Genomic DNA, 144,179 nt, shown 5'->3' with positions numbered 1-144,179 from the left:
CTTTCATTCTTCTCTGAGTTCTCTGAGCTACTTCATTTTTTTTTCTCAACTGAGTTAAGGTGTGTGTGTGTGTGTGTACACGCGCGCGTGCGTGCTCACATGCGCGTGTGCATGCATGTTCGTGCACATGTGCGTGTGTCACACAGGCGAGTCAGCATGAGAAGTGAGTTATCATTACTGTGGCTTTTAATCAGGATTCCATCAGCAAGCCCACATCTCTGTCCTCTCTTATCTGTTTAAATGGCCTGTCTGTACACAGAACTGATCAAGGAAATACCAGGACAAAGGTAAAGGCTATCCCTTTTCTGTTCCTTTAAGAAGGACTGTTTAAAAAATAGTCCCTTGTGATGAGCACCTTTTACAAATTCTTTTGTGATTTCAATTTGCCTTTAAACCTGACTCCTGACTTCCCTAGTTTTTCTTACAGGAAGGAGAGAGAGAGAGAGAGAGAGAGATAGAGAGAGAGAGAGAGAGAGAGAGAGAGAGAGAGAGAGAGAGAGAGAGAGAGAGAGAGAGGTCAGCTGATATTTGTAGGAAGATCTGAGGTTAGTGAAGGAAGTCCTGTACCAAAGGAGGTGGTTTTAACTGGAAAAGCAGAGTTGCCTATCTGTACACATGTTGTACTGTACCATTAATGAGGATGCCTCTGCAATACCTTCCAATAAATGACAAATATCCCCCATCATCTGCTGAGAAAGTCCCTGCACTTGCACAGCCTGTCTCTCTAACCTCATTTCCATGAAAACTCAAGCAGGGAGTGACAGTGTGTGTCTGGCAACACTCTACTCTGTCACATGACTTGACAGTACAGACAAAGGGACTGTGCCTGTCTCTGTTGTCAGTTTTATTGACAGAAAAAATGACTCATTAGAAAAGGCCATCTGAATTACAGACTTAATTTAGTTCCTGTGTATTAACCAGCAATTCAGTCAAGCCCAAGACAATTTTCAAGGACCCGAAGCAGCTGAGTGCAACTTGCCCGAGGTCTGTTCAGCCTAGTCATGAGATGTCTACTGAATTCTCTCCCCTTGTCCAAGATACACTGTCAGAAGACTTAAGACAGTTGTTAACCTAATGCAAAATGATGGTATAATTTCAAAATGTTGTCATCCCTCTGTCTATTCAGGTATAATTTTGGAAGTTCAAGTAACAGGGTTGTGTGTTTGCTGATTTGCTGATTTAGTTTTATGCTTTGGAATATTTCATTAAAATATTTGGTTGGGGTCTCTTACCTCTTATCTCGCTCCACTCTGTTACACTCTCCACACTCTTAATTCTCTTTCTACCCCCTTCTTCTCGTTTCTCATGTCTGTCTCCCCCATCTTGCTCTCCTGTGCTGCAATAAATTATAGTTAATACACTCAAAAATATTTGGTTGGTTTACTTCTACTACTCTAGGAAAAGGTTTGCTTGCAGAAGTCATTTGTTTACTGAAACCATTGTGATCACAAGGACCATGCATAAAATTATCATTGGGTATGGAAATAATGAGAAGTTGAACAAAAAGGGAAATGTGTGAAAATACTGGATATTCTTTTGTTTTGTGAGAATGTATCCTAGCAATATTTTTAGACCTGACAGCTAAAATCAAATTGAGATGGAGAAGAATATTCTGTGATCTGGATTTTCAGTAGTTTACTTTTATGTAAAAATAGGTCTTAACAATAAGGAACTGCTCAGTGATCAGTTCTTATCTGAGTTTGTGGTGCATGCTGCCAGAAAGATCAGGACAATGTTATCTCCTTCCGTACCAAGTGCACAAATGAAATATGGCCAGGAAGCTTGGCCAGTTTTTTTTTTTGACCAAGTGTCTGGCTAAAAATGTTTAGTATTTCTTTATAATAACTACTCTTAGCAAACCCAGAAAATACAGGAGAATATAATTAAAATATGCTAATTTGAGATGAAAATATATCATTTATAAATAACAAGTATAGCAAGTACATTGAAAGAAGTGCCAGCTTAAAAAAAAAACAACTAATAACCTTTCTGAGAATCACAATGATGATTTTAACAAATGTTTCCCAAATTGGAAAGCAAGATACAATGTGAACACCAACACTATTGAGAAACAATGGTCACACGTAATGCAAACCCTTAGAAACACTGAACTGTCGGGAAAATTCCAGCCTTCATCTGAAAATATAATCCTGTAAGGTTTGCCATTCTGGAAAGAAAATCATCAATGGATTTTGCATTACTAAAGTGAGAGAATGTTGGGAAGCTACAAGCATGAAACACGGTGGGTTGAATGAATGAAACAGTAGACAAGAGACCCCTGTGGGCAGTTCAGCATAGATCCAAATGGCATTTCAAGTGAACTTCAGGTGCCTGGGAGGAGGAATGAACCACTTATTTTCAAAGGTCCCTATGTCCAAAGTGGCAAAACACAAAGTGCTCTGATGGCTCGGGGGACAGAAAAAAAAGAAGATTAACAAATTAGAAAAGCAATAATCGTTATGTTCTCTTTCACAACTAGAGTCCCTTGCCTACTTCCTGTCCTTCCTCGTCACCCCACATTTCCCTTTCCTGTCCTTTCTGAATGTTATACCATCCCTACATGTATACATGTAAAAGCGAACATTTCTTTTGTGCCTTCTGGAGCAAAACGTGCTGGGAAGCACTTCCTTAGATATGTACCAAACACTGAATAGATTAGAAAATTAGACGCTTTGAAATGTATTTTAAATTCAAATGCAAGTAAAATTATAGAAAGAAGTACCGTGAAACATCAGCAAAAGTCTTTGTTCCAGGGACTCCCATTAAAACAATGTTTGAACATGTGAGCCTGTGGGGGACATTTCACAGTCAACAGCTCTGATCTGGACGGGTGTGGACACGGCTCTGCAGCTTCTCCAACTGTGACAGCATCAGTGGTGACAACAACTGCCTCAGCGGCCCGGAGTGCAGTTGTGTCAGTGGCGCTCAGCGGCCCGGAGTGCAGTTGTGTCAGTGGCGCTCAGTGGCCCGGAGTGCAGTTGTGTCAGTGGCGCTCAGCGGCCCGGAGTGCAGTTGTGTCAGTGGCGCTCAGCGGCCCGGAGTGCAGTTGTGTCAGTGGCGCTCAGCGGCCCGGAGTGCAGTTGTGTCAGTGGCGCGGGCCAGCAAGTTGCTAGCCATCTTAGTAGCAAGGACTACTTTCTGGTTCTTCCGGTTCTCATTTTCTCCGTAGTCAGGTGACTTAGCTGCCAGGATTCCTCTTGGTGTCAGGCCTGACTTGAGCCACAGGCAGCTGCTGTCATGCTATGTGCCAGGACACAGGTGCTTACAGACAGTGGAGCTGGGTTTCTGTGTCATCATCTTGTTGAACTGTTGTTGCATGTGTGGCTTGAATACATACCCACTTCCTTAGGCACAGGTGGGTATTAGCTCTCCCACTCTGAGCAGCTCCTCATTATTCAGGGCCAGGAAGCAGAGCTGTAGCTGTGACCAATCCCAGCCGTCAGAATGTACCACTGGCTAAGTTGCAAGGAGGAAGGGCGTTCTTGAGGCTCAGGCCTTCAAGAACCAGCGTGGGGCAGCAATTAGGCTCTAGAGTCAACAGGGCACTATGTCAACTTGGACATCAAAAGAGAAGCTGTTGTCCCATGACAGCTCTGGAACCTGAACTAGTGTGTGGGCTCAGTTATAGGGCTCAGTTCTATGTGAGCAGATGCCGTGGCACCCAAGACTTGGGAGCAATACTGTGCTGGCTTCTCTCATCAGGGATGGGCCATTTCAGATGGTCCTGATGTACAGAGGAAGTACATTACCATTGTTTCACTCAGAGAATGGAGTGTTGCACATGAGCCAAACTTAGAGTTCTTTTGGATACCAGACACCATGTAGTTTCGAGTACCTGAATCATGGCTATTCTCCTGATTCAAGACTGATTCTCTATGGCTGAGAGAAAGAGAGAGAGAGAGGGAGAGAGAGAGAGAGAGAGAGAGAGAGAGAGAGAGAGAGAGAGAGAGAGAGAGAGAGAGAGAGAGAGAGAGGTGTTTACTCAAGAGTAAACACAGGGCTTCATGCATGCTAGGTAAGGCCTCTACCACTAAGATGAATCCATAGCTCGTGAGCTACTGGGTTAATTCAGATATCAGGGGGTGAAGGGTGCTTTACTAGCTGAGATTCTCCCCTGGGCTGCAGCATCTAACATTCAAGGGGCAGGATACAAATGAGTGCATGTGGCCCGTCAGGGCACAGCTCTTATTTTACAGGGTCAGGGTGTTGGCTTCACGCAAGCATCGAGGGGTACGTGGATGCTTCTCCAGCTTGGGTGCAGCTTTTCTTCTGTGCTTGCACACTGCTCCTAGAGGGATAGGACACTGTTTGGGCTCAGCCACTATTGTTATGGCTGCTCTGATGGGCCCAGGCTCCAGAGTAGCACAGCTGTGTGAACCCCAGGCTGATCTGGGAACTGAGCTCAGGGCCTGCGAGGATGCCGGACTATAGGAGCTAAGAGTACAAGAGTCTGCACTGTTCACAGAGCTCAGGGCCTGCGAGGATGCAGGACCATAGGCGCTAAGAGTACAGGAGTCCGCACTGTTCACAGAGGTTGCTTGCTTTTGCCTTCACACTGTTAAGTCCATTCTAGGTGTGAGCCGATTGACAGGTGGGTAATGGAGGAACATTTTGTTCCCTTTACTCTGTGGCCATCCTGGGTTTTTGGGCTTCATCATCCTCCCCGGTGGTGCTCCAATACTGTCCTTCACTCGCTAAGCTGTGTGTCTATTGTTTTGGCTGTGTTTTGTGGGAACAGTACGGATCAGGTACCTGGTAGACCATCTTGCTGAGAGACCTCTGAGTGCCTACTCGTCTTTAACGTTTTAAGAATGGAATGCAAATAATATACGAAAGAGAGAGGGTCTTGGTAGGTAAGAGTTTTATATAATCTTTATATAATAACCCCCTGAGTTCAGGGGATTCATTTGAATAAACTGATGAGGGCTGGCGTGTTGTATCTTGGGAAACCCTGGTGATTTGTAGAGTTTCCCCGGTGAGCATGTGGCTGACATCTGTCTACAATGCACATATAGCAAGCCTTCCCGACAGAACTCCAAGACTTGTCTTAATGGATCATGGGAAGCATTTCACAGCGTGAGTCACTGGTGTTTCGAAGCAACATCAATTTGGTCATAATAGGTTTCTATGGTTTCCCCACTTACCACTCTCTGCCTTGATAATGAGCACCAATAAAACATGACCTCAATGGGTTACAGCAAGAGAAGAATCTAAAGAACACGCCTTTTTATAGTCTCCTTTTTTGTAGAGCACGGCAGACAGTCACTTCTTTTGCTGAGGCTATCCTAAAATTTACTGCTCGGTGCAGCTTGAGGTAATTGTCAGTCAGTATTTCAGGAAAGGTTCTTTGCAACAACAGGATCAATATCGTGGGCCTTCTCTCTGGAACCAGAAGCAGAGAAAACCTTCAGGGAAGCAGGAACAGGAAACAAACACATCAAGGATTGCTCGAGTGTGGCATGAGCAAAACTGCTGCCAGCAGTTGTGATGCAAGAAGTTGACCAAAAAAACCCTACAAAATAAAAGAATTCTGCATCTCAAATGTACCAGGAACACATGCTCCTGTTGTTGCTGATGAAAATCCATGCAAGACGATAAAAATCAATTGCGATGCACGTGATCTTTCTTAGAGCTGCAGAGAGACAGGCTTGAAATCAGCTTTCAGCTGGCCAGGGCTGAGAAAGAGCTGTGCAGTTGTTTGTGTTGTGCTAGCTTAAGGGTCGCATAGTCACACTGACATCTTTTGATGGGGGACAACCGGTTGCATCTTCTGGGCCATGCGCCTGACCTTCTCCTTGTTAGGGTTTCCCTGGGTGCCTTTCTGTTTCCTGCAAAGTACACAATTGAAAAGAAGGGGCCACCCTCTGCAGCACCTAATTGTGAGAGCGGCCCCTACCTCTACCACAGCTCTTACTTCATTCTTCCACACCTGTCCTGACACCTGCCTCCTTGAGTTCTCTTCCTGGGTCTGGAAGTGAGGACTTCACCAAATGGGCTGGCAGGTGCCTGTCCTAGACAGAGAAAGTGACACAGTTGTGTTGTCTTGTGGGACTTTTTATCTTGAGCCTTTTCGGGAACAGTGTGATGACAAGCAGGGGCTCAGGCTTTCCCAGGGGCAGTACAACCTGACAGAAGACTTCCTGTGGCCTGGGCTTTCACTGCTGATGAGGTGTGAATCATGCAGAGAAAATTCCCTGAGGACAAGCCATAAGGACCTGTTTTCTTCTGGGCAATCGCTAGTGTGTTCAGATTTTTCCCTCTTGTACAACTTTTACTAACTTTACTTGCTAACTCTCATTCACAAGCTCCTCACCTATAAAATGGAAATAATGCCCTCAACACTCTGCCTGTGATGTTTAGATAAGACTGTGTATCAGAGGGTGTGGCATACAGTAAAAATGCAGTACCTCATATCTGGGTTAGGATTTCAGGGAAACATAATGGTACTTTAATCACCGTGAATTTTCTGCATGCATAGATGACTTTTATTTAGAAAATATACCTTCAAATTGTAACTTTACTTCCTCAGGGTCCACTAAAATGTCTAATCACATAATAAGGACTTTTCTTTTAGCCACACAGACCTTCTCAGAAGTAGATGGACTCAGATTTAATGACTTCAAGCAAGCAATGATACCCCCATTGAAGCAAGTCTGAAAATACTCTCTGCCAGCTAAATCCAATGACAAGCTGAAACCAAGTAAACCACAGAGTTAAGAAATGTTTTCTGGACTCTTGAATCTGTTTTCATTGTGGCTTTATTTTTATCAATTATGTATTGAGCTCTATATGTGAAGGGCTATATGCTAGCTGCTTTGGGACCATATAAGACATGTAAGATATAATCTGATCCCTGGGAGCATACAGTAAGAAAAGCATTGCCTATAAAAATAGCCATAAGAAAGAATAACCAAAACTAAGATTGGAAACTACTGTGAGAATTATGAGAGTATAACTATGAGGGATATTTACAATTGGATTTCCCTATGCATTTTGAGAAAGCACTTGACCTGGGAGAATGAAAGAGCAGGACCTTCCTGGGCCCATTTGAAGATGGTGTATCCACTCACATAAGAGTCTTGGGGCCACAGGGAAGTAATGGACAGAGGACTCTACTCGGCATTTGAAGTTAGGAAACCTTGGTTTAGATGACATAAAGATTATTTATCAAGCACAGATACCAAGCTTGGGGAAGATGATGGGAGTAAATGGGTTGACTTTAGTGCAACTAAAATCTTTGGAATATGAGAAGTTGACTGAGATTATGCAAATCTACTCCCTATGGTTCCTGGTGTCAGTCTTGTTATAGTGTTCACTAACAGGTGCCCCCCTCCCCACCTGCTGCCTGCCACTCCTATATAGAACCAACACTTTGCAATGAACAAGCTTATATTAATTACTTCTTTAATTGGTTGACCAAACAAACACCCGACAGACAAGCCAGTTAAGGAAGGGGGGATTTATTCTGGCTTACACTTAGTTGGACACACCCCCATGGTGAGAGAGTCATGGCTACAGGGGGGAAAGAGAGCTCCTTTAATCACATATTGGCAGTCAAAACACAAAACAGGCACACAAAAAAACCAGGAAATGGGGCTGGACTAGGAAATCCAAGGTCTGCCCTCATTAGCCCAGCAAGGCTTCACCTCTTAAAGGCTCCACAGCCTTCCTAAGCAGCCCCACCAGCGGGGCAACCAAGTGTTCCTACAGAGGAGTCTGTAGGGGAATTTCACATTCAAACCACAGCAGATGAGGTACTACTATTTTTGGATGTGTTGGTAAAGAGGCCCCCAAACAAAGTTATCTGTTTGCTTTTTTGTTTGTTTTTAATGAATTGGAGCACTCCAAAATTAATTGATGGGTAAGCATGAAATACACATGATCTTTTAAAAGCTACAGTCAGGAAATAATGTGGCTTGTGTTGCTACATGTAACTATTAACACAATTCATCTGTATGTTTTGTGTTCTGATACCTTAATTCTGTGTTTGGGTTGGCAGATATGCATGCGGATACATGATAAACTAAAGTTAACAAGCATGAGAAGAATATTATGGGAAGAAACTAAGAATCCCCAGGGATTTAGAAAGGAATAGTTTCTTCCTCAATAGGTACTGGCCTATTTTAATGACGACTACATACATCCATGATCCTACAGTTTCCCCAGTACATTCAGATGCCGCCATTCATACGGAAACCAAAATTCCATTCTCTTCCTAGACCTGAACCTCTACAAATGTCAAATGTGAGAGGAAATCCTGTGCACGCTTTCTGGAAGGATCTGAAGGACACTTGGTTTCATCCCATGGTGGAGCACAACCAACGCAGCATGGCTTCCTTCCCATAGCTGTGCCTGATGAGGAGAACGTGAGGGCTTGCAGAGGTGTAGTCCTAAGAGCAGAGTCACTGTGCTAGTTTTTGGACTGCTGCCAAGACTGCTACCTCTGAGCCAACCTCAGAGTGTTCCACTCTTCACGGGCAAAACAGATCATACAAATGATGTTAGACGAAGTACCTGAGAGTTTTGCCAAGCTCTTTTTTGGCTCTCATTCCATCTCTTATTAATACATAATTGCATACTAATCCAACTGTCTGATTTCTTTCCTCCTATTCACATGGTGGCAGGATTCCCCTGATTTGCTGTTGTTATTATTTGTTCGTTGCCAGACAGTAGACATCACCCACACCGCCCAGGCAGACATTTCAAATGTCAGCATCTGAATATTGACAGAAAGATTGGCTCTGGTGACACTCAGTTCTTCTGAGTGGCTTTTAAGTGACTGTGCCACAGGATTCACCTTTTAAAAGATGGAAAGAGAAGACACAGAGAGTTATCTCTATGGACTCCTTGAGTTCACATTAAATGGAGATAATATATATTTGGTAACCTAATGTACAGGCTTTTAGGTTAAAGAACAGGTAAAGTACTTGATTGGAGACTTCAGATATCATGGGCCATGTGAATGAGAGTCTCAAAGTATCTTAACTGTCTGAGCCTAAATGCTCTTGATAAACAAAGCAGTTTTAGAAACTAATGCATCAAGAGAGGGGATTGATATCTATATGTATCTGTGGACGGTTTTTGGAACACCCTCCAAAAGAAAGGTCAGTATCTACAAGCCAATGTTTACCTACCCATGGGAGGCAATAGTTTTCAGAAAGATAATATAGGATAGTGTTTTATTTATTTGTGTGACTCTAGACCTCACTGGAATTCTGGGCTTGCTGTTTCCTTTCTCTAGTGTTATGTAGAGACCTTTTATCACAGCCCTGATCAGAAATTATTGCTATGACGCTGGTAATATGCAATTAAATACAGGGAATGAGAGTGGTATCCAGAAACACAAACATAGCGTGATGGTAACCACTATTTTCCTACTGCATTAATGGGTTTCTTTGACTGACCCTTGCTAATTAGTAACGGAACTATGACTCCATGTGGCAGGGTGGGCACTGCAGCCAAGGGAACACACTTCTTAGTCACCTTCACCATTTAACCCCGTGGTTACATTCTGAGCAGGAGACACAACAGCCAAGTGAGTGTTGATGCAGTTTCTGGCTTGGCTGAGATCGCTTCGCTGGGAAGGGCTGTCGTTTGGTCTCTCTGCCATTTAGGCTACTGCATCTTGTAATGCAGTCACAATGGCTCATCAGAAGCAACCACCTGAAGCCAGGCTGTGATCTAAAGGAGTGAAGCTGCTTGCTGAGGAATAGTGAAGGATAAATAAAAATCTAGATTTCTGACAGACCCATGGCTCTGGGAAACCTTAAAGTTCCCTGAAAATAGAGGAGGCCAGGGCAGGTCCATGTCCTGAGTACCCGATAGCGCTGATACATGGACTCTCCTCTTTCTTCTCTGGGAAAGACACACACTATAAGTCTGAAGGTGATTTTCCTTCAAGAAACTAGGTCCTCAACCGTGTTCCCTATGCCACCTTGCAGAGTCGTTTATTTACTTCAAGCAACATATCATCATCTCCAATTATCTTAAAGAAAGACAGAGTAAGTGGAGGGCTTTCTTAAATGACACAGAGTAACCACTCTAGCTGTTCTGTCCATTCCAGTGAGAAACTGTTCTGCTGCCTCTGGCCAAAGGTGACAATCATTGTAGTTAATGAGTGAAAGCTATCATAATTAACAAACTAGGAATGATGCAGTCTAGCCTTCCAAAGATCTTTAAGGGAACTAACTCTGCCCTGGTGATGTCTCTTTGTCTCTGTTTCTCTGTCTCTCTCTCTCTCTGTCTCAGACTGTCTCTCTCTCTCTCCCTCCCTCCTTCTCCCCCTCTGTCTGTCTGTCTGTCTCAAACTGTCTCTCTCTCCCTCCCTCCCTCTGTCCCTCTCTCTTTCTCTCTCTCTCTTTCTCTCTCTCTCTCTCTCTCTCTCTCTCTCTCTCTCTCACACACACACACACACACAAACAGACACACACACTTCTTTCTTTGTCTGTGACATGCATCTGTAGTCCATTCTGCCTGGAATATTTCTGATTCAATTCCCACAGCCTTTATATTTTCAAGTGGTGGATATAAATACCAGATGGAATTATGAGAAAATCAGATTGTTCTGAGGGGAGAAATATATGGAAAGTTCCTTTCCCAACCAAGCAGTAGGCAAAACTGTAATAGATATGTTTGAAATAGAGTAGTTCTTAGATCAAACAAATGTAACGCTGCCTTTCTTGAAGTGTGAGTGTGTTCCTTCGGTGGTTCCCAGTTTAGATGCAAAAAAAAAAAAAAAAAAAGAAAGAAAAAAGAAAGAGAAAGAAAAGAAAAGGAGAAGGAAAGAAAAAGAAGAGAAATGAGCTTGCACAGTTTTCTTTATTATTATGTCCTTGTCTGCCTTAAATGTCTTAGTTAGCGAGCTATCTTGTATCTATTTATCTGTAAGTTCATCTATCGATTATCTATCTACTACAGCTCCTTAAAGAAGCATATTTAGTACACATTCTTGCTTGGCTAAGAGCAAATCTTGTTTGAGCCTCTGGATAAGTCATCCTCAGCTCTGGAATTCTGTGGAGGTGACTGTAAATGAACAACCACCCGAGACTTGGCTGGATTTCCAGCACGGCAGATGAAAGTGTTCTCTATCTAGAACTCAACTCCATGTCCTTCCTTCCCTTACAGGTCATGTATCAATACACCTTTGACACCATCTCTAGTTCATCTTTCCATCTTCCTTAATCAAAATCTGAATTCTCATACCACATCTGCTGAGATATTTATCGTCCTGGTCTCATTTATGATCAACCCCAGACCTTAGAATTTAATATATGAACACTGTGTTAAAATTTCTATGAATAGATCTTTTTTCTCTTCTTATATGCTGAAAGCATAGTGAACTTGACATTTCCTATGAACCACACTGGTGCATAACAAATAATACAAGCACAATTGATTTCTGTCATGAGTCAGTGTGTGGAAGGATGACTTTTATCTAGGGTTATTTTTCTTGCCTTCCCCTACCTCTCTGAAGTCTAGTGTCTTGCATGACTACAACACAAAAGATGTCAGAAGCCCAGGTCTAGTCTTAAATTAGGGAAATGGCTAGAAACTGGCAGGAAGTGAGTCCCAGTACCCATGCCCTGCCTCTCCCTCCCTCCCTCCCTCCCTCCCTCCCTCCCTCCCTCCCTCCCTCCCTCCCTCCCTCCCTTCCTTCCTTCCAAGCACCAAGTTTTTGAATTCCATTTTCCCAAAGTGGATCAATTTCATGACAACTCAAACCAGGCGAAGCAGAAATCGGAGGGAGCATCCTTGCTTGCTACTTATATTTGCTCAGTGTTGATGATCTGAAGGGCATAAAAGTTTTGTGGGGCCGGGCGGTGGTGGCGCATGCCTTTAATCCCATCACTCGGGAGGCAGAGGCAGGCGGATCTCTGTGAGTTCGAGGCCAGGCTGGACTGACAGCCTCCAAAACAATACAGAGAAACCCTGTCTCAAAAAACAAAAAAAAAAAAAAAAAAAAAAAAAAAAGCTTTGTGGGAAAAGAGGTGTGTGTGGTGGGGAAACAGTGTTGCTGTCTTCTGTCCTACAATTAGGCTCCCTCTGGCCCACAGCAATGCATAGAGGTTGGCAGGATTATTGAACTCATTTCCAGCAGGCCATCACCATGGAGACTTACTACACATAAAAGTAAGAGTCAAAATGGAGTCACTTTCATAAAGTCTTAACAACAAAAATGACTGTATTAACTCCAGAGGACAAGAAGGAGCTAATCTCATGCCTGAATACAATGATTAAAACCCAGAAGTCCATTCACAAAAGAATTCTGGACCATGATGTTGCACACACAAAAAGTGCTTCTCCAGAAACACCTGTCCAGCTGTCTATTTAACCTGCAACTGATGCCGTCCTTATCATTAGTGATTTTTTTCATTGGGAATTATTATTATTTCCAAAATACATGGTATAAACTTCCTTGTTTCAGCTTTGGCTTCTTTGGATATTCACAGGGTTTGACTAAGTTCTTCTCAGAAAATCGGCATTCAGATTGAGCCAGCTGGTGGTTAACTCTTCGTGCTCTTTGCCAAAGGTCAAGTGTTGGGTGAATCTTGGCCCAATCCCAAGGTTCAGGTAAAGTGCATTATGGGGAAGAAGTAGAAAAAGCAAAAAGGGATATTTCTGGAAGATGCCACCAATCAGGGATGGGAGCCAACTTGCTGGAAACCAGTTTGCTAAAATTAGCTTGAAAAATGACCAATTTCCTGAATCACTGAAGGTTTTTTGTTGTTGTTGTTGTTTTTTGTTTTTTGTTTCTGTCCTTCCGTCTGTTCTTGGACCTGCCTCTGAACTTGACTTTGCTGCTGTAACAACATAGCCTGGCTAAGCATTGCAGAGGGAGCCAGGCAAAGTACGGACGGGACAAGGCTGAGGCCCAAACTTTTTAAGCTTTCTTCAGACTTTGTAAATTAGGTTTCTGGCAAATTGTTTTCCAGCAAATTGGTACTTGAGCAAATGGAGTTGCTTCCCCCAACGAATGGCTATTTCCTAACAGCCTCCTCCTAGCACGGCTTCCTGTGGCCTCCACGTGTGCTGAAATAAGGGAAATGACATCTGCAAGGATATCCAGTTACAGACACAAGATGACACGAATCCACCCATACGTGAAGCACACTTTTGGGCTTGAGTCATAGGGTGATATACTCCATCTCCTCCTCCAAGCTGTAAGCCTGCCTCAGGCCAAACAGCCTCAGCATTCTTGTGCTTAGACTTTGTGAATGTGGTAGGTCTTAACACAGGTGAGGCATCAAATTCAAGAATCACCCTAGCTTGAGTCGGTGGGGGCCACCTCCTCTCCAGCTTCAAGGGCTATGGACTTACTTGAGCCACTATCATAAAATACTATCATACAAAGCAGAAAGGTACTGCTCACAGATAAAGAGACTGTGAAGTCGGAAATCAAGGCACAGACCAGTTTGCTGTCTAGTGGGGGACCCTTTCTAGATCACATACGGTGTTTTTTCACTGTCCACTCACGTGGCAGAGGGCAAGGGAAATGACCAGTGTCTTGTGACAAGGCTGCCAACCGTTTGATGGGACTCCCATCTCTATTCCACCAAACCCATCCCAAAGGCTGCATTTGACTTTCAGGGGGACAAGAGCATTCAGCCCCCTGCAGGTTCAGGTGCCCAGAAAAGCATCACTACATGAAAGAGACATGATCTCACCAAATCCTAAGTACCTCTACCACCACAGACAGCCCAGGCACCCCTTGTTCCTTGTCTTCTACTTAAAGCAGTGTCCCATTCCTTGGCAAAGATCCTTACAGAAAATCTGAGGATTCTAGAGAAAAAGATATGGGTGGGAAGGCAAGTTAGAGCGATGAGAGGTTTTTTTGGTAACCTATGAAACATATACTGAGTGTATCTTAAAATATCCACCGCTCCTCGATTCCTCATCTAGCACCCCCCCCCCGGGAGGATACCAGTGTGTTCAAAACATAGTAACTTAGTGAATGTCTTTGGGAGCAAAATACTAAAAATAACAAGGCCAGCTCCTTGCCCTTACTAGATTAACTGGGTATATCATACTACATTTACCTGATACATGATGAAGACTAATATGAAGATATTTGAATTATGGTTATTTTGGGGGGAGGGAGACGATGTATGTTAGCCACAATCAATAATATATCACTTTACAGCACCATGTGTCTAATGTTGTAAACATATCATCCCTGTACGTCATGAATTCCGAGCTACAGGATTATAGTGCATTTCCCTTCTCCTCCTCCCCTACTCTGTTTTCCAAATTCCCTGCAGTCTTCAATGAAGTGAACCTGATTTTGCTATTTTAATTTCTTTTTAAAGTAAGTTATGGTTTTTCTTATGATATGATAAAATGCATAGGCTAGCTGCCCATTTCCCTACCCAGAGAGAATGTCATAATACCTCCATCTCCTGCTTTACCAGAATTCTTTACCCAGCCACATCACTGATACATTTGAAGGAAATTAACAGCAGAACGAAACAAAATTCTAAGCAGTAGCTTGCAGCAAGAGGAAGCTGAGTTGAGGAAATCTCCATGTTCAGAAGCCCTCTGATGCTCTAAACACTGGCGCATGCTGTTTCCAGGATAGATAAGTGGAATATATTGGGGGATACTTGGGAAGAGACTGGTTTCCTGTGCTTCTCTTCTTCCCTCTCTGGCTTTCTAACAAGCTGTGTTTAGCTCAGCGGGGAGGCTGATACAGAGACTAGCAATACCCCTTGAAGCAGGTGCGAGGATGGAAAAAAATGCATCCTGTAGGAAAAGCTACATGGTGCTCGCCCAGCCTCTAGCACACAGAAGGCGTGGAGGAGAAGTGCAGGAGATGGTGCCTTTAATAACTGTTATTATTTACTCTTGGAAAAAAGAAGAATTCGGGAATTCGGGCCAGTCTCCTTAGAAAACAAACGCCAGCGCTGAGCTAGTGTCGCCCGGTTCACAGGCAGCTGACAGTTGTATGCAGCCACAGATCAACCAGAAAAACAGCTAAGCAGTTTCCAAGGCTTCGTAGGAAGGAGGAAGGTTCCTGACAGCAGTCATGCCCTCTGGGGACTCGGGCCTCTTGGGCCACAGCTGTGGGTTCTTCTCCAGTGTCAGCCACCTCTTGTCCCTGGAGCCTGCGTCCTCATCATTGCATAATCTCCCTGGAGAGGCGGCTCAGTCCGCGCGGATCCCTCGTGCCCCCTAGTGGACCGTCTGGGAAATGACGTCTTGTCTGGCATTCCAGGTTTTTTGCGCTTCTGGGATACTAGTTCCTCCTTGTGCTGCCAAGATGGGAATTTTCGGCATAAAACAGAAGTGGAACTTTCCCGTGCAGCAAAAAGCAACATCCTCAAGTGTCACCATATGTATGGGTTCTGTGGGGGAGGGGTTAATTCTTGAGTTTCCACAGGTAGGAACCGGTCTTCTCCCTACACCTGCAGGGGTTGGAGATGAGGAGGGTTATGTTTTCAGTCACTTCCAGTTCTAATCAGTCACATGACAGAAGCAAAAGACCCCCAAACTGCAAGACTATCCAAAACGTCTTCCTCGCCTTTAATTCCTTCCCAGGAGCAGATCCCCTCTACAAAAATCATTCAAACTTGCCTCTGACTCTCTTTAATATCTTAAGGATTCCATAGTAGGGTTTAAGAGAACCCCAACCCCACACCACCCCCAGGAAGCAATAAAGATGGGCAGCTGCCTAGGAGAAGATGGAGAAGAGAAACTATATTCGCTGTGAGTTGAGGTAGGCGTTGTGGTCAACCAAGCGGTGCACAAGCAGCCGCTGAGTGGGGATGGGAGCATTAAAGAAAGAGCAAAGTCCAAAGGGTCGAGGAAAGCATGCTTTAAAGGGAGATGGGAAGCTTTTGTCTTGTTTACCTGCACATCTTGCTGGTTAATGATCTACGCTGCTGCTGCTGCAGCTTCTACTGCTGCTTCTGCTATGCTGTCCTTCACTGACACCAGAACTCAGCTTCTTTGATCTTACCGCGTGCTCTGGAGATCAGCAGCTCCCCAGGAATCTTCCAGGCATGGACTGCCCCATCCAGACCACCGATCTATCGAGTGCCAAGGACTGAGTACCTACCAGACCTCGGCCTCTCCACTGCAGAGACAGCCATTGTTGGACGACCCAGACCCTAGTATATAAATCAGTCTAACAAATCCCCTTTTAACATACATTTAATCTGTCCATTCTGTTCCTCTAGAGAACCCCGACTAATAGAGTCTATGTGGGAGGCATTTAGTGAGGTCTTGGATACTAAAGAAGTATTCATTAATTTGGCATTAAAAGCTAGCTTAGTGCCATCTGATAATCATATAACTCCTCCCCAGCATTAAAATGAAAAGTCAGGGGTTGCTTGTGCCATTTAAAGCTTCCTTCCCAGGCTTGGCTTAGGTCCAAGCCTGGGAGATTGGGAGAGGCAGGAAGCATGGCCTTCTCACTGCCTTCTGGTTCTACATCTTTTCTCATTTGCCAGCTGCTGCTCTTTCAACCCCTGGCGTGGTGTCCAAGAAGAAACAAACATGGAGAAAGAACAAAGAGCAATTGTCCAGTGCAGTTGACATCCAGCGCTGGTACCCGCTGGCCAGTGTTCTCTTGTGTTTGCTGTTGTCTTGGGAGCCCCTTGGCTTACAGGTCCCTCAGAGTGGCAAAGGTCTCTCGCCTGTCATTTGTTGGTCAAATATGCCCTGCAGCTGAGACCCTGGATTCCCATGCCAGCCCTCCTCTCTTCGTGCCTAATGTATGCTGAACATTGCGCCCTTCCCCACCCACCTATGAATGTCCATGTTGATGTTTAAATCTCCAGTATGGCTTGAATAAATGGATTAGACCCTGAAGATGGGATTAGAATAGATGGATGGATGGATGGATGGATGGATGGATGGATGGATGGATGGATGGAAATGTGATCTATCTGAAATTAATGCTATTCAGTGTGAAACAAGAAGGACATCTGCAATTTGAGATTGCACAAAGAGACCAAGTTATGCTAAGTGAAATAAGTTGGACACAGAAAGGCAGGGCATGTGACTCCATTTAATAAGCAAAGTCAGAGAAACAGAGAGTAAAATAGGGGGCATTTTCTTGATTAATAATTGATGTGGGGCCATGCCACTGTGGTCATGAGAAGCAAGCCAGTAAGCAGACCTTCTCCCCATAGCCCTTGCCTCAGTTCCTGCTTTCAGCTTCCTGCCTTGAGTCCCTGCCCCAACTCTTTCCATGACGGACTGTAAAATGCAAGCTGAAATGAACCCCTTCCTACCTCAGTTGCGTTCCACAATAATGTTTCTCAAAGCAATGGGAAAAAACTAGGACACCCATTTAATAATCCACATAAGTGACTATTTACACACATGCACAGGACTGTAAATGTAAGAATAGATTTCTCAATATTTATACAATGGTATAAAATAAGCGCTAACATAGAAAAGCCCAGGACCTGATGTGAGATGTCTCCCCTTGAGTTGTTTGTCAGGAATGTTTCTAGACCTCCAAAACAATACAGGCCATTGCCACTGTTCTCGACTGCCACCAGAATATGATGGCAAGCCCTTACTGCTGGAGATGCCACACCCTTTGGTTATAGAACATGGAGAAAATAGGCAGGTACTGATCAGGAGGCTTCCTTCATAGTCCTAGAAGTTGCTATCCAGTCTGTTAGGGGAGGAAGGTCATCAAGAGTCTCACCCAGCTATCAACCCTGAAAGCTATGTCCAAGGACTCAGTAATGGTGCAAACGTTATGTGGATAACCGACCTCTTTCTGACTGAATTTAAGGCTCACCCTATAGGAGGAAACATGTCCATTTCTATAAGCCTGACCAGATTCTACAGCTGGGGATCTTATGGGCCCCCGGAGTGAACTTATTACATTTTATTGCTGTAATGACTGGTTTTCTGTGTCAACTTGACACAAGCTAGAGTCATCAGAAAGGAAGGAGTCTCAGTTGAGGAAAAGCCTCCATGAAATCCAGTTGTAAGGCATTTTCTCATTTAGTGATCGATGGGGGAGGGTCCAGCCTATGGTGGGTGGTGCCATCCCTGGGCTGCTGGTAATTAGGTTCTTTTTGTTGTTGTTTTTGTTTTTTTGTTGTTGTTGTTGTTGTTTTGTTTTGTGTTTTTTGTTTTGTTTTATTTTGTTTTTCGAGGCAGGGTTTCTCTGTTTAACAGCTCTGACTGTCCTGGAACTCTACACCTTGAGCTCACAGAGAGCCTCCTGCCTCTGCCTCCCAAGTGCTGGGATTAAAGGAGTGTGCCATCACCATCTGGTGGTCCTGGGTTCTATAAGGAGATGAGTTGAGCTAACCATGATGAGAAAGCCAGTAAGCAGCATTCCTCCATAGCCTCTGCATCAGCTCCTGCCTTCAGGATCCTGCCCTGAATGAGTTCCTGTCTTGACTTCCTTCAGTGATGAATAGCAATGCTGAAGTGTAAGCCTAACTAACCCTTCCCTCTCCAACTTGATTTTTGATTATGGTGTTTTGTCATAGCAATAGAAATCCAAACTAAGACAGTTGCTACATGGACATAGCATCAAACTGTCTTCATAGATTAGTGTAGCTCTCAGACTTCATCCCAGAGGCTCCCTTGGATAATAGAGGGTAATTAATAAGAACTTATAACTTCCAAGGTACAGATAGTAAGCATTGTGGGGGTGCTCAACCATAAATGAGACATCTGCATGTACCCCTTCCCTCCAAGTTCCAGGAAACCTCCCAGAAGAGGGGTCAGAAAGATTATAAGAGCCAGAGGTAGGGGACAACTTGGACAAAACAGTATCTTCTGGACATGCCAGGACCACTGAAAACATGAACTCACAGTAGCTGTGGTCACCTGCAGGAGAGTAATGTAATCAACATCCCAGCATTTGGGGAATACTTCCTCACAAGCTCCCACCTCCAGGCTCTGAGCTGTTGAGGGCTGATGGCTACTAGAGAAGGGAGAGTCAGTTTTGTAATCTCTGGTAGGTCAGCTGTGCTCCAATGGATGACCTCACTCCCATGAGTGCATGGCTGGCACGAGCTGGGCCCAGGGAATTAAAAAAAAAAAGACATGAGTTTGGTAGCGACGTAGGAGAGTGCAAATGAATCTGGAGTAGCTGAAGAAAGAAGCATGGGGTGACTACGATCTAAATATGTTGTGTGCATGTATCAAATTCTCACAGAATTACAAAAATATTAAAAATTAATAAGGTGGGACTGGAGGGTGACTTCCTGGTAAAAACACTGGCTAATTCCAGAGCACCTGGATTTGACTCCCCTCACCACACAGCAGCTCATGTCTATCTGTAACCCCAGTTTCAGAGTCAGACGTCTCTTCTGGTAAAAACACTGGTTAATTCCAGAGCAGATGGATTTGACTCCCCTCACCACACAGCAGCTCATGTCTATCTGTAACCCCAGTTTCAGAGTCAGACGTCTCTTCTGGCCTCATCATGGAGGCCAACATGCACATGTTGCAGAGATATAAACTATGGTAAAACACCTACCCACATAAAATAAAGCTAAACCTTAAGTCCTGCAGGGTGGCCTGCCTGCCCGGAAGAGTCCACGGGCGAGGGGCCCCACTCAGTTGCAACCTGGGCCTAAATTCAGTGCGTTGCATTGGTAAACTCCAATACCTACTGGAAGGAGAAGCTGGTATGGTAGAACAAGATCTGGGAACACATCATTGCCAATGAAGATGGAAACCTGAAGCACGGCAGAATCGTGCCTTGCCGAGTGAAGTGGTGAGGAACTTAGCGAAAGGAGAGTCCACGTGTGCCTGGTCGGGCGGAGGAGCAGCTGCTTTTCTGGGCGCCTGGATCCGGATTTCAATCCCACTTCCGACACCAAAATGTGGCTCCAAAGGACGCTGTAATGATAATCGACACAATTACTGAAAGTAAAACTAAGTATTTATTGTAGAAATTACTCACAAGATACCAAACAAGTAACCCAGATGAGCCAAGTAGTTTTCTCGCTGCTGAACAGGAAGCTGAACTCCGGGAAAAGAGAGAGAGACTTCCTGTGTGCTGTCTTTTATGCCTTCCCCCGTAACGCCCCCTAGCCATGCCCAAAAGTGGGCCTGGCTAGTGACGTAGTTCACCACCTACATACGTATACGTCTTTACATCTGGCCGTATACGTCTTTAGTCATGCCTAAAGTGGGTGTGATTAGCGGTGTGGTAAACCGCCCTTTTATTACCTCATCTGTATGCGCCTCTAGTAAGTCACATGTTTAATGGCGGCATACAGACTTCCTCCTACACACGGCTGTGATTGAAGAAGTCTCAGGATGGTGTGATATTCTTGGTGCTTCAGGAACCAGAGGCCTTGAGCCAGACCAATGACTTGTGGCAATGAGTATTTGCAAGTAGAGCTGTGTGGGTGAACACATTCTGACATTCTGAATACTGCACTGCTGTTTCCAATGACAAAGGAGGATGGAGGAACCAAGCAGTGAGTACACTATGGAGAGAGATGGAATCATGTCACTGTCTACCACCAGATGCATGGTTGATATCTGTGGCCCATGCTGCTGGGGTCACAGGGACCACGTCTGGGTTCACAGTCCTGCTGTAGCTGGGGGCCGTGTTGATGTCTGTGGCTTGTGTTGTCACCAAGGGCCATCTGAATGTCTGTGCTGCTGCCTTAAGCCATGTTAATGTTCATGGGCCATGACGCCACCAGGGGTCATACAGATTGTGTAGCCTGTGACGCCACCTGAGGTCATGGGGATGTCCGTGGCCCATGCTGCTGGGACCATGTCTGGGTCCATGGTCCTGCTGCAGACGGGTGACAAGTTGATGGAGTTGATGTTCGTGGCCCACATTACCGCTGAAAGTCATGCTGGTGTCTGGGATCTGTGCTGCCAGACATCTGTTGATGTCCATGGGCCAGGCTGCTGCCAGGGACTGTGTTGGTGTCTGTGACCCATACTGTCACTGGGGAGCATGCTGAGGTCTGTGGCACATGCTAACACTGAAGGCAGGGTGAATGTCCATGGTCCATGCTGTCACAGGTATGTGGAAGTCCATGGACCATGTCCCCGCTGTCAGAAAAGGACAAGGAAACTCCTTATGCAGCGGTATGGCTGACTGAAGACTCATAGATGAGAAAGAGAAATATAAATGGCTTCTGTGACAACCCCTGTCACCACGCCACCCCAGAATAAAGTAACCACCTAGACAGGGAGCCACTGAAGAGAACTCTTGAACAGTGTGATAGGATGCTGAAGTGTAGTTCTCTACAATGGAAGGCTCCTAGCAGGTGTGGGGTAGTGAAGGACTCGCTTGTCTTTAAGGGCCTGGCCACTGGGAGTTTGACCGTGCCCCAGGACTATATGGACAACAGGAAATGGATTTATTTTTAAATATTTTGGGGGTAGGGGCCACAAGGGTGAAGAGGCAGACACGGGAAGAGTGGCAAGTGTGATCAGGGTAGGTACATTATGTGAGATTCCCAGATAATCAATAAGACACTATGTAAAAAACAAAACCACAAAAATTAAAAAACTTAGTAGAGGATCAGTTAAATAGTTGGTAGCTTTTGTGCTGCACACAACTCTATAATTTACCAAAATAGTGGATTCACCTTACACAGTGATTGCTTAATTATTACATTTTTATTATAACGACTTTGAAAATCTGTGCTAATTTTGTATGACTGGAGCTCATTTGGCCCTAAATGATGTCTCAATTTTAATAGTTTAAACAAGGGTATGTATTCAAAAGTTGATTCCACACTACATTGTGTACACCAGAAAGAGCTGTGGGACAGCTAGAAATGTGGACATGTTTGTCTGAACCCGACAGTTTTCCTCATGTAGGAAGACAGTTCAGGTGGGGAATAAGGAAGCAGTTAATGTGACTCATTGGCCCTTTACATAACTGTATCACCACTTCAGAGCTTTTTAACTGAGTGTTTAATGTTTAGTGTGCGCTCAAGTTCCTGTGCCTCAACTTTATTCTTAAATGGTTTCTTAAAAGTAAACTACAAGTCCCCACGTGGCTCCAAGTTGGCAGTGTTACGGAGAGAAAAGAGCTAGGCCTGGTTCCCCAGGTCAGTTATTCAGGAAGCTGAGTTAGGAAGATCGGAAGTTCAGGACAGCCTGAGTAACTTAGAGAGACCCTGTCTAAAACAGGTTAAATGAGGATGAGTATGCTAGTTACTCCTCTGTGGCTGTGACAAGGCACCATAATCAAAAGAAACTTAAGGGGGGAGAGCTTAGTCATGGCTCCAGAGACATAGGAGTCCATCACGGCAGAGGAGAGAGAGGCCTGGTGCAAGTAACTGGCGTTAAAGCCAGCAGCAACTCCCGAGTGCCAAGAGCAAGCTGCTGACTTTGTTTTATAATGAAAGATCTGGACTGCTCTGGGCTGGCCATGTTTTTATGCAGCTACCAAAGGTGGGTCTCTAATTTGGGGCCCCAAGGTAAAATACGCCTTTGCGTTTTAAATATGACAGTGTTTTCTTTATGTATGGTATAAATCCTGTTTATCTATTAATCCTTACAACTTTTCTCATATTTATTTTTTTTTCAGTTTCGAGCACTGGCATAGCAGCTCACAACCATCTATAACTCCAGTCTGGAGTGGGGGCGGGGGGCGGGCGATGTCCTCTTCTGGCCTCTCTGAGCACCAGGCATTCCTGGAGTACATTTACATATATGCAGGAAAAAGGCTCATAAGCATAAAAGAAAAGTAAACAAATCTTTAAAAATAATCCCCTGGGGACAAAGTATAAAACAATATGAAGCAAGAGAGCTTCCCTTGAAGTATGAGTGTTGTATCCTAGCAACTATGGGAAGGAGGGTGAATGGGAGGGGGAAATGGAAAAGGAAGACTGTGGAAAAACTAAGAGAAGACTTTGAATCTCTCATGATTTATAAAATGTGGCTTTTATTCCCTCCCTTGTTCATGGAAAAAAAATATACAGTGAGCCAACAGGAGGGCTCAGTGGGCTGATGAGAGAGCCCAGCAGGCGAAGGCCCAGGCTGTGCAAGCCTAGACGTCTTAGTTCACCTGAGAACACAAGTAATGATGCAAAGAGATAGGATTGACAAAGTTGTCCTCTGACCTCCACAGGAGCACTGTGGCATGTGACCACCCCACATCAGGAGTTAAAATGCTCAACGGTTCCCCATGACTGTGGGGTTCAGGAGGAGGAGGAGCTGCTGGTTGTTAGAGGGAGGGTGCAGGTTGTCTCTTGGTTCCAATCAGCACACTTTAAAAAATGTATACAGTAAACTTTAGTAATGCTGGCACTGAAGTGACTTCACTCTCAACAGTAAACTTCCCTTTGGCTTTCTTGGTTTTATGTCCTCACTGGCTAGGATGGTTTTAGATGCCACAGTAGTCAGCCTTGCACCTCAGACTCTAAATCACATCACAACACAGCAAACATTGGCGTGTCTTCTGACCATTTTTTCTTCAGTTTGTGTTCCCATGAAATTCCAGCCAAATTAAACAGATGGGAAAAGGCACTTGGTAGGGAACACTAATGAAATAAGTTTGCTTTCTTTATGAAAGTGGGAATTACAATGCTGATTTAAAATAATTGTAGATACATTTCAAATCCTTAACTGTGGAACACAGATGACTTGAGAATCCATGTGTCGATCAGTAGTTTCTTTGGAGACTTACATTAAGATCTAGTATTCTAACATTTATCAGCCCTGTCTTTTGCCCTGCTTATCACTAATGCTGAGCTCTTTGGTGATGCACAATTCTGCTTGCTGACCAGTCGGGAAAGCAGTTGACACTAATGCCAACCTGGTGCGTGCTATACCTCCATTCATACCTAGGGTGGTAGCAAGCAAATCTTAGCTGTTCCTGGAGGTAGCTGTCTGAACCAAGTGCTTCCAGATTCTTGGCCTCCTGTTTGAATGACTGAAGTGCCCAAAGACTGAAGAGGGTTTTGTTGTTGTTGTTGTTGCTGCTGCTGCTGCTGCTGTTTTAGTTTGTTTTCAAGACAGGGTTTCTCCATGTAGCCTTGGCTATCATGGAGCTCACTCTGTAGACCAGGCTGGTCTCAAACACACAGAGATCTGCTTGTGGAGTTTAAAGGAAAGCTTATCCAAAAGCAAGGCGACAGTGTAGATCAGTACACTGCAAGCAAGCCCCAGGCCCTGGAGTTAAAACATTCAATGGTTCCCCATTACTGTTTGTGGGGTACAGGGGGAAGAGCTGCAGGTCGCTAGAGGGAGGGTATAGGTTTTCTCTTGGTTTCCATCGACAAGATTGAGTTACCTGTTTCTCTACTGCACATGCCCTTTGCCATGAGGCATTTGATTTTAATCAGTTGCACTTCCAGGCACTCGTAGGCATAAGATGGTAAATAGGAAGGTCTCCCTAAACGTTCACTCAGAGGACACTGTTTGCTGTGCTGTGCATGCAGGTTAAAGCAGCCCAAACTTGATCAGCCTATGGCGCTTGCTTTCAAGGTGTTTGAATACAACCAGGATGTTATCAATGAGGCTGCTAACAGGAGAAATGTAATTCCATAGCTTAAGCAGTCATCCATGCTGTCAGAAAAGGCCTGGGTTTATTGCCTCAGGCAATCGGAGTCCCAGGTTGCTTATCTATTTTCACACTTGGCTCCTTTATAAACTGTCAGGGAAAACTAAGCATGCCGCAAGGTCATTCATTTTCTCTAAGAAGAGTATTTTCTTCCTTGCCATAGAGGAAATGACCCAGGACTTAGAGGACGTTCAGAATCTGAAAATCCCGCAGACTGGGGCATTTACAGGTCATTGATGTGAGCCATTATGTTTGCATATTCCCCCCTTTACTGTGTTAGGCCAGTCTTGGGCTCTTTGGGTGTTTTACTTTGGAAAGCTGCCTTACTGCTGAGTTATAGCACAGATTTTTTGTCCTTTCTTGTGGATTATGGTGGTGATATTTTAATCTGCACAGCTTCCTAATGAGAGCTACACTACAGTCACCTGGGTCGTCTGGTGTTGCTGCTCCTGGCTGTGAAGAGACATCCTCAGGCAGTTGATGGGTGGTCCTCAGTAGGAGTGAGGGGTGGCGAGCCTCACCTCTACTGCCTCCTGACTAGTTTACTTCCCTGGTCAGAGAAGACTCGGGCTGCAGGTACAAAGGGGGCTTGGGAATGGGGCCCCATGCTGAGTCTGAGTTCTCTTCCTGTCTATCTAGTATCTCCAGGTGGGGGAAGAATCGTGGACCGATGCGGCCAACAAAGCTTCCTGAACTCAGCCATAGCTGAGTCCCCCTTGCTCCTTCTGGGTATCTCTCACCAGAAAAGGGGAGTGCCTGAATATGCAGAGAAAGAAACTTTTCCTCTGGCTCATTACTTGTGGTGAGACAGCCCACTGATCCCTACGCTTGTGATATCAGTTCACTCATTATTCAAAGGAGGCTTCCATGCCACATAGGAGGTAATGCTGACTTTCAGTGTGGATGGCTATCTTTGTCTTTGCTCAGAAAAATAATGAATCTGGTCTTGTGTCATTTCCAGGGTTTGTAATCGTGTTTCATGAGGAGGGACCAATATTAGACTGCAAGTAATATCACCACAGCTGTAGGGCACAAACCTGAGCTCTGATGGTCCTAACAAGCTTGGCCGCTGTGGTGATTTGAAAGAAAATAGCCTCCAAAGGGAGTGGCACTCTTAGGGGATGTGGCCTTGTGGAGTATGTGACTTATTCTTTACCAAGTTGGAGGAAGTATGTCACTGTGAAGGTGAGCCTTCAGATCTTATACATGCTCAAGTTATCATCCAGTGAGACAGAGCACTTCCTGTTGCCTACAAGTCAAGACGTAAGGACTCTCAGCTCCTTCTCTAGCACCACAGCTGCCTGTGATGTAACTTTGAAAAGTAGCCTCAAGAGAAAGACACTTTGTGACAGAACTTGGGTGGAGGGATTTTATTGGCGGAACGTGAATGGGGAAGGGAGGAGGGGAGAGGGGAGATGCGTCTCTGGATAAAGGAGTGGCAGAAGAGAGAGAAAGAGAGAAAGAAGGAGAGACAGAGAGACAAGCAGAGAGAGAGAAATAGGAGGTGGTCAGGGCCCTTTTAAAAGGGAACAGTGAATATGCACTCTTAGTGGCTGCAGCTGAGAGCGCATCCTGTCAGAACCCCAAGGACAGACCCGTACAGATTCCTGAACACCAGCAGAGGCCAATGTCAAGGAGGTCTTCTACTGCTTGCTTCTAAGACTTTCCATTTCCCATATTCAGTAAAGGTCTTCAGTAGGTTTTAAGTTAATTTTTGTACGTCGTATATAACACCATTTCATGTTTTGATCAGAAAACATGGTTTTCACCTCCAAGGGAACAGGAGGTGACTTATTCTTAACCAAATATGAGTGACCATAACCTGGAAAAAGAGATTCTGACTTCCACAACTGCATGTTGCAATGTGGAAATGCTTTCATGAATCTTAATATAGAACAAAAGAAGGTCACAGATCAGTGCACTTTCCAAAATCATTGGTGGGGACAGCAGAGCCTGGAAGATCCTGCTATGTGGTGACATTCTTGGTTTTGGGGTGGACAAGTACTAATGGTCTCCTAACTTAACCCTGAAAGTTTTATCTTACACATGTCAGACCAGACCAGCACTTGGATGGGAGGTTTTCTCACGGTCCAAAACATGGGAGACATAGAGGTGGGCAATGAACGGCTACTAAGGGAACTAAAACATGCCCACAGCAATTTTGTCATTGGCTTGAAGGAGGAAGAGATAACCAGCCTATCAGCCTTGGAGAGTTTCAACATAGGTGTGGGTGGTTTTTGTTTGTTTTTGTTCGTTTTTCTGGAAACTCCATTCACCCACATCATCTACTGAAGGCTTTCCTTTCTGTTTTTAATTCTTGGCACCCTTGTCAAAAATTATTTAGCCATGTACATGTAGGCTAGGTTACACATTTTAAACAAAGATTTTTCAAAGGGAGAAAATAACCTAAAGTCCTCTATCAGAGTGGAGCGATTTTGGGTAAAAAGCACTTTAGTGGTCTTCATTGTGCTGAAAGCTGCTGGAGACTGGCTGTTGCCCACTTTCCAACCCAGCCGACCTGTTCATCGCATTTTTAAAACTCTGGCTCACAAGAAGTGTCTGTTTTACAGTGAAAAACAAGGAAGGGTGCTGACAGTACACATGGCTGTGTTTGTGATCACAGGATCTCTGTTAGGCCATCATGCACACAGCCAGGCCCCGATTCCTGACACCATGACAGTTGTACCGGGAACATTTTAATAATGTTTTACTAGGTATCAGCTTCAAAATGGCACAATTATGAAGAATCAGTATAAAACTTTTGAAATTTGAAATAATAAATACCTATCTTCACTGATTTTTTTTTCTCAAAGATAATCCTCTTGATTCATTTAGGATCTTGTTTTGCTACCAATTGAAATTCAGGGGTCTGGAGAGTACCACATGGGGTGGCACATAGCACCAGGAGATCTGATGCCATCTTCTGGCTTCTGAAGGCAGGACACTTATGCAGACATACACACAAATACATATAAACATAATTAAAACTAAAGATAATTAAAACTCATGGCTTAGAGGATGCCTCAGTGGGTCCCAAATAGTGGCTACAAGACTCTATTACTTGAGTTAGAATTTCCCGGAACCTTTGTATAATGCCAGGCTTACTAACACATCTACATTCCTAGTGTTCCTGTGGTGACACTGGAGGTGGATACAGCATTTTCTCACCTGGAAGCATGTGGGCTATGAAGCCTGGAGTACAGCAGCAGAAACCAGATCCTCAAACAAGGTGGAAGGAGAGACAGACTCCCCAAAAGTGCTTCTAACCCCAGATGCATGCCAAGGTGTATGCACACATATACACTCACTATGCACATATAAATTTATTTTAATGCAAGAAATTCAAAGTATAGCACAATTTTATTTATAATCTGAACTATTTTTTAACAATTTTAGTGAAATTAGAACATCTGATCCGCTAATGGATTCAAATCCTTTCTAAGAAAACTAACATGCTAACATTAAAAAGTAGAAACTGTAGTGGGAAACATTCCTCCAGTTTCAATTGATCTGATGTTTTATCAAGAGGCAAAGTGATAATGCCTTCAACACTCCTCAATCTCTCAGTCACTTTTTCTTTCCTTTCTTCTTCTTCTGCGAGTCAGAAACTGGAGACTTCTTCTCTGTCTCCACCTTCATTGCAGCCTCCTGAGCTGCCAAAGCTTCCAGCCTTAGGCGCTCCGCCTCTAATAATTTGTTTCTATATTCTTCCCGGACATCAAGGATCTTCTGTCGGGCTTCATCTACAGAGTCCTATTCCAAAAACAAATCCCAAGCCAATCAGTCTCACTGATAACTATGCATAAGCAGCAGGAAAATAAATACATTCCCTAATCCCAACCCTCATGCTAACACATTAATGCTGGGGCGGGGGCTTCACTGGAGATGTGAGTGATGTTTGTTCTTGAACATTTAGGAATACACAAACATGAAATTGTGATACAAAGCAAGTGAGATTTTTAAATGCAGAATGTATGACAAAAAATAATAATCCTTGGAGAAAAACAGCAATGGGTAGAGATTTTGGTAGTGGAACTTTGCCTTAAATGAGTTCAGGATCAACCTGTCCCACACACAGTAATTGTGCTCTTCCCTTTCAAGAATGAGAACAAACCAGAACCAAGGCTTTCTTTATCTATAGTGTGTTCTCTAGGAGAGACAGATTTACAATTCATTCACATTTTATTATAAAGTCTGTATTATGATTTCATGTTGAACAATAAAAGTACATACATAGGAAAATAACTTAAAAATCAAAACCAGGCATGATCATGCCATTAGTGTAATCAATAAAGGACTTCCCCATTCTTTCTCAGGCTCAAGGTAACATTGCTCTCAGTATTAGATTGCTAGAATGACTGTAATAAAGTAACAGCAACCAGGGTGCTTAAGTAACAGAAATACACGGTTTCATGGTTCCTTATGTTGCACAGCTAACCAAGGTTGACTCCATCTTGAAGCTGTAAGTGAATGTGTGATTTGATTTAAGCAATGAAGTCTGAGTAGAAATAATAGCTATTTCTGGGCAGAAGCAGAATGGTCCAGCTTCTATGCTCAGTGTAATGTGGTCCCTTCTACTGTCATAATAGTCACAGAAGAGTTTCTGCATATGATCTGTTCCAGCCTCACTCAGCATCTTAATAGACTAAGAAATACGCACTGAACTACATCAAGCATGTGCTTAGACAGACACACTGAACTGCATCAAACATGTGCTTAGAATGAGAAATGCCAGGGCTTGGTGAGCTGAAGCCTCTGGAACCAATCTGACTATTGCCTGTTTTTTTTTAAATAAAGTATTATTTATTTGATGTATTCCCATTTAGGTAAGTATTATCTTTGATTATGTGTTAATATTGGTAGGACAAAGTAACTAGAAGCCATACATGTGCTGGATAAACAGCCAGAGAACCCACACAGACAAAAATATGTATCCCCTTTTATAGAAAACAAACTTTCCAGATCCTGCATTAGTGACTGAAATGGTGAAATTGATTGTTACCACACAATCAGCTTATCCACAATGATAGAGCCCTCTGGCTGCTAAGGACAGACCATATCAAAGAATGGCTAAGGTGGAAGTGGCTAGTAGATCAGCGAGGGCTCTGTAGAAAGACGCTGACCAGAAACAAGATGGTCGGCACTGGGGTACTAGACGTAGAGAGAGCAGAGGCAATGAGCTTCAGATGGATTCTCAAAGCAGACTAAGTGAATTTTGATAATGGATCTTTGGTGAAGACTGACAGGCAAGACTGTCTCAAAGGTTTCTGCTCTGAACAAGAGAATCTGTGATTGTCATTTTCTAGGATGAAGATAACGGTAAAGTAACGTGCTCATCCTGAAATGAGAGGAAGGGCTAAAATTGCTACAATTAATATTTGGAGAGGTTTTGTTTGAAGTGCCTATTGGGCAAAACAAAAAGAAATATCTAGCTAGCATTTTCCTCCACATCACCAAGCAATGCTGTGGTGGAGAATCCAGTATCATTATGGCTAAACTTAGAAAGTTCAATACCTCTCAGTCCTCTGTGTGTGCATGCCTGTGTGTGTGTGTGTGTGTGTGTGTGTGTGTGTGTATGTGTGTCTGCCTATATCTCCCTCTGTGTATGAGTATGTGTAGCATGGGTGAGTGTGTCTGTATGTCAGTATAGTGTCTGAGTGTCTGTGTGTCTAGGTGAGCGTATTTGAGTGTATTCCTCTGTGTGTGTGTGTGTGTGTGTGTATGTATGAGAAAGAAGAAAGCAATAAATGTCATGAAAGATGGAAGTCATTCTTACCTTTACTGCATCTTTACATTTCTTTCATAGTCTTGTTTTCAATTAATCTGTCTCCCACTGCATAGACAGCTTTTCTTTGGAGCATGTCTATAAAAAGTTCCTCTACACTGAGACAGGTGTGGCACATGGTGGTGGTGGTAGAGATAATGGCCACCCACTGTGAAAAGTTGTGGTTTTGATCTGCGACTTTTAAATAGCATTTAACCAAGGAAGCCTAATTATCTCCATCGCATTTCATTTTCGTGTCCTAATGTCCCTGGTGCCAGCCTGCTGGGCCTGTGGGGCATCCTGTAAAGAGGCTATGAGCAGATGGGTAGATTCGAAAGCATCTTCCCACAGCCAGCATCGGGTCTGCCTGTTTCAACTTGGGTGATGCAGTCCTCACCCCACAACTTTATACATTCATAGTGTCTCATCTTCTCTCACATTCATCCCATCTTAAGAAAGATTCCTATTATGATAAGCTACTGGGATTTTAAGAAAGCAGTGAGCGAAATGAGGTATGTGAGTATATTCTAAGCCTTTCTGGGAGACAGTGAACTTTAGAATCAGATACTCAGAATTCTTTCTACTTAGATATATAACTCTGCTTTTTTACTGTTACAAAGGAACCTTACAGATGTGACCATAGGTACATCTAGACTCACCCGCATCTCCCGATAGGTGTCTAGAACCTCATCCTTTAGCTTAAATCGCTCTTCCTGGTCGATGTCTCTAATGCTAAGGATTCTGGACCTATACTGCCGGAACTGGTGGACTTCTTCTGCCTTCTGCATTGCTTGCTGCTTATTCAGTTCTTCTGTCAGCAGCATGGGCTCATCATGAGTTTTCCTTGATATAAATATCAGAAGAGAGAAAAAATCATTCTTGAGAGTTAGAAAGTAAATTTATTTCAGAATGCAAAGCAATTTAGAATTGTGTTAACTGTGTGCTGGTCTGAATCAAACCAAACACGAGAGATGGTGGAAGGAAACATTAAAAAAGAAGTGGGTTAGGTATTGTACACTGACTGATTGGTATTTTAGAAGATACTATGAGGAACATCAGTTAACTCAGATGCATCATTAGATAAGGTGACTATGAAACTGGTATTCTAAACTATGAGTACTAGTGAGTTGTACTTTTAAATTTATCCATTTCATAAGTGTGATGACACTCTCAAACATGTAAACATGCATGACAGGTTCTATTAAGCCTATTATTTAGTTCTGAAGAGAATGCAACTCTATTAAAAGATAGTAGTAGGTAGTATGAGGGCTTTAGGTTCAAATTTTTTTTTACAAAAGTCACTTAAATGAGTTGTTGATTAATATATTAAAACATTTGCCAAATTAAGATGAAAAATCATGCAGCCCTAAAATAGACAAAATGAAAATATAATAAGCATTTAATTTCAGCTTTTTGATTACTTAGCAACTGTCCATTGGGGATATACCTAAAATTCTATGAACACACTTGTCTACATTAATCATGTTTGCTGAAACTCACCGTACATAATGACTGAAGTCCACAAATTCTAGTGCTTTTCGAATGAGTCGTGGAGACATTTCCAAAATTGTCTGAGATCGTGAACGGGGTACCACTGAAAAGCAAAGAATTCAGGCTTCCAGAAGTAAATAGCTAAGTAGCTATTATATCTCCTTCTGGTTGAAAACAATGTTTTCTGTTAAGACACAACCCTGTGCTTTTGTTATGATTTTTTGAAATACACTTATTAAATTTATTTCATAATTATCAAGTGTAAACTTGTCTTTAGCTAAGTGAACGAGGCAAAAAACATGAACATGCACCATTAGAACAGTAACAAATTCTCTACTAATTACAATTAACTGAGGGATGGAAAAATAGCCTCTTTCAATTACCAAATTTTGTTGTAAGCAAATTAACTGATTCAAAATTAAAAAGCTTGAAAGACATCTGTAAATGTTCTTCAGATGCAGTGTTACACCTTCCGCCGGACTGAACAATGAGTAAAATGGACACACCAATGACGGTCAAAGGAACAACTCTTACTTCATGCACCCAGAGGGAGCCACAAGAACAGATTTAGAAAGGATTGAAGTCTTTGGATAACAGTGATCTTTTGACTTTCCCAGACCACCACATCTTCAAAATAAAAAGAAAGCTTAATTTTCGTTAAAAACAAACAAAAAAACCTACCTCATTTGAAGGATGCAATACTTTTAAATTAAATCTATTAGTTCTTTGCTCATCATAAAATCCAGTTTTAAGACATTTGCATAATTCAAATGAGGTTTCTGTCTTCTACAGTCAGTGTCCATGCCCTCCAGAAGGTGTGGGCTGTCATTCATCTACATGGGTGAATATAGTTTTGTTTTCCTGGACATCGCCAATAAGCAGGAATGGGTTGGGTCACAGTAAAATAATTACAGTTAACCTCTTAAGGGACTTTCAAACTACAGTTAAGTTTTTGTTTATGTCTTTTGATGTGTTAGCACTCATATTGTTTGTGGTACATGTGGTGTGTGGGTGTGGGGTGTAGAGGACGGTTTGGGAGTCAGTTTTCACCTTCCACCTTTGTGAAGCAGGGTTCCTCTTATTTCTGTTTCTGTACATCATACTAAGGCCAGCTGGCCAGTGACCTTTCCCCATTATCCCATGTCCACCTCCCATCTCCAGGAACAGTGGGATTACAGATGCACAGCACCACATCTGACTTTTTAGTGTGGCGGTGAACTCAGGTGGTCAGACTTACATGGCAAGCAGGTCCTTTACCCCACTAACCCAACTCTAGCCCTCTACCCAAAGCGACTGTAATGAATATCATGATAAATGTTGGAATTACAGAGAAAAAAATCTTTCCATTTCATTCTCTCTGTTTTCAATTCTTATTTCTAAGAATAGTTCTGGATTCACAGCAATAGTTATTCAGTTTAACCCTTCATAAATACACGCATAATCTCCCCCACTGCCCATATTTCCCAGTGGTCATCATCTCCCAAATATAATGGTTTACTTTAGTGCTTACTCTAGGTCTTATATATTGTATATATATAGCTGTATGGAACCCAGGATCGACATACCCTTGAGAGTACATCCGCTGACCCAGAAGGGCTCCATTCATAGCCCACTGAACTGCTGATCCTATCTATCGATACCTTTCCAGAAGATAACAGTGCTGTCAGTGTACAATATGAAGTCTTTCCTGATTGCTCCCTTTACTCGCCTTTTCATACTTCATGGGTCATTTCTCAAATAAGACAAAGGCAATATGGATATCAATTCTAATGCGACTGAACAGGAAAAATGTCAAAAGAAATATATGTAAGGTCTGGAATGAGATAAGGATGCTTACTTTCACCACTTTCATTCAGCATACTCTAGAAGGCCTTACCAGAGCAATTGGGCAAGAGGAACAATAACAACACCTACTGACAGTAGAAAGAAACTATGTCATCACTGTTTACAGATGAAATATACCTATATAGAGAATTGCTAGAGCCATAAGTGAGGCAGGCCTTAACCCTCATGCATGGATCTGTGAAGCACTATGTGGGCTGTTTAGTTTTCACAGGACTGTGCTTCTGATTGAGAGTTGAGCTTGGTCCAGACTCCTGCTTTCTTGTCCTTCATTTTGTTTAAGTGGCATATTCTATGTAATGATCTTTTGAACTATATTTATATCCTTTCTGTGAATCTGACTTGATCATGGGGAATACTTTTAATGTGCTGTTGAATTTGGCTTGTCAGGGTTTTAAATTTTCATTTTATTTTAAATTGTGTGTGTGTGTGTGTGTGTGTGTGTGTGTGTGTGTGTGTGTGTGTGTGTGTGTGTATGCACGCTTGTATGTGGACAAGGGCACATACAGAATTCAGAGATCAACAGATGTCTTCCATGATGGCTGTCCACCACCTTACTTTTGGAGACATGGTCTCTCGCTAAACCTGCAGCTCACTGTTTCAGTAGACTCTCTGGCCAGCAAACTCCAGGGATCTGTGTTTCCAAACTGCTGAGCAGCAGAGTTGCAGACCTGAACTCGGGTCTTCCTGCTCCATAGCAAGTACTAGACCCTGAGCTGTCCCCCAGCTGGTCATCATCCAGTCTCTATAAGCTGCACATCCAGGAACTTGCTCATCTATTTAAGGTGACTGCCAGCACATAGTTTTTCATATTCATCCCTAACAACATCTTTGTATTTCTCTGTTGTTAATTTTGGTGTCTTCCTTCCCACCTCCTATTTTTACTTATGTGAGTCCCTCCCCTTCCTTTTTAAAGGTTAGTGTAGGTATTCATTTATATTTTGATTTTTAGTATCTACTTCATTTATTTCAGTTCTGGTTTTTATTTCTCTCCTTCTAAGTATGAGTTAGCTTTGTTCTCTCCTCTGGTCTCAGTTCTCTAGTCCTGTGAATTGTAGTAAGGTCACTTTTTGCAGGTGTTGTTCATTCCTATAGAGTTCCCTCTCAGCCTTGACATGTCTTGATGTTTTCACTATGCTCTGCTACTATTTTCATTTGTTTGAGAATAGTTTCTATAATGCACATTTGTATTTTCCACTATTTTCATCAGATCAGTAGCCATGAAAGCAGGACCTAAAACTTTTTTTAATACAAGTCCTTTTCCTCAGTCACCTATTATTGGCATGCCGTTTCTGTGTCTGAAGTCAACCAGAAGAGTTTCCCAAGTACTATTCTCAAAACACTTTAAAAACTCACAAATACGATTCTGATTTCTTCAAATATAAATTGACAAAATGACCTTTTCTTGTGTGTCTGAATTACTTACTAAGGTCATTTTCTCTTAATTCAGAGGACAATTATTTTAAACCATCTCTTCTGGACTCACACCCATTGGGGTTTGTTTTTAGGAAGATATACCATTTTTCCTTAATATTCCCTCCTTTTTGTTTCCTTTTATCAGTGCTGAAAACTGAATTTAGAAGTTGCCATGTGCTAGGCAGGGGCTCTACCACTGAGCTGTATCTGACTCCTACTTTGGCTGAAGTTTTTAAGGATGGCTTTTAGTTTTTCCACTGGGATAAAGAATTCTTAGTCAATAGTATTTTCTTCTAATTACAGCATTTGCTATAGACCTTGTTCAAAGGAGGGTCAGGTCTGCAAGCATGCAGGGTCTCCTGTTTTTCATGAACTTAGAAATATTACTGAGAATTTCTCCACCTTGGAAATTAGGATATTAATTCAATGAGTTGGTATAGAAATCCAAATAAAATACAGTTAATCTTCTGTATCTCTGTATCTGTGTTTTATAGCCATGGATTCAGTTAACTAACCAATGATCAAGAATTTGTTAAGGCAAGGCTGGAGAAATTGCTCAGTGTTTAAAAGCTCTTCTAGAGGACCCATATAGAACCACAGATTAATATGCCAGGGAGTCATGCTGTGGTACCAGCTGTGACAGATGTGTATATGTATATATATTTTTTTCTATTTTGGGAGCCTTCATCTGACGTGTGTTTGCTATGAACTGTGTATACTGTTATTTCAAAGTCAAGTGTGTGCCTTACCTTACCAGCAAGACCAGAACTCACCAAAAGTCTCCTTAGGTACACTCAGTTCTCTCTCTTGCTTCCCTGCCGCAGGCATTTTGCTCTCGTTGCTTGAGGATTTTGCCAGTTCCTTGATGCTCTTGGACAGTTTCCACTTCTTCCACAACAAAGTTCCCACTGTGGCTGGTGTCAGTTCTTTGGTGTCTGCCTCTTTCCCCGCACTTCCTGCTACTTCTACAGTTCCTGAAAAAAATAACTTGCACTCTTCGAAGTCACATGCAAATAAATCTAAAAGGGTTTGCTTGTAGGAACCCAGATTTGGAGGACACAATTCAAAAGCTTTGCTGTGTCTAACCAGGGCCTGCATACCCTGCAGCATCCGGGATGTCAAAGCATGATATGGCTAGTGTAGGAATATGTGTACGGTGAGCCTGGAAACCTCTTGGAATATGAAAGCCACATACAATCAGAGGCTTTTAGGTACTGGGACAATATTGACAGAGGCGAGATCTTTAAGTATTGGAACCACTGTATACAGGCAAGTCACTTCTCTGAATCTTGACACTAAAGTATCTTAAAAATACACCTGAAAGGGGTTTTTACTTGTGAATATCTTAAATCTGGGAGGATTTTCCTTAGAAGTGATTCTAATAGTGACTCGTTGGCCATGAAGAAACCATAAAAACCAACACTAAATTTCACATTAGCCATGCATTATTCTCCTATATATTCATCCATTGAAGGTGAATTGCTTTTGCCTTCATGGAAGCCTGGGTCAGTGGTACTTGGGTATAGTCAGGCATCTATGAGAGGTCAAATGGTTCAAAGGAGGGTCAGGTCTGCAAGCATGCAGGGTCTCCTGTTTTTCATGAACTTAGAAATATTACTGAGAATTTCTCCACCTTGGAAATTAGGATATTAATTCAATGAGTTGGTATAGAAATCCAAATAAAATACAGTTAATCTTCTGTATCTCTGTATCTGTGTTTTATAGCCATGGATTCAGTTAACTAACCAATGATCAAGAATTTGTTAAGGCAAGGCTGGAGAAATTGCTCAGTGTTTAAAAGCTCTTCTAGAGGACCCATATTTGACTACCAGCACCCATATGATACTGTCTATACCTCTAGTTTCAGGAGATCTGATGCTGTCTTCTGGCCTCCGTGAACACCAGACACACATGTGGTAAATAAACATACACGCAGGAAAAAAAAACATACGCAGAAAAAACATACATACACATAACATAAGAAATTAATGAATTAATATGACATTTAAAACTTTTATGGTTAAAAGATGGCAGGTGCCCACAGGGGTAAAGCAATGCTTGCTATGTAAGTCTAGTGATCTGAGTTTAACTCCTGGAATTATGTAAAGGGGAAAACAGTCTCCACAAAGTTGACCATCCTCTGTATGTGTAGTGTAGTGTGGCAGCCATCCTTACAGAATGTACATGAACATGCACAAAGCATAATAAATACTAAGTAATTTGAAATATATAGTCTAATGCTATTGTTATCTACCACATAGTTAGTTCTATGTTAGTTTTATTTGTAATGAACATGCATATATATATACATACATATTGTTTGCCTCTATATTCTCTAAATGATATAGTATAACAGCTACTTAGATAGCACTTAGATTGAATTATGATTATAAGCATTGTGATAATTTAAAGCATGCAGGAGAAAGAGCATAAATTAAACACAAAGACATCGCCATTTCCTAGAAGGGTCTAGAACACCTGTGCATTTTGGTAGGTCTTGGGACTTATAACCTTTGGACACTAGGGTCAACTGTAATTTGCATTTAAGAAATACAAGTTGCCAAGTCATAACAATCTTCATGATTACTATTCTTGTTATGGTGACTTATTTTATTATTCTTATTTTTATTCGTATTAAAATGGTGCCAGGTTTATGGTAATAGGATTGCCTCCAATTCCACGTGACAACCATCACACTTAGTAAACACCTCATTTCATTTCTGGTTTCATCTTTTTTTCCTTTTCAAGACAGGGTGTCCTGTAGCCCAGGCTGGTCCTGAATCCACTATATAGCTAAATATGGACATGAGCTTCTGAACCTCCTGTCTCTACCTCCCAAACGCTGGGGTTATAGGTGTGTGCCACCACATCATATTCTTCAGCTTTTCTTAAGTAAGGAAATCACTTTTGCTTATATGTAGAGAAAGGGCATGTGAGGTGAGAAAATAGGACAATGGACTTGAAAATTGAAAGTCTATTCCTGTCTTGATGTGCAGCCCTATGACCTTTCACAATCCCGAGGACAAGAAACTCTGAAATAATTTCCTGTCACTAAAGAGGCCCCACCAAATGCATGAGCAGCTGGTTAGCCTCCACTGACCTTCATCTGAAGTTTTAGTTTGGCTCTGGGTCGCAGACAAAGTCTCTTGGACAGGGACATCAGATGGCTTCTTAACGAACTGATTGAGGTACTTCAAACGGGCCTGCGAAGCCTGGAAGACAGATGTCAGCCTGTCAGCTTGTTGAAAAGCAGCAAGTGGTGTGAACTGAAGCAAGATGATGGTGCTCAGAGCAAACAGAAGATAAAAAAGGAAACACAAATAAGGCAGTTTAGACTGGGACTACTCTCATTAACGGACTAAAATTCTGAGCCCTCTGTGGCTTCCACAGGTTGTAGATTGTGACAGAGAGACGAGGTGGAGCAGGGCCCACCATGCTAAGCTAATATACACAGCATGTTATCTTAAATCCAGTTTTTTCTTAATCTGTTTTATTTGCCTCAGTTACCCTGAATTAGGACAAGGAACACTACAGGTAAAATAACTGTTTCACCATGATATTGTGGTTCTCAACGTGTGGGTCACTATCGCTTCAACAAACCTCTATATCCAAGATTAGTTACATTATGCTTCATGACAGTAGCAAAATGGTTTTATGTTTGGGGGTGTCACAACATGAAATACTAAGAGGGGGATCACAGCAGTAGGAAGGTTGAGAACCATTGTATAAGGAAAAGGTGGGACAAGTATTTAAATACCACAAGGGGGCAGCACATACTTTTCAGTCTAAAGATGTTCCTAATAGGAAAACATACATGAAACACTTGCATGCTCTCTTACTTGAGGCTTTTCGGGGTACATGTGGATCCAGGCCTGCTTGGCTATGTACAAAAAGAGGGGGAGGGAGTTTCATAGTTTTGGCATACTTTATGTCACAATCCAGTTAGTATATGATATAATTCCAAATCCCACACCTAAAAGAAATCCTGCGCAACTTCACCCACAGGACTCATTTTTCAGATCACAACTACCAAGGAAGAGTGAGAAAGAACAGCCTTTCAAAGTAGGTGACCTTGATAGCCCTCCCGGGCTCAGTTGCCTCCCAAGCTTGCTTCATGGCTCGGATTTCATCTGACCGGTCCGTGTCTTTCTTCACGTCAACATAGTCTGAGTCGCTGTGTTCAGAAACCAGCCTCAAAACCCAGTAGGGTTTGTTGGGATCCTCTTGTTGAGAGTGAACAGTGGGTATTGGCTAGGGGAAAGGGGGGAGAGTTTTAAAAAAATTAGTGCTTTTCTCTTCTAGAAAAACTCTAGGATTCACTCCCTAAGCTGTGGTTTCAGGGTTAGCTACTTACTGTAGAGAAGCCAAACATTAATTTGTATAAGGTTTGTGGAAGAGGGCTCAATATTCTTTTTCACAGCATCAATAGCAAATGAAATAAATAGCATACAAGTTTATTAGCTGGTGAAGGGACAACTTACAGCACGTTCCTATGTTGGGTGCTGAGCATTGGATAAAAATAAACGTCTGCTGTACACTACCACATGGAAGAACCCTAAAGGTATATATCTTAGTAAAACATGTAAGTGAAACACAAAATAATTCAGCTCGTGTGAAGCATTTGTTTGAATTCTGTGACAGGCGTGAATAGCACGTGGACAGTTCCCTGGAGTTTTGATGCAGGCGTGACAAAACTAGCAGCGACAGGTTGGTGAACATAGTCTACAACCTTTACCCTGAGTTACATGATGTATGTACCTGCATAAGTTGATGAATTGTACAAATATGAGTTGTGCCTTCAGAGCTATGTCTCAGTAGATAAAACGTTATTGCTTTAAAAGCGTCAGGAGTGGAGTTCAGAAACCCAGAGCTCCAATGCTTCCTGTTCACAGCAGCCTGCTTGGACTTCCAGTGCTCAGAAGGTAAAGACAGGACCCCCAGAGCCAACTGGCTGGCAATGAGTTCCAGATTCAGCTGAGGGGCCTAGCATCAGTGAATATAGTGGAAAGTGATTCATGAAGACTCCCAACAGTAATACTGGGCGTCTGCAGATACACGAACACATGTACCTACATGCATGTATGTGCACATACAGACACATTCATGCATATCTCATGCTCATCATTCTATGCAATCTTAAAATTATTATACACAGTAAAGTCTAAATCAGGCTGATGGTCATTGCACTTTTTTCTGTTAATGTGAAAAAATGGCATTACTGAAAGCAACTTGGAAAAGGTTTATTTCAGATTATATTTTGAGGTCCATCACTGGAAGGAAGTCACGATGGTAGCTCAAGCAGAAACTGAAGCAGAAACCATGGAAGAAGGCTGCTTACTGGCCTACCTACCAGCTAGTGCTCTGCGAGCTTTCTTATGTAGCCCATACTCATTGCCTAGGGATGGATGGGGCTACCTACAGTGGGCTGCACCTGGCATCAAACATCGAAGAAGATACAGGCAATTCTTCAATTGACTTCCCAAGTGACTCTATGCTGTATCAGCTTAAATAAAAAAAACTAGCCAGTGAAGCATGCCAGACTGCTTGCTGCCAAATCTGATGAATCTGATGTTCTGAGTTCTGTCTCCAGGACATATATGGTGGAAGGCAGAACTAAATCCACAGTTTGTCCTCTGACCTCCATGGTACTAATGAGGGTGTACACACACACACACACACACACACACACACACACACACACACACACACCCTGTTTAAAACCTTTAAAATAAAATCTAAATTATATTTATGGCCACTCACAGTGTCTTCAAAAACTATGAACAAGACACTTGATAATTTCTGGCTCTGAATGCACTCGCTACATATCGGCTCTAGAAGTGAGCGGTACTTCAAGGTCTATAGAACCATTTGCTTGCAAGGACTGTGGGGAGCAGAAATGGGTTTTGATTTTTACATATGAGAAATTCATTCCTGAACAATCAGAGAGGCAGAGAGACCCTTATTCTCCAAATAAACTTTCTGCCAATTGCTCTCCTAGAGTTTCCATTTACTATGCTGGTATGCATGTTTCCCTGGTGGTGTGAGACATGCCATGACCAAAAGCAACATGGAAAAGATTTTTACAGTTAACTATCTTTGAGTCAGGAGGTTCTGTCAGTGGGATCTTCCAGAACCCCACCAGGACCTTGTTTCCTCCATGATTCTCTTAGTATTTTAATGAGAACGAAGTCTCAGATGGAAATTTCTCTCTTATTTTTGAAGCCTAGAGTTTTAGCTTTACTCATTTAATGGCTCCAAAAGTGAGTCGATACAGAACTTTTCCAGTGTCAAGTTTTGACTAATAGAGAACTGTCAAGGTGCTGGAGGACAGAATTTGTGGATCCAGCCAAACTTGTCTACTTCGGTATTCTAAAGGGAACAAGGCAGCTAAGAAATAGGATCTTACAAATGGAAATGGACAGGATTTCTCACTTCTGGAGTCTCGGATGGGGAGTTCTCATTTCTCCCTATTGCTACTTCCCTCACTTTTCCCAGGGACAGCAAGTGCCACCAGAGTCTTGTGTTCAGTAAGGAAGTCTCATTTGACCCACCTGAGGTTCAAAGCGAGGCGCTTGCTTTTCCTTGGCCAACTTCTCTTTCTCCCCAGCCTTCTCCTTGCCTTTCCTTGTTGTTTTGGAAACTCCTACAGATTTCTGCCCTTCACTGACAGCATGGGAGTCTGGGCTTCCTACGGTAATTAGTTCTTCATGTTTCTCTACATGAGTTAAAGAGACAGGAAAATGGAAACCAATGAAACCCAACATGACAACAAGACCAATTTCTGTAGAGACATGGCAAGCATGCTTCATCTACAGAGGTTGGATTATTTTCCTTGTAAGCAAATAAACACATGTTTTATAAGAGCTGGTCAAAATTCTTTTAATGAAAGTAAGATGTAATTCATACAGCATCAACTCAACATTGGTATGTATAAAGCGGTGGGCTTATGCAGCCATCAGACACTAGCCATTGTGTTTGCCATCTGGGTGCCTTTTATTTCATACACTGCATAGATACACGATTCATCTATGCTCTAACCTTTACTATTATTTCCTTCATTTTGATTGGGGATTAATTTTCTTTCTTTTCTCCAGCTTTGCAGTTTGTTCTTTTTAAAAGAATTATTTATTTTATATGCATGTGAATGTGCCTGAATGTGTGTATGTGTGTGTGTGTGTGTGTGTGTGTGTGAGAGAGAGAGAGAGAGAGAGAGAGAGAGAGAGAGAGAGAGAGAGAGAGAGAGAGAGAGAGACTTGTGTATATAAGTGCCACCAGACATCAAAATGCATCAGATTTCCTGAAGATGGCGTTACCGGCAGTTGTGAGGAACCATGTAGGTACTCAGAATGACCCCTAGTTCTCTGCAAGGCCAGTAAGTGTTCTTAGCCTCTGAGCCATCTCTCTAGACTCCATTTTTCAGGTGTTGTTGATGTTTTTAATGTAGACAATTATGTTAAGACCCATGTTGCTTTCTACACATCTATGAAATCACATTCATCTCTTACTAGTTTCTAGTTTCCTTTCATTGTGATCTGAGAAAAAAGCTGCATCTGATTTTTGACAAAGAAGCTAAAAATATACAATGGAATAAAGAAAGCATCTTCAACAAATGGTGCTGGCATAACTGGAGGCTGGCATGTAGAAGAATGCGGATCCATCCATGTTTATCGCCATGCGCAAAACTTAAGTCCAAATGGATCAAAGACCTCAACATAAATCCAGCCACACTGAACCTCTTAGAAAATAAAGTGGGTGGTACCCTTGAATGAATTGGTACAGGAGACAGCTTCCTGAACATAACACCAGTAGCACAGACAGTGAGATCAACAATTAATAAATGGGACCTCTTGAAACTGAGAAGCTTCTGTAAGGCAAAGGACACAGTCAGCAAGATAAAAAGGCAGCCCACAGAAAGGGAAAAATATTCACTAATCCCACATCTGACAGAGGGTTGATCTCTAAAATTTACAAAGAACTCAAGAAGCAAGTCTCCAAAACACCAAAGGATCCAATTAAAAAGTGGGCTGCAGAACTAAATAGAGAATTTTCAATAGAGGATTCTAAAATGGCTGAGAGGCACTTGAGAAAGTGCTCAACATCCTTAGCCATCTGGTAAATGCAAATCAAAACAACTCTGAGATACCATCTCACTCCTGTCAGAATGGCTAAAATCAAAAACACCAATGACAATTTATGCTGGAGAGGATATAGTGAAAGGGGAACACTCCTCCATTGCTGGTGGGAGTGCCAACTTGTTCAGCCACTTTGGAAATCAGTCTGGAGATTCCTCAGAAAAATGGGAATAAACCTACCACAAGACCCAGCAACTCCACTAATGGGGGAAGTCCTGTGTATATATCCATAAAGCACTGTTGGCCAATAGAGAACGAAGATAGGTGGGACTAGGAATCCAGGAGGACTCTGGGTAGGAAAATCACAGGAGAAACACAGGGAGTCAAGATGTAATGCCATGGGGTAGGAAGCCCGGAAAGTTCTCCAGTAAGAGAAATACTTAGATTAACAATTATGGGGTAATTATTTAAGTCAGAGATAGCCAGTAAGAAACAAGCAAGGCCAACAGCTTCATAATTAATATAGCCTCCTGTGTGTTATTTGGGACTCATGCGGCTCTGGAATCAGGCTGGTGGGAAGGTTTATCTCAAGGAAAAGGTTTCCCTTTACACTCCACTCTTAGACATATATCCAAAGGATGCCCATTCATACAACAAGGATGTCTGTTCCACTATGTTCATAGCAGCATTATTTGTAATAGCCAGAACTTGGAAGCAACCTAGATGCCCCTCAACCGAAGAGTGGATAGAGAAAATGTGGTACATCTACACAATGGAGTACTATTCAGCAGAAAAAAATAATGGAATCATGAGATTTGCAGGCAAAAGGATGACACTAGAAGAAACCATCCTGAGTGAGGTAACCCAGTCACAAAAAGAGAAACATGGCATGTACTCTCTCATATATGGATTTTAGACATAGATCTGGGGAGTGCCAGCCTACAATCCTATGGCCAGAGAGTCTGGGAAACAGAAACTTCATTTAGTGGCTGATCGAAGAAGAGGCAGACTCCCTTGGTTAAGTACTGAGCTGAACTCAAGAAAGCCAGTAACAGAGAGGGAGGACTGGTGATCAAAGGGATTAAGACTGGGCTGGTTTAACCCCCAGAAACAGCTGACCTTACAAAGGTTAACTCTTGAATCCTAGCCTGATGCCTGGGAATCCAGCATGGGACTGATCAAGACCCCCTGAATGTGGGTGTCAGTGAGGAGGCCTAGGTAATCTGTTGAGCCTTGGGCAGTAGATCAGTATTCAACCCGAGTACACACATGGACTTTGGACTCCCATCCAACAATGTGAGATGCACTCTCACCCTGAAGTCTTGCCAGAGGGTCTAAGCCCTGCCCTGGATGAAATGACAGACTATGGACACCCCCATGGAGGGCCTCACCCTCCCTGGGGAAAAGAGGGGATAATGGGGGGCATTGGGAGGAGGGCACGGGAGGAGGGGAGGGAAAGGGAGAGGGACCTGGAACTGACTTGTGAAGCAACCTCGTTTCTAATCTAAATTTAAACTTAAAAATAAATAAAAAACAAAACAAAACAAAAAGGCAACATTTACATATGTTTCAATAGAACAATTAGAACTCCAAAGGCCTTGATTATCAACATGCAGAGGTGGCAGAGTGACAAGGTTACACTGACAGTGTTACAGTGAAGGCAGATGCCACTGGGAGCTTCCAGCTCCGGGTCTTCCTGTCTCTTATTTCCTTCAATGAAAGTCAGCCAATAGTGGGCCAACCATTTAATTGAACCCTGGGTACTGAATTAAACAAAAGGTGGCCCTGTTGCCACATGGTAGCAGGAAGTCAAGTTCCTGCAAATAGTGTAAGTATCCCAAGTCAGATATACCTTTGTATCTACACATCAGACCTGATTTCGTTTTTAATTCTGGGATATAAGGATGTAAAGTTTTGAAAGACATCAAATCATATATTGCTCATAGTAATTAAATGGTTTAAAAGAATAAAAATATTTTATTGACTTCAGGATGAATATAATTTTAAATCTGAACAATACAGTAACAAAAATAATCTGACCAACTTCTACATGATGAAAATATATTTTTAAATTAATCAAAGTTATACTTGAAACACATCAAGAACTAAAGTTTTCTAAGTACTCAATATCCTTCAAATTAAAAAAAAGGGGGGCTAAAAAGCATGTAGATTTTGAGCTGTAAACAGGGCTTAAACACTGCTATCGATATATTAATTTAATGTTTTAATTTCAATTCTTTGATGTTTTAATGTAATCCAACTGGCCACCTAGAATCCACATTTGAGAGCTCAATGAGTGAAGGGGCTTTGTTGTGAAACCTGATGATCTGAGTTTGATCTCAAGGACCCATAGTGATGCAAGAGGGAACCAATTACACAGGTTGCTGACTTCCATTCCAATAAGCTGAAGCAAGTGTACATTTGAGTGTACACACACACACAGTGTAATTGTAAGTCTATATTTTAAAACAAAATTAGTAACAATCTCTTACTCTGAACTCAAAAGCTGTTTTCTGTCAAAAGGATTTCTCGGCATCTCTAAGTAGGACATCTCCCATTTGTTTTAAATGAAATACAATTCTATCTTTGCTTACTGTTTTTCGCCATGTAAGGTATGCTTTAATTTTAGCAATTGCTCAACAAGACATGAAATTGACAAGTGTGATACCACAAAACAACACATATTATGATCCCTGCAGGCCTACTTTGTTGTCAGAATATAAAAGAATGCTGATACCATTTTTTGATACTACTAGGAGCTGAGAACTCCCATGCCTTACCTGTGTCTTCCTGAGATTCTTCTAAGACAGCGGGAGTTCTTGGGGCTTTATGGGTGACAAGTTACTCCTGTTAGGTTTTTGCCAACAAAGTTTAGCTACAGTGCTGTATCTACCCATCTAAGGAGAACTTTCCTTTTAGAGGTTTAACTCACATTGTTAATTTCACACTTTGCACACTGGATTTATATTAAATTTATTTCTGAACTGTGCAGTGCTGTCTTACCCTCGATGGTCAAACATGTGCACACACCAATTTCTTGAAATCTCATTAAGAAGTGTTTAGAAACACATTTTCCCTGCTGGCTAGATTCCCACATGATTTTAATCAGGTCATTAATGTTTCTCTTTTTTCCTTCTCTCCCCATGTTCCTCTCTCTCTCTTTCTCTTCCTTCCTATCCCCCACCTCTTCCTTCCTCTACCTTTCCTTTCCATTTCCCCTTCTTCCCACGTTTCTCTCCCATCTTCCCTCCTCTGAGATTGAACCAAAGCCTTGCACATACCTGGGCTGTTTGCTTCCCTGACCTTTTTCTCCACCTATTTCTCACGGATTCTCCTCATGAGCTCTACTTGAGTAATGTGGCCTCTGCTAAGTGCTACATATTTGGAATAACATGAGTATCTTAGTTATACCAAGACAGAAGTAACAAATGATTATAATATGTAAACAAGTGAAGAGACAGAGGCAACTCATGGAATAGCTCACACAGGCAAGCAAGAAGGCTTGGATCTTTTTCTTTGCTCTACTATACTTCTAAACTTCCAGGGTTCTAATTTGACATTTATTGACACTATTAATTACCCCAGAAGAACAAAAGGGAAGGAAGGAAGGAAGGATGGAAAGAAGGGAGGGAGGAACAAAGGAAGGAAGGAAGGAAGGAAGGAAAAAGCTTTATAGCTTTGTGGAACACTGAAGCATACACAGTATTGTGCTATTTCTCTATTGTTTCTACTTATGTATGCAGTTATGAATATTTTATTTACATATAAATCTTTAGTATAACAAATTTTTGAGACTGTGCTTCACTATGCAACCCTAGATACCTGTAGTTTTGGAAACCACAATGGCCTTCAACTCACCGAGATCCACCTGCCTCTGCCTTCTGAGTGCTGAAATTAAAGATGTGTACTTCAGAGTCTTTATTACCATTCGTTTCTAACAACTATGGGTAGTATAATTTGATAAACATAAAAGTTGTCTTATATTTCTTGAAAAGTTCACAAGTATAAGTGGTGCATCAGTTTTGCCAAGTAGACAAAACATGACCATATAAAATTGCAAGGCCTCCATGATGGAATATTTTTATTTTTCATAAATTCTGCAGTAAAAATATGGAAACAGTCAATATGACAAAAATATGATGCTATAGACTGTGATCAATAACATTTCATAATTGTGTGATGCACTTACTATTCAGCACGTACAATACAGTGGCATGAGTAATATTTAAAGTGTGCCACTGGAGAGATAGCTCAGTATTAACAGCTGACTGCTATTGCAGAAGGTCCGCACTCTGTTCCCAGCGCCCACATGGAGGTTCACAATCACCTGTAACTCTACTTTCAGGAGCTCCAATGTCCTCTTTAGATATCTACAGGCACTGGGCCTGCACATGGTATAGTTATTATATACATGCCTGCAAAACCACCCATACACATAAAATAAACATATTAAAAGCATTTAGGGTGACATACCTTTGACATCCATTTTCTCTAAGTCTTTTAGCGCCTGCACAAATGTCAGTTGTGTTTCAGTGAGAGGCCAGCTGTTAAACATCACCATGCACTGTATGATGTATTTGTAGCACTGTGGAAGGAAAGGCAGTGAGTCAGGACAACCAAAAGAATCTATGCAGTAAGAAATTGAAAGATTTATTAGGTCAAGCTTATGATGTGTCATTTTATGAATCATACAATCATAGGTTAATTAAATGATACGTGTTTTCTGAGATGTTCCTGTTGGTTTAATGGTCCCACTGACTCACATGTTTCAAAGTTTTGTGCCATGTTGGTAGAACTGTTTGGGAAGGATTAGGAGGTGTGACTTGTTGGAGGAAGTGTGTCCTTGAGGGTGGGCCTTGAGGTTTCCAAAGCCCAGGCCATGCCCAGTCTCTCTGCTGTCAGCTTACGGATCAGATGTCAGCTCTCACCCACTGCTCCAGTGCCTGGCCTGCCTGTCTGCTGCCAAGCTCCCCACCATGATGGCCATGGGTTCATACTCTGAATGTATAAGCAAGCCCCTATTAAATGCTTTCTTTTGTAGTTTGCCTTAGTCATGGTCTCTTAACAGCAATAAAACAGTAACAGAGACAGTTGCTGTCCAACACGCAGCAAAAATGCATTTAACATTCTCCATCCCAGGCACTGCCTCCATCATTCATGTCTCTAGTTTTTATCAGTGTAACGGGCATAAAGTAAAAATCATATTTCTGTCATATCTTCATCTTTTCTTATATTAGTTCAGAGGTTTGAAGTATCTTTCCAAAGTGGTTGGCTTTTAGGGTTCTCTTTTCCTTTTACTTAGATTATAAACCAGTCCCCTGCATCACCTGTCATTACTTTTATGGATTAAACTTTCTCACTTAAATCTGTAGTGTACTCGGAATCCACCTTTATCTACAGTGTTAGCTGTAGTAAAGAATAAGTCAGATCCCTAGCCTCAGAGAGGTTACATTTTCTCCTTTGACTGATGCTTTCACCTCTACATTTTAAAAAATGAATGTTTCTTTTTATGCTGGCTAGATTTATGTAAATTTTGAGGTGTTCTAGCAGGCCTGAGCATGGCAAGCATGGCACCAATGGGTTTTGCCTTTTATCCTTCTCCCCCTTGCTCCCCTTGCTAAACTGTTAGATTACATTCCTAAAATTAGCCATCAAGATCCATTCCCTTATTTGTCCACTGACTCATTCCTGAGACTGAACACCCAGGCATACGTATCAAAACAACAAGGTCCAGCAATCAAAATTAATTATTTTGACTAACCTAATTAAAATAGCGATCAGAACTTCCCAACACATTCTCATTCTAATATAGACCTCTCCCTTCTCCCTTTCAAAATTAATACCTTCAAAACTCTTTGCTGCTGTCTCTGCTTGGTTCAGGATTCAGACTCAGTCATCCTGTCCCTTTGTCCTGCTTAGTAACAGATTTCCTCATGTTTGGTTTGTGCTTGGAAATTGCTGTTTTTGTGTAGTGTGTGCCTAATCCGGGGTCCAGAGGGGAGCATCCCACAGTGCACAGGGATAGTCATTTGAGAGATGAGAACCGCGATTAAGAAAATGTCTCCATAAAATCAAGCTACAGACAAGTCTGTAGTGCATTTTCTTAATTGGTGATTAATGTGGGAGTAGGGCCCATTGCATTGTGGGTGCTCCTCCCTGGACTGGTGGTATTGGTTCTATGAGAAAACAGGCTGAGCATATTTCAGCAAGCGGGTCATGTGGTATTTAGCAAGGTAAAACTTGGAAGGTATTATAATTGCAATTTTATTGTTTTATCTCTTTACTGAGATTATTTTCTTATGAATGAGTTTTGCCAAACTCCTTTCTCATGCCTCACCAGCTTCTCATTTCTCCTCTGCCCCCAGTGTCTAACTCTGCAAGCACCGACTTGTCCATATTACTCTGTGGCCTTGAAATCCCATTCCACTTTACTGTATTCGTAAATTCATGCCTTTTGTGTTTCCTTGGTCTGATAAGTAGCCTTCACACATTTGTTCCCACACGTGAGCACTTACAGACACACACAGAAAAAGCAATAAAATATCCAGGGCATGCCAAGATAAAGGCAGTACCATTGGAATTTTTTGTTATTATTTTTATGTGCATTGGTGCTGTGCCTGCATGTATGTCTGTGTGAGTGTTGGATCCACTGGAACTGGTGTTACAGATGGTTGTGAACTGCCATGTGAGTGCTGGGAATTGAACCAGACCCAGGTCCTCGGGAAGAACAGTCAGTGTTCTTGACCTCTGAGCCATCTCTCTAGCTCCCTATGGTTAGAAAGTTCAAATCCCCCAAATGTTTCTTATTGTACTACTCAGCTATGCTGGTTTCCAGGAGACACGCATCAAACATTTCAATTGGATTACTGACTTACCTGTTCTAGTCTACACTGTCCTAGTAGCCTTTCATTGTTTTCTCAGTTGGGCAGTTTTGTGTCCATGTTAATTAAGACCACAGCTACATGATTCATTCTTCTTTTTATTTTCACATTTGTCTGTGATGATGTCTCAGTAGTGTGACCTTGAACATCACCACTGTTATGCCCTGTTCCCTGTTTACATTATCATAAATTCTTCCCTGGTTTTTTGCTCATTCCCTGTTATTTGCTCATTCTGTGTATGTGTATGAGAGTGCACTTGATTCTGTGTACCTGTGCAGGTATGTATGAGGCTGCACTTGATTCTGTGTACATGTGCAGGTGTGTATGCGGGTGCACTTGAATCTGTGTACCTGTACATGTGTGTATGCAGGTGCAAGTGAATCTGTGTAGCTGTGCACATGTGTATGAGGGTGCACTTGTCTGCTAGTGTGCACGTGGAAACCCGAGTCAGTTTTGAGTTTCTTTCACAGTCACTCTCTGCCTTATTTTTTTGAGACAGAGTCTCTTAATGAACCAGAGTTTTCCATTTTGTCTAGGCTAACTGGCTCTATGATATGTTTGTCTCAGCCTCCCAGCCTGGAGTTACACACGTACATTATACTCACTGAGTCATCTTCCTAGCCCCAAATAATTCTTTTTTTCCCCAGTTAACATACCTGTTGTGGTGTGCTAGAATTTTCTTCTACAGTCGTAACATTCAGAACTTCTTCTTCCAGCAGAGGCAGACCCGCATCTACTGCCACGCTCCCAGGTCTGCTCTTAAAGGATTTCTGACTTGCCTGGCCAGTTTTTTTCTTGGTTATCACTTCTTGTTCTTTTTTAGGTGAAGTGTGAGATAAGAGAATTTGCTTGCTAGCTAAAAACGGGAAATATTCTGTTAGTATATTTGATGTGCATTGGTATTACTGACTAAATAGGCAACATATACATTTACAGAATATAGTGTACTTATAAGAAAATGCTTATTTTAAGATGGATACTTTCAAAATTCCCAGTATTAGAGATATCTATCAAGAACATTCATGTGCGACTGGAGAGATGACGCATCAGTGAAGAGCACACGCTACTCCTGTAGAGGATCCTGGTTTATTTCCCAGCATCCATCTGGTATCTTAAAACTACCAATGGCTCCAGTTACAGGAGATCCAAGTCCTTTTTCTTGCCTCTGTAGGACCAGGCATGTGCATGGTGCCATTTATACATGTAGGCAAACACTCATATACATACATACATCTTTTAAAATAAAATCAGGCTCATATATAAGAAATAAATTTTCTCAAAGTAGTTGGTAGAGGAAAGTCATGACCAATCTATTGGTTTTGGGGGCATAGTTAGACCCATAATTCTCAATGGCATCTCTAGGGTCAAGTATGGTGTCAAACGCCAAGTTTTGGTTTCCATTTTAAATTAAACATTTTTAAATGCCACAGCAACACAAGCATCTGTTCATGAATGCAGTCCACATTCCAGGCAGGTACTTACACTGGGAGCTCAATGCTCTTTCACTCCCCAGGAAGTAGAAGGCAGGGATGATGGCTTGCCCTTTGCCCGTGGTGCTCACCATGGTCTCCTCACTTTCCAGCACCTGTAGCTTGATGAAGGCATCAGGCTTGGATGTGCGGACCTGTATTGTAATACACTGTGCCACTGTCACTTTAATGGAGTACCTATTATGAGAAAGGTTGAGCTTTTATGAACAAGCACACTGAGCTGTCCCTCAACTTGACAAAGGAAATGGTGAGATTTTTCTCATTTGATTATCTGAAAGTAAAGCAGCTTAGTAAGTAAGGCCCAAGGACATGCTAAAACATTATAGTAACTACAGATAAAGGAGCCCAAAATTAGTCAAGAAAAACAGTAGTATGTTTCCTTTAATAGAAAATTTCAAGTAGGAAATGATTCTTTTTATTAAGTATGATGAGAAGCCACTGATTAAACAGGATAGATCTAAAAGCCACCTTCCTTGGCATTATGTGACCACCACTACATGCCACTTATAATCATACCACTTTACAGTGAACAAAACATCTCTTCAGTATAATAAAACCTAAAAAATAATAGTGTTTTTTCTTTCTTGGCACCATAGATGATGCCCAATAAGGAGCAGCCTTTAGCCAAGTAAATGACTGAGTGTTAACAGGAGTGACTACTGGACAGGCATAAAACAGCTAAAGACATCCTGATGTCATTGATAAATGAGCACTACATAACACTCCATGAAATGTCACAACCACAAGGCTGTCACTGTCATGATTTTCAAAGTGGTAAACTATAGCCAGAAAGAAATCGTAGAAGAAGCAAGAACAAGGTGCTAACTAAGGCTATTTGTTGGTTGTCCAATTATGAAAGGCATTTATATATTTAATGTGTTCTCTAAGTTCATGTGAAAGAACATTTTCAATTAAAAAAAGAGAAAACATTTAATGCAGGACAACTATGCGTTGGGCGCTGTGCTGGTTCCCATGTTGAAAGGACATGTGTCTGGTCTTCAGTTAGTCTGGCTGTCACCTCTTGGAGGTCTGCTCTTTTCTGAAGAGGAAATGGAGAGTGAATGAATCTGGGGGAGAGGAGAGTTGTGGGGGATAGCTCAGAGAAGCGGAGGGAGGGAAAACTGAGTTCAGGATATATTCTATGAGAGAAAAATCTATTTCCAATAAAACTGAATAAAAAACATGAATTCTCATAGAGGCTGACGCACAAATAATCAGCTGAAGTGCATCACACTACACAAAACGTTGAGCACATTGGCGATTTCAATGCAAAGGGTTTACCTTTTGGAAACTATCATTAACTTTTTTTCAAAGTGGCACAATGAAGATGGACTATCACACAATAAGGAAGTCTGCTAGGAAAAGGAAATTGTACAGCTTACATATCTGGCGGGAACCTTTTGTTCTACTGAGAGGCAGTCTGGCGAATGGTTGGTGGCTGGGCAAGGGCACTGACCATTACACTCTGTAGCTTGAGTTTTATGCTGCAGTCAGTGGAAAGTTAGAAACATTTTATAGCAATTCTAAATATGTATGTTAGTAGTAAAGGATAGACACATAAATTAAGAAAGGAGAGTGACAGTGCTGTATCTTAAGAGGAAGGTAATGGAGTACTAGGTGAAAGAAACAAGTTCATGTAACAAACATGATGAAGTCCCTGCCATAGTGCAGGACCACTGCGAAGAGATGGGGGACACACAGAGCTGGACAGCAACTCAACACTAGAATCCACAGAAGCAGTTATGAAAGAAAGAGGAGCCAGCACTAGGACCATTCGGGGGAGTGAATAGGTGATCATCAAAAGACAGAGTGACAAACAGGGGCCTTCCCCCATAAACACACACTAGGGAGTAGCTACAGATAGGGCAGAGTGAGAAGAGAGTCAAAGAACCCTAAGAGATCAGAAAGAGTCTTTAGTGAAAGTCAAGTAAAATGAAGCCCAAGAAATTGTATTAGCACTATTTGACACTCTATAGATTTGATTGAGCAGCCATTTCGCCATGCTAATGTTAATCAGTTATTTCTATAAAATTACAGTAATTAAAATTTAATGCATTCAGAATTGTGAATTCATTTTAATAAAAATATTAATATTTTAAAGAACACCATCTCTTGTATACTTGTACCTGAACAGGATTTTCTTGTCGTTAGGGATGTAGTAGTCTCTGATCTCCTTCATGGTGAAGGTGCTGCACGGAGTGTCTCGGGAGAGAAACGGAAGTGGGTTGTAAGACCCAATGAGCCGCAGTTTCCATCGCGCACTTGACACATATGCATCGCCGGTATATGCTTCAGCCACAAAGGTGTATCCCTTCTGAAAGAGAAGGCAATCACGCACGTAGGATTCACATTGCCAAGAGTCTCTCAAATATGTGGTCCATACATCCAAATAAATGTGCTACTATATGGATATCCCCCTGGAGTCCAGGATCTCCTAACAACTGTCAAGCTGTTAATGTTATCTTTAAAATCTTTCTTGGAAATGATCATTAAGGTGGCTCATCAACACCAGAGCAAACTTTTTAATGGTAAATATAGAAGGATAAAAATGCCTCATGGACTGGGCCATAATGGTGTATAACTTTAATCCCAGCACTTGAGAGGCAGAGGCAGGTGGATCTCGGTGAGTTCGAGGCCAGCCTGGTCTACAGAGCTAGTTTCAGGATAGCTAGGACTGTTACACAGAGAAACCCTATATCAAACGAACCAAAAAAAGGGGGAAAATGCCTTATAGAAAAACAAGGACTTCAATTTACAGTAGTGTATTCCACGATGTGTTTTGTGAAATATTGACCCACTTCATTTTATGAAAATGGGCTTCTATGATGTAGTATGTTTGAGAAGTATTGTACATTTTTCTTTTCTGAAGATATGGCCACACATATGTTGCCATGCTTATCAGGTCCCAGAGTGTTCATACAGTCATAGACTACAGAGCAAAGATTTAAGCAATAATTTTCTTTGTATCAGCTTTGTTCTCAGGTAGCATTCAGTTCTAGGTGCCACATTTTACCTGGGACATGAATAATTTACAAGTGTGTTTAGAGAGTGAGAATCTGGAAGAAACGACAAACCATATCGAAGAAAAAAAAAGCACCATGGAAGTTAGTTCTCTAGTCACACTTGACTACCTTCTCTTCATACTTTCCTCCTTCTCTTGCTCAGAAATCCCATTTCCTTCCCTAGAAGTTAGATAGATACAGAGGACAGAAGAGACACGAGAGAAGGATGAAAGTGTTTGATGCAATCTGAAGTTGCTATGTGAAATAATAGTTAAGGTGAGATGGGATGTGTTCTACATTTTGACTCACACCCTTGAGAGAAATCCATGTGATTTAACTTTAGAGAACCAGCTATGATAAAACACAAAACAAACTAACTCAAAACTACATACTCATACCCCAAAACCTATGAATTCAATATTCTTTAAATGCCTCTTACAAAATTAATATTAAATAACTTATTTGGTGAAAGAGAGACCATCTCCAGATTTCCATGGCATCTATGACTTTGCTAGACTCTTCCTTTAGACCAAGGGTTCTCAACATGTAGTTCATGACCCCTTTGAGGGTTGAATGAGCCTTTCACGGGCATTGCCTGAGACCAGTGGAAAACACATTAAGATTCATAGCAGTAGAAGAATTACAGTTATGAAGCAGCAATGAAAATAATTTTATGGTTGGAGGTCAGCACAACACAAGGAACTATACTTAAGTGTTGAAGGCATTAGGAAGGCTAAGAACCACTGCTTTAGACAAAATCATTTCCTTGCTTTTGAGCTTTCTTATTTTTGAATATTTGTGATTACAAATTAAATTGTTTCTGTTTAACAGAAATCTATGTCAAATTTGTTAAGTGGCAAAGCAAAAATTGTCTATGTGTAAGAACAAATTTTTTAAGGAAGGGGCCTGCATTTTTTTCTAACATTGGATTTAATACAGGACATTCTTATGTAGAAGGTAGCATTCACAGGTAAGAGATATTTCACAATCCTGGAATGCTTGATGAAATGTCATTAGGCCATGAAGGAAAATATAGAGCAGGAAGAAATATAGTAGGTTAAATTAATTTCACAAAGGCATGCTTGATGTGTGAAAACATGATGAATGTTACCAAAATAAAGGAAATATGAATATCATTTCTGAAAGGTTCAGGCATTGTGTTGGCCTGCCCGTTACCTGGCAGAATGCACTCAGGCAGCACTCTGGTCAGCCCAGGGTTCCATGAGAGCTGGTCTGCACGCAGGTATAAAGGACCCGGCTCACTTACACTCTCTTGCTCTTTGCTCTCTCTCCTTGGTCCGTTCTTAACCCCCACTCTCTCTTCACTCTCTCTCTCCCCCCTTCTCTTTTCTCTTACCCTCTTCTTCTCTTCATGTCTCGTTTCTCCCCCTCACGTCTCTCTCCCTCTCCACCCGTAATAAACTCATATCTTGTGTTCCACAGCGCACTTTCATTAACTTAAACAAACGAACAATTCCAACAAGTAGTAAACACAATGACCATAAATCAAAATTGTAGCTTCTTATTGAATTAATACATTTAACATCTATTTTTCACCCTTTTGAAGTCAATACTCACTAGCCATTCATTAGATGGGTACGTCTAATTTACATAAATTATTGTGTGAGATTATAGGCTGAAATGAACCTCAAAAGAAGAATGCAATCATAATCCAGAGGGGAAAATGATCAAGTTCAAAACCACAGGGCCAAAGGATGGAAGTTAGGAGCAAAAACAGCTCTCTTCATTCGTAGCCCATGGATCCCTCATGGGAAAAGTGACTGAAAACGCGAAGAGGGGATTAAAATACCCATCCATTCAGCAGGCAGCCTACATGCTTCTTGGCCTGATAAAGTCATGCTACCTTCAAAGAGAGAGAGTAGAGGCTGGGCGTGTGATCTCAGTGCCTTCCACACTCAGCACCACCAAACGCTTAAGAGAAGAACAAAGGCTACATGTAAGATAGAGGCAAGCCTGGCCTGTTTCAGTGCAGGACCAAATGAACTCCTGTTTCTTTTTTAAATCGACGTGGCTTTGGTTTCAACCATGGGCATGTGCAATGTGTTCTTTCTGGAATGCAAAATAAGCTGCAGCATTCAGTCTCACTGAAACAATGGACTCTTCCTCCTAGGTAGACTGCAAGCTCAGCTGCCTGCCGTCCTGGCTTATGGGCTCCCTTTGGCCACTGTTTTTAACACCTGTGGATACAGTTTGCACCTACCTTGTTTTTGGGGTAAAGGTAAGGCACCACCTTCTGAAACACTTTCGGCATTTGCTCCATTGTGTCATTGTTAACAACGTGCAGCATACAGATCGGGAGAGTGGTGTATACTTTGGGGAGTAAGATCATATCTTGAGGAACCAAAAACGTTTCTCTGTAATTACAAAAGCATGGGACTTTCTTAGAGTGACTCTATGCTTTAAACAGAATTTAACCCCACAGAATCTTTGTAAAACTTTAAAATTGCAAGTAACTGAAAGGCTTGCATATCTTGTCCATTTCAAGTTATTATTACTTGTTCGGTGTACAAATGCAAAATTCTATTTTATACAACATTCATGACTTGTACCCAATATGCTACTGTTTGGAAATAAATGTTATCTAATTACACTGGAAACAGACTGATTTATTAGGTCAAGACAGTCACTGAAAAATCTATAAATTGTTTACATTTTCATATTTTGATGTAAGGACTATTGATAAAAATTCTTCAACATCCCATCATATATGTAGAAAAAAACTATGTGAGTATATATATACAGCAGGTCTGAACACTGCATGCCATCTGAAGATGACACCATACACCACTTGCCTGAATATTATAAACCAAGAATTCGGTGGCTGGTCTGGGTAGTTCACCATGTAGTCAGCGAAGGCCATCTTGGTTTCTTCATCCTGATAGCATGGGTAAGACTCCATGGACTTACACTTGCTCCTAAACATTAGTCTAGAAATGGGAAAATAACTTGAGTATTTCTTCTCTACAGAAGAGAAGTAGCCCTTGAGATAACAAAATATCAGATGCCACTGTTTTCCCGACTGAGGTCACAGAGGCACTGTGAGCTGTGACAACTGGTGCCAGAAGAGAGAAGCACATTCAGGGTCTGTCTTGAGTGACACCTTTCAGGGAGCTCCAACTGAAAAATAATGTAATTCCCAAGCAAGGGAGTGAGTAATGTTCACAGACGGGAAAGGAGGCTGAATGTTTAAGATCTAGAGTTGGAGAGACGGAAGCAGGATAAGTGGTTGTAAACTAGGTCAAAGGATCCAGATATTGGAGCTTGTGAAGTTAATGTGAGCAGTGGGCTTGGGAAATTCAGTGATGAAAAAGGAAGGGCCCAAAACAGAGTACAGGGTTAGAATTCTCTTCCTCTATGTTTTCTGGCTCATGGAACTGACTTAAATGAATCATGAGATTTGTCTGCTCCCTGCAGGGAGCCTGTGGCATCTTCCACAACAGGGTAGGAATTGATGGGATGGATTCCCCTTCTCTTCCTGCCTGAGTCTGGATCTAGCCTTAAAAGCACCAGGAATCTTGGATCTTTTTCACAATGTCTCAGGTGATATCTGGGATAGAGGCCATTATGGCCATATAGGACAGTTCTTTACTGGAAATATAGAAGTATTATTTAGGTAGAAGAGGCCTAGAGGTGTTCTTTACCTTAGAAGAGAGAGTGCATGCTGCTCCATATTCATCTCTAATACAGTCCAAATTTTCTGAAGTGTATCTGCAGCACTGGCATTTTCTTTAGTGTCTTAATAATAATAATAATAATAATTAACATTAAATCCATAAGATGTCTGAACAATGATCTTATTCACAGTGTTCATTGTGCAGATAAGGACTTTGCAATCCCCTGTAGGAGGTATGCAGGTCTTTGTGCTCAGACAGAAGTGCTAGAGAAAGCAGGAATGTTCAACACACGGGTTTATCTCTTCAAAGAAAAAGATAATAACCTGCTTTCCAGCCATGTGGTGAATAATCTAGTAACCTGTGAGGTATCTGTATGGCCAGGTCACATCAGCTACCCCAGATCCTATCATGAATTTGATTATCTTGAGTCTGTCTTCTTTAGTTAATCTACAGAAACTAACTGTATGGACAATGTCACTTTGTAGGAGTTTTGATGTAGTCATGTCTTAAGTTTTGTTGTGCACTTGGGATTGAGTTAACTATTACTAGGAAACTTTTTCCAAATTGCACTGTGCTCAGTGCCTGAAATAAACTACCAGCGGTCAGACTCTTGAAGTTTGAACTGACACTAGCTACTGAGTCCTGCTGAACTGGACTTTCTTCTTGCCTCTTGTGGATCAATACTCTGCGGGCCATGGTGTTTGCAGAGACCTCCACAATCCGCAAGTAAGATGGCCCCAGGCTGTCCAGTTTTGTAAGCATTAAAAGAATATTTAAATCATAGAGCTATAAATATCTAGATGAAAGCACTACTCACAGTTTCCTGCTGTTTCCTCTCATCTTTAGCCTGAAACATGTGGGTTCATGGATGTTTAAGAGACTCATAAAACAGTTTGCATAAGAAGATCTGCTGCCCCAAAAACTCCTGTGAAAAACCTTAGCTTACAAAAAGCAACTGCCTAGTTGTTGTAAAGAATACATCTGGGTGGATGGCTTGAACCTTGGTCTATGGCACTGTCCACCAATGGCTTCACAGTAGATGGACAGGCAGGTGAAATGCCATCCTGAGTAAGAATCTCAGATCAGCATGTCAGAAAATTGCACTCCCAGGTTTTCCTTATGGTCCTGAATATCTTCCCTGCTCTTCAGGATATGAAATGGTAGCCACAACATTTTGCTTATCTGTTGTGCACCTGATATAATGGGGTTAAAGCTTCATTTGTTTGGCCAGCTTCTCTGAGACTGTTGCCATCATGGATGTGTCCCCCTGACATTCATTTAATGAATATGAGCGGAGTGAAAGAACTATATTATGAAATTGCTTGCATTTTTCACAGTTCTCACAAAGAAAAAAGTCACGATATGAATATAATTGTTACTACTTATAGAGAGAATCAAAATCATCATGTGAATATAATAGTTGCTACTCATAGACATAACCACATTTTACCATATAATGAGTTTTATGAATGTGTTTGTTTTCTAATGAAGAAAACGTGAAAATCAAATAATTATAACGTACTTCTGTCTCCAACTTGTTCTTTCTTTCTCCTTTTCCCTCCCTCCCTCCCTTTCTTCTTTCTTGATTTGGTATCTCAGGCCAGCTCACACTAACAGCAGCAATCCTTTGACCTCACATTTCTGAGTGCTGGAACTATATGAGTGCAGCATCATACCTATATTTGTATATTTACTATATGTTTTTAAAACTTTTGGGTATCCGTACTTTTCACTCTCTAGACAAAAATTTCAGTATTGTCACTAAATGTTTTCCATAGATATATATTTATAACAAAATGTTTCAGTAAATTAAAAAGTTCTCTCCTAGATAAATCTTCCCTCTCAAAAGGTCAATGGATATCAGATGATGAAAATGATGATTGAATACACCTTTTGAACTTTTATCTGAAATAGGCATTTCTCCCCCACAATTCATTTGATATACCTGAAAACATTTCACTTCACAAATGTTAGAACACATAAAAACATTTTGCCTCTAAATTAACATCAGCCTCATCATGCATAGAAGCACCAGTGTTCTTCACTCTCTTCTGTGGCATTCAGTCTGAAAATGTACAGTAATCTCCTACTTGACTGATGCTGACTGACACCACAAACCGTTGTGACCAAACTGTGGATGGTTGAAAAGAACTCACAATAGATCTGGAAATTAAGCTGATCATTTTCTCAGCGATTCATGGAACATATGTTTCAATGTGTAGTGTGCATCTGCATGGACACACGTATGCGCAATGGACACATGCATGTGTGCACATACATGTGGATGCCAGAAGTTGACGTCGGGTGTCTTTCTTAGTTGCCCTCTATTTACCAAGGCAGGGTCTTTCCTAAAGAACCATGAGTTCCTCGATATGGCTCATCTGGCTACCCTCTGTCGGCCTCCCAACTGCTGAGCCTATTGTGTCACCATACCTGTATGACTTTTCTACAGAATCTGGGATCTGAATTCCAGCCCTCATGCGTGTGCAGAAAGTAGTTTTCCACCTCACTGTCCCAGCTCTGACAGTTATCCTTTCAGTAAATATTCATTGTATGTGGATGGCATCTCAGACACTGACTCTCATTTTGATAATGAGAACATGAACTCCAACCGACCATCTCCTTGCCTCTGGGGATTTCTGTACTTAATAAATTCCTTCTGAAAAGCAGGGTGACTATAACATACCTTCATGCACATAACAAGATACCCCTTCCCATACATGTGGTTCCATTCCAAGGGTTTCAAACCCATACCTGGCATTCTGGCTTTCATGAGTAGCCTGACATAGGTCCCTTTCCACATGGATTGAAGTTTCACTGCGGCAGCTATTTCCTCCGGAGTATACTCCTTCTCATTTATTGGCATACAGTATTTAAAGTCCACCCATTCCGCTGGCAAGAAAACGACAAGCACTGGATTGGAATTTACATTTAATCCTTTCCCAAAAATTTAATGCCTACAACTGTGGAAGCCTTTAGACACAGAAAATTCCACAAGGATGGATTGAACATCTCATTTCACATTGCCCACTGAGCTTAGTAAATTTCTGGGGAAATCATTCATGAATCTGTGATATTTCAATGAGCTGCCTTGTATTCCCATCAGAGAATATCCAGAAGCTTCCCTCAGAACTGAAAGGAAACAGAATAGTGAGAACAGAATGTGATAAGAGGAAGGAAGAAAGGGGACTGAATTGGGGCATCTCCCAAAAGTTCCTTAATTCATACCAGGTAAGTCAATGATGAATATACAGGAATTCTGGATTCCCCTGAAAGTGCATATTATAAGGGCTACGAAGTCTTCCCAGCCAACCTCGGGATCCCCTGGAAAACCCTAGAGAAGGCTTGAATTCCATGGCTGTCTCGAAGATCTATTGTCTCTGCAACTCAACAGCTGAACATACCCTTTTTAAATTATCACCACTTTATGCTCAGATACTTAAAATGAATCAGTACCTAAAGAGACATCCTCTACCAAAGAATCCAGTATGTCCGTGTCTAAAACCATAGCCCGAAATGCAAATTTGAAGTTTAAAGGAGGCTTGGCTACTTGAGATTTTTTCATTAAACGCCACAATGATATGTGGAAAACCTGAAAAAGATAAAGTACTCATACATACCACATCACACACACACACACATACACACACACAATTAGCAAAAATGGCACAACCTAGGTTGGTCAATGGAGCTGAGTTGTTCTTCACTATTGTGAACATATATGCAAAAGTTGCATCTGTTTGAATGTGTGACATTTGCCATTGCACACTCAGCTGAGTGTCTGTATTCTACCTTGATGCCCATACAACAATAAAATGGTTCCTTTCTCTTCTTCTTGGCAAGGTGCTCTTCTAGGTGGAGTGCAGTCTTAGTTTATACTTTGCCAACAACATCCAACATCAATATACATGTGAATAATGGCAAAGTACACTTTTAGTGCAAAGAAATTTTTACTTGTGTTTTTATTAAGCATGTCATATACTATGAGTTTATAATAAATTACAGTTTAATTGAATGACCTGTATATTTCATTCTGGCTATAAAATCCCTCCCTCAAAGGTCATGTGATAAGGCCTGAGGCATTTTCTGTTGTCAAAATTGGATGATATTGGCTTATGCAATGAAAAGAAGTTGTCTATAACACACTCCACAGTGCATAAGGCATTCTCATAACAAAAAAATAATTTAGCTTGAATGTCAATAGCATGGAGGTTTAAAAAAATAGAACAAAACAACAACAAAAACCAAATGTCACCCGCTTGCCTTGTACCTGGGATAGAACTGTACCTCTCAGTTTTCTTCCTCAAGAGACAAACACAAGTATACTGACCTCCCTTCCCCAGGCTATCTAGGAAACCAGAATGCTATTCAGCCTCAGCAGAAACTTCTCTTATAAGAGTGAGGAGGCTAATGTTCTCGAGGTCAACTTGAAATATTGGAATAACCACTGCTGGGTGAGTGCCAGTGTTTCCTCTCCTTTATGGAGATATCGTTTGCAGCTTAGCAGGAGTCTCTGGATGAGCAGGCCTCAGTAGCCCATAGCTGCCATTATCATATTCTTTAATTAATTTCATTCTGTTTCTCATCTTACAGATTCCTCTCTGCTTCCTGGAATCACTTTCAAAAGAAACATTCCCCGTGCAAACCACTTCTCCAGCTAGACTCAGCATTTGGGGTTCATCTCATGCATCTTTCCTGCTGGGAGCCTTGGATGGGAAGTGCTTACCCGAAAGTGCTGAGCAGTGAGTTCTTTGTTGTAGAGTGGGATTGGGTAGTGAGCCGCTTGTAGATCCCTCAGAGCTGTAGACAATTTAGCTTTGTCTTTGAAACTAGCAATCACATTTCCAACAGCTTTCATAATTATTAGAGACTGTTCTGTAAATCGGTAGCTTTCCTGTGAAGACAGAGCACACATACAGCAGCCATCCGCATGTCTGTTTAAGGACAGCCACGTTCACAAATGTTCATCTTCCCGGGAAGAAAATCCTGGGCTATAGGATTGATTTAAGGCTATTTCATTTGCAGAGAATAGACTAAACTGAGCATCTTACTGAACCCTATGGTCTGGGAGACATGAAACAAGGGCTGGAGTCTAGGAAAAGGACTGCATTAGAGGAGCACCAGCCCCATGCTGGAGTCAGGGAAGACTCCATGGTTTTACTGTCTAGTCTCAGTTCTGAAGGATGTCTAAGATGCTAGACTGATGAAGACTGGGATTTTGAGGACTGAAGGGCAGAGAAGATTCCAGGAAGAGGGTCTTGTAAGATGTAAACAAACAAGCAAGCAAGAAAAAAAACACCAGATGGTGGACTAGCTTGGACTGTTGGTTCCCTCTAGCTACCCATTCTGAGAAACAGTAAGGGCTTCAGACTGACAGAGACTCAAAGAATCAACCCAATCTGAGATGTTTGAGGACTGTCCTGGACAGTGTGTATTGGGTGGCGCTGGAATTGCCTGGCATAGCACATGCCTGCTTAGAGAAAGCCAGGAAAACTGAGCCATCTTATTGTTTCTCTAGGGGGTGCCTAGTTCAGTCATTGTTCCATGGATACTCACAGGACTGAGACAATGATACCTTGGAGAATCCCATGTTTGCTCCATCTGGAGCTTTTAGTTTGTTTTCTTGTTTTACTTTGCCTCATCCTGATTATTTAGTGGATTATTTGTTGTGAGATAATCATTTTGTACACTGTGTCTTTGCCAAGGTGCCTTCTGGTTGGTTTAAAAAAGATCTGAATGGTCAATAGCTGGGCAGGAAGAAGTTAGGCAGGACTTATGGGAAGAGAGAGAGATTCAGGGGGTTGAATCAACACCAGATGAGACAAGGAGGGAGTTGAACACATAGAATGAAGGAGAGGTAAATACTCATGTGGCAGAACACAGATTAATAGAAATAGGTTAATTTAAGTTATAAGACCTAGTGAGACAAATCTAAGCTAAGGTCAGGCTTTCATAAAATTTAATAAGTCTCTGTGTCATTATTTTGGGGCTTTTGGGTCCAATGAAAAAGTGCTACTACAGATATGAGAGATGAGAAAGTATCAGGAGTCATATAGCAGAAAATACAAGTTCTGACCTCCCTTAGGCACAAACATAGATAGAGGACATGGTAAACAAGAAAGGGTTTGAGTAAACTTGCTGCACCCATTTTCTCTTCAGAGCAGAGAAAGAAGCAAGAAAAACGAGGAAAGACCAGGAAGAAAGAGGGAAGAGGTGATTGGACATTTCCAGGAAGTCACAAGGAATGCTCTGAATCCTGGGATTACACTCAGAGTAAGAAAAGAATGAAAGAAGGAGGAATGCCCAAACTAAATGGCATTCATAAGGATGTCACTGGTGCTTTATCCCGCCAAAGGATGGATGCATCTCCCTGAGACAGTGACAGGAATGAAAGATGCAACAGAGTCGCAGTGGGTACAGTTGTTGGGAAGAATTATTTTTTTTGTTTTCCTACAGACTTTAAATTGTTAATTATACAGATTACATTTGGACATTTCTTAAAGGCTATATGGATAGTTTAATAGGTTAAAAAAGGAGGGCGAAAGCTAAATGCATTTCAAAACTCAAAAGAAGATTGAGTTTAAACTCTTTTGAAACCAGAGAGAAGGTATAAGGTTTGCTATGATATTTACCGGCTCAAAGTTGGGCAGTACAACATCTTCATCCCCAATGACAAATGTCACCATGCTGCAGACATGTATGGCGTGTCCCACTGGGGAATATGCACTGAATAGTAGCATGTGCCTCCTAGAGAGAATGAACACCATATGAAGACTGTGCTCTTCCTCTGCTGAATGTATTTCACCTCTGATAGCTGCTCGATCAGAGTTTGGAGTCAAAAGTCAGGGAAGAGTATATAGCTACCTTTGGATTTCCACTCTAACCCTCAGATACCATGAAATCTGTGTTTTGCTGGTTGAAGAAGACAGAAATAATTAGATAAAAATGACAAAGTTCCACACACTGAAGATGCCTCCCACACTGAGACTATATAGAGTGTTGCAGATTCACAACCAAGTCACTCCATCTCTCCTTCCTGTCCACTGTTTGCTATCACTGAAGACAGAGACAATCTCTAGCTTCAGTTACTGGCTGTTTAGACTCCTAAGAGGATGCTCCAAACACACCTATGGCTTAAGGTGTGTGGGGGGAGATGCAATGGCAAGACTCTCCTTTTTAAAACCCTTGTCCTTGGTGTCAATAGTTGTGTCAGTGCTTCTCAACCTGTGTGTTATGACCCCTTTGAGAGTGGAACCATTGGGAAACACAGATATTTGTATTACGATTTGTAACAGTAACAAATTTACAGTTATAAAATAGCAATGAAATAATTTTATGGTTCCGGGTCACTACAACACGAGAAACTGTATTAAAGGATCACAGGGTTAGGAAGGCTGAGAACCATTGTGTTAGATAATCTCACAGAATTAATTCTATTTCTAGAGAACCCTTCCATACAGAGTCTAGATTGAGAAATGATGCTTCTTAAATTTTTATTATTTTCTAGATCTTCTAGGTGCACAATACATATTGGTTTAGCATTTAATTTTGCTGCTTGGGGTCTGCTTTCTGCACATAGTCCATAACTCTTCACTAATCACTCACAATTACAAAGATTGAACTTAAGGGGAAAATATCTGGTAAGAATATTTTCCCTTTGAAATAAAAGACAGTCTCACTAATTTTATATACTAAAATCAAGAAAACACTTCCATTATATGTAATTTCCATTGAACAGAAAGTGTGATGTGTTTGCCTAGCCTTACCATAATTAAAGATAGAATCTAACTAAACACACCACAGGTGAAATTTCAGGTTAGTAGGAAGAAATTCTCTTTTACAATCCAAATGGAATCAAATGTAAATGAAATCAAACTGAATTCTTGCTAAAGAACAGTAAGATTTATGAGAACACAAGAGAGATTGCTGATGGAATCATTTTAGAAACCTCTGGGTTTAAGCGTGTTTGTCATGTTCTTTACATGTTCAGTCCCAGAACTTCCAACAATGAGCCTTCCAAAACAGTATCCAGTGTGATTCTGCAAATGGCATCCCATTGGCAGGATTCTCTCTCTCAAGAATCCCAGTGATGGACAGGTGCCTTGTCAATCACTTCAGGGAGCAATAATGTAGAACTCCCATTGTTTCTTTATTAGTCAATGTCTAAAAGACACAAACATGGGAAAATGAAGTCGGACCCTACCCGACAGGCAGGCGCACCATGACAGCCTTCGTTGCATAGGTGTGGATCCTCAAAACTGCACTGAGAGGCTTCAGGGACTTCCAGGTGATGGCTTCGGCTGTCAGAAGTCCAGGCTCCACATGGGGACTGTCTTTTGTTAAGGCTTTGGGAGAAAGGAGATGTGTTGAATGTGACTGTGGAAGGACGGTCAGCCTCCACTCCCATTGCTTCCCATCCAGTATAACCATGAAAGTGAATCAGGCGCTGATGATACCCTAAAAGCAACCTGAAATGCCAGAAGCTAAGTCTATAAGCATGGGACACAGCACCAAGCTTGGCTACAGCGCTGCCTCCCTGTCCAGTCTGCTCTTTGTCATCATCTCCTCAGACAGAAAAACTAGGATGAGGAGACTGAGGGAAGCAGCACACGCTGATGTGTTTCTTCATAGTCTGCCAATATTTTATTATCATCTCCATTTGTATAATTAGAATGTCTCCCCAGACACAACTTTAATGAGAAAAATGGTATAATATCTTGAATAATAAGAGATATCAAAGGTGGTATTAAAATTAAAATATTCTCTTCCCTATCTAAATGTATAAAAATCTTTGAATTATATAGAAGTTTCAAGGAATAAAAATTTTATCAAGCAAACTTTTCTTTAAATGTGCAACAATAATTATTTTTCATCAATGTCTGAGAACACAATGAATTTTGCCTTTCTTCCAAAAAACTCTCAGGATGAATGTACAAGGTCAGTCTCCTCATGCATGTACAATTTCCATGTCCTAGAACACAAGGACTTCAGAGCCGATAGCTAAGAAGATGTATTAAACTGAGATCACTAAATTTTGGAATTTAATGAATATTTATTTGGCAGTCTGTAATATTCGTTATTCAAGATAATTGGGATTCAAGTGAAGTGCGAAAGTCTTCACCTTTAATATTGTCAGAATATTCAATTCTTGAGAAGTTGAGACAGGGTTAACTTGAGTTACAGATAAGCTTTATCAAAATAGGCCAAGGAGTCCAAGAATGGTCATATGTATGTACCAGTTGACCTGTACAAACAGGGAAGTCCACCCACTTAAAGAGGTAAGGCGTGTGAGGGCCTCAGGGAGTTTGTGTGGGAAAATGAGGCCCTCCATTTCTCGCTGAAATCAGCAGTATGACTTTCAATGGTAAATGAACGCCAATAAAAGTAGATGTGAAAGACTGGAAGAAGGGAGATTCAACGTTTCAAGCAGTCTTTTGTGAGAACAGTGGGAGAAGGAGCGTGCGAGGGACTGTCTGGAGAGGAGGGCTTGCTGAGTTCTGTTCCTCAGCTTTGAGTGGGCTGGCAGGAAGGATATCCTTTTCCCAGTCATATTCAGATGCTCTTTGGCAGTCAAAGATTCGGCAGAGTTGACTTTAATACTGGGATGCTTATCAAGGAAGAGCAATGAAAAGAGGTTAAGGGCAAGTGTGTTTATTAGCCAGCATGTTCAACATGTGGTCTATGGGCCACAGGTGGCTTTATGCCGCTAAATATAGCTATGCCTGCAGCCCAGCACAAAATCATCAACTTTCTTAAAGAATTATGAGATTTTGTTCTTGTTAAGTGGGTTGCACTATTCCCTAGATTGGACTTTGTAGATGTCACTATGTCATAAGGCTGGACATGTCTGGTAGGGTACACAAAAGGATACATTTGCAGTGATTTGCCAGAGAACTTATACTGACTGGGTAGGAGGAAAGAGATCATGAAAAGAGTGATGGACATATAAAGGCATGTATAGCATAGATGGATGGAGGGTTTGTCAGAGTCAAGAATTAAAAGGCTGGGAGTCTGGAGAGAGCAAACTCTAGAGAGGGATTTAATAAGAATTCATTTAATTAATTTAAATTAGTTTGAGACCAGCTTTAACACAATTCATGTGCAGTACTTCCACAGACTTATTTATGTCTCATAGTCTCTAACACATAAATATCTCTCTGACTGAACATCACCACACTGGGGGACAAGCTCCCGGTACATAACCTGAAGGGAAAGGAGACCAAAAGTCACAGAAGAATCCAAAATGGGCTAAAGGAAAGGATTATTTCTGATCATTGTCAGATTAAGTAATAAAGAAAATAGGAATGATGACAGGTAGAGGCAGAAAGAAAAGCAACATGGAGCAAGCCAAAGACATGAACAAGAGACTGTGATCAAGAGAGAATTCGGTGGCAAGGGTCAGCGCAGTCCCCAGGGTTGGAGGAGCAAGGGCAACAGAGGTGGTGGCCGGAGCAGGCCAAGAGACAGTTTTATCACCTATGGACTGAAAACCTTGTTGTTACATGCTCCCTAGCCCACCTGTGCTATGGGCATCCAGACAATCGTGCTCTCAGAACCCTCTTACCTCCAGATTCCCCCCAGCGCACCAAAGCAGAAAAGCAAACCAATAGTTCAATAGGCTTCAGGCTGTCCACAAACAGGTAGTAGGGCACACGTTCTTCTGAGAACTGCAAGAAATCAGAGCAGCCATCAAGCTTACCAGTCCATTCATCCTGTCCATCACAGTCAAGTTCACACATACGGAGAAACTTACTGCATTCTATGGATCACAGTCAATACATCACATGTCTAATAAAAGGAAGTAAATCCACACAATAATCCATGGCAGCTGGAGCTGGGACCTTGATAGAGTCTGGCTGCCAAATTAGGATACTCTTCTCCATGAACAAAAATAAGGGAACTGCCAATTCCAGGAATAACATGGTGAGAAAGAGCAGGCTGAGGGTAGAAAATCAGTTACAGACAGGCAAGAAAACAGACTGAGCATGGTAGCAAATGAAATTGCCTAATAGGGATTCATAGAGGTATTTTGCAGAATGTTACATGGGGGAAAGAAGAACAACAACAAAAAAACACTTTTTTAATTCTCCTCACAAGATCTTCAGAAATATAACCACTCTGGTGTTCAGAGTGAAGTTTTGTCTTAGAGATATAGTAAAGTGATTGGTCAGATAAGAGTTCTTTGGAAAGTCAGTCATACATGGCTACATGATTAGGACTTCCATTTATAGAGAACTATGGGTGGTCTTAATTCCCAAGAGAATTAAAAGCAGTATGTGTGGGTTGCCAAAGGCACAAAGTTTGTAAGTAGTAAAGCTAGAGTTTAAAACCAAGCCTGACTCTAACATTATACTCAAGACTATTTATTGCCTTGTTATTGCTTCCCAACTCCACAGCTCTTTAACATAGTTTTGAATGATGGCAAACAGAAACATAGTTAACAAATATAGTTGTCACTATGCTTTGGAAGTGTGTCACAGACATGCTACTTTACCACAATAGTTAAACGACCAGTTAGGATAGGAATGATTAATCTGTAGTCACACTATAAAAAAGAAAACCTTATTATTCATAAACTATAAAACAATTGCTAGAAATGTCTGGCATGACATGAGATCAAAATCACTGCCTCCTCCAATATCTTCTATTAGTTACCATCCAACCATTTATTTCATGTTTCCTAGTGATACTGACAGTTGTTGCAAATACTCACTATTTGCATGTGATGGGCTTTGGATCGTCCAGCCTGACCTGTCTATTAGAAAGAGTTGCTGCAAGGGGTTCAATTTTAAGGGTTAGCAGTTGGGGCATTGGCAGTCCTCAAAGCCATTCATGAATGACTTTCCAAGATCTCTTCTCCATCCTCACACTGAGCATCAAGAGAATGTCTAAGAGGTGTGCTTTAGCCACTGGCTCTGTGCTAAAACAATCAGTACCAATAACTAAAACAGGAAAGCCTGGCCTCAGACCACAGCCAACCTGTCTTCTCAGAGTTATATAGGCATGTTACTTTATTTTGCTAAATGGACAAATTTTAAAGGAAAAATAATTATTTACCATCACTTTATATAAACATTAGAACAAAGAAAAGTTGACCATGCTACTACATAAGCACATTTATTAAAAACAATTGATGGGTGTCAAAAAGTGTGAATCTTATTTAGTAAGTGACAGTCAACATCTATCATCATTTACTGAAAGATCTTCTTTTAAATGTCTGACATACATTATCTCAATTATGTCCCAACCTGGGGAGGACTACTGTGGGAAGCAAACTAGTCAAGTATTGCTTATGTTCTGGACAAAGGGTAATTAAAAAACTGAAAATTGATATATCAAACATAATTGTATAAGATATTTATAAATGCTTCAGACATTTAAAAATATGTTTTAGTGAGGTCATTCTACATAAATCTCATGTATAAAAAGAAAGCTTAATGCTCTTACCTTGAATTCTGATTTTTGAAAATTAAGACAATAAGAACTTGGCTTATGGAAAATATATATGTGGCTGAAAAAGAGAACATTAATAACAGGTTATTGCCATTAGATACAAAGCTAGTACTAAATGTTTAGCTTCTTAAGACTTAAATATTATAGGCAGAAAACTGAAAAAACTGCTGCTCTTGTTCTTAAGAGAAAGAATTACCTCAGTGGGTAAAATTCATCTTAAATATTTGAGGGGTGTCAGATTTGGTTGATAATGTACTATGTGAATAGATATTTAATGCATTCATTATGGGAGCCGGAGAAGAGTCATAGCCAGACATAATGTGAAGAGAGAGTCTAAATTGGAAGTCTCGATCCGGTCCTTTCTCTCAGAGATCTGGGAATCCCAAAGAAAGATTGTAGGAGTCAGAGGGGATAGAGAACATCTGAGAACATGACCTACTAAAACCACACGAGTTCACAGAGACTGAAGGGGCAAGAACTGGGCCTTCATGGGTCTTCACCAGGTCCTTGGCATGTAAGCTATGGCTGTTAGCCTAGGACTCCTAACAGCGGGAGCTAGTGTATCTTTGATTCTTTTGCTTGTTCTTAAAACTCCTTTCCTCCTATTGGATTGCCTTCTCCAGCCTTGATATGAGGGTTTTTGCTTTGTCTTAATGTATATTGTTTTGTTCTTTATTTTTGGCTGTTGTCTCTAGGAGGCCCGATCTTTCCAAGGAGGAAACAGAGAGAGAGAGAGAAAGGTGGGGGGATCTGGAAGAAAGGGGAGGTGTGGAAAGCTGAGAGGAGTGGAGGGAAGGGAAACTATGGTTGGGATGTATTATATGAGAGAAAAATCTATTTTCAATAAAAAAGAAAAATTGTATTTGATATTATGCTGATATTTACTTTTCTCTTTTGAATGATAGTTAAGAATCAATAGATCATATGACCAATATATAAATATACAAAAGCAGACCCTGTTATGAGCCTGTAGGATACTACAGTTCTCTATTTAGGAGAATCTAGCCATCTGAATGGCGTTTGAATACTTACTGAAAGCACACACAAAAGTCTTCAAAGTCTAACCATATTTCTTTGGAAACTCCTTCGTTTATTGTTGCCAGATCCTCCTGTGACTTGTCCTGTGTTCCTGTGGTAAGACTGATCAAATCCCTTTCTAAACCAATAGCCTCGGGTGCGTGGAGATCACCCAGTAAAAGCTCTGCCTGTTCATCTGGGGAAGAGATAGAACAAACAATGCAAGCATATCTTAACCCTGTTAAATGACAGGCTTTTAAAGTATGGAGAAACGAATGATAGGGGGTGTTTCAAATTCAAGTCCTGTTTATGGGAAATCAGTGACATAATCACTTACATATAGGCCTAAGGTTTAGGAAGGTATAATTCACACTCTTAGAATTTTATAACCAGGAAACTTGAAATCACTTTGGTTAAGTTTTGGGAACACGTTCTTTGTAAATTTCCAGGTGGTGACAGATATTAGATCATCTGCCACAGAGATATTCTTGTAAGGGACAGTACCGGGACTGGAGAGATGGCTTAGCAGTTAGGAGCACTGGTGGCTCTTCCAGAGGTCCTGAGTTCAATTCCCATCAACCATATGGTGACTCACAACCATCTATAATCAAGTCTGATGCCTTCTTCTGTCATACAGGCATGCAGACAAACAGAGTACTCAATACTTCAAAAACATGCATAAATAAACAAGTCTTAAGGAAAAGTTTATCCAGCCTGTGGTGTTGCACCCTTTTAATCCCAGGCAGAGGACAGGAAGATCTCTGTAAGTTCAAGGCCAGCCTGGTCTACAGAAAGAGTTCTAGGACAACCAAGCGTACACAGAGAAACCCTGTCTTGATAAAAAAAAAGAGGTAGAGGAAGAGGGACAGTCAGCGGTGCAGAAGGCAAAGTGAAACGTGACAGGTCTGTTGTCCCTCCTGTGTTCAGCCAGCCCTTTAACTCCTCCACTCAGTAAATGCATAACCACAGTTTATATCTGTCAAGTACTGTCAAAAATCATGTGGAATCTTGAACCAACATCTTATATACATTTATGTGACATTTCTTTTGGATTTGGTCTTACCTAAGTCTTTAGTTAGTAACAGGAATTGGCAATGGTTTCTTTATTTTGATCACAGCATGCAAACTTTAAAAGGCATGAACTTGTGGACACTCACCTAAACTCAGTAACAGAGAAGATTAAAGACTGAGGTCAACTTGGACCTCAGTGAGTTGTAGCTCAATCTGGACCCTGTCTCACATGAAATAGAACAACAAAATAAAAAGATCGCACGCACTTTACTCCCAGACCCTTAATTGCATCTTTTCCATTTCTATTTTAGTTTGAATTTAACCTGTGACACTGTCACATGTTTCTAGTCTGGAATAGATTAGAGGTAGTAAAAACATGGGAGAGACTCATGTGGGAGAAGAGAGAACTATTTCTGTTTAGAAGCAAGATTTTGTGGGCATTATGTATGGGAGAGGAAAAACATGAGGGGAAGACTAATTTACCTTTTCCAGATAGAGTTTGCGATGCAATATTACCCTGTAGAGTGAAAATGAACAATTATAAGTATATACCTATTTTCCCAATTTAGGAAAGTATGCAGCTGTTTAACGATGTATAGGAAACATGAACCAGGAGGGACATATGGAGAACTTTTACAGCGGAAGAATATCCCACTTTCTAAGTTGCCACAGATATACAAGGTGGGAGGGATTAATGGAATTCTTTTTGCTGCTAAGACATGGAGTATGCACACTTCACAGATACAAGTGAGTTCATAATTTGCAGTAAATCTTGCCCAATTCAGGGTTGAGTCCGTACCTGCGACTGGTTTCCTGTTACCATGTTCATTTCGCCTTGGCTGGTGTTTGCGTTTAACTCATTTTCCACAAGTGGCGGAAGGCTGGATCCCAGAGGGGTCCCTTTCTTAACAACAGATTGTACAAAACGCCTGGTGGAGAGAAACCCACAAAACTTCTGCTACTGTCACTTCTGACATACAGTGACTAGTGCATATACTCAGTTTCGTCAACAAGAAAAAGTTCTGATTCTGCTCATTTTGTTCTTATCCTTTTACAAGGAAGTCTTTAAAAAACACTTAACATTGAACCCATGAAGAATGGTTTATATTTCTTTCTAGACCACCATCAGTCGATGGTAAACGTTTTCTAGGGACACTGTTTTAAAGGTGTGAATTGTAGATAATTAAAAGACAAGATTTGATTACAACATTGGTGGAATTAGAGAGTGTGTGTGGATGAAACATCTTGGTGTGGGAAATTTAATCCTGAAGAGTTGCATTTTAAGCTTCTAAGTGTGACTTTCTTATTCTCCACCCAAGTCACTTCCTCAAGAACTCATTGTCACCGTTCAAAACACCATCATTGTAGCACAAATTTCATCAGCACATGAGATGTCTATCACAGTATTTGTATTTCATACAACTGTTTCAAAGACAAAATCAAATTCTGCACATATAGCAGAGTATGGTGGTGCCTACTTTTAATTACAGCATTCAGGAAGCAGAGGCAGATGGATCTCTGAGTTCTCAGCCAGCCTGGTTTACATATCAAGTTCTAGGTCAGGCAAGGTCACATTGTGAGACCCTGTCTCAAAAGCAAAAGGAAAATAATTTTTACTCACATAGACTTCATGAACTAGGATTTCACAGTGTTTAGTTAGATTGAATTCTCCAACTTATACACAATTTCCACTAGAGGGTAGTAGAAACATATTTATGAGGCTGCAATTGTCTCATACAACCATAAGCCAAGAATGAGCAAGCATGCTGCTATAGCAGTGGAATTTCCATGAAAGGAAATCACGACAATAGTCGTTTCCCTGGGGATTGCTCTTATGCTGACACGAAAAATATGAATATATAACAGAACAGGTCTAGGACATGTCTTCCACAGAGAATGCAATGGCATTCACATGCCTTTAGCTTTGCCACAGAACTTGGATATGGGAATGAATTCATAACAGATTACAGTGGGTAATAGACTAGTGGAAGCCAATCAAGCAATGGTTGCCTGTTTCCGGGTATTAGAAATTTATCTAATTTAATCAAATAGTAAAGCTAGAAGAAGTTACAGAAAATCAGGGATGGGAATAACTTGGGTAACTCGGGCTATGAAATCAACCCATTTTTGTCCTTATAAACATAGAAATTACTATGCTAAGTATGCTAATATAAGCAGTAGGAAACGTGTTCCACTGATAAGCAGCTTCAGTTTTTATAGCCCATATAACCCCTAATTAGTATGCAAAAGCAGTCATATGAAAGCTCAAAGATCCCAATATGTATTGGGATGGAAAATTGAAATCTTAGATGATGAACAATTCCCGGTGTCAACTAACCTGGACTAAGGCATACCTAGGTAACTGGAAAGCTTCACTTCTTGGTGTGTCTGTGAGGCAGCTTTTGAAGGAGATTAACATGGGCATCAGTGGCCTGAGTTGGAAAGTTGTCTACACAATGTAGGCAGACGCTGTCCACTCAGCAGTAGGCCTGGATAGCACACAACAGCTGAGGGAAAACTTTTACTTTCTAGTACCTAGACCAGAGGTTCTCAAACTGTGGGTTGTGACCACATATCAAATATCCTACATTTCAGATATTCACATTACAATTCAAAACAGTAGCAGGATACAGTTCTGAAGCAATGAAACAATGTGATGGTTGGGAGCCACCACAATATGAGGAACTGTTCAAGAGTCACAGCATTAGGAAGGTCAAGAGCTACTGTCGCGGATTATTCCTTCCTTGCTCATGGTCATCACAACCCCAGGGTCTCTGCCCTTTGAACTCCAGGTAATGTACAGTGGCATCCCTGATCCTTCAGCCAAATGGAAGCCACACTGCTGCTTCCTGTCCTTCTAAGGCTTGCATTTGATACCCACGCTAATTGCCTACCCAGTCCTCTAAATGCAAATAGTCTCTCATGAGACGTTACAAACACCATGTCCATGAAGCCAATTCCTCCAGAATGTAGTTGTCTGGCTTCTATACCATTGTTCAAGCTAACATCTGTTCATGCATATATAGGTTATGTTTCTCTGAAGATCTTTCAGTATAAATATAATTGGGAAAACTATGAAGCATAAATAAAAAAGAAGAAAAAAAAAACAAAAAAATAAATAACTCTTCCATACATGATAGAAACACAAAAAGGGTAAAAGATGTCAAGAATGTGCACAAAGTGTTAAAAGTAATAGAGTAAGAAGGTGTAAGCTAACTGATTAAGAAAATGTGTCTAATATATTAAACTTAACTAGAGTAAGACAGTATAAGTTAACTTATTAATTGGCTATGGTATAAAGTGTGCTGAAAAGTAAAACGTTCACTGAGTTGAGCATTTAAATTGTGACTGCTTTTTTTCTTATCAGTTTCTATTTCTATCATGGATATAATCCATGGCATATCCCAGGAAAGACTGAACCATATCTGATGGCATATACATCTACCACAGCCTGTGATGAGTAATATTGTCAACTTCACAGGATCTGGAACCACTAAAGAGAAAGACCTCTGGGTATGTCTGTGAGGAAGTTTCTAGATTGAGTCAAATTGAGCTGCCATTAACTGTGGGCAGCATATATAGAATGGGATAGATATTCAGTAACCCCACATCGGACAGAGGGCTGATCTCCAAAATTTACAAAGAATTCAAAAAGCAAGTCTCCAAAACACCAACGATCCAATTAAATAGTGGAGTACAAAACTAAATAGAGAATTCTCAATAGAGGAGTCTAAAATGGCTGAGAGACACTTAAGAAAGTGTTCAGCATCCTTAGCTATTAGGGAAATGCAAATCAAAACAACTCTAAGATACTCTTACTCCTGTCAGAATGACTAAAATCAAAAACACCAATGACAGTTTATGCTGGAGAAGATGTGGAGAAAAGGGAACACTCCTTCAATGCTGGTGGGAGCGCCAACTAATACAGTCACTTTGGAAATCAATATGGAGATTCCTCAGGAAAATGGGAATCAGTCTACCACAAGACCTAGCAATTCCACTCTTAGGCATATACCCAAAAGATGCACATTCATACAACAAGGACATCTGTTCCACTATGTCCGTAACAGCATTATTTGTAATAGCCAGAATCTGGAAGCAACCTAGATGCCCCTCAGCTGAAGACTGGATAGAGAAAATGTGGTACATTTACACAATGGAGTACAGTGGGAAAAAATGAAATCTTGAAATTTGCAGTCAAATGGATGACAATAGAAGAAACCATCCTGAGTGAGGTAACCCAGTCACAAAAAAACAAAATGTCATCCAGGGACTAATGGAAGCAGAGGCAGACACCCACAGCTAAGCACTGAACTGAACTCCTGGAACCCAGTGGCAGAGAGGGAAGAGTGATGAGCAAAGAGGTCAAGACCAGGCTGGTGAAACCCACAGAGACAGGGGAGGGCTCTTGGACCCCAGACTGTTGGCTGAGATGTCAGCATAGGTCTGATTTAGACCCCCTGAATGTGAGTGTCAGTGAGGAGGTCTAAGCCACGTATGGTACCCAAGTAGTAGATCATTATTTATCCCTGGCATACAGATGGACTTTGGGTGCCCATCCCACACTGAGGGAGGCTCTCTCAGCCTGGACACATGGAGGAGGACCTAGGCCCTGCCCTATATGAAATGACAAACTCTGAAGATCGCCCATAGAGGGCCTCACCCTCCCTGGGGAGCGGAGTGGGCATTGGAGGAGATTGGGGGAATTGGTGAGGGTGTGGGTGAGGAAGGAAGGGAGAGGGAGCTGGGATTGACATGTGAAGCAAGCTTGTTTCTAATTTAAATAAAAAATAAAATAATGAATAGAATAAAAGTCAAAAGTAACTAGACACAAATCTAGCAAATATTATATCAGTATTTTCATATTATTTCTTTTATGTTTTAAGATTATAGCAGAATTATATTATCTTTACCCTCCCTTTTCTATCTCCAAACTCCTTATGTACTCCTCTTATTCCCTTTCAAATTCATACCTCTTTTTTCATTACTTGTTATATACATATATATTCCCAAACACATAATACAGGCTGTTTAGTCTGTATAATGTTATTTGTATGTATGTTTTCAGGGCTGACCACTTGGTACTGAATAATCAGTTTGTGTGTACTTCTCTAGGGAAGACCATTTCTCCTGCTCTCAGCTTTCCTCAGTTTATTGTAGTTCTCTGTGTAGTGTTGAGGCCTCTTGAGCTTTCCTAGTTCATGTTAACATGTCTATTGCTGCTATCCTTGTTCAACTCATGTTTAGGCAATCATATTGAGATTTATTATTATCATGCAGGCTTTTAAAACAATTATTTGTACCACTCTATCCCACTTAATCAATAAAATAGTATTTGGTGAAAAAAGACTGTGGACAGCATCAGTTTATGTGCTGGGGTCCTGGAGTGAATGAAAAGAAGAAAGAAGTTGAGCACCAGCATCCATTGGTCTATGCTTCCTGACTGTAATTGAAATGCCCTTGCTCTCAAATTCATTCCTTAAATACATATACATGGGTGTACATGTATGCATAAACGTGTGCATCCCCTTAATGCAAATATGTATGTATATTTGGCCTCAATATTCGTCAAACATTCTTCCTATTAAGCGTGACTTTTAACCACATACATCACAGATGCGAAGCTAAGATTCACTGGAGAGACCATCACATACTTACGTTTCTGTTGGAATCGTAAATGGAGTCATTCTATAATTCAAAAATGGACTTGAAATTTCAAGGAACTGCTCTGGCTTCTTCGGCACAGCATCTGAAAAGTTCCGATGGGTTAAGTGAGATGTCCACTTCCAGAATCCTTCAGATTCTAATGCAGTGCTGGTTAGAGTACACGTCACCCAGGGATTTCAATAGAGTTAAACAGGAATCACAGAGACATTTTAATAAGTGAAACGGTTTACAGATCTTGCCACTGTTAGCTTTCTTTTGTCTACTTACGGCTGTGAGTAGAACAGTGCTATCTCAAACGGTGAAGTTAGACAAGTCTTTGTCTTTGCTGGGGCTTGAAGTGCAAGGATGACGTTCCACATAAATGTTTTCTTTAAAAAAATGGTGTCCCTCAATTAACCTCCTTAACACAACCACTTGGGACATAAAGAGGAATGAGAGCTGGTTCATGATACTACAGTGGAAGAAGAAGCAGAAAGTCCTGTGCATAGCAAGGAAACAGGCTGAGAGAGGATTAAGTTACTTTAGGAGAAAGAAATTCCCAGTGAGAAAGGAGAGCAGCACACACCACCATGGTGAATCCTGAAGTAGAACAGGAAAAGAAACAGAGCTCAGATAGGAGCCAAAGTCCCTCTGATCATTCTGCACTATCCTTCAGAACGGAGCGCCCTTCCCATTGTTGTTAACGTTTTACTTTATGTATTAAATTTAATAGAAAGAAGATAGACAAATATATGAGGAGCTCTAGTGTAGTCCACTGCCACTATGGGTCCAACAGTCCAAATACAGTATGCATGTTTAATTTTGTAAATACATTCTTTGGACATGAGTCGAGTGGCTTTGGGTGCAGGGATGTGTGGCTAACCTCTGCATGTACCATTCTCCATGGGAGACACTGGCAACCCCCCAAAGAAGTGTAAATCAGAATGGAGGGCAACATGGTGCGTACCTGGAGCTTCATCTGTTATGACCGTTTCCTTTTTTTGGCGAATGAGTTTCCAGGGAGGTAACGGAGGAGGTTTGGGGGGTGCCACAAGGGGACAAGACCTACTTCTGGTCACCAGCACAGGGTGGCTACAGATGTGCGAAAGCCCATACTCCCTAAGTTTCTCTGCAGAATTCGCCTAAGAGATGGAAAAAATATTTGAAATTTTCTTTCATCACTTCTTGTATCTAAAACCACTTTTGTCAACATAGAAATGGGGGACACCAATGTTTCTACCCCTTGATAGAAATAATGCTAACTTTTATATTTCTTTGAATCGTTATGGTTTTTTGAGAGAGTGTTTATTGATAAGATAAAATTAGGCCATTCTTGAACTTAAGTTCCAATAAAAATATAAAAGTCTGTAGGCAGTATTTTCTAGGTTAAAGCTGTAAAACCAATTTTGATTTATCTAAAAATTAAAAAAGTAAGACTCACTGTCAATTGTTAAACATTAAACAAATGTTGTGGCCTTATCTATGATAGATTACAACCTCTAACAGTGGGCTTTTCCTCAGGAAGTTCCTCCCATCACTGGAGGCAATGGAGGCATTGACAGTGAGGATAGAAGCTGCCATGGCAGATATGTCACATAGTCAAACATTCAGTTATGAAACTATTTTATTTGGGATACATCAGGCTATTATTTCAACAGAATTGTAGTTCTTAAATGCTGCCTGAAGTATGCGATAGAAGACAGACAGACAGACAGACTGACTGACAGAGACAGAAAGTCGAATTGATCCATACTACCACCACAGATGGCTTTAACATTTCAATTAAAACAACAAAATACCAACTGCAGTGAAGTCAATTCCTCCTGGAACTATTTTCTTTCTAATGATTTCACATTATTGGTTTCAAAAATCATGGAATAGATAATAATTGAAATTCTAGAGAAAATTGATATCCTCATTGCTAGAAAGTTACTTTCTTTTTTTCTTATAAACTATCACAATTTACTAAAAAACATTTAGAAATTTCTGTAATTTGTAAAGTAGCTTAAAAAACATTTCCATACACCATCTAGAGAATAAACTTTTCCCTACAACTTTCTTTTTGTTAGGTGTTAGAAGCCACCATGAAATCAAATCACTGCTGGAGAGAAATCTTCTGGAAACTTGGGGAAGAATTTAAGGGCTTAAGGTGCATTACTGTAAGCATTACACATTATTAATATCTGAAATGTAGCCGCATCCAAAATAATTTACAAATTGAATAAATTCTAGACATTTTACAAGGATAACTTGAACACACTCCTCTCTCGCTGCCTCTCTGTCTCTTTATCTATGTCTGTGTCTCTCTCTCTCTTTCTTTCATAATAACAATGTTTTAGTCAAAATAACTTTATTTTTGGAACTGTAGAATATCATAAAGTGCTGTGAAAATATAAAATGATAGTTGAAGAAAAAAAGCAGGGTATTAATTCCATGCCACAGGTCAACAATCTGTCAAAGGACTGGCCTGATTTAACATGATAAATTTTAAAATGACAAATTCTCATTTATTTTTAATCCATGTAAGTAATTCCACAAATTCTGGTTACAATTTGATTGTAAGAAACCTCACTAAAATGTCTCAAAGATCTTTAGACAAGAATTAGGCATAAAGAAAGATTTAGAATAGCATTCCCAAGACATATTAGGTACTTCAATAATGTCTGTTGAATAGTCCATGCAAAAAACATAAACTAGAAATTTTGTTTTCTTCATACCTCGTTTTATTTCAAATTCTCTAAAAGAAGACATCAGAGGTGGAAGGTGTGGAAGTTTATTCATCTAAAACCTGAACTGTCCAGGGTGCCTGAGAGGAGGTTTATGGATCCCCTAGGGTAGTTTGTGACGAGGGGTGTTAGATCGTATAGGGTATTTCATGATGAGGAGAGGTGTTGGATCATACAGAGTAGTTTGTGGTGAGGAGGGGTGTTAGATCGTATAGGGTATTTCATGATGAGGAGAGGTGTTGGATCATACAGAGTAGTTTGTGGTGAGGAGGGGTGTTAGATCGTATAGGGTATTTCATGATGAGGAGAGGTGTTGGATCATACAGAGTAGTTTGTGGTGAGGAGGGGTGTTAGATCGTGTAGGGCATTTCATGATGAGGAGAGGTGTTGGATCATACAGAGTAGTTTGTGGTGAAGAGGGGTGTTAGATCACATAGGATAGTTTGTGATGAGGAAGGATATTAGATCATGTAGCATAGTTCGTAAAGAAGAGGAGGGGCATTGGATCACATAGGGTAGTTCATGATGAGGCAGGGTATTGGATCATATAGGGTATCTCATGATGTTTTGTTCTGTTCTTCTGTAATCTATTGCTTCTTAACTAAATGCAAGTTAACTATTTATGCTGATTTTAACACTCTTTGGGGCTGTAACTTTAATGTTATACTCCATTTTACAAAATTTCAATAGGGAAGACACCATTTTCTATGGATTTACAATTAAAATAGTGCATTCATATTCTCTATTCTAGTTTGACATTTACAGGGGAACTACATCAACCTCTTAGCAAGTCAACCTAAAAGAATCAACAGATGGATTGGGCCCTTTGTTATCATGTTACAGACAATAGATTGGTTCCAGAGTCTTTGACAAGTTCATCCCTTTATGGCACCCAAAGCGAAGGTTTAAACTGGTTTTGTGGTACACATGTATTCCCAGCACCCAGGAGTTCGAGGTAAGAAGATCACAAATTCTAGGCTAGCTTGAGCTACATGACCATACTGTGTCTAAGGGAAAAGAAAAGGTTTTGTGGAGAATATTCTGTCCTTAGTTCTATAACTTGAGCTGCTTCTGAAATTTCTCTGCAATTAACCCAGTCTCTGTTAGTTCCCAGAACATGGTGTCTATGTGGCTGCCTTGCCCTCCAACATAATCTCTCTGCTTTGAGCACATCTTTTCTTATTCACTAGCATAACTTCTTACACCTCAGGTTAGGTTAAACAGTTTGCTTCCTTTGGGAAGACCTCTAAAGCTTCCCACTAGGGGAAAGGTCAATGCTTTGTGTCTTGTTCCTCCCATGATGGTTTTTTCCCCATCGTTCAGATAGGTATTCAGTTGTGCCATTACTCCAACAAATAGTGTTTACCCAAGTATCTAATATACTCTGTTATAACAATTTTCTAATTGTTGTTATCCACTTAATTATAGTCTCTGAGCTTTGTGGTGAGGAATTTACACTATGTTACTCATCTCTATGACTGAAGAGCAAAGAATATTGCCCTTTCCACAGCATACACATATTATAATGCATGAATTAATGTGTATCGAGTGTTAGAGTTTTCATAATCAGTTTGAGTATCTCCTGGATATGAGGCATGACACACTATAAAATATGACGGATGTCCTTTAGTGATTCATACATTGAGTTTTTACCATCAAGGGTGTCTGAGAAGGTGCCCATGACACACATGAAGGAAAAGGAGACCAACCCTGAAGTCAACAGAAGGTTTGGCTTGAGAGGAGCTTTGGCACACATTGGATTCTGGGGAGCTGCTGATTTCCAGACACTGAGAAAGTTTCTCATTCTGCTGTTCAACCATGGCTCTGTTACTGAACTTTGTATTAAAAAGAGAAGAAACTGCCTCTGTCCCTGTGCTCATGCTGGCATATGGTGTCCTCCGCTCTTATGTTACTAATGTCACATGGTAGACTTTGGTGGTAATAATGGCTTCTGAAATGATGGTATTGAGCTCTCAGGCAAATCTAAAAGATGAATGAGACACATGTGGCAACCATGGACCTATTGGAATACTTACTTTTCAAGCTGCTTCTCATTAAAATTTTGAAATTCAACTCTGACTAACACAATGGATATTCATGTACAATTACATCACTGTACCCACTATCCTCACACTTTAATATAGTGGCTTTACAGCACAGAGAACCCCAGGGGTAAGGTACTAGGTGTCTAAAGTCCCCACACAGGGCCAGATGGAACAAGTCCTCAATGTATGACAACATTAGTCTAAATAAACTGTGAAGTAACTTGATAGATGTTATTATTATGAGAGGAGAGAATTTACATTTTTCCCCAAAGAATAAAAAGTTGCTAAAATGTTGTGAAATTTCATAAATGTTATTTAATCACTAAATGTATTAATTAAAATGTGACACCATAGGGAAAACAGTTATATTAAAAACTAGCTTCCAAATGGAACTTAAAATAAGACTGCACACTGGAAAACAGTATAGAGCTCAACATAGAATAAATGCATATGAAGGAAACCGAAGAATGTATACCAACATATATAGTGTCTATGCCTGATTGTTTACACTATACATAATTCAGTTGTATTGCCTTTGACAGTTTACTAACTGTTCTGTTATTGATTAAATTATTGTTTAAAAGTAGGAAGCATTTATTCTGCCTTATTATATGAAACAAGACGGTCATGATTGTGGCTCTCCAGCCTGAGTGCAAATTTATGTATATTATCTCACTTTAAGAACACATGTGTATTGAGTCATGGAAAAGTGATATCAGAAATGACCCTCATAAGTTTCACTGAAATATATAGTTCCTCTATCTTTTCTTTTGTACATAATATAAAATATTTTAAAATCAAATGTGATTGTATTTTACCTTTATATAGATAGTACTATAAGCAGCTTGATAACTTTGGATGTTCCAGTGCCTTAGTCGAGGAGCACACACCTCCCGATCACTACACATGAGAACATGGTATCTTTGGTTTTGAATGCTTACCATTTTCTCTAATGTAAAGATCTTGTTTTCAAATAAATAGAGTGGTGTAAAGGTGGCATACACAACCATATGAGGGGACTGTATTGCTGACGAACCTGGAAAAGAACATATGTGGACCATGAACATTCTTGCCAACATGATACTAGACAGTTACCTTCTCCCTGTGGCCTCTTTTATGGAAGGGACAGAAGAAAGAAGGAGTGGACAGGAAGAGACAAAGGAAGGAGAAAGGGAAGGAAATAAGAAAAAGAGAGGGGAAAATATATCTGGTATCTTTTCCTCTTTTTATAATGATTTAACCTTAACTACCACCCTTAAAGAATCTACAAAAACACACTCATATTAGCGGTTATGACTTCAATATATCAATATAAAAGAGAAACAATCTTCTCCATGATGCTCTGCTCATCTGTAAACTATGTCATCCACATACATGAATTCCTTCCACCCAGGACAACAGCACCAAAAGTTTTAACTTAGTTCATCATCAACCCCAAGTCCAAAATGTCGCTGAAATATCTAACTCACCTCCAGTAAGACTTAAGGTAGGACGCATCTTGAGGCAAAACTTCTGCAATTAATTTTTGTTTGTTTGTTTACATATATATAATGAAATTTTGTTCAGCTGTAAATAAAAATGAAATTATCTCCTAGAGTTCTTACATGGCTATGAGCCTGTGATACTGGATAAGAAATGTGACTCCTAAATACAATGGAGATGCAAGCATAGGACCGGTAGGCACCCCAGTCAGCACAAAAATTTAGCAAGGCAAATTCCACTGATCTTATGTTCAGGATAGTTTTCTTGGTTGGTTCCTCAGTCTGCTCAGTCCACTGTCCCCCCACACCCTTAGGCATTCAGTGGAGGCCTTACCTTATTGGCCAGCGAACATGTGAGAACATTTTGCAGTAGCTTCACCCATAAAGAGCCCTAGCAAAGAGGCCTATTTGGCTCTTCACAGGGGTGGCAGGGGTACTAAAAGTAAGGAGCAGGGCTCACCCTCTGCAACTGAGTGAGAAACGGCTTTATTTCCTGGTGGCCTGGTGAGATGAAGTCCTGATTATCTCTGGATCATCTCGAACGTGCCTGCATATTCATTCATAGCCAAATAAGTCTATGGTCTGGTCTACAGAATTACAGAACAACAGCCTTCCTTCATTCTATCCGTGTCTCCTCTACAAGAGGGCCTCTATGTGGGTGACACCATTTCTATCCCTACTCTTTGTGGACTTGACCTGTGAGTAACTTCCTCATGCGTGGTTTCAAGCCACGTCTTCGGCATTCTTTTACAAGTTTTCTAGTTTTAGAATAAGGTTAGACTGAAATTTTTTACTAGCATTCAAATGTTTATTGGTTTCAGGTTCATGATTCTTTCCTTTCTTCTTCTTCTTTCATGTTACAACTCATAGTAAAGAACTTAGCCCTTATGCCCAACACTGGGCTAAGATACCACCTCAGGCAAATATCCAATGCCACTGTTCACAGGCTGTTGCTTCTACAAAACACTTCCAGCAACCTCCTTTCCAGTTCATAGTAAGAACTGCCTTTTCTTCACGGTCAAGTCACATCACATCTTCCTTGTTTCCAGCGAGGGCTTGTCCCACAGCATCTGTCACATGTGGAATTCTTACCAACCATCCCTGCAGAGTCATCCAGGCTTTTTTTGAGTGTGCATTTCAAAATATTCCAAGCATCCATACATCACTCAGTTGCAAGTTCATCCCCCTATTTTTTAGTATTTGTTGTATCAGCACTTTAAGTCATAGTAGCAACACCTGCATTAATCCTGTTGCACTTGAGAAACAGGACTGATACAGAAAGAGTGATTATTAGGTGTTGGCCCATGTAATTATCACCCATATATAGTCAATCTTCAGGGTGAGTAGGGCAGCTGGGGGAGACTCAGGTGAAGCAATGAGTAGTTCTTATCTAAAGACGACTCCAGTCCCAAGAAGGGTCAATGTTTTGATCTGAGTCTGTAGGCAAGGGGAGGAAGGCCAGCCTCTTTGTACCCAGCATTTACCTGATTGGATGAGGTTCCTTTACAGGAGAGAAGATGGGCAGCTTCACTCTGCCTGCTGATCTGAATATTGATATCATCCAAAAAGCATCTTCACACAATGTTTGCCCAGATTTCTGAGTACCCCATGGTTCATTAGAGACATAAAATCACCCATCACATTAACTTCTTCCTAAATTTTAATATTAACATCTTTATGTATAAAAGTGTTTTGCCTAAATTGTACTCCATCATTCAGCATTGCACATCGGATCTTCTGAAGTCCTTTCTGTAACAATTGTTTTGGTGTTGCTTTATGGCTTATGAGACAAGGTGCAAGGGCAAAGCTGAGGCTGGCCTGAAACCTTCAGAGTATTCTGGGATAAACCTAAACTTCCCATAGTCCTCTGCGAGGGGGTTAATACTTTTCTAAAATTCTAAAAGTGTCTGTTATCCCTAAGTAGCAAGAATTGCTTATAATGAACTCAGATAACCCATATGTAGCTATTGTCTCTCTGTTGCCATGCCATTTTATTTTACAAAGTTACAACATTGCATTGCCCTCTTGTTTTATTAGATTTAAACACAAGCAATTTTAGAAAATCCTAAATGTAAACATTTGACTCCAAGGGCTCCACAATATCATTTTTTCACAACTCTGACAGAAAGCATGTGATTTCCTCGTCTAACTTTTTAGAATATGAAACAGGCAGCCCTTGTATTCCAGCATGTTTAAAATTGACTGATATGAAGGGAGGGAGAAAAAAACCAATTTGATATGAAGAGATGACATTTAAGATCCTAACTTCTAAAATGGTCACACGATATTTTTTTAAAATAAACGAGTCTCCTCCTTGCTAAACTGCCATTTTAATTATAAGTGTTTTCTGCCTAGGGGTTTCACCATGTTGTTATGATTTAGATGTCTCATTTTATAGGGAATGATGCTCTCTGCATTTCTATAAGTATATATCAGGAAGCTCTGCTATCTGGTATGTGGAATTACTTAAGTATCACTTCTATCATTGATTCACCCTCTGTTAACTATATTGTCTTAATATATAACACGTTCAGCCTGTTTCATTGATTTACCAGGAGATGAACTCCAACTCATTACAAAATTACTACAAATACTACCATAAATGCTTGTCAAAGGTCATAAATGTGTCTTCAAAGGTGATACTCAGTTTGTTAGAGTGGCCGACTTTCATTGAATGTTTCCTATGTATTAATTGCTGCCCTCAGCATTTTACATGAGTCAGTGCTCTTACAAACCCTCTGAAATAAGTTATATGGCATTGCTTTTCCAGGTTAGAAAACTAAATTGAATATAGGTAAAGAAATATATCCACGATGCAAGATTAGGAGGTATAAATGTGAGGAGTGAGTGTGAAGGGATTGCCTAGTCTGTATAAATGTGAGGAGTGAGTATGAAGGGATTGCCTTGTCTGTATAAATGTGAGGAGTGAGTATGAAGGGATTGCCTAGTCTGTATAAATGTGAGGAGTGAGTGTGAAGGGATTGCCTAGTCTGTATAAATGTGAGGAGTGAGTGTGAAGGGATTGCCTAGTCTGTATAAATGTGAGGAGTGAGTGTGAAGGGATTGCCTAGTCTGTATAAATGTGAGGAGTGAGTGTGAAGGGATTGCCTAGTCTGTATAAATGTGAGGAGTGAGTGTGAAGGGATTGCCTAGTCTGTCTGGTAACTCATTATCCATTATTCTCTAGAGCAGGGGTTCTCAACCTTGCTAACACTGTGACCCTTTAATATAGTTCCTTAAGTTGTGCTGACTCCCATCCACAAAACTATTTCGTTACTACTTTATTCCTGTAATTTTGCTGCTGTTATGAATCATAATGTAGATATCTGTATTTCCAATGGCCTTAGGAGACCTCTGTGAAAGGGTTGTTTGATCCCTCAAAGGGGTCACAACCCACAGGTTAAGAACTGCTGTTTTTTTGTTTTGTTTTTGTTATTGTTTGTTTGTTTTTTTGGTTTTACGAGACAGGGCTTCTCTATATTGTTTTAGAGGCTGTCGGTCCAGCCTGGCCTCGAACTCACAGAGATCTGCCTGCTTCTGCCTCCCGAGTGCTGGGATTAAAGGCATGCGCCACCACCGCCAGGCTAAGAACTGCTGTTTTTATAGCAATAACAAAAGAATAGTTTGACCACAAGGCTTGTCAGGTCGGTTTCCACCAAAACGTGTTTTTAATTCTACAATATGATGCAAAACTCAACAACAAAATAATTTTAACAGGCTTATAATTAATTCATATATGCAGAAATTCAGTTTGATACTGTGCATGAGTATGGATATGTGTGTATGTGTGCAGGTGCCACAAAATTAGAACAAGGATTATGATAGAGGAGTAAGACATATTAAGAGAGGGGTAAAAAAGAGCATAATGGAACATATATGATGTGAAGGGATACTATTTGGATAAAGGGTAGGAACAAGCCAGGAGGAGGTAAAGGGTGTTCAGTGGGAGGGAGGAAGAGGAGCAACAAAGTTTAATGACACATGTATGAAAATCATGGTCATCTTAAAAGTTTTAGGTCAACGTATTTGTGGTCGAGAAGTGGCCTTCTTAATCTTGTAGTTATTAGATCTCTGACATTTCTGCTTTTCTTTTGTTTTTAATGCCAGGCTTATCTTTTATTTTCAGTACCATATTAAGACTAGATATTATAAATGAACACTGTGCACATTAATACGCACTCTACCATGTATTTCTGAAATCACCACTTTCCAACGTGTAACAGCTTCTAGTTTTTCTGTGGTGAATGTCTAGGTCTTGGCGAGGGTCAGCTTGCAACACTTCCTTCCTATTGTCAGACACCCCACTGCTAAACGGGGCCCACATATGTTCACCTTGTAACTGGCAATCTAACCTTGGCAACGCTTCATACATCACTAAGTGATTCCAACTGCTCTAACAGCCACCAATGTTGCTAGTTTCCTTTTGCTTGAATATAGTATGAAGTGGACATTACAGATTCACAGAAGGGTCTCTGCATAGTTTTTCATTGTCTTCTACTCTTTCCGCCCATGACTTTTCTGTCTTTGACAGTATGCTCTCAACAGTGTCAGGAGAGCAAAAGGAGACTTATGCATGGGGGTATCCCATGATCAAACTTGAAGTGAGGCGTATCATTCCTGCTCATGTTTCATGCATTATAGCTCAGACTAATCTAATTTTAAAAGAATCTGGGGGAAAACACAACATAACTGTTCTTAATTGGAGAGTGAAAATTACAAAATTTGGCAATCTCTCCCATACTCAGAAAATACCTTCCTTATAATGTCACAAAATTCTATTCTAGTCTTAGTGTGTTTTGCTCCTTTGTAATACATTTTTAAACTCTTGCTAAGTTACAAAATCTAAGTTATCAAATAGCTAGTATTTCTGGTAAATTTTTGGTCACATATTGGAAGGGTCTGATCATTCATATGCTAAAACCTACGTGTTTTTTTTTTTCATCAATGCCACCATCTGAATTCAAGTTTCGTTTTAAGTTACATTTTAAATTTAGTTGGTCAGGAAATTGTTCAACATTTAAGGATTGCTCTATCAACAGATATGGAGGGGAAGGACAATACAGTGGTGAAATGGGTGAACTCTGAAGATCAACTTCCTGGACTTGCAAACTCACTTGCAACTCATTTGGGGTTGTTTCAAAATACCACAATCAGAGCCAATAGGCTTCCCATCTGTGGGAACAAAGGTCTACAAAGAGCTTTCTCTGAAGAATTTCATAGTTGGCAATGACCAGTGACTACAACTCACCCTCTGTTTCCTTTTATGAATGGGAACTCATATTGCAGTTAATATGTCTTCAGCAATTCATGAGATGAGGTGTGGGTGTATGTGTGTCAGTGAGCTAGATGCAATTACTGGATAGTTTAGATCATGGATTTTTAAAGTACTGAATACACATTTATGGAAAGGAGGAAATGGGTATCTCGGGGCCAGGGAAGTAAAATCTGACCAAGGTTAGCTACGTCCACTAGAGGGGGCCCTGTTTCTCTAAAATATCTAGCCAAACAGTGTCTCTCCAACTCACAATGGCAGGTAGAGCCAACTGTGACTGAAATGGAGTATAAACAGAAGTGACCTACTGTTAATGAGTTCGGTCCTTAAGGATATCAGATGTAATCATCCCATCTCTTTCCCCACTTCTCCTGGCAAAGAACTTTAGAATCTACATGGCTAAAGGTGTTAGAACTCTACAACAGGACCACATTTCTCTTAAATACTACTTAGAACTTTTGACTATCATAAATAACCTTAATTTCATGTAATTAAAAAATAAAATGAACTGTACTATTTGAATCATTTGTAAGTTGTACTCATGAATATGTTTACTTTGAAAATAACAAACTTGGGGAACCCTTAAATTTCACATAGTTATTAGCATGTAATAGACTGCAGTAGACATTATAGAAATGTAAGCACACAACTTATTACCTTACTTTATCTTCTTTATAAAATTTAAAGCTATGAATGTCATTTTATGTAGATGCAGCTGTGATAAACATATTAATCCGAAAATTAATAAAACATAGGTCTTTTAATTTAAATTCCCCATGCCTTCTCAGAGCTAGCTTAAGCATGTTTTATTTCTATTGTCAAATTGGATACAAATAATATAAAAATCAAGTCATTCTTTCCCATAGGAATTGTGTCTACACGTCAGCTATCGTTTGATTACTCAGGGTTCGTCTATAACCGACTATAAATAAAACTAAAGCAGCCAATGGAAGGAAATGCATCTTCTAAATGCACTTAAAATGAGCTGCGTAGGAGAAGGGAGGCTACACAGGCACTCACTCTCTTATTTATGTCAGGTGACATCCACCCTGTGGAGATCAGAGGAACCCAGGCTTCCGTCTTAGGCACTTTTAAGAATTGAAACTGTTGTCATGAATATGCTGAAGTGTGACATACCTGTGACATACCAACAGATGAATGATTCGGCTTTACTTCTTAGTTCTAAGAAACTCATAGATGCTGCTGTGGTGATGGAAGGCAGGGAGCCTGGCTGTAAAGGGGTTCACTCACTAACCTGGTACTCACACACCCAGTATGGAAGCAAAGTCCTGACTTGAAGCAGAGCTCACAAGCCCCAACCTGAGTCACATCTTATATATTCATGACTTCCTTGGTTTTGTTGTTGTTGTTTGATTTGGTTCTTTGCTTTTGTTGTTGTTGTTTTGTTTCATTTTGTTTTGTTTTTGGGACAGGATCTCACTGTGTAGCCCTGGTTGGCCTCTGACTCAAAGATCACCTGCCTCTGTCTCCAGAGTGCTGGCATTAAAGGTGTGTATCATCATGAATTTAATCATGACTTCTAAAGGAGGGAGGGAGGTTGTTGATTTTACTGTCACCAAGAAAAGGGAGAAAGCAGCATTTAGTTCTTTTCAAAAGATGAATCATTTCCAAGGGCAATTTTGCTTGTTTTTTATCTCCTAACAGCATACAAACCCATCATGTACATGAAGGACCCAAAGTTTGAGGGAAAACTTGAACATGCTTACTTAGATACATCAGAAGAGAAAGTGTACTTTTCTATGTTCTGACATTTTCTATCGGCTTAGGCAGTGTCTACGGTAGTTACAGTAAGAGACTGAGAGCTTACACTCTGACAAGGACTGCATAGAGTACTGAACATCGGATGAGGGTCTTGAACCATGGATTGAAAATTTGAATCTTTCCTTCTCCTTCTCTCCATCCTTCTTCTTCTTCCCAAGGTCTTTTGCATCTGCTTTCTCTAACACATTAAGAAAAAATGGTAAATCTTTTATCTAGAAAACCTCAGATGGTGCTACATATTTTGTTAGTGTGTCCTAAGAAGGCCAAAATGATAGTACATAAGTGTAAAACTGCAGCCTTGACTTCTCCCAAAATGCAATCTCCTCTGGTTAGAAATATCACATTAAGCTAGAGAAAACAATCCTAAAAATTAATAATGGGCTGTGAAAACTGGACAAAATTAGCATTATACATAATAACTAAGCTATTATTCATAGTTTTGTGTTGTATGCAGACAGTGACTTGAATGCATTGGTGTGTCTGTGAGCATGAGTACCTTTGGTGTATGCACATGCACAGGAGGATGTTGGCATCCTGCTCTCACTTTTTCCTCTATTTCTTTGAGACAAGTTTTCTCTCTCCCTCACTGGACCTGGAGCCTACTGTTTCTGCTGGACTCACTGGCAAGTAAACGCCACAAATCCTCCTGCTTCTGCCCCCAGTGGTGCTGGGGTTACACAGGCAGCCCCAGGCTCTCTTTGTGGATGCTGGGGATCTAGACTCAGATCCTAGGGCTCTAGACTCAGATTCTAGGGCTCTAGACTCAGATCCTAGGGCTCTAGACTCAGATCCTAGGGCTCTAGACTCAGATCCTACGGCTCTAGACTCAGATCCTAGGGCTCTAGACTCAGATCCTTGGGAATTAGACTCAGATCCTGGGGTTCTAGACTCAGATTCTGGAGCTCTTGACTCCGACCATGGGACTCTAGATACAGATCCTGTGGCTCTAGACTTCGATCCTGGGGATCAAGACTCAGATCCTGGAGATTTAGACTCAGATCCTAGGGCTCTAGACTTAGATCTTCATGCTTTACCTGAAGTGTTCTTAACCAGGCAATGATTTCACCAGCCCCTTTGATGTATTTTATTTATATATAATTGTGATGTCAGACTAATTTTGTCATCTTAAAAATGAAAAGCAAACAAAAACATCAAAGCATGCATTACAAGTTTATTCCTAGCTATACAGGGACCTTATTATAGATGTCACTTAGTATAGAAAATAAGCCTGTTTTCTGGGTCTGAATTAAATGTATACAAACATATTATTTCAATATGGGCTAAAATGTTTGAGAAATTTAAGTATTAAAAACTAGATTAATAATAAAACTTTATTTTGTATAAATAACAACAGAATTTAATTAGGCTAATTTGGGGTAGCAACATGTGATTTCATTTACAATTTTAAAATTAAAATTTACATTCAAATTTCTATGTAGAATTTGATTTATATCCCATAAAAACAAATGGCTATTAGTGTTTGCCACTAGACTAATATAAGTGTCATTTGTCATAGAATTTCATGAGTTTATCAAACCTCACTTATAAACTGAATGTTAAACTTATCAGCTGAATGTTACTGGACATTATCCTCCCCTAGTTCCACAAACATCACCACTTTGCTACTGAATTTCCATCAAGTCTCCATCTTCCATCTCAATCTCATTTTCAGCTCATGACTAGGTTTCCCAGAACCAGACAATATTCAATTATTTTTTGTCAGAAACCCTCAACCTCTTCCAAACCAAGCGTGTGGACTTACCTATCCCTGTATCTGTTCACCCATGGCTATACAACCTGTGCCTGAGCATTAGAATGAAGCAACTGTTCCCCAGGGCTGAGGGGAACTCAACAGTTCTACATGGTTCCTGGGAAGATACATCTTAAATGACAGTGTTGGTGTCAGTTTCCTGAGACAGGAGGAAGAATGCAATCCACCACTCAATGGAGGGCCACCCTGTGGAACTGCTTAGTTCTCCTTCACTAGATTAACAAATACATATTCTGTGTATCTCACACCAATAACCATATCTGTGTATCTCACACTAATAACCATATCGTATCTCACACTAATAACTACGAGCTTCGGTTTCAGTACTCTGTTGTTCTTCAAGGCCAGATTTCTCACAGACTTGTCTATGTATTATGCTCTTCCTGTTTCCTTGGCTGTCTTTCACGGCTTTCCATATGTTCCATTCCCAGTGTTCATTAACTCCCACATCCAACTATCTAGGGGAGAAACTGAAGTTCACATCACAGTTCATCTAGCTACAATATTGTATACAGCCTTTCTTATTCTTGTATTTTTGGTTGTGAGCCTAGCCTTTAATGGCTGAGCTATCCCTCCAGCCCCAACCTTTCTTATTCTTGAAGGAACTTCCCCCCTTGATCTTAATGCTGGCACACTTGTCTTTTCTTGTCTCCCTTCTCAGGCTACTTTTTCCTCTCCCTCATCAGCCAGTCATTGTTACCATGTGCTAACTGCCACAGCCTCCTACATCTTCAAAGTTCATTTTTCAGTGTCTGACTTGCATAACTTCCTTTTTATTAGTGTTTCCCACTAGGCTGTCAGGTTCAGAAGGTAGGTAGTTCCACACATTTCTATTTACCAAGTTTATCACCAATTCCTAGCAAAGTACCAGTACTTTTATCATCAAAGAGTATATTTAGATGAGTATTAGTGGTTGGATGCTTGGATATTAATTTGTGAAACATCAAAAAGGGCTTATAGAAGAAAAGTAACTGGGAATATACTGAAAGAAATGAATCCACTCACATTCTTTATTGTTTATTTTCATCAAGATAGGCCTGGGACATTGCTCAAACCTCTGATCTTGATACATTTTTTGAAAATCTGAAGTAAAATTTTCTATATAATATATGGTAAGAATACAAGCAGATAAGATATTTTATCAATTTTTCTTTGCCTTTTTAGAGCTGTAATTCAAAATTAAGGCCTTGCCTATGCTGTGCAAGTGTTACACCACTGAATATAACCTTTGGATTGAGTAGACTACAGCTCACATGTCTGCCCAGACTGGCTACAATTTGTGATCTTCTTGTCTCTCTCTCCCTCCCTGGTTAGAAACAATCTTGATAGAGAATAATTCTGACAAAAGTTAATACATTGTAAAACATAAATATCCAAAGGAACATTTAACCAAAATACACAGAAATACTTCAGTGCTTTCTAGTAGATATAATTCTACTTCACAAGCAGTTTCTTCATATACATAATTACAAAATAGTTCAGTAGACACAAAATGAATTATTATTAAATCAGCTTTTCATCTTGAAAATAGAAATGACTATACACTTTATGAAAATAATTCAAAATATTCCTCTTCAGATTTGAACCTCCATCTTATGATATATTTATAATTTATGTAACCTATGCTCATATCACATTCTCTGAAAATGACAAGGTAAGCTTTCTATTTTGTTGTGTGGGTCCATCCCACTCTGCATATAAATATGAGAAAATATCCTAATAGAGATTTAGACTTCAGTATCTTGCCTCCTTCTAATACAGCAGTAATTTACTATTAGAAAAACTGAGAGTTGTCTTTAGTATTTACTAAAAGGAAGGTTTGAGGCAATAACTACCTATAGTCCACATCAATGAGAGTTCTAAAAATCAAAGGGAGAGTTAAGAAATGGTAGCCACATCAAAAAAGTATTAGCTTTGACAGGGACTGCGAATCATCTCTACACCACGGCCCTGTGTGTCCCTTCCAATGCTTACCCTTGGCAGGTCTGTCGCTTTTCTCCGGAGCCTTCAGGGTTGTAACGGAAATTTCCGGTTTGAAATCCTTCCCATCTTTCACTTCCTTCCCATTTTTCACCTCCTTGCTATCCTTTATCTCTTTCCCAGGTTCCTTCAGTTTGTTGTCTATTACTGTGAGTTTGCTTTCAGAACTGTGATCTTCTACTAGCTTAAATTCCGGCAATATTTCCTTCAAGAGCTCCCAAACTCGGTCCACGTACCCTGAACTGAGAGGAGACACATTTGCTTTAATTCCCAGATGATCCTTTCCTACTGGACTCCAAGAAGTTATTAACAGACCAATTAACTTCTTAGATTATTATACTAATTTCAATTGTTACCTCAACTTTTAGTTAGAAATATTATTCATTGACCATAATTTTATTGTATTCATACTATGTGTCAGTGACCAAAACTAGTGGATCAGCTAAGCTTGGCAGACGAGACAGGCATACTAAAAATTCTGACAGTTGAAATATATACATATATATATGTATATGTGTGTATATTATACACATATACAGCATATGCATATTTACTGTACATGTGTATGCAATATATATATACATACATATATATATGCTATCCATGTATAAATACCATATGTATACAAAGGCATTCTCCTGAGTAGAACTTTCCAATGATATCTTCACCCTCTGATGATGTGGTAGAATTTTTAGCATGGTATCAAAGTCCTTTACATATGAGACTTGTCTCCAGTCCCTATACCATTGGTCCTCTAGAATTCACCATCATATAATCCAATTTTACACAAACACACAATGTTACACACTTTTCTGGGATTATACCTTGTCTATCCTACTTCCTTGTTACTGTTACTCTGTTCCGAGGTGATTTTTCCCACACTAATCAGTCACATTAATGTCAACAAATCGTTTGAAGTCAGTGTAAACATTTGCTTCGGGCATGCGGGCAAGCTACATGCTTCTGTTTTGAGAGCCTGAGGAACTGTTTACATATTTTTAGGAAGCCTTTGAAAATACTTTACAAATTACTGACTCAGCTCATGGGTACTGACTGGGGACACACTCCATGGCAGCTCTTCAGTGTCACTGTACTAAGCACAGCAGGCAAAGAATGACCACTAAAGACAAGTGTGGACTGAATGGAGCCCTCCAGACCATATTGGAGTGCTCTATGGAGCAAGCTGTATTACTCTGCCCTCCCAGGGTATCTCTCCACATTCCCAAGACTGCCACCTGAAGAAACTCAAGGTTTCCCCTTTGTCTTGCCATGTCTCTAACAAAGCATGTTCTTTGCTGAAGATGCTGTTCGAGCTTGGGTTCAGGGCTGTCAAAGTGCTTGGATATGTGTCTCCTAGCATATGTGAAACATACCTATCAAAAAACTATGCTTCCTATGGGAGTGGTGTTCCCAGCATGTGTGAGGTGAACTCTGTGGAGGATGGCATTGTTGTGACACACTGCAGGAAGGTATGGGCCAGGCTTGTACAGCGAATATGAGGAAGCTCTCACAGAGCAGTGCTGTACTGTTCTCATGTACTTCCCAGCTTCTGAGCATCACGGACATTTTGAGTTGCACGAAAAGGACCAAAATTGAAGAAAGGCTAGTCTGTACAACATGGCAGACTTGCCTTCTGTGGGCTGGGTGCATAAATCTTGCAGGTAGATAAACACAAACAGATTTTGCTTGATTTCTTGTTTTATGATTAGTCTTTCCTTGATTCAACAAAGAATCTAGTAGTTATTCTGCCTTATAAGGAGAATAATTTATCCTAAAATTCTCAAGGAATCTTGAATACTATAAAATGCTATGCTTCCAAACATTCCGTAAAAGATGAACATTCTTTCAGTATTCTTAAAGAAACATTGGAAAGGAAGAAAACAATAATATGAGCAACTTAGTTTTGATACCTACTGAAGAGGGGCTGGTAGGCTAGTTCAGCAGGCAAAAGGTGCTTGTTGCTACACCTGATGATCAGAATTTAATCCTTAGGACCCTCCTATTGTCTTCTGACATATACCCTTATGCCCTGACACACCACTCCCTACCCCCAATAAACACACACACACAAACAAATAAATCAATGTTTCTTTAAGAAAAAAAACCTACTGAAGAGGAATGACTTCAGGTAACCACCCAGTAAGTGCGTGGATAACTGTGAATTCTCCCAGCTCTCGCCTCTGTGCAATGTGAATGCTGAAAGGAAATGCATGGTGCTATAGTTATCAGTGATTGGAAATGCATAACAGTAAATAAAGACTAGAAAACACTCTGCACAGGATCATAGTAATCTATGTAGGGGGTGATACCAGCTGCATGTCACAGTCTAAAGGAATGTCATCTCACAAACCAGATGCTTTTAATTTGTTTAAAAAGGCCTAAGTAGACCCAACACTAAGCTTTCAAATGTATTTTGAAAGCATGATTATATGACTTTTGTTGTTTTCTTTTGACAAGGGTGTCACATATTAGGAACTATTTCTTTAAAAGCTAAAATATTTCCACTAATTTCCAAAAACATAAAACATATTCATATTATATAGTGCAAAATTGTGTTAACTCGCTTGTATATTCTGTGTGCAACTCTGTTCTCTTCAAAGGGGAGCGGTTTTATCATTCTAAGATGATGTTGAGATGCCCACAAGGCGACTCAAGATAAGTAAGAGGAATCCTTAGTGAATCCTTGACAGTAGAGGAGAAAACAGAAATATGTGGTCTGTCCTGTAAAGAGTACACCTGGCAGTAAGACATAAAGTGAGAGGTTGCCTTTAGCCAGATACCATGCTGTGCTTTGGTCCTTCTGCCTATGTCTGATTTCCTTGGGTGGTTAGTGTGTTTACAAGTACATTAGTCTACATAGAAAATGTAACCCCATTCCACCCCAGAGAGAAGGCTCAGTCTACCCTGTGCCAGGCATGGTGCTAATGGTGTTGACTAACCAACATATACTTCCCTTCAGAAAGAATTCATAGGCTATCAGTGATGTAGCCCACTGTTTGTGGATTTACAATGGCTTATTTAATAGATTATGGATCCTCATGCTGCTACATTTCTCAAAGACAACATAAATCTGGTGTGTATTTCAGTGTCTCCCCTAAATGCCTCGTGTAATTTCATTTTATGAGTGACTTTGAAAGCCTTATGGAAATGACACTCTTTTCTCTCCATGTTCAACATGGGTATGTAAATCACCGCAATACGTTAGGTTTGTCTGTAGAATGCTAAGCCTCACATATAAAACCAAATCTGATGTGATTTATAGAAAAATATAAATAACATCATATAAGACAGCTTCTACTAGAAAAAATTAAATGTACTGTATTTTAATTAGCCTTTTATTTCCAAGCTGGTTTTGTTTATTTTAAAAGAATAATTCTATTAGTCATATTCTTAATGAATTCCACTGAACCATGGCTTTACAACGAAAGCCATGCTGCTGCAGCTATCCAGGTCATCTATTCAATTCTGTGGCAGCCTTGCTCCAATTCTTAGGAACACTAAAAGCATTATATTCATTTTTTCCCCAAACAAACAGACACAACTTCCACCCGTGGAAATACTCAGTAATATCTACCTGCCTAGTCTAGGTAAAAAATAATCTGGGTAAACATTTTACAAAAATCATTGAAATGTAGGACTGAAAGCTGAATTATCAGTAGAAATTGGGGTTTAGCAATAAAAATGAGGAGGCTGACAACAGTGGTGACTGTTTTGTTCTGTAGCCTTGAGAGACAAAAGGAAGCACAGTCAAGGGGATATCTATACAAAGCAGCCCTGGCATCTCCATGGTATTGCTAATGTTTCTTAGGGAAGGGGAGGGACTGAGCTTTGAGCACAGGGTTGCAGGGTCTGCTAAAGCAGGAGGGTAAAGTCTGTGAAGGAAGGATGGAGTTGCTTTGGAGTACTGCACTGAAGAAGGTTTTGGGATCAGGCTCCTACACTGTGAGGACATGACCACTGAGTAGTACAGTTGTCAAGCACATCTACTCCCATATCTGAGCCCTGTTTTCATTGTGAGTTATCCTGAAAGGACCAGAATGGAAGAAAGGTTTGTCGGCAGGACAGGGGAGACTTTTATGTTGAGTGCAAAATCTTGTAGGCAGATAAATATAAGCACACGTTGCAAACACACTAAACAAATGAGTAGTTTTCATCATGATGCTTTCAGTTGGCCAGTGAGTGAAAAACATGAAGAGCACTTTGGTCTCCTTCTAATGAGCTCAGTCTTTTTAGGGTTTTTACAGTATTGCTGCATAAACAGATTATAAAACACTAATTGGATCTCAGCACTTAGATGATTTAATGTTTCCCCTAATAAACAATTTCCCTTGTTAACACAAAATATTTTCTATGATATACTTTCCACTGCTAGTTAGAAAATATTGAGAATAGAATGATTTTTGTATGTTCTTTCTTGGGACGGTTTTGTCCTTTATCCAGTTAAGACAATACTTCAAGCTATTGGTTAGCTTAACTTATATACTTGAAATTTTACATTGTTTAGAAAGAAAAAGTCCTTGAATTTTTAAAAGGCTCTCACAAATGCATGATAATTTCTCAATACATACTCAACATTTGCCAGCTTAATGATGGCTTTAGACAGTAACATTGGCCACAGTTCAAACTCATAGGTTGTAGCTGGAAGCAACAGATTGTTATCCTCATCAAATGGAAAAAAGTCATCAATAGTTATCTTTCTCCAGCAACCCTAAAGATGAGAAGAAAGCAATGTGCCATCATCAGTGATTTACAGCATTCTCCCTTTAAACATTACTACATATTTCTGCTGCTTATTTTTGTTAAACAAACAAAAACCTGGTATTAACATCTTATGTTGAAAGCTAAGATATAAGTTTCAGAACTAATCTGGTTGGCTGTTATAGCTTCTGAAATATATTATTATCACGTAACTATAGTGATGTCAATACCATTCCTTCTTTTGAAGGTCTTACGAGCATATTACAAAGTAAATATGTTTGAATAACAGAATGAAACCATGATTCAGCCAGAAATAAGACTGAGAATAATATACTTTGTGTACTCACAGTAAAAATTCTTTAACTATTACTTAATACTACTGATGCAGACATATGCTTCCTAATCTTACACTTCTGATCACATATTTTCAGTATTCCTAGTTAATGATCTAATTTTCAACACAAAGTAAACTAATATATTCTTTAATCAAACCATTATATGTTTAACTAAAGGCTCTTCATTTCATAATAAAAGGATGAAACAAATGAGCTTAAATTATGATTGTTTTTGTGTTAGCTTACATGCCTAAATTCTTATGAATTCATTCTTGTGTTAACAAATATTGTCAGTAGTAACAATAAGCATTGTGAACCCCATAATATTCATGATACATGCTAGAGCTATTACCATTAAATACTTTGGTCTAGTGGGGGGAAGGTCCATAAATTAAATATATATATATATACACATATATACACACACACATATATATATATATATATGTATATATATATATATATATATATATATTTCAAAGCTCTCTAGGATCAGAGGAAAAGTGCAATTCATTTTGCTAGAGGGAAGCCATAATGAAGTGACATTTGAAATATTTTCCTTGTATGGTGCTTGTAACCCTGAATTCAGTATTACCTTATTTAGTAGTATCTGTATCTTTCTCTCTCAATAGATAAAGCAGGGCAAGATAGAATTAACACCACAGGTTAAAGGCACCCCAACTCATGTAACTTTAGATGGATAACAACAACAATAATAAATTCACAGAGAAATCAGGTAGATATGAGAAGACAAGCGCTTCTTCACCCACTTAAGTACCCTTAAAAAGGCAGGCTCACTGTGACAGCTGCTTCTGTCAACTTAACACAAGCTAGAACTACCTGGAAAGAAGGTCTCAGTGAAGGACTGTCTAGATGAGGCTGGCCTGTGAAGAACTTTTACTTAATTGGATTGACCTAGGTGGGGGAATACCCAACCCAAAATGGGCGGTTCCAACCCTGGACTATGAACAGGGAAGCTAGCTGAGCAGGAAGCCTGTATGCACTTCTTTCAGCCCTTGACTACAGATGTGATGTAACTAGCTGCCTTGAGCTCCTGGCTTCCCTGCAACCACAAACTCTAATCTGTAATAATTGTAAGGCAAATAAACCCTTTCACCCCTATGTTGCTTTCTGCCAGGATAATTTTTTACAAACACAGAAATGAAATTAGGGCACTCATGGAGACAGAAAGTGATCACCAAGGGGCACAGGGGGTGCAATGCAAAGTTGTCCTTTAGTGAGTACAAAGTCTCTGCTTCAGATGCTGGGAAGTTCAGTAAAGAAGTAGTGACAGTTCTCACAAACTGTGAAAACACTTCATTTTAACCCTTAAATGGTTCAAATGGTGTGCCAAACTGGTTTATTTTGCCATAATAAAGGAATAACAGTGGTAAGACCCCTCTCACGTTTTGATTGCAAATCAAGTTTTGAAGTGGCCAACTAGAATCCATGAAAGAAGAATTTTAAACTATCCTTGATAATTATACTAAAGCAGTTCAATAGTACCCTCTCTAGCCAGAAGCTCCAAAACATTTTTCAACTAAGAATGCTTTGATTATTGAACCACATTGTATGCAATTATATTTCAAAAAGTCTACTGCATAGAAAGTCTATTATAACACATGGTGAACATTCAGTATTGTATACGTTTCTAAAGTATAATTTGACTGGACTTCTAACTGTCCTCCTGCTAATGTTTTGATACATGGATATTATACTATGGTTGACCCCCTTCCTCAAACATTTCATGTATTTGGGTATACATAGGTAATTTCTAGAGATGGTTACTTTGACCTAAAAAATTATGTTGTAATTTTGACAGCCAAAATGTTGGTGCTAGGGGTGAGGCCTTTGGGAGGTTATTAAAATGTGAGGGTTGGGAATTCATGAAACTACTTATATCATTATAAATGGATAAAAATTTGAATTCTCTTGTGTCATATGAGGTTATATAAGCATCTTGTTACTTGGACATCCAGCAATTTCTGTTGTTGGTGTTGTAATTTAAGAAAAGTAGCATGTAAGAGAAAGATGCCATGTGACAGGGTTCAAGCAGAAGTTTTTGTTTTGTTTTGTTTTAACTAGGGAAAGGGATCTTAAAAAGGGGAAAGGGAAGGGAGAAAACCAGCTTCCTCCAGAGAGGATCAGCAGGAGAGAGGAGGGGAAAGGAAAACAGAGGGGGGAAAGAGAGAGAGAGAGAGAGAGAGAGAGAGAGAGAGAGAGAGAGAGAGAGAGAGAGAGAGGAACAGACAGACAGAAAGAGAAAAAATAGAGAGAAATGGGGGATGGGAGGTGGGCAGGGCCCTTTTAAAGGGGAACATAGTGAATATGCACAGGTGGTGCTCTTAGTGGAAAATGTTTATTAGCACCTTATCACTTCTTTGAAAATCTCAAAATTTTTAAGTTTTAAAGATACTTTTAAAGAGGCATCCTCAGCCGGGCGGTGGTGGCGCAAGCCTTTCCTTTAATCCCAGCACTCGGGAGGCAGAGGCAGGCGGATCTCTGTGAGTTTGAGGCCAGGCTGGACCGACAGCCCCCAAAATAATACAGAGAAACCCTGTCTCGTAAAACAGAAACAAAACAAAAAAAAAAGATGCATCCTCTGTGATTATTAACCTTCATTGACAACTCATCTAGGATTAGAATCACTTGGGAGCTTAGTTAGGCACACCTGTGAATGTGCTAAAGCAGATGTTTCCAAAGAAAATGACAAAATCCACCTCGATGTAGGTGGTACTGAATGGGAGGGTATGGGTAGCATCAAAGAGGGGGAAAGGAGAAGACAACCAAAGGCAGCATTCCCTTCTCCTCTTATTTGCCCATCATGGTATGGTCTGCTTTGCTCCCCCATTCCCTCCTACCAGTGGGCTGATCCCTCTGAAATAGTGAGTTAAAGTAAATCTTTCCTCTTGTAATCACTTCTTTAAGGTATTTCTCTTGCTGTGATACAAAAAATAAGCAATATACATTTATAAATATAAATTACTGGAATAAATAAAACTACAAATATAAATTATGAAAATATTTTAGCATATTACCATATTCAAATTTTAATATTTTCCACAATTAAGTTGTAGGTAAATGACTATGGGTTTATGCTGTCTTCCTTCTATAAGCATGCCCATGGAGGCCAGAATTAACACCTAGGCAAGATGAGAGAGTGTTGTTCTCTGGATCTTTTAAAATTCTATTGAAATACTAAAGCCAAATTTATGATGGGGTCTGGAGGGAAAGTGAGGTAAATCCCTTGCTACTCAATCATGAAGACTAGAGTTCTGTTCTTGGCACCTACACCAGGCAACTCACAGGAATTACAGCCTGTAATTCCAGATCCAGAATATCTTACACTTTCTTCTGTCCTCCATGGCACCTGCATACACATGTACACACACACACACACACACACACACACACACACACACACACAGCAGAGGGAGAAACATAAACTTTACTAAAAATAAAATAAATCTTTAAGAATTTTATGATGACATTTTCAGGATATTCAGAAAATATTTAAGAAAACTATCTCAGAAAGGGGAGATGTCTGAAACAGTGGCAAAGTATTTAGATGTGAATGCAAGTGATAGAATGTTGCTATTAAGAGCTATGTAAAGCTTTCTATATAAATTTTAATTTCTGGAAGAATAAATATACAGAGTATATGAAAAACCAAAAAAAGATAGAAAAACTGAAACAATCCCAAAGACACTCAAGAGAAACACAGAAAGTCAGAATAGGTAAACAAATTGCAAAATAAGAATGGTAACAAAGAATAAAATGGCAAATTAATTTGTGATTCTATATGGTATAAATGACTTCTAAACCCAAACTGAAATCAGTAATTGGAATATACTTATCAAAATGAACATTTTCACATTCATAATGGAGTAATTTCATGTGCAGAAATACTAGAAACAAGACACACACAAAGCTTCTCTTGTGCAGCTTAAGCATTTATTAATGGATTTAATACACATTTGCATGCATTTGCTCTTATGTCCATAGAAGCATTTGATATTGTCATTGTTTAATATCTTAAATGCATTGTTCATTAAGTTTAATTAATAAAAATACTATTGACAATTTATTTTAAAAGCAGGATTATAAGTGCCACTTGGTGACTGGCAGAGCTATTCCAGCAGATGGGAGATGAGGACAGGACACTCCAAGGCTATCCTACATTGTGAGTTCAAAGACAGCCAGTGCAAATAAGACTCAGCCTCAAAACAATGTAGCACGAAACAAAACAATATTGCAGCCTCGGCTCCTGCAAGCAGGGTCAGCTGGCCAAGGTGAGGGGCGGGCGGTGGGAAGCAGGGATTTGAGGCGCCCACATGTTTGTGCTGGGGTTTTGCTGTACTGTGTGAATGAAACTATAAAGCTTAGTGAGGAAGACAAACAATTTTCACATCAATACATTGTTAACAACTGGGGAGGGGAGATTATTAGTCTCGCTGTACATGTTATCTGCGTATCCTAAGCAATGTAAGTTCAGAGACAGAGGGAGGCTGCCCACAGCGGGCTGTATTTCAAGTGGGGAACAACAGCTTAATTGCTTCTCTCTCTCCTCCTGGGAGTCAAAGCAATATGGAAACTGGGAAGTAGATGGAAAGACGTGGTGTATCCTGCTTCCTGTCATTATAGCCAGATGGAAGAGGAAACCAATCTCTCGCCTTTCTGTTCAGTTCTGTTCTCAGTGTGACCCAGAACGCATTCTATCTCGCTGATTTCAAGAAGCCTTGGACGACTAACTGAGAATCCAGGGTAATGTAATGTGAATGCTTTGCTGAGAAATAATGCCCTGGGATGAAAATCACAATTAATTACTTACTTGATGTTCTAAGTACTGGAGATTAGACCCAGATGCAGTCAAACAGTCTACCATTTAGCCATATAATTAATTGGTTTTGTTTGTTTGCTTTAACTTTTTAGTATTTGCCCATGCTAGCCTTGAACCTAAGCCGCAGCCCAGACAAGCCTTGAACTTCTGGACCTCCTGCTTTAGTCTCTTGAGTCTTGGGGATAGCAGGCCTACATCACTAAATACAGTTTTTAAAAATCAGAATCTTAACTATTAAAGGTCCCAAGGAGATGGATTGCCTCCAAGAAGTCATGAGGTTAAAGGCTCCGAGGGACCCGAGAGAAGAAGGAAAAGAATGTAACAAGGCAGGGAAAAGAAATCGCTCTCAGAGTGAAAAGGAAGCATGGCAGGGCAGAACATCAACTGAGCGCAAAATTGTGCCTGCCGCAGATCACATGGAATCAGCAGAAACAAGCGAAGGCTCTTTTTAGGATCATGTTTCTAAATCTTTCCAGGAAGAAGCAAAGGATAGACGAGTATGAGTATTGCACGAGAACTGGAAGTTTCAAAATCAAAACATAGAAAGATTTGTGTCTCTAAGTGGACTGGAAAGGGGGGCAGATTATTTCGTCAGAAAGAATTTACTCAGTCTCTGCTAATGGCAACATGTACACGCTGGTGTGGATGGACCCTCCCAGCTTGGGGTTGCTTGGAAAGGGTAGAAGTTCTTCCCTCGCTGAGAGACAACAGACTTCTATCAACTGGAAAAGCAAGTAGACATTAATCTACAGCACGGTGGTAAAAGCAACCCACGTGGAAATCGCTGAGTTTCAGTGCCTGCGTGCTGACCAACAACCCTGCAAGCTGATCTTTGGATGAGACCAATGAAGAACCACTGCAAATCACTGAACTCCACATTCAGTCTGACTGCCTACCCACATCCCTACCTGTAACCCACAGAAGGCGAACCTTCTTAGAGAATATCTGGGATTGCATACGGAAAATAACAGTTTTCTTTTTTTTAATTCTCGTCTCTTTTTTTAATAGGAAGGAGAGAGGAAGTCAAAGGCACAGCAGCGTGAATGACTTACCATCCAGTAAAGCTTCACAACATACTTCCCATAGCTGTTAAACAAAGGCATGTGACCCTTCACGGCCTTGCAGAGAGAGTATATGTGTTCCCAGGGTTTCCAGAGCAGCATGGGAAGTTCTCCCGAATTTCCTTTATTGTAATTGTTTAGAATCCCTCCATTGAATATCTTCCACACAGCATAGATTTCACTGATGATCCACCTCATAAGCTGAACACAACACAACAAAAGCCATGAGTATTTATAGGATGCCTTTTTAAATAATGGGTACTGCAGTTCTAAGTGAACTATGGTAAAAATATGTTTCCAAGAGTAATAATAAATTTTACATATAGTATTTTCTTCATTTTTATTTCTGAGCTACAGAAAAAAAATCATAGGTCTTGGTTTTGTTTCAATGAGACAGAGCAACAATAGGTATTAAAAGACCTAAAATGGTGAATTTTTACTGACCTTGAATTAGAAGCATATGTGTGTCTCTCTGTGTATATGTGTATATATACTGTGTATATATATTTAGTCACTAAGATTATAATCTATAAAAATATAAATAGATACAATTTTGAATTACAGCTATACTTCAAAGAAGTTGGAAAAATGAAAAATCCCCCCCTCGTCCAATCCATCATATCATGACTTAAAGGTGAACAAGACTGTGTTGACAATGTCTGTCCGGGATCTGTTTGTGTAGACAGGACTGGAAGACATTCCTCAATGGAACAGTGGGCCCTGTGGCCCTACCTACCTCACTGCAGAGTAAATGTTCATTTGGTGAAAACAAGTCAAATGTCATTTCATTTTTCACAACTACAGGAGTCTGAAATTACAAATATAGACATAGGTATTTAATTGTTTGAAAAAATAAGGTAAAAGGTACCTAAGTTATTAAAAGACAGTTTTGTGGGAGAAGTAGTCTATTACCAAAAGTCCAGAATGATATAATCTACTCCAGAATGTTTCAGATCACCACACTTTACTAAGCCAATAGCAAATACATCCAGTCTTCTAGTGCCTGGGAAAACTGTCGAAAGCCAGACAAAGCAGGACAGTGTCTTTAAAGTCAAAGACTGGAATTCCATCACCAGGTGCAGGTTTTACAATGTAAACTTTGATCTTATAAAACATCACACAAGGCCATTTTTTTCAGAGGACTCAAACTATTTGTACAGATCAGGACCCTTTGTCATCAGGGAAGAGGGCCCCTTTTAGGTGTTGTGGAAAAAAACCCTGCTACCAAGAGTACTGAAGAGCCATTTGTTTGCAGGAAAATGTGGCTCCCAGGGGGAGGAGGTGGGGTCAGGACAATTGGACCTTTCTTTAAACTATTTCACTGAAAAGCATACATAGGAGCAACATCACAGTTGGGAATATATATGTATATACATATGCATATATGCATATAACAGCGACTAGTAAAAAGAGGCATACGGAAGTGTTTGGAGAGAGGAAAGGGAATTTTGCAATTTAAAAAACAAAAGAAAAAATGAGATTAGCTTCATGAAACAGCTGGAGGGAAGGAAGGTGTCATAGACCAAATCTTATACAAGAAGGTCATTATTTTACAGGATTGTTTTGTTTGCTTTAACCTTACTTATGAGTATACTTAATGATTCTTATTGTGAGTCTATACATCAAATCTTGACACCTAGGTATTTCCTTAGTTAGACTTTCACTTCTGGATGCTCTGGGCCCCATTCTAGAATGATCTATCAAGAGAGGAACCTCTGTGAAGGGCCACTAGTGGCATGCAGGCGGATAGCCTGTTATGATGCACAGAGGTAGAGAGGTTACACAGGGAAGACTGAATTTGTTTTTTATACAAATTTAACTCTTAGACCCACTGTCTACTAAAAAGTAGAGGAAATTGTTCTTAAAACATCTATTTATGCTGGGCAGTGGTGGCTCACGCCTTTAATCCCAGCACTCAGGAGGCAGAGGCAGGCGGGTCTCTGTGAGTTCGAGGCCGGGCTGGACCGACAGCCTCCAAAACAATACAGAGAACCCCTGTCTCGTAGAAAAAAACAAACAAAAAAAGCAATCTATTTATTCAGTTTATAAAACCATTTTTTTTCATGGGACATCAATGATGAATTTACAGTAAGCAGAATATGATATACTAAAGACCTATCAATGTCAAGTGAATTATGTGAACAGCAGAATTTGTAGTCATGTCATTTTTGCTCAAAATTAAAATTGATTTAGAAGCTTGTTTTGTACATAATGGACTTACTTGAAATGTCTTATAGGGAAGTATTCGAAAGACACTGTTGTTTTAGTGAATCACTTTGAATGTAGAAACAGCTTTTTTTCAATTAGTAAGAGGACTGACTTATATTTCCCTGCATTGGTACCAACACTGATGAAGGCTAACACTTTGAGGATAGAAACTACTTTGTGTTGAAACAGAGACTCAATAGACTCAAATGTGCACAAGAACTAGCTCCATTACAAACTATTTGACTGGTACTAATTAGTTTACCCTACTGGTGCTCTATGCATTCAATGAAAACAGTAAGAAAATCAGCAAGGGAAAAGCATTAGTGATAATTAAAACCCTGCAGACAAGAAATACACTCAAATTAATGTGGCTATTAAGGTATTAGAATAGAGGATCTAAAGTATGTGAGAGCTGTTTAAAATGAAGGTGTCTCCACAAATGTATGATTCAACTGACTGAACATGGAGTCTAGAGATGGAGACAGACTTTGGAGGATGCTTGGAGGGTCCCTGGAAGATGGGAACCCATGTGCAAATCTCCTGGACTGGAAAATTAATTATAATAAACACTGGAGGAAAGAGACCTTCATGCCCTGTGATTTCACACTGAGATGCAGAGTGTAGCAAATCTGCTAGTCAGAAATACAAATAACTTGGTGCAACATTTTCTGTTATGATTTGACATTTAGGATAGAAGTAGAAAAATCAATCCTGAAAAACCTAAACACAGTAATCTCCTTGAAATCTATACAAGAAATTTTACTATTCTATTCCCGTGCCTGCGTGTGTGTGTGTGTGTGTGTGTGTGTGTGTGTGTGTGTGTGAGCGTGTGTGTTCATGTGCGAATGTGCCTGCCCATGTATGTTTGTTGTAACGCCTGGGTGGGACATGTAGCGAGCAAGAGAGCAACTTCGTGTGTCTTCCTCAGACATTCTCCATCTGGCTTTTGAGTCAGGGTTTTACTTTTACCTGAAATGCACCAACTCAGCTAGGCTGGTTGGCTAGTGAGCCCCAGAGATTAGCCTATGTAGCCATCTCCAGTGTGGTGTTTACAAGCAATACTGCCATATCCAGGTGAAAATGGGTTCTGGGGATTGAACCCATGCCCTTATGCTTGCACAGAAAGCACCTGACCAAGGAGCCATCTCCATAGTTCTACCAATAAAGGAATTATTAAAATATACTGACAAGTAAGAACTTCTGAGTTAGAGGCTAAAATGCAATTATTTTTGCTGTATATCACAGGAAAAACACTGTAAATTACTTGAAGAATGCAAAGTTTGGCCATTAAGATATCCCATCATTTAGGAAAAAGTATTTCATTCAATAGTGAAAATAATTCTTACTCGGCTAAATATAAAATCTTGTGGACGTTTCCAGGAAAAGACTTTCAATGATGGTGGTAATTCAATCTTTCCTTCAGGATCTTCAAAAAAGTGCTAAATGAAAAATAAAATTAAATTGAGCTTTTTTTAATGTGGCTGTATTATAATACAAATTCAATCTTAATAAAAACCAACTAATACAAATGTTAGATCAATACAGAAGCATTTGTAGAGATGTGTGTGTTTGTCTTCAGAAACGCCTTGTTGAATATTTGAATATTGAAATTCAAAATGGCCAGGGAAGCAACTAGGCAAACTACAGATATTTACTTCCCAGTCCTCCAAATCCAACCCACAAGTCCCATCCCCAGCTGTGCAGCAGAGTGCCTGCTGTGGCCCCTGCTCACTCTGTGCCTCTATTCCCAGGGTGTTACTATTCAGGCATCTGCCCTGGCCTGTCCTTGGGGTTCTGACAGGACATGCCCTCAGCTGCAGCCACTAAGAGCACCACCTGTGCATATTCACTATGTTCCCTTTAAAAGGGCTCTGCCCACCTCCTAAGCTCCTCTCTCTCTCCCCCTCTTTCCTCTCTCTGCTGCTTCTGTCTCCAGAAGCTGGCCTCCCTACTTCCATTTCCCCTTTTTATGATCCCTTTCCCTAATTAAAACAAAAACAAAAATAACAAAACTGCTGCTTGAACCCTGTCATGTCTTTCTCTCATGTGTCACTTTTCTTAAATTATAACACAGGGCACGAAGCAGATCCTGGTGGAATATCCTGCTTTCCTTCCTCCTGTGAATCAGCCTCTCCTCTGAGACCCTCCTCCCTCAGCTTCTCCTCCGAGGCCACCTCCATTCCTCAGTGTCAGCTCCCCATACTTAGAAACACATTTTCCCCCAGGGATCATATCTATCAGAAGACCAGAAGAATTTCCCACCAGGCTGCACCCACCTTCTAAGAACCAGACAGGGCAATATAAAGCAAGGAACACAACACTTCCCCAGCAAAGAAAAAAACAGATATCTAATCTTCCAAGAGACCCATGCCATAAAAACACAATAGCAGCTAGGACACTATGTCTCAGCTAGAGCCTAGCTGTCCTACAGCAGACCCTGAGTACTGCAACATAGTTGAAACACATACAAAGATTCTAAAGACTTCATGAATATAACAGAGCTCTTTAAAGACAAAGCAAGTAACTCCTTTTAAAGAAATCTATAAACACACAAACAGGAAGTAGACAGAAGTGAGTAAAATAGGTCAAAGCCTGAAAGTAGAAATAAATCAATAAAGAAAACCCAAACTAGAGAAATCTGAAAATAAACAAATTAGGGACTCAAGTAGGAACCTCAGAGGCAAGGCTTGTCAACAGTACACAAGAGATGGGAGAAAGGATCTCAGGCATTGAAGACACCATGGAGAAAATGGATACTGTGGTCAAAGAAAATGTGAAACCCCTAAAAATCCTATAACAAAATTTGTAGGAAATCCATGACACTACAAAAAGACCAAATCAAAGAATAATATGAATACAGGAAGAAGAAGAAACTCATATCAAAGATACAGACAGTATTTTCAAAGAATTCATAGGAGATAATTCCCCTAAGCTAAAAAAATAGATACCTACATTATATTTTATTTTATTATCATCCCATAGAAGCATGCTTGCTTTCTAATGAGAGACAGAACCTGGGAGGATCCAGACAGGAAGTGGGGTAAGAGGAAACCATAATCAGTATATGTGATGTGAAAAAAATTTCATTTTTCCATAAAAGAAAAATATCTAAAAGAATGGCATACATCCTTGACAGAACCTTGACTGTTAAGTAAAATTTGATTGTGGACTATTGGTGAGATTCACTTAAAAGTATCCTTAGCCCAAATTTTTGAAATACATGCTAAGTGACCAGAATGGTTAGACTAACCTATGATGTCTTTATTTGCATAGAACACTCTGAAATGGTAAATGTTAACATTTAAATTCTGTGAAACCGATGTAGAATCTCAGTGACTGGTTCACAAAAGGTATGTAGTAAAGGCAATTAAAAGGCAATTAATTACTGATTTCATTAACAATGTGTTGGGCAACGCATTCTTGGCACCATATCTAAAATGGATGTATCTTTCAAATATCAAGGGCCTGTGAACCATTTGAGCTCAAATGAAGGTCAAGTATTATAATATTTGACAGCCATTGAAAACTTTACCGGTGCTTGCTTGTGTGTGGATGTGTGTCTCTGTTAGCATGTGTATCTTTCGGATGTTACAGCAGTATGCTAGATTGGGCAAACCCACAGTTAAGCAATAGAGCGATGAAGCAACCTGATGAGTCAATCCAAAGTATGGAGAAACTTCAGGGAGGGAAGGGCAACAGTGCTTGAAAACTCTGACAGACGACAAAAAAATGCTTTTTAGGAGCTTGGAGCGCCTTTATCCAGTGATAGTGGAAACTATCTTGAAAATCAGATTCTAGGATGTATCTGTACTATTCAGACAAAAACAAGTCTGTGTGGAAGGTGGGAGGAAAAACAGAGACTGGAATGGTAGCTAAGTGTCTGTTTCATTTTGTAGCATCTCATGTTAGACAAAGGCTGAACATCAAACGCTATGGCAGGTACTGTGGGACTTTGCTACAAAGTCAAATACTGGGTTTCCTAGCGTCCAAAACCAGTTGCCAAGCCAAGTCACTTATCTCTCATTTTCCCTTTTATTTCACGAGGATTCAATTATATTTCTCCCCACCCATTTCTCCAGGATAAAGGTTGGGAAAACAAGGCAGGGGAAGGGATCAAGGCCAAAAGAAAAGCTTTCCCTTTGGAATGGAGATTGTAGAAAGGAGGAGTGTAAACTTATGCTGACAGGTGTATCCCATTATTAATGAGCTGGGGAGTTACAGCTTAGGGGCAGAACTTGTGGAGCATGTGCTAGGCCCTGGCCTCTCTCTCCTGGACTGGAAAACAAAGCCACCCCCATCCGTCTGCAAGCCTCAGACATCCTACTTACAAAGATGGGGCTCTTGCCCGTCTTGTCCTTCTCCTTTACTCCTTTGCCTGCATCCCACTTTTCGGCATTTATATCTGCCTCGCTCCACTCTGGCCAGATCGGGAACTTCCCCTTCTTCTGTTCCCCTGAACCTGGTGGTACATTGCTGCCAAAAGGGAAAGAGTTGAGACAGGGAGGGTTGAAGAGTCTTAAAGAAAATCTCCAAGATAAAACTAAGAATTAACTGCATGGCATAAGCTGAACTATCTTATCATTAGAGTGTATTGTGTATACTTGTCAGTCAGATACTGTTGACATGACACCTCTAGAGACAGAAAGAACCCCCAAAGAGATCCGTTCACAAGCCAATTTTAAACATTTGTCCCTACTAACTAATACAAGACAGCCCAAAATTTGTGCTTATAGAGAAATACCCAGTTTCACATTAGCATAAAATAACTTAAACATAGTTCATGTTCAAGGAGAGTTTCTTACAAGAGTAATAGATTTTGGAATATGCCCACAAATATGTTTTGGCTTCTCCACATGTAAATGTAGCAAGCGATCGTTATTTTGATTTTCAAAAAGCTGTTTAAATAAAAAGTACTTGTCTTGAGTTCCGCATTGCCTATTGCCATCAGATCAACGTGAAAACTGTAATTTTTCATTAAAAATGAAATCAGTGTACACATTGTTTTCAGTCTATTCTTATGTAAGTCATATGTCTCTAACTACTTATGTATTTTTACTTATCTATTATTTTAATGACTGCACAATATCCATTTTCTATTACATGTTTCATTTAACTAAGCATCAATAATTTGGAATTTCAAATTTGTGGATTTTGGTTTTAAAGCCTTTTGTTTTTATCAACAAAACTATGGTAGGTTTCATTGTTGCTATAAATCATGCACATCTTCTGTCTCCTAATTTCTGTCTTGTAATTGCCAAGATCTTTTTTCCTTCCTAGGCCCATCTCTGCCTGGTACATGTGGAGGCCCCTAAGGGAAATAGAAAGACTCCATGTAGAGAAGTCATTGTGGGAGTGGGGCCTTGCAAGCACCCCAGAGGCTCAAAATAGACTGCTGCCCAGACACTCAGTGTGTCCCATGAGCTAGCTAGCAGGGCCTGTCCTAGGCTCTGTCCCACAAGATTACCCCTGATGGTGCCTGGTGTGGTCTGGGACTCACACTTTATCTTCTTGGGTACTCTGGGCCCCTCAGTAAATAGTTTCTGTGCTCACTGTTGTCTTGGTAGTCCCTTCCACCGGCCCATGCTGCTTATGCTAAAGCCAACCGTTTTCCTCGGAAGAACTGGGAACCCGAGGTTGGCTTCCACCAAGGTTTGCAGACCTGTGCTTTCACCCAAACCCTCTGAAAAGCAAGAATGGTGCAGATTCAAACCGGGTCATTTATTTTATCAGAGGAGATAGAGAAAATGTTTAGCAATCATTTCTGCCTGGGTGGTGACATGTCCCTCCCCACAGCAACCTTGAGCCAGTGGGTGAGTGGAACTTCAAGCAGAACTTCCCATTGCCATGCTCAAGGGTTCCGGAAGTTTCCTCATCTCTCCCTGCCTGGAGTTGTTCACACTTCTGGTTAAGGAGCTTGCACTTTTGCGCTGCTGTGTCCCAGCTGTCTCTGCCTGGTCTCCTAGACCAGGCCCCTTCATGGTTGCTTTGTAATTGATTGGCTGCCTTTCCCAGAAACACATCAAATGTTTTCAATTATACTGAAAACTGTTTTAAAAGGTTTTATTTAATGGTGTCAAACTAGTCAATGGTATCACTTGTAGTGTTAGGTAAACATGAAAAATAATGTTCAAGTCCAGCCCAAGGTCAAATATACTGAGGACTTCGAATATCCTTGTAAAGGCTGATTATGAATTCCCCAGCTCAGTGTGTATGGCTTTGAAGTTGGCTGGCAGAATTTGGCAGCTGCTCTAGTGTAGATGTAATCCTTTTAAGTATTCAAAGGACATTGTGCCTGGTCTCATCCATTCTGAGACCAAGAACATTTTAAAAATATGTGTTATAGTTTTAAAATGTTAATTGTATGAGCGTTTTACCATAGTGAATGTATGTATGTGTAGCACATGCCTGGTGTCTGTGGAAGTCAGAAGAGGGCATTGGATCTCCTGGAACTGGAGTTAGAGTTGGTTGAGCCACCATGTAGGGATGGGAGCAGAACCCTTGTCCACTGCAAGAGCAGCAAGTGCTCTTAGTGACTCCACAACAAAGGAAGATTTAGGAACTTGTAATACTAAAAAAAATCATGTTACCAAATTTTGGAAAATTCAAATCCATAATATCAAAACTAAGACTGATTCACAGTTACTTAATTCTCTAATAACACACTTAAATACTACTAGATGATATCATAACATTAAAATCACATGCTGTACCAAGAATTCAAATATAAATGCATTTGATGGAAATGTTTATTACAAGTTGATGGAGAAGATTTATAACATAAACTCTGGCTATTTAAAATGTTCAGAGTAGGATACTAAAAAAACAATAAAAATAAAAACAGAACAATAACAACAACAAAAGCCCAGCAGTTAACTGAATGAATGAAAAGCTGGCTCCCATAGTAGAAATGTTACCCTGTGAAAGGTACCCTGGAGAAGAAAGAGAGCAGCAGGCATGAGGAAGTGGTGCTCTGTTATGTGATTGAGAATGCTCAGTGTCCTGATTAATGGAAGAATTAGTTGTGGTGAATTGTGGGATGAAACATAAGTAGTCAATGGGATATGGATTCAAACAGTGGTACTTGGAGCTTGAAGATCTGGAAATCTAGCTACTAGTGCCAGGAAGAGAGAAGGAGGTGTCAAAGGGAACAAAAGGACTAGTCACTTGTAAGCTCTTAGCCTAGAACTAAATCTGTTATTGCACTCCCTGTAGTTTATAGTATAATAGAATGGGCAACTTGAGTGGAGACAGACTTTCACTAGAGGTATAACATCAGGGATAATATCTTCCATATGCAGAGAACTCAAGATTCTAGAAGTAAGATTTGGGTGAAGGTGGAGTTGTAGTAAAACTTTAAAATGTGGTTAATGTGCCCATTCATCAGAAAGGACTGTTCTGAAGTTGGAAGACAGTGCTGGGAGCTCTGCTGGTCCATTAGCTATGTTGTAACTCAGTTGTAACAAGGTCTTTGGTTTCTGGAGAAAGACTAGGGCTCAGAAGGAGAGGAATATTTTTCAGGTAGCTCCAAAAAGCATCTATTTGTCAACTGATTACGTATTATCCAGCACTGTGATGACTATCATGTCCTCTTGTGAGTGTGGACAAACTGGCTTCAGCAGTTGTTTGGAGCCTCATCAGCCCAGAAAACTATAGCAACCGCAAGGCAGGAATCAAGTGCATGACCTCAGAATGTCTACAAGATATGAATAAAAACCACGAGAAAAGGGCAAAATGTAAATCTTGGAACAGTCAGCATCTCAAAAGAAAGGAATCAAATCAAAGTCTTTAAAACAAGTGCAATTAGAATTCTCAAAAAAGATAAAGGAAGTGCTGTGAGATTGGCAAGGTATTGGACAAAAATTCAGGTGTGAACAGAAGTTCAAGTGTTGTGGAATAATCTTTCTGTACACTGTGAAGATTTGTCACTCAGACTGATTTGATAAAAAAAATACTGAATGGCCAATAGCTAGGCAGGATTTTGGGGGCAGAGAGGATGCTGGGAAGAAGGGCAGAGACATGGAGAGTTGACGGACAGAGATGGAGGAGAAGGAAAGTAGCATGGGCAGTACAGAGTAAAGGTAGTGAAGTAATGAGGCAGAAGGTAAATTAATAGAAGTGGGTTTATGTAACTTATAAGTCCTAATTAGAAACAAGCCTAAGCTATCGGCTGAGCTTTCTTAATTAATAAGAAGTCTCCATGTGGTTATTTGGGAGCTAGCTGGAGGAACTGAAAAATCTGCCTACATTCAAGTAATTATTACAAAATAGCATAAAGAATAGATAACATACCACTATGGGGGGATGTTAGGAGGTAGATTTTAAAAGCTGGTATTTACATAGGAAAAAACAGAAAATGTGAGGTAGACAGGTAAATAGTCTAAACACAGACATACTAAGATTCCCAGAAAGATGAGGGTTAGAATGTGGGAGAAGGAATAAAGAGATTAGAATGTTGAAGAGATGCCTATGAAAAAATATGTGGAACTGATAAAAAATGGGTTTTCAGATCTAAGCTTAACCATTTTTTAAAAAACTAAATAGGATGTAAGGGGGTGGTAATCTGAGTCTGAGAATACTAAATGAAAATGCAGGTCACTCATATATAGTATAGATCGTATGACAGTCAAGAATATATGTGATCAAATTACCTGGAATGAAGAACCATCTCAGAGTCATAATAATAGTAGGCACAGAAAGTAATAAAGTGTGTTCTTCAACATCAAGGTAAAGTTATTTATCTCCAGGGCTAAAGTCATTATCCAATTAAATTCTTATTCAAAAGATAAAAATATACATCTTCAATGAGATTCAAACATTTTAACATTGACTTTACTATAACAAATTCTTCACAAAACACACAAAAAGGCTGAACGATTTACCTCAGGATAAGAGAAAATGAGCATAACACAAGGGTGGGCCTCAAACAGCAACGGTAAGTAAATATATAATGTGTTGATAAAATTTTTAAAATATGTTCCACAAACATATAATAATAATAATAATGGTTTTGTGCTTCTAAAAGATATAATTTTTAAAAAAGAGCAGAAAACAAAAGGAATTCCCAGGATACAATTTTTCCTATGTTTTTCTGTAGAATCAATGCTGAGTAACTATAGACCTTGGTGGAAAGTACTTGAGGTAAACCTGTTTGTAAAAAATTAGACATAAAACAAGAGAGCAGAAAGGATAGATCATATAGCAGTTAAGAATTTATTGGGAACCATGCTATAGGAAGATGAGAAAACTGGGAATGCAGAATTCTTTTAATTGGAGCAAAATAACAGCTATATCTTGTGAGTAAACATTTTAGAAAATGTATAATTTCAGACTGGGTCAGCAACACTCTCTTAAGCTGTGGCTAACTTATTTCTAAGTAATAGTGAACACGGACTGCTCCATGGTGAGTGCTGAGCAGATAAAGGAGTGACTACGAAGCAGAGCAAAGGGGAAGGAGAGACTGGGAATTTTAAAAATGAAGAAAATTCTAAACTTCACAAGTTAACTTCATGGTAGGAATTCTAGGAGTTCCTGGATTCATAACAGAGACAGTTCTTAATTAAAATTCTTGATCTTACGTATACATATACACACACATATGTGTGTGTGTGTGTGTGTGTGTGTGTACACATATGGTTTATATAGGAGTGTTTGGCCTGCTGGTATGTCTGTACACCACATGCATGCCTGATATACACAGGGGCCAGAGAGGATGTCAGATCCCCTAGAACTGAAGTTATAGACAGTTGTGAATATGGGAAATTGAATCTCCATCTTCTGGAAAAATAGTGTTCTTAACAACAGAGCTATCTCTATCCCCATAATACATAAGTTTTAACTTCAATTATATATTTGACTATCAAGTCATATCCAATGTGATGCATTTTTGTCAACACATTCTTTCTTTCAGATTAACCTGTATGTAGTAAATTAAACACTTTGACTGACTTAGAATTGAGACAAGGTAAAAAATTGACTTTATATATGGTTATTCAGTCCATAAATTTATTAAAGTATTTTATATGACTATAATTAATAAAATAAATTAAGGAGACATGAGAGCACTATGAATTTGTACTTTGCAAGACAATAACATGAACTTTAAATTACTTTTAGTATTCATCCTTATACTTAGACAGAACTTCCATGGATGCATGTGATAGTCTGTAATCATATTCACACCCTATTTTACTCTTTCTTTTCTCTTCATCCCTACATAGTGGTATAGCATGCCTGTCATCTCAGACTGGGGAAGCAGAGACAGGAAGACCCTGAATTTCAGGACAGCCTTGTGTACCACAAGATCTTATCTCTAAGTAATTAAAAGCAATAAATTAGATAAAAGTAAATATAAGTCAATTAACAAGACTCTACTACAATATGAAATATACAGGGGGCTTTTTTAAAAATCCCACCAAGAAAACAGTAATTCAAAGGTGTGAGAGATTTTGGAGACTTTTAAGTACTAAAAAACAAGTTGCATCAGGTTTGTTCAGACACAGACACAGTTCTGTATTTCTGTTTAATCAGATTAGTTTTTGGAAGCTGGTCACTGTAGGGATATTAAACTTTCAATAAAATGAGGTCCTGGAATTTTGCCATTTCTTTCTCAAAGCATGCTGTTCTGTGTTGGGACATGATTCTACTCCTGGTGTGAGGCAGTTTAATTTATGCAAAATGCAATCAGCATGCCTTTTTATGTAGTGTCAGCTATGCTCACAAGGCACCTGGATGTAAATAGAATCACACAATGGACTTAATTTGGTCTGGGGGCATTCTGAGTAACACTCTTCAGAAAATCAAATTCACAAGGAAACAAATTGCAAAAAAAAAATGTTTGCTAACTTAAAAAGTTTTTTTTTAAAACAGATTATTATGTTGACCTTTTACTTCCTTAGTTTTATGAAAATAAATAGAAATTGATTTAACATTTTGACATTTGTCTATTTTTTGAAATACAGTATGCTTGGGTGAATAGAAAGATTATAAAAATTGAGTTTCTAGTCTCAAGTTATTGAGGACAAAGGCACATGATTGCTGGAGCATGAAGACAGGAACTGAGAAGGGTATAAGGAAGTTAGGGACAGAGTACTAGTACAGAAAGGAAATTATATCCAACTGTAGAAGCCATCTTTGGCCTCATGGAAATGACCTTCATCTTAGGATGGGTTGAATGGATCAATGCTATCAGGTGTGTAGGAAGGAGGATGGGACAGGGTGCAGAACAGTGTAAGACTGGCAAGAATGTGAAAGTGTGTTAAGAGTCTGGTTGATGCAGAAACAAAATGGAATGGAGGTCACCAGTGGTGCTCATATTTCCACCCATTCCCTCCCTACTTCTATCCCTGCCTCTATCTTCCTCCTCCTCCTCTTCCTGTCTACACTCCTTTGTCACTTTTTCCATCTTGGTCTCCTGCTCTCCTTTTCATCATTCTACTTTTAAAATCAGAAACATCCTACCTCAAATATAGTGTTGAAAAAAGTTCACTAACTACTACATGTGATAGACACTGGTTAAGAAACTCCTCCATTAACAGCAAAATGATTTCATTATTTTCTTAGTGATTCTACCTGGAGCTGATAAGGGATTCAACTACAGTGCAACAGGAAAGAGAATGAAATGGAGATAAGGTGTAGAATCAAGGAAGGGGAAGGAAACCACTGGATGCTCTAGAGAAAGGACAACGGGAATCTACAGTGATTGACAGGAAGATGGTAATACCATCCATTAAATTGGTAACAAAGGAACGAGCACAGAGAGAACAGATGACCCGACAATGGACACATTTCCTTTGAAAAAGGATACATTCAGCTAGATTTGTCCACTCCTACAAGTGTAACTGCAGAAGACCTAAAGGTATTAATGAAGTTGCACTTAATTGGTGACCATTGGTTTAGATGGTCAATAGGAAGGAAAGTGAGGGTTCAACTAAAACCATTAGAGAATGACTTGATTTGGAGATAGAAGGAAGAAAATAAGGCAGAAGGCAGATGGACAGATGGATTCCACAAATGGGAAGGGGAGGTGAAATCAAGGGTGAGTATGGGTAAATAGCTCATCAGTACCACTAGGTTTGGAGGACACCGAGGCTTGACTTGTGATCAAAATGCTGCAAAAAAAGGCACTTAAACATCAGGACATTGATCACTGGTCAGGATGGGACCTGAGTCATATATCTGGCCCTGGAAGAAGACTTGGTGACCCAGAGTGTCTAGAAGGCCATATGTAAACCTGACTCCTAGACTCTTATGCCTTATGATCACCCAACAGCAAGAGACTGAGAAAGCAAAAAGACATCTCATTTTTCCTTACTTTAATAGACAATCCAAACAAGCTGTTAATCAACTGTATAGTATAATCTCCTAGGAAAAGCTTCCTGTTCTAGAGATTTTTCCCCCCTCTCAAGAACCATAAGTTGAAACAAGGATCCTCATTGAGTTAGATGAGCACTCTGCCATCAAGATAGAACCGCAACCCTGGTTCTAGGGATTTTACAAAGTAACATATAGTCATTCTAAAATGCACATGTGAACAGTGGTCTCCTGGGCCACTGTTTGCATTAACTAGAGGAAACACCCTACCTTGCTCTGTCAGAAGCCTACCTACTCTATCCTGCCTGTCCCACCTGATTCATCTTTTTTTAAAGCTCCTTTAAAAATGTGTATGGGTGTTTTGCCCGTGTCTATGTTTGTATACCACTTGAGGGAGTCTGATCCCTTGGGACTGGAGATAGAGATGATTGTGAGCTGCCATGTAGGTGGTGGGATCTGAACTGTTGTCCTCTGGAAGAGTAGTCAGTGCTCTACACTGAAACAAAGTTTTCACCTCAAAATGGGTGAGAGATGTTTATCTGGAGTCAAATGTTAACAATCATGGCCAAGCAACACCGATTTAGGTGGAAATATATTTGTGAGTACATCAAGGATACAGATTACAGAGAAGTGGGGAAATCTCAGATCTAAGGCCTCAAGTGCTCTCTGACCACATTCTTGGCTTTTGAGTGGTAGAAGTTAGTGGTCTGGTAAAATGTTTCACATGGTAGTCACAAGGATGTTAAATCAGACACAGATGTGAGTAATGAATAAACGTAAAGAAGCTAAGATAGTAGCTACAAATAAATAGTCTGGCTCGGTATCTACACTACTCCACCCTCTCCACAGTCACTGAAGTTGCCAACTAACATTTACAGAGTGTCCAGTGTACATATGGCTCCTTTCCAGGGACTTTAGTTCACATCAATACAGTGCATGAGGTCCCCATCCGCACCCCTCTTAGATATGGGAAAGAATCAGGTATGCCATCTGTCTTAGGGTTTCTACTGCTGTAAAAGACATCATCCCATGACCAAGGTAACTCTTATAAAGGGAACATACTTAGGCAGTGGCTTACATCTCAGAGGTTTAGTACATCACCATCATCATGGTGTAATATGGTGGCACACAGACAATCATGGTGCTGGAGAAGTAGCCGAGTATCCTACGTCTTGACTTGCAGACAAGAGGAAGTGGTCTCAAATATGATACCCCAAAGCCTACCTTCACAATGACACACTTCTTCCAACAAGGCCACACCTACTCCAACAAGGCCACACCTCCTAATAGTGCCACTCCCCTGGGGGGCCTTTTCTTTCAAACCACCACACCATCTGAGAAGCAGGCTGCTGCTGCTCTGGCCACACGTCAAGTACATAGAACGCTATGGTCAATCATTAACATTTGCCACTTGCAGAGTGGACCACCCCCAACTTTCCACAGCAATGTCCATATTCATTTATCAAGAGCAAATGTAACAGTATGTAAAATGCCAAGATAGTGTTCATAATGACTTTACCTCCAAACCAGGGACGACCCAAACAAGTCCACAGTACTGAAAGGCTCCTACATGCACATGCTCAAACTAAGTCCATTAATACAACTCCAAGTATTTCCCCCACAATCTTGTTCTTAGTATATATTAAAAACCAGGTTCATATTTTCACTGGATATAGTGGTGTCACAAACCCCTACTCAGTCCATCTACAGTTTTCATTTCAAAAGTTTTCAGAAAAGTCTCCACTGCCAGTTTATACTGAGCCTCATCTTTACCTGAACTTCGACCAATTATGTTGATGAACTATATTTCTAGCTCATAATTGGAGCAAAAAATTGCCTAAATATTTCTGCTTTCTCTCCCTTTCCCTTTCCACAAAATGTTGATGACCTAGAACCTGTTTGTTAATAACAATGGAGACACACTCCTCAGCACACTTAATCCATAGCTCCCCTGCAGACTCCCTACCACCTACAGCGGACCTACAAAAATGGTCCTTTGTTCCACTTCTATATGTGTTCAATAGAAGGCTCTGGGTTGACCCTGGTCTCAGTCCACACAGAAGCTATGGGTGGAAGCTGGTACTCTAGGCTGGAGACAAAGGACTGAAGAATGGCAACAGAAAAGACATTCTGATCTTTGAGAACTGAAGTAATGCGTGAAGTTCTGATAATTCATCAGAATAAGAAGACTTGTTAAGTATTTGCACTGCAGTATTCATTGTGATACCATCAAAATAATATCCGATATTTATTTAATTAGAAAATGTACCATGTACCAATTTAACCGCATAAATTAGCATGGCTACAGCGTCAGATTCTGGAATTACCTTGGACCCACCCTGAGAAGGGCTACAGACAGTCTCAGAAGCCTGAGAGGGAATGTTTACAATAAAATTCCAAAGCACCTACTTGGGTACTTCTTCCCCATATGGACTTCCTCCTTGGGTTGAAAACAAGCACCATTTGTCATCTTTCCACTCAATCTTCCATGTTACACAAAGGTGTGTTTGAATCTGTCTTGGATATGGTTTTGAATCAATTTCACCACACATTACACAGCAGAATAAGTATACAAACCATTTAAATTAATTCCTTCATTTAAATAATCTCTGGCCTAGAAATGTCAAAGCAATATGAAAGTCAACGAGATGTTGTTAAAATTACTTTTGATGAAGCCACTGTTTGTGCCTCTGGAAGCCTTACCAGCAATGCCACAGTGCCAGAGCATAAACTTGATCATGTTTTATAACATGTCTATGAACATTTGCTTTTAAATCTTTTGATATATTAGATGTTTTGAAAATGTTTATCATTCAGTAAAAGTTTATCAAGTGTTGGTGGCCCTAGTAAGCAAAAGTCAGATATGGCCCCTGTCTCCAGACAGACACATAACTTTAGGGTAGAAGAGATGCTATGGATGACGACTCTGGGGGATGAGATGGCTGTTTGAATCCCTAGTACCCACTGTCTGTAATACCAGAGAGGGTACTGTAAGATTGTAATGCAGAGGCAAGGGAGTGCCTGGAATCTTGTCAACAACTGGCCCCCAATGTAGTGTTAAAGCTGTTACACAAAAAGTGGAGGTTGAGTGCAGACACCCAAAATTGTCCTCTGACCTTCACATACACATCATGTCATACGCATGTCTGCACACACGCACACACACACACACACACACACAGTGACTTTAAATACAATGAATGGTTTCAACTACAAATCAAGTCTCCGCCACAGATAACTCTAAAACCACATCAAATTGGAGTGAGTTATTACATAAATCTTCAAGTGCAGATTTTAGGAGAACTAAAGGCAGAGTCTGTTACAGCTGAAAGGAAGTATTAGCCTCATTAAGCAGGGCTATTTGCCTGGGCAAGGCTTTATATTTTAAAATATGCAACAAACACTTACATAATATCATCATCTTTGCCAAGTGTGACCCAGGGGCAGGGATTCTTGTGACCTGAGATGGGCCTCTGCCCTCAGACTCTTGTGTTCTCGCCCTTTCTGATTCAGAGGGTTTTATGACACAGCTATCAGGCTTGTTGCCATTTCAACTCAGTTAAATTATACATGCTTTTATTACTACACACTGTGCCAGGCCCTGAGGAAACATGAAATTAACAGGGCATTATACTAGACCTATCACTCATTAACGCTTCCCTTTTCAGGGTACCACATATCAGGGCCTGGACACCATCACCGTGTACAGTGCCCATGGAGGAAGACAAACATGGCATTTGTAGATTTTCCCATAGTTAACTTCTCCGATCTCAGCAACCCCACTGCCTTCTGCTCCTCATACTCAGCTGGCAAGGGCAGAAGGAGGCACCCCACAAGCTCAAACCACTGCTCATTTTCTTCTTCCTTGGTTTGAAGTACAGCATAAATTCCGTGAACTGTCAGAAACCACTATAGAGATAACTAAAATCATGTGGTCCCCACACTATTTTACAAATCTCACTTTACCTATCATTATGGAGATAACTAAAATCATGTGTTCCCCACACTACTTTACAGATACCACTTTACCTATCTACCTCCTTCCATACTACGTCATGAGCTAGTACCTGCACCAAGAGTCACCGACCCTCTACAATGCAGCCTAGATGACCTCTTGTGCCCCAAACATCTCCCTCCCCAACACTAGCTGTCTAAGAAGTGACTGTTGAGGCAGATGATGAAAGACTAGCTCCAGTCAGAAGCAACTTCCTCTCTAACACTCACAGCCTCAACCTAGGAGTCTCATGATTTTGCTAATCTAACCTCATGCTGACACATGACTTCTATGCTGTCCACCAAGTCCCCAGGAAAATTAAAACATGATTATAGATTTCCTAGTGGCTTATGTTATGAACTGCATCCCATGCAACCCACATTATTACTCCTTTGCTGGAATTATCCTGATCCACAATTCTTTTTCTTTTGTGGATTTCCAATGACTTGCACTTGAGATATGCTCATTAAACAGCTAGAAATAAGAAGAATTAGAATCTGCACTGGGTATGTGTTTATCAATGAAGCTAGCATTTCAAGTTTGTTAAGTGTTCCAACTTGTTGGGATCTACAAATGTCAACTATGGAAATCACAAAGCTCCCTGTATTCCTTCCTTTCTTCCTCCACCTTTGCTCCTCTGGCCTCTGCCTTTGGTGTGGTCTACGAGGACAGAGCTAGGTAATATGTTGAGTTCTGATATTCACCAGGAGCCATAAAGGAGTCTCCTCCTGTACCTTATTCTCTGCAGTAGGTGGGGCTTTTCTGATATCTCTAAGCAGAGGAACATACTACACCACCTACTGATGCACAAATGCATGTAATCAGCTCACCAAGAACTCAATTTAATACTCAGCAAGAAATACATTATTCTATTTTATATTACTTTTATAATACCATTAAAATTAACTTTTAAGTTAATCCCGTTTTTCACATTTCATATGGACAGACATATTGACCTTTTCTGAAAATTCTATAAAGTTAAATGGGTGTTGTGGTCATAAGGATATGATTACCATGGAGATGAGTCATGTATTTCTGATTTTGAGAGAGGTTTGATGACAAGTTATCACCATTGCAAATCTAGAAGGCATTACAATTTTTGTTACTTGACCAAATTTCTTGTAGTGTTTTAAATCATGGTTTTAATATGTTATTGGAGGTCGAAGAAAATTTTGTGATTACTAATATCTAATTGTGCCCCATCCCCATTGTGGACTACCCCTTTAGGCTTGGAATATTTCAGTATGTGCATTAATGATTCTAATAGCTTCGGGGTGGTGTACATGCATATATAGGTATACATGCAGAGGCCAAAGGGGACATCAGATAGCATGCTCTATGATTCCCTGGAGACAGTCTCCCACCAAACTGGGAGTTGGGCTGATAGCTAGAAAGGCCCAGTGACCTACTTGCCTCTGTTCCCACCCCATAGAGTTATAGTCCTGTGCTTATGATGTCACATCTAGGTTTTAATTTATTTTTTTATTTGTGCTTTCTAAGAGCCATCCGTGGGTCTCTGTGCTTATGCAGAATACATTCTTACCCACTGAGCCATCCCTACAGCCCTCTAGTTACTTCTACTGCTTAGATTGAATTTCTTCTTTTGCCTTGTGGTTGGTACTTCCAAGAAGATCCAATCCCTTATCTGATGAATCTTTCTACAAGACTAATGGGCAGAAGAAGCTTTGTAGTAATGTTCAGTTATGAAATCAGCTCAGTCAAATGTGTTTAAAATAGCTAATTATCACTATATAATGTTGCAAAAGACACCTCACCCCCATCCCTGAATGCTGAAATCCTGCTTGCCAGTGGGATGGTTTTAGAATGTGATACCTTTGGAAGGCAATTATGTCATAAAGGCAAAACCTTAATGATGGGACTAGTGTCCTTATAAGTGGAAGAGGATTGGTCCTCACCCTCTCTGCCAAGTGAAAGGGCAGAAAGAGCTGGGTTCCCCGTGAACCAGGACTTGACCATGTCTGTCACTTGATCCTGTACTTCTAGCCTTCAGGACTATGAGAAACAACTCCTAGTAGTTGCAGTTCCTGGACTACATATTCTATTAGCTGCTTAGAATTGACTAAGGTACTGAAATTAATGATTCCTACTAGTCACACTAATAACGTTCATTACGTTAAATGGTAATGGAAAAGTCAAGTCAGTCAAGACTAGATATTTGACTATACCAATATCCCCATACTTATTTTGGAGTTTAAAAATCTAATAGAATACTAGAAGGGAAAACAAAGTAGGTAAGGAAGCACAGGGGGTGTTGGGGTGAAAGCAATTATACTTTGATAGGCTTTACTTAAAAGAAAAGTGGTCATTTGAACACAAAATGTTTGTCCTGCAGCATAATTGACTTGGTGCCAGTGTGAGCCCTAACAGATTCATATGGATTGAGTGAGAAAGAGTGTGCACAATAGAAATACTAACAATGTAAAAACTAAGCTGGGTCAGTTGTAACATCTCAGTTTTGAATGGTGCCAACAGAAGATCGAAGTAGGAAATGGAAGGAGAAATGGGTTTTGGTCAAATCCAGATGAACTGAAAACCTGAGGTGAGGAACCAAACAAAGAGATCATTTACCAAATACACAGTAAAAGTTTATCAGGTGTTGCTGACCCTGGTAAGCAAAAGCCAGACACAGCCCTTGTCTCCAGACTGATGCATAATTTTAGGTAAAAGAGATGCTAAGGATGACTGCTCTGTGGGGATGGGGTGGCTGCCCTCAAGGTTCTGAAAGCTTTTTCTCTTATTTTCTTATCCTGGATCATGAGAGAGTCAACTGATTTTATTAGCTGTGTAACCACAGGAGTAGTAAAATGACGTAAAGCTCCCTAAATTTCTCCCATGGGACTATGAAAGACAGTCACACCAGAGTCTAGCTGGACTTTGATCTCTGAGGCTTTGTGACTGTGTGACACTTTGTTCTGTATCTGTGCGTCAGCCCTGCATTTACCATTGGTTCTTTGGTAAAACTTCATAGGAAGGACTTCATTTATCATCCTCTTCATGCTCTCTCATTTAATGCTACATCAAAATAATGATCTGATTCTTAATGCTTAATCACTGGTAGCAAAGCCCAGCTTTAAAATACTATGTTGTTAAAGTACTTGACATTTTTCTTTTGTTTTTATAAATCAAACATGCATGTGTTTCAGCAGAATTTTAATTCAGATTATTTTGTGTGAGAAAGAAGTGCTTTTTAAATACATCATCTTTTCTGAAAGAAAGGGAGAGGCAGTGTCTCACCAGTGGGACTGTGAGCCTACTTTGAGATGCAACTGTCACGAGACAGATCATGTCTTCTATACTATCCAGACACTGATAAAACTAGTTGCCTTGTAGAAGTGAAAAAAATCGCTTTCAGGATGTAATAAATTACTTAATGCTAACAACTTGTTCAACTCCTAGATAGGTTTAGGTATATAACCATCATGATTCGGGGAATGGGCTCAAAATTATTTTCCAAGCCTGGTAATATCTGTCAATCACTGTTGTTTATTCATTTATCCCATTTAAGCGTTTTTACCAAATGGTCCAGTTCTCTGTCTATATGAGATAATGAATCAGTCTGGCTATCAGACTGATTGAACATAGTCTGTTATAACCAGCTATTCTGTAGGATTTGATCAAGAATATTCATGATGGTGGACTGAAATAGAACTTTTTAAATATAAGAATCTGGACTATACTACTAATCCATTTTTTCATATAATTATACATACACCCATAAAAAGCATTTTCCAATACCTACTATGTATGACCCAAGAATCATTCTAGATATTAAGAATCTGACAATCTATAAAATAGAAACAAACAAACAAAACACCTGCCTTCATAGAACTTACATTAGAAGTACTTAAAAGCACCCTGTAATGGAAAAGCAAATGAAAAAAGGTAATTAAAAATCAAACTTTTTGGTGTGTGTGTGTGTAACATGCGCAAAAACAACAGCAAAAATCAATGAAGAAAGCATCAAATGGGAGACAGAGAGTATTGAGTATTGAGTATTTTGAGCTTTTGTTTTGTTTCGGGCAGGAAATAGACATACAATTTCAAAACAGGCAGCTGAAAAGGAAGATGAGAGAAAATGACATGCAGGTAGCTTGTGAGGGAGATGGGGGAGGGACCAAGTGAACATCTGTAGGTCAAAGTCGTTGCCAAGGGATCAGGCCAAGAGTGTGAAGACCCTGGGGTGGGAACAAGCCTGAGGAGTTTGGAGAAGTACAGAGTAGCTGGTATTCTAGTGTGTCTGAGAGTAAGTGAGCAGGTGAAGGCAAAAATCAGAGAGGTGGGGTGGGCCTGATTCTCCAGGGTTCTGTGGGTCTTAGACTTCTAGAATAGAATATGAGGAAGTTTCAAAATGGTCCAATTCACGCCTGGTACACAAAAGTAGTCATCCTGTTAAAAATCACTTAGGTATGTACCATGGGAACTGAAATTTAGGTCAATGAAATGAATGGGTTATCTTTATATGTCAGTTATGTGGAAACGAGTTTATTAAAGAGGACAGAAGTCGTTCATAGAACCTCAACTCCGGACTGAGCCCAGGAGATGAATTCACAAGGAAAAGAGTTCAAATAGTGGGGTCATAGAAGACACTGGAGGTATTGTTTTAGGTAGGGAAGGAGATGCAGAGGCCAGCGTGTGTGTAAGAATCTGTTAAAAGTCTCGTACCACCCATCCCTCACAGGAACTGCATGAAGTCTGTTCACGATTCCACTGAAGCAGGCTTTGCTCTCTCGAAGCTGGAATGGCTTACAAAATGTGTTAAGTTTAAGCAATGGACCAAATCCTGTACTACAGAATAACTGGATATATCCAAAGGGATGAGAACACCAAAGGAAAGCACTATGAATAGGGAGGTTAGGACACCACAGCAGCCCAAAACAGAAAGATTCCATGAGCCAGCCTCCTCCCGGAGTAGAGAGTAGGCATCAGGAACACGACCTCCTCGTGCTCAGTCAGAAACACTTAGTTTTCTGAAATCACTTCCTGTTTGATTTCATCTGATTAAAAGTCTGGAAGGTTGGGTTACTTTACTGTAAAAATATACCCCCCCCCTTTCCTCCCCTCCTTTCTTCCTCTCAGGCCCTCAAGCCTCCTTCCTTCCAGCAGGGGGACAGGAGACAGTGGGCGGGTCTTTAACGGAAATCCTCCCAGATAGAGGCTTCACCTTGTCAACTTCTAAGAGGCCTTTGCCCCTCAGAATGGGAAGACCTGGGAGAGTTCCCACATGGGAACGTTCAAGCAGGGAAGCAGCCTCTCTGGAAGGGAAGTGGCTCTGGACTGAGGGGGATGAGGGAACCGGACATCTCCAAGACGGGTCCCCGGGAAGAGAGACCCAGACCCAGCAGATACATTTCTGACGTAGTGGTTCGCCTTGGGGCCAGTTGGCAGCCCTGAGAGGGACCGGTGCAGGGGTAGGGAAGGCACCCGGTGGAAGCGGCCCCTTACTCTTTGGATTTATCTGATCCGTGGGCGGAGTTGATCCGATGCACTTCCTTTCTTTTAGCTTGTTTGGAGGCCATCCCTGAGGCTCACCCTGGCAGCCTCCAGCCGGGCCCACTGAGAGCGCGCCCCACAAGGCCCGCGAGGCCGCCGCGTCTGCCGTTGCCAAGCGACAGAGAAGGAGTTCTGAGAACCGGAAGGCTCCTGCCGGGCCCGCTTGTGGGCGGGCGAGGGCGAGCTCTGAGTGGAGAGGCGGCTCAGGAGTTGGTTTATCCCGGAGGAACTGTGATGAGGGCCAGCACTGACAGATTCAAACGGCCACCGCAGAGGGGGCTCTGCGCTGCTCGCTGTGCAGCCGGGGTCTGCGACTCTGAACCTTAGACTCAAACTCAGCTCTTCAACTACGAGAATACGGATCTTATTGGCGTCACACCCCGGTGTTCTCTTAGCCGAAGGAAAGAGTTCATTAAACACCACCGAGTTTGCCAAAGGCTTAAAACAAAACAAAACAAAAAACCCCAACCAAACCGGGGATCCAAAAAGGAATCCATTTGTGGAGACTTGCAGATAAGCATAGTCTTGTCTGACTAAGTGAAAGGATTAACCCGGTTATGGAATGGAGGGGCGCTGAAAATGCTGGACAATAGGGAATCTTAAGTAAACTCCGGATCTATCCAACCTGCGGATTGGCGCTCAGGCTGTGCAGTTATCTTGCCATGGAGCTGACTTTCTTTGACCCTGCTTTTGTTCATTTGTTAGCAGATGATAGCACCTACTCAGACGATAGAAAGGATGTATAGTGGTCAGTACAACATGCCGGACTTCCTTATGTGCCTTCTGGGAGTAGGCAGGTAGCATGAATGACTGTGGTCAACCAGCTACATATGGAGCCATGGACCTTACACTCAACTGAGAAATACTTAGAGTGGAAAACCACCGCTCACTGAGACAAATTATTTTTTCAACCCATTGCAGCTTCAAGTCAAATTTGATCCATGGTCCTGAGGTTTAGAACATATAGGTGGCCTCTCCCATAAACCTGGAAGTGCTAAGCATCTTTAAATAAAACAATACCCTTTGCTCTAGGGATTAAGAACATGCCAAGTCTATGATTCAGTTGAGAGAGCAGTTTCCTCAAATCAAATCTTTGAATTCTGACAAATGACTGCCCCACTCTCTCCATTCTGCAGAGCCTGAATCGTCAGACAATTGCAATGTTAACACTATTGAGAGATACACAAATGGCAATCAGATAACGACTTCATTGTATTTTATATATAAAATAAATTCAAAGTCTGAAGTATTAAATTTACCACCGTGGAAGTAAGTACCCTTAAATCCTTCCTTTAAACTGGATCTACAGACAATGGAGGTTCCATAGAGGCCCTGCTTTGTTTGCCAAAGTTCTAGAATTTCCATGGAATTCTTCTAAATGAAAGTAAAGTAAATGGTGAGAAAACATATTAGCAATGAATTTTCATGATGTAATGAGGTACATTGCTGTAAGTTGGTATAAAAGTAGTATAGCTCTAAGTAGCCAGTCACACAGAATGGTGAATTTAATTCTGAGATGGGGCTTTCCCTGACATCATCCTTGGTGCCTACAAATGCCAAGACTTTGAGAGAAGGAAACCTCTGCAAACCAAAACAGCTACAGGCAAAATACATTTTACAGATAAAGAACCCAGACCAAGAGGAGCCAAGTGTCCTCCAGAAATCACAACACTGCACAATGATGGCCTGTGGACAACAGGCATTAAGTCAAGGGTGCTGATTTAAGCCAAGTATATCACTATTCTACTCAGAACCTCCTTTCAGGTAGATGCTTATCTATTGTTAGAATAAAAATAAGCGGGAAGTCATAGAATGAGAGGATCGCAAAAGCAATTTTAAGAACTATGTTATCCTAAGAAAGTCTCAGGCTGGTGTTCCTTCTTCTGTAATTTTTCTATTGAGAATGCGACATGTGCAGATGCAATCTCTCTTCCTTATAGAGTTAAATCATTGAGCAAGCCACATAAGTAGCATGTGTGTTTCTCTAAACCTTACAATGCCATATATGATAGCACATAAAAGGAGACTTGACCTTATGGATTTGCCTTTAAAGTAAATTTGTATAATTATGATAGGTGTCACTTATCCTGAGTGAGATAACCCAGTCACAAAAAGAAACATGGCATGTACTCTCTCATATATGGATTTTAGACATAGATCTGGGGAGTGCCAGCCTACAATCCCATGGCCAGAGAGTCTGGGAAACAGAACCTTCATTCATTGACTGATGGAAGAAGAGGCAGACTCCCACAGCTAAACACTGAGCTGAACTCAAGGAATCCAGTGACAGAGAGGGAGGACTGATGAGCAAAGGGGTTAAGACTGGGTTGGTTTAACCCCCCAGAAACCGCTGACCTGACAAGGGTTAGCTCTTGAATACCAGACTGATGCCTGGGAATCCAGCATGGGACGGATCAAGACCCCCTGAATGTGGGTGTCAGTGAGGAGGCCTATGTAATCTATTGAGCCTTGGATAGTAGATCTGTATTTATCCCGGGTATACAAATGGACTTTGGTCACCCATCCAACAATGAGAGGTGTACTCTCGCCCTGAACTCTTGGGGGAGGGTCTAGGCCCTGCCCTGGATGAAATGACAGACTATGGACACCTACATGGAGGGCCTCACCCTCCCTGGGGAAATGAGGGGATATTTGAGGGGTTGGTGGGAGGGAGTGGGAGGAAGGGAGGGAAAAGGAGAGGGACCTGGAATTGACATGTGAAGCAACCTTGTTTCTAATTTTAATTTAAATTTAAAAATAAGAAAAGAATGATAATAGCAGTTTTGCCTTGCTGTATGTGCACTACATTGGGAAAGGACACTTCTTCCTTTAGAGACAACCCTGAATTTAAACATTGCTTTTTGTTCCCTGAAAGCTCAGAACTTCCATTTTCTTTATTTGCAAAATAAGGAAGACTAATACCACAAACTTGACATGTCATAAGCACTCAGAGGAGGGTAATAATATTACCCACAAGTAATGAAACTTGAGTGCAGAGGAGAAATGGATCAGATTGTGGGTAGCCGAACACAGCAGGATACACCTCAGTCTCAACTGTCCACTCATCGGGTTACCCACCAGTCACATTTTATGATCTAGGTGGTTGCCTTGGGTTTCAGTTCAGGGAATTTCAAACTCACTTTCCATCAGATACCTTTAAAGACTGGCAAAGAAGAGAGTGGTGTTATTATTGCTGTTGTTATTGTTATAATTATTATTACTATTATCATCGTCATCATTATTAAGCATGTAGCTCTAGAGGGAAGACAAGAAAGATATGACCTTAGGGTAGCAGTTGCTCATAGGGAAGTGGTTAGAAGGACACACTTCCTTCTGTGAGCAGGAACAGGGCGAGCCTTGGCAGCTCTGCTGAAATGTGGAAGCAAGCTTTGGCATAGCCTGCCTCCCCATCATCAGCAGCCCTGGATGACCAGAGTAGAGGAAGGGGAGTAGGTGAGGACTGGAGGTGTGTGTGTGCGTGTGCGTGTGTGCGTGTGTGTGTGTGTGTGCGTGTGTGTGCGCGTGCGTGTGTGTGTGTGTGTGCGTGTGTGTGCGCGTGCGTGTGTGTGTGTATAATTTCTACCTCTTACCGTCCTCGCTTCAGGTGCCCTCTAATGCTCAAATCCACAGGGAATTACACACACCATGCTGCTGAGTGTTTTCACACTGAGCCCAGTTGTATAGGAATCCAATAACATGCAAGAGTGAATTCTACATGTTCTGCAGTAGGTTGAAGGTCATCACCGTTTCAACTTTGAGGCTTTGTCTCATTTTCGTAGGAAATAATAACCTCCTTTATTAAAATGGGCTTTATTGTTTATAATGGAAGGTACCTATGACATTCTGGTTTGTTTATTTATCCTTACTTATGCCACCAGCTCTTCTCATTAATGGAGCTATAGGATCACCCAAAGCAGGAATTGTCCTACCTTTTCAACAAGTTCAGTTGGAGCATTTGAAGACCCTAAACTCCTGTTTTTTTCTTTTTGTTTTTCTTTTTTTTTTCTTTTTTGCTCTTATGACTGCCCAGTACTTGCTCTGGCACACTTCCAAGAACCTGTAGTCTATTAACTCACTTAAACTTGGGATTATAATCAGCCCATTTTGCAGAGAAGGAAAGTAAATTATTGAAAGACAAAGCAGCTTATTTGAAATCTGAAAGCACTCAAGAGCTCAGAAAATGGAACTAGAAAATAATCATGCTTTATAGTGCAGGTTCATAAGCAAACTGTCCCCTTCCTCTTTCAATTAAAAGGAATTTGTAGCCTTGTTTACTAATTGTTTTTGCTGGATCAGAAATAGAAAGAACTCAAGGTGTTGGCTATGCTAGGCAAAAGTGAATTCCAAAGAGCTTCATCCCCGTCCTTAAACAGAGTGAACCGAGAATGTTTGAAAATGCTTTTATAAATTATAATTTTAATTTGGACATTTCTCCTAGAGCTCGGCCTCTACAAATGCAATGAATAATTTGGGTTCTGTGTGTGTAAAACCAGGTGGCACAAAATGTTTATTACTGTATAAACTTTAACTCTAGCATTAGTGATGTTTAAACAAAGGAACAAGGAAATAAGGTATTAATCCCTAACTAGGCATGGTACTGTATATCTTTAATATCAGCCTTCAGGTAGCAGAGACATCTTCAGGAAGCATGGATTTCTATGAGTTTGAAGATAGCCTGGACTGTATAGTGACTTTAAGGACAGTCAGGGCTACCTGGCTGAAACTCTGTCTCAAATCAATAACAACAATAATAATAATATAAAAATTAGTTCCTTCTAACAGACTCACATATAATACCTAAAAGACCATAGCATTCTTAATAGCAACATCATAAAAATCTCAAGAACATTGATATAACAAAAAATATCCAGTATCCCAAAATGTAAAATTCACAATTACTGATAGCCAATAAAAATCAGTAGGCAGAAAGACATATTCCATTAAGAAAAAGAACAAATTGATTCAAATGAATAAAAAAATGAATTACAGAATTAGCAGACAGAAAATTCCAACTGTTATCATTATTGAAATCCATATGTGGAAGAAGCTAGAAGATTGGATTGCTAGCTTCAATTTAGGAACATCTGAAAAAATATATAATGTCTTATTGCAAAAACACACTGAATTTGATTGATGACAGACCAGATATTGCAGGAAAATGGATTACTCCATTTTAAGACCCAGAAATAGAAGCTATCCAAAATGAATGAGAAAACAATGTTTAAAAAGTGGATAAAGTCTCAGTATAATGTAATAACACCAGATGGTTCAATATTGGTGTAGTCAGAACACCCAAACAGGCAGAGAGATGATGGAGGCTAAGGTGCTGAATGCAGAAAAAGGTTATATGAAAAAATAATGGCTGAAATTTTTATGAATTTTATACAAGTTTTAAATCTACAGATCCAAAAATTTAAGTGAACCCTGAGCTTAATAAATAGTAAAAAGCTCCATAACCAGGTTTGTCTTAGAATTTCTATTGCTGCAATGAAAGACCATGACCAAAAAGCAACTTGGGGAAGAAAGGGTTTATTTGGCTTATTCTTCCTTATTGCTGTTCATCACTGAGGGAAGTCAGGACAGACTCAGAACAGGGCAGGAGCCTGGAGGCAAGAGTTGATGCAGAGGCATTCGAGGAGGGCTACTTACTGTCTTGCTTCCCATGACTTGCTCAACCCACTTTCTTATAACCCAGGAACAACATCCATCACAGGGATGGAACCACCCACTGTGGACTGGGCCCTCCTGCATTGATCACTAAATAAGAAAATGCCTTCCAGCTGGATCTCATGGAGGCATTTTCTCAGTGGAGGCTCCTTCTCCTTCCTCTGATGACTCTAGCTTGTGTCATGTTGACACACAGAACCAGCCAGGACAAGGTTCATTATGATTACATTGAGTAAAACTAACTACAATTAGAGAGATTTCAAAAGGAGCCATGTGTGAAGCTGATGAGTAGTTAAAAAGGCTGTGGCTGATTTGGGATCACAGTGTGACTGGCAAGCTTGAACCTGTGGTAAAGTAGAACAAGGTATTAGTGGACAATGTGCACTCATAATCATAATGTCTCAGACCTATGAATGTTGCTGGAGCTAGGAACTGTAAAGCTAAGAAGCTTGATAGCTGTTACTGTTTTTAAAAAACTTGCTTTTACCAGTTGTTTTAATGTCCTTATGTATTAGTCCAAACATCTGTATTCTTTTTGTGTTAATTTCTGTCCATTGATTTGTTTTTCCTCTTAATGCTACATATTTTGCACTTTATTTTCTGTTTTCATTATCTGTAGCACAAGTATTTTATCTTGTTTTGTGTTTACCTCATCTACTTGTAAATACTAATACTTTCTACTTTAATTGTGTCTGTCTACAGGTCTTGGTTAGAGATTTAATTGTATGCATTGTGCATTTCTCTTATGAGATGAGTAGGATTTGGTTTCAACCCTGAAGAATTCATAATTCTGTGAAGTAAACAGAGAATGAACTGACATTTACAAATGGCACAGCAGATTTTACTAGATAGCCTGAACTTGAGTTTTATAGTAGCCCCAAGTAAGAAAATGCCCTAGTTTACTCCTCTGCCCCTGGGATAAACTCAAGAGGAACATGGAGAGGAGAGGGTTTGTTTTGGCTTATAGGTTTAGCCTATCATCCAAAGAAGTCAAGGCAGGAACCTGGAGACAGAACTGAAGTAGAGGCCATGGGGAAGGACCCAGCCCAAAGTGGGTGATGCTATCCCTGGGCTGAGGGTCCTGGGTTCTAGAAGAAGATGGGAGGCAAACTAGTAAGCAGCATCCTCTATGACTTGTGCATCAGCTCCTGTCACCAGGATTGTGTCCCGTTTGAGTTCCTGTCTTCTTTCAGTAATGAAAAGCAATGGAGAAGAGTAAGCCAAATAAACCCTTTACTCCCCACTTGCTTTTGTGGTTATGGTGTTTTGTTGAAGCACTAAAAACCCTAGCTAAGACACCTCCTAATACTCACTCCCTATGGGCCTATGGGACTGTTTTAATTCAAACCACCACAGGAGAATAGAAAGAGGAGAAAGGCCCAACCCTCATGAATTTGCACTCTAGTAAATGGAGACAGATGATAAATGTATAATAAATAAATAGTATTGCTAAATTAAGAAAAAAAGAAATAAGGTTAAAAAACAGGAAACATGAAAACTGGGAAGGAAGTTGGTATTTTATAATGAGGGCATAGGAATGGCTGCTCTGAAAATGTGACATTTGAAGAGAGCCCTGACCTGCATAAGAGGGTTAGCTACTTAGACCTCTGTGGACAAGAATACTCTTTCAGGGGTCATCAGCAAGTGAATTCTCTGAGGCAGGAGAGCATGTGCTGTGGACATCCTGTGCCTCTGTGGAACCTAACAAAGGGAAGAATAGAAGGATACTTCAGAAAGGCACAGGGTGGGGGCAGACCCTACACCCCATGTTAAGTTCATGGCATTTGTTCTGAGTTGGATGAAAGCAACCAGATTTGGAACAGACACCTAGAGATGCTATTGAAAATGAGTACTGGTGGGTCCTGAGGGGTGAGGAGGGCAGAGGCCATGAAAAGCAAGTTAAAATGCCTTTAGGCTGTTTAGAGAAAAGTGAGGGTGGCCCCCACAGGCTCATGTGTCCAAATGCTTGGCTCCTGGTTAGTGGAACTGTATTAAGGGTTAGGAGGTGTAGTGTGGCCTTGTTGGAGGAAGTGAATCATTAGTGATAGGCTTTGGGGTTTCAAAGGCCCATGACATTCCCAGTTAGTGTTTGCCCCCGCCCCTGCCACCTCCGATTTGTAAATAACATAAAAGTTCTCACTAAGGCTCCAGCGCTGTGCCTGCCTGTAGCCATGTTCCCCACTATGATGGTCATGGACTCTTCTATCTTCTTGAGCCATGAGCCCCAAAATAAATGATGTCTTTTATAAGTTGCTTTAGTTTAGTCATATAGTTTTATCACAGCAGAAACAATTGTCCAAGGCAGAATGTGAGAACCGGTAGATCCCAATGTGTCCTGAAGATGCATCCATGTGTTTTTTCTGACACACTGCTTATGGCATCTGATCTAGAAGAATCAAAGTTGTGGTAAGGACTTGGGTCTAAGTAACAAACAGACACTGCCAGTTTCCAAAATTAAAAGAACATGGAGAACCTGCTTTTGTGGGTCTGGGATCTCAACAAAGTGACCACACAGTCCAAAGAATATAGTCAAAGCAAAATGTCTTATTTCTGAGGACTGCATGGCCAAGCCAAATCAAGTAGCACCCAATAGTGGACCTGCTGGATTTACAGTCCTAATGCAAAGAGTTTCTGTGCCTCACTGTGAGTGCTCAGAGTTTGGCCTCACATCCCTGTGTGGCTGGCTAGTTCAAAACGGTGCCAGTGAAAATCGAAGGGACAACTTTGACAGTAGGATGCAACCTTGAAGGCTTACTTTGATCTTAGAAAATGCTAAGAAGGTGATTGCCAGATTCATCTTTACAAATCTCTGTAAAGACAGGAGAGTTTCCTTCATCCCATTTAACACTAGGATAGACAATATATCAATCCCTGTTCAGTCCCCACAGTGTCTTAAGTCTATATAATACTTTGATAAGAACACAGGAAGCAAGTGGCATAAGTGTGAAAATAATTGACAAGATATGTGTCTGTGTTATTCACTCAAGTAAAGTCGCCTGTTTACCATTTTTAAATGATAATGCTACTTGGGTGGAATTCCCACTTTACAAACTTCCTACATTATTTCTCCCTCTCCATAGAGTAACTGTTACTGTAGAAGAAACTTTTGCTTGAAGAGGGTGATATTTCACAAGTAATCACTGAGTTTTAGAATTATTGTCTCATGTAATCTCTGACTGTATTACACAGTGGGGTGAAGGACACACTTCACATTTCAAAAAGCGAAACAATTTAGTCAAAGCCATCCAGTTACCATGATTAACTAGTTAAGTAATGCAACACATATCTACTAATTGCTGCATGCTGGGTGGTATACAGAAGGTTAGAAATGCACAGTAAATACTGCCACCTGGAATTCACAGTCAGTTTGGGAAGCTAGTAAACAAGCAGGCCAATGTATAGCATTGCAGACTCCTAGTAATTGTTATGAAGGAAACTAAATCAGAGTAAATGCCGAGAGTTAAGTAATTTAATGCTCAAATTGGGACATATTAGAATAAACTAATTTGAAAGTTAGATGAAAGACAAAGTCAAGAAACACAAGCAGGGATATTTTACAAGTTCAAATGAAAGCTGGACATGGTGGTGGTAAATACCACCCCAAAGCTTTTGGGAAGCTGAGGTGGGAGAGTTGAAAATTTGAGGCCAGCTTGGGATACACACTGGGTTTCAGGCTATCCTGGGCTACAGAGCCAAATGTTTCAAAAAAAAAAGACAAAACAAAAATGAAAACAAAACTATAAGTTCATTTAGATAAGTTGGTCTGAAGCAAGGGTGCTGAGAGTATGCCCTGGGTTTATGCTATATAAACAGCTCAGGATTAGATGATACTGTGACGTCTATGGAGATACCTGAAGATGATGAAGGGAGGAGGAACAAGCCTATTTTGCACAGAGTGGAACCAACAAGCTACTGTACAGAACCACTGGGCCAGACTCACACTGGTGTGCTGATAACTCTCTGACAACCGAGTCAGACTGAAATATTAATTTCCTCTTCTTGTTTATATTTGGCCTGGAGAGGAACTTGTGTAATATTAAAGCATGTAAGTGAAACAGTGGCCATTCCTCCCGAAAGTACCTTAGTGCCACACACAGCAAGTATGTCTGGGAAACAGCCAATCTTCTTTTCTCCACATGTCCAATTCACCTTCTGGACTGGAGGACTTGCTGACCAACCTCGGCTATGATGCTGCCAGACAGGGTAGTGGCCTTGGACTTCTGTATACAGGGGACAATTCTACTCACTCTTCCAAGAGATACCTCCTCTTGGTCCTGTTGTGGTATCTGAAGAACTTGCATTTCAGATTTCCCTCAGTCTGCCTTTACCACTGCTCTACATAAGCTGATTAAAAACAAACAAACTCCATCATCCAGCAATGCTTTTCAATCCTGTAGTAGTGCTTCTTTTCAACATGACCCACTCTATTTTTCCATCACTTAAATGTGCCTCTTGGCCATGGTGTTTTTTACACTATGCTGACATTAGCAAACATGACCCAAGTGGAGGTTTGAAAGAAAAAAATTTTTTCTAGAACATGCCTTTTCTTGCTAACTTTGTAACAAAGCTACCATGTGAAGTCTTAGTGACTTCTGAAACACAGTAAACAAATTCACCCGATCTTCTATGATAGCAATGGGATCAAATCATACAAGTGAAGTGACTGGTCTGCAGCTGTGTGCTCTAATTTAGTGTTATTTTACAATGGTAAATGTTCTGTTATGAAACAAAACTACTCAATATAAATGCCAAACACCAGAGCAGATTCAAGCAACTGAAACACATAGTAAGTAGCTGGTAGGAAAGGACTCTGGGGAACTGTTGGATAGTCAATTGTAAATTTAAATACACACCTACTTTCATAATATCCAGAAACTGTGATGTTGGCCCAAGAGAGAGGTAATATATGTTTGCATAAAGATTTGTACAAGAAAATTTGTAGCAGTTTTACTCATGATGTCAAAAACTGGGAATAACTCAAATTTTCACTAACATGAGAGTAAAAAAGATAATATGTTCAAAATGAAAAGGAATTATATATATATGAATCTTCATATATATATGAATTATATACAAATATATGTATATGAATCTTAAAATCAGTAAATGAGGTGATTGACAAAGCATTAAAATATTTACTATGTGTCTCAGGGATATTAAAGAAAGAAGACTAATGAGATGGATAGATGATAAATCTATTGATGATGAGTGGGTACATAGATATACACACAATAGGTAGACAGGCGATTTATCATGGGGCTGTTTAGCTGATTATGGAAGCAGGGGAGCCTCATGATCTGTCAATAGCAAGATAAAGAATAAAGAGAGATAGGGCAATTCCAATTTGAGTTTGAAGATCTGCAAACTGGCAAAGACCCAATGTTTATGGGTAGAAAAAGATGGAAGCTCCATCTAAACATAAGCACAGAGAATAATGTATTTGATCTTTCTCTTATAGTTCTAACTATTCCAGTGGAGTAGACGATGAATGACTATTTAGAGGAGGTGCATCTACTTAACTGAGTTCAACAATTCAAATGATAACCTCATCAATAAACAATCTCAATGATACACCTAGAAATTTCACTCTGCAATCAAAAATTTCCCCAGGAGAAATATGTAAGGAAAAGATGTAAGGGGGTAATGCTATGTGTAAGCGTGTGATTAAAAGAAGACAAGTACTCTCAACTGTATAGGAAGAGAAACCTAGAACACGATGACCTGGAGAAATGAAATCAGAGGGAAAATCTGTAAACTACAGGACAACATGGATTGAAATGAGCTAGAATGAGAAATATTCATTATAAGTCAGCATACTTGAAAATTGTCACCTCCTGTCTTAATTGTCTTTTTGTTGCTGTGATCAAATACCATGACCAAAACAACTTAAGGAAGAGTTGATTTTGCTTTGTGGTTCCAGAAGGCTAGATGTTCACAGTGGCAGGGTAGGTATGGTGACAGGAGCAGGAAGCTGAAAGATCAATTTCAAGCACACACCGGAAGCAGAGGGAGCAGGAAGTGGATAAGGCCATGGTCCCTCAGAGTCCCTACCCCAGTGATACACTTCCTCCAGCAACTGCCAGACCTCCTAAAGGCCCCACAATCTCTAGAAACAGTGCTGCCGCCTGGAATGTTCAAATACACAAGCCTATTGGAGGGAGATATTTCTTATCCAAACATCATATTGTCTTTTTTTATGTTTTGAGTGAAGGGTTATTTTTGAAATCTCTTCTCTATACAATGTTTCTGCCATGATTTGTGTCCCAAGCAAATATCAATTAACTCCACTGGTGTCTATGAGCAAAGTGGCCAAATATACTACACTCTGTCAAATAATCAGCTATGGACTTCAGAAAAACATGATAAAATATTGTTTTTACAATTGACAGAAAAGTAATGCAAAAGTACTAAAAGCCAAATTACCAAAAACATTATATTAGTATTTTATCTTTGAAATGCTCTTCATTCTTAAAATAATCACTTGATTTTGAAGACTCCTTTAGAGTTATTATTATTATACCTTATTTCTTAATTCAAATATTGAGGTCTATCTATGCTAGAAGTTTATTCAAAGTCACCTAAAAAATTTTTCTCGCTCAATAAGATAGGCCTCTTAGCTCAGGGTATTCTGCATCTCTTAGTAGGCTATGTTGAAAAACCTGTTTTGTTATCTCACCAAGGCACATGCTTGTATTAAACTCAACTCTGGAATCTTACACCAAATACAGGAGGCTCTAAGGAAAGACTAGTTTGCATGTGTCACTGATTCATTCTGGCCAAATTTTAACAATTATACTCAGACACTGAATTCAAAGCTTTAACTCAACATGCAGAGATTCCTCTTTCGGGGTGCCTAAGTTTATTATTTTGGGGGAGTTGTTTGATTTAGTTTCAATTCACTTTGGTTGTCAGTAAAACACATAAAAGGCTAGTGTCACAAATGCCTTCTTGATATTCCTCTCTTCTCATCTTACTGAAAATAAGCCAGTAACCTGAAATTCTAAGTAAAAGTCTTGTGCCTATCCCTCTCAAAGATCTTGTGATATAAGCCAACCCCTGTGAGGGTATCATTTCCGAACGTAATAGGTTGACATTATGTATTTGTGTGTGTATGTGTGTGTTTGTTTGTGTATGTATGTGCATGTATGTGCATATGTATATATATATCATACATATAATGAATCATATTTTTATATCACATATATAAATAATACTTTTTGTTCAAAATTAGAGAGATATAAATTGGATACAAAGGAAAAAATCAAGGCCAAAGACAATCTTCTGAATCGCAAAAACTACCTTGAAGAAGTTCTCTGAAGACATGAGAAGCCAAACACAATAGTAAAGATAGATCAAGTTGTTAATTTTTTAATTCATTCTACCACCTGTTATATTCAGTTTTTTAACACAATTTATTATAATCATTACATAGATGCATATCTTGATTAGTGATTGCTGCACACACAAAGTATCCAAGTTTTAACTGTTTGAAACAATTCTGTTACTCCTTAGGGCTCTGTGTATTGACTGTGTGTTGGCAGTCCTAGTCTTGGGTCCAGAAAGAAGAACAGGATTCCACGGGTGACAGTACCTGTAGACAGAAGCAAAAGTTGAAGGTAAATCTTCTCCACTGAGATGGAACTGTCAGTAATCCAGCTATAGAATCCAGAAGTAACTCTGGCCTAAGGAAAGTCAACTTGTCAAAGGATACATGCACCATTTATGTGATATTTTATCCCCCTGTGTGTTGATACTTACAGATGGGAGACTTGTGGAGGCAATTCATTTCATGAGGTCACAAAGGTAGATCCTTCTAGGCAGATTTAGTGCCTTAAGAAAAAGTACATCAGAAATGGTCTTCCTCCCCACTTACCATTCCCCTTCCTTGTCTCCCCCTCCCACTACTTCTTTCCTCTCTTCCATTCTTCCATTTCATGGGAGGGGACAGCAAGAAAACAACTATTTACAATCTGGGAAGAGGGTCTTCATCAGAATCTCATAGTATCAGTATCCCAATTTTGGACTTGCTACTCTCCAGATGTGAGAAATTAGTATCTGTTGTTTAATCCATTTAGTCTGTTATGCAGAGCGGACCAATACCTTCTCCCATCCCCCAAATTTCTCATCACTAAATAAAGCAATGGGTTTCCAAAAATTCATTTTGAGATGAAATACTATCTGTGTCTTTTATTTCTTCACTGTTTATGTCAACAGCATTCCAGTTAGATGACAAATAATTTCATAGTTAAAACTGAATAATAAGGAACACAAATTTGGTTCCCACAGAAAGATAGCAGAGAAGAAGTT

The 144,179-nt window shown here is 40.3% G+C and overlaps 1 protein-coding gene and 1 long non-coding RNA gene across 8 annotated transcripts; one reads left to right on the top strand and one right to left on the bottom strand.

The window, feature by feature from the left end:
* Positions 1 to 27,784: 27,784 nt before the first annotated feature.
* On the bottom strand, positions 27,785 to 130,366 carry Adgb (androglobin). 7 transcript variants are annotated; one of them, XM_040728118.1, is made up of 39 exons: positions 130,158 to 130,366; positions 112,720 to 112,864; positions 109,738 to 109,830; positions 106,920 to 106,991; positions 106,175 to 106,384; positions 99,818 to 99,957; positions 97,359 to 97,445; positions 95,244 to 95,491; positions 91,545 to 91,676; positions 83,905 to 83,999; positions 79,160 to 79,334; positions 78,205 to 78,295; positions 73,346 to 73,475; positions 73,030 to 73,063; positions 71,551 to 71,731; positions 70,513 to 70,576; positions 68,630 to 68,732; positions 66,269 to 66,410; positions 64,698 to 64,812; positions 62,792 to 62,959; positions 61,522 to 61,657; positions 60,820 to 60,957; positions 58,093 to 58,186; positions 57,244 to 57,378; positions 56,652 to 56,805; positions 53,555 to 53,742; positions 51,421 to 51,605; positions 50,595 to 50,794; positions 47,531 to 47,642; positions 46,916 to 46,945; positions 45,838 to 45,882; positions 41,537 to 41,700; positions 39,057 to 39,236; positions 38,086 to 38,197; positions 36,841 to 36,870; positions 35,759 to 35,959; positions 31,737 to 31,830; positions 30,896 to 31,079; positions 27,785 to 28,225 (listed from the first exon to the last, which is right to left on the bottom strand). In XM_040728118.1, exons 1-39 carry the CDS (start codon positions 130,229 to 130,231, stop codon positions 28,040 to 28,042), a joined length of 5,067 nt encoding a protein of 1,688 aa, XP_040584052.1. In that variant the 5' UTR covers positions 130,232 to 130,366; the 3' UTR covers positions 27,785 to 28,039. The 7 variants fall into 7 exon arrangements, with proteins under 7 accessions (XP_040584052.1, XP_040584053.1, XP_040584056.1 ...); XM_040728119.1 differs by lacking the exon at positions 36,841 to 36,870 and having other exon boundaries at positions 130,158 to 130,365; XM_040728122.1 differs by lacking the exon at positions 91,545 to 91,676 and having other exon boundaries at positions 130,158 to 130,364.
* LOC121132798 lies at positions 56,578 to 64,699 on the top strand. Its single transcript, XR_005869424.1, has 3 exons — positions 56,578 to 56,669; positions 62,659 to 62,807; positions 64,225 to 64,699. It is a non-coding gene; the product is annotated as an uncharacterized LOC121132798 (long non-coding RNA).
* Positions 130,367 to 144,179: the final 13,813 nt, after the last annotated feature.

Source organism: Mesocricetus auratus, unplaced genomic scaffold (genome assembly GCF_017639785.1).
Source record: "Mesocricetus auratus isolate SY011 unplaced genomic scaffold, BCM_Maur_2.0 Super-Scaffold_100018, whole genome shotgun sequence".
NCBI lineage: Eukaryota > Metazoa > Chordata > Mammalia > Rodentia > Cricetidae > Mesocricetus > Mesocricetus auratus.
This window is presented reverse-complemented; position numbering and strand designations above follow the sequence as displayed.

What these genes read in the sequence shown, in the direction of transcription:
- Adgb (XM_040728118.1), bottom strand. Translation starts at nt 130,231, where the DNA reads ATGGCCTCCAAACAAGCTAAAAGAAAGGAAGTGCATCGGATCAACTCC. An exon ending in AAGAGCATTGAGCTCCCAGT is followed by an intron (nt 50,795 to 51,420) that starts GTAAGTACCTGC and finishes TCCCGTTTTTAG; the next exon opens with CTAGCAAGCAAATTCTCTTA. An exon ending in AGAGAAAATGGATGTCAAAG is followed by an intron (nt 46,946 to 47,530) that starts GTATGTCACCCT and finishes CTTTAATTTCAG; the next exon opens with CACTCAGAAGGCAGAGGCAG.